At 46.5% G+C, this 143412-nt stretch overlaps 1 protein-coding gene and 1 pseudogene across 2 annotated transcripts; both read left to right on the top strand.

Annotated features, from left to right (window-relative positions):
- The first annotated feature begins 64140 nt into the window (after positions 1–64140).
- Positions 64141–65145, top strand: LOC118007577 (annotated as a pseudogene).
- A 15467-nt stretch (positions 65146–80612) lies between these two features.
- CRACDL (CRACD like) lies at positions 80613–136856 on the top strand. Of its 2 annotated transcripts, XM_035001733.1 has the most exons (9): positions 80613–80682; positions 91987–92155; positions 99282–99417; positions 99760–99924; positions 105712–105939; positions 111252–112905; positions 133620–133792; positions 135040–135184; positions 136032–136856. In XM_035001733.1, the coding sequence occupies exons 1-9, from the start codon at positions 80613–80615 to the stop codon at positions 136169–136171; spliced, it is 2880 nt and encodes a 959-aa protein (XP_034857624.1). In that variant the 3' UTR covers positions 136172–136856. The 2 variants fall into 2 exon arrangements, 1 of the variants encoding a protein (XP_034857624.1); XR_004678614.1 differs by lacking the exons at positions 80613–80682; positions 91987–92155; positions 99282–99417; ... (1 more) ...; positions 105712–105939; positions 111252–112905 and having other exon boundaries at positions 133175–133792; positions 136029–136167.
- The last annotated feature ends 6556 nt before the right edge of the window (positions 136857–143412 follow it).

The raw sequence follows: 143412 nt of genomic DNA, 5'->3' as shown, positions 1-143412 counted from the left end.
GCGGGGCGTTGGGAGTAGCTTCGGGGTGGGGAGTGGTCCTGGCCGGGCGCACGGGGACAGCGAAGGCCCGCCGCTGTCTTCCCGCACCAGCTCTCGGCCGCGACTCGGCCCTCGGGCCGACAGGGCGGCGGCGGCGGCGGCAGGAGCGGCGCGCCGCGGGGGAGGTGCGCGCGGCGGCCGCGGGCGAGCGGAGCGGAGCGGCGCGGCGTCCGCCCCCGCCGAGCCGAGAGGAGCCGAGCGGAGCCGGCGCGCCCGGAGCGGGGAGCGCGCGCCGAAGCAGGCTGAGGGCCGTCCGCGCGGGGGTCGCGCCCGCGCCCCGCTCTCCGGCCCCGGCCCCGGCCCCGGGCTGTGGCGAGGCCAGCGGCCACCTGCTGCGTCGCGCCGCGGGCCTCAGCGTTCCGGCGCGGGCGGCGGAGAGGTTTCGGGCGGGGGCCGCCGGGCGCGCGCGCCCACGGCGGAAGCCGTCCCCGCAGCCTGCGGACGGTGTTCCTCCTGCGCTTCGCCGAGCGGGGGCCACGCTCCTGCGCCAGGTACCGGGGTGGTTCGAAGCGGGGAGACCCGAGCGGGGGTGGCGCGGACCGCGTCGCGCCTCGACGTCGGGCCCGGTGTGGGACGGCCCGGGCAGCGCCCACCCGGCCAGGTGCCCCTCGGACCCGGGGTTGGGGGCGCGATCCCCGCGGCCGCCTCTTGGGGCAGCGCGGGCATGCGCGGAGGTGAGGCAGACGCGCTCCCGCAAGTGCCCAAAGTTTCCCCTTGCTCACTTTGCTGGACTTAACTTTGAATTGTGAGGTGAAGCCTAGCAATTTCAAGCTTTAAGAAAACACGAGCACAGGGCAGACGGTCTTGCCGGGTTTGGATTGTTAGTGTACGAAGTATTTGTGCCTGCTGTCTCTAAAGGCCATTGCAGGAGAAATCAGTGGACAAATTCACTGTCTTTTTTATGCTTTAGTTAATGGTTTATTTGTAAATAGGTTTTAGGCTTCGATTACAAGCCACCAGTAAGCGATTTGGGGTTTGATCTAAGAAATATTCAAATTGGGGGGTGTGATTTTTTAGTTGACATGCAGTGTTGTATTAGTTTCCAATGTACAACGTAGTGATTCGACAGTTCTGTACGTTATGCAACGCTCACCACAGTGTTCTAATTGTTAATCAACAAGGTAGATCTTGAACAGATGCTTCATAATCAGGTAGGGCTTTAATGTGAGGTTAACAAGTGATCAAGCATAGGTGGTTACCCAAATGAGCTAACATTTGGCTTATGAAATGCCAGGAAAGAGGAATGCCACCGTTTGAATTGGACTTTGTAGGTACAGGCTGACATTGGCATCGTGTCACTGCTGAACACTTAATTTTGAGCCAGGAAATTTATCAAGTGGGAGACAAGCAGCTGTGTGATCCTTTCAGAGCCCACCCCATACCTTTTCAAGCTGGTATTTTAAAATATCCTACTCCCTTATTCAAGCCGGCAAGCTTCCTTCATTTACATGACGCTCGCTCGGGACCATGGACTAAATCTGTTTAGACCTCTGGTGTTCAACCTGGAACTCAGCCCCCACCCCTGGAATTATGGTGCATGGTGGTCACTCCTAAGAGCCCTTTGAGGTTATAAAATGGTGAGGGCAAACATCTGGAGAGGGCCCCGCAGTGGTATCTGGGATCCCTGTCTTTGGGGGCTGGTGGAGAAGGGTTGAGGTGGCTGGTTTCCTGGCTCTGCCCCAGTGCCTTGCTGGGCCATGTTGGAGCCTGAGGCAAAAGGGAAAATCACGAATATGAATCCTGTCTTTATTTAAAATTGTGATATTTAGTACAACGTGGAATTTTGTGTTCATTTTGATGTTTTAAAACATTGCATTAAATGTTCGTCTTATGGGGTTTTTCGGTATCCCCTGAAATATTGTGCCTGAGGTGCATGCCTCACTTGCCTCACTCTAGTTCTAGACTTGCCTGTGAGGCCAGTTTCTTAACTTCTGTAAGCATCAGTTTCCTCATTTACAAAATAAAAAAAGTGGACCCTCCATGGATGTTGCCCAGCTAATGCACAGCATCTGGCTGTTGCATAGGGCTAGGCATGTGGGGACTGTAAGACGATGGCTGTCCTATTCGTATCGCCCCTCAGTCTGGTCATCTTGAACTAGTCAATGAATCCTGCTGAGTCTCAGTTTGCCATTCTGCAAAATGGGAGTAGTAATAGCCGGCTCACAGGGATGCTGGTGGGGTTAAAGGAGAGAATGTGTATGAAGGCACTGGCCCTCCTGGAGGGTAAGTTTTCTGTGATGGTTTGGGGGGCCTGGATTTGCCTTGCAAGCTTGCAACCACTTGCTTTACCTCTGGAGGTTAGCGTTATGCCTTGTCATACACAGACACTCTTAAATTCTGCTTGTTTTGCATGAAGACCCTTCAGAAGCAGTTGAACCAAAGTAGAGATGTTTCCTGTTGAGGGTTTATTTTGGAGTGGCGAAGTTCACCAGCCACAAGTCATAGTATGCAAAACGTTTTATAAGTGAACTTAATTTTGCTACTCCAAACAAAATGACTTTGGTTCCCTTTTTGTATATTTAGTCCTCATTCATGATTGTGATTTTCCTGAGCCCAAGTCAAGTAGTATTATCTCAGTCACTATCCAGCTTAAAGCAGCTTGGTCCCTTGAGAGTCAGTGTCTCCGTCTCTCTGGGTTACCCTTGGGGGCCCCTTCTCCCCACAGGTAGTCTCTGGGCACCAGGAGAAGGTTGTAGTCACATCAAGGTGTGCGGGAGAGTGGCCTCTTGCTGGCCGTCTGGTCCTCTTGCTGTCCTCTGGCGAGTTTCCCCTCATCAGGACTGAGCCTCCTTTCCCTATTTCCACTGAGTATGGTCCAGCTGAGTTTCAGTGGGGTAAGCCACAGCTGGGACCTGGCTCCTGCATCTGGCCTTGAGTTCTGCACGCTCTGGGTCTCTTCTCGGTCTCTCCTGGGCACCTGAGAACCTGCCCAGGTTGGGTGGCACTATGCTAGGCTTCCATTTCCGCTGTACCAAGCGGTCCCCAGTGTTCCCAGGAGGAAGCAGGATGAAAACTTCCCATGCCTTTCTGTGTCCCCCTCAACCTACAAGGGATTTTTCTTCCAGGCAAGGTACACAGGGACGAAGGACTCAGTCTCTCCAGGTTCCTCTTTTCTCAGTACCAGCAGAGTTTTTTTTTTTTTAAGATTTTATTTTTAAGTGATCTCTGCATGCAATGTGGGGCTCAAACTACCACCCCGAGATCAAGAATTACATGCTCCACCACTGACGGAGCCAGCCATGTGCCCCAAGAGCTTTTTTTTTTTTTTTTTTTTAACTTGTGGGGCAGGTCTTCCTTAGGTCATACCTTCTGTCCTCTGTACATTATGACTTAGAATAAAGCTTTGGGATCAACCCTTCTAGGCTCTCCTCTTGATATGCAAAGGGAATTTAAACATCTTTTTCTATGATTTCCCCCCACCCCGCCCCCCGCCTCCCACCCTGGGAAAAATCAGATGCATCCTGGTAGTGTGGGAAGGAATTAGGGAGGAACAAACTGGGAAAATAGGGAAGAAGTTCCCTTCCTCTCCCCACCTCCATCTTTCTGGCAGGCTGACCTGGGTTATGTGCACTGGACTTCTTAATATGTGAAAGCTATAGGACCTGCTGGAGATGCCAATCACAGGCTGGGAGGAAATGGGGAAAGAGCAACTTTGAAGCTTTGGTGGTGGGTGGGAGAAGAGACTAGCTTTCTGCTTGCACATTACTGAGTCCAGCCCAGTAAACCAACTTCATGTGGATTAATGTCTTTCAGACTATTACCCCTGTTTATGCTGCTGTTTCTTCATCATCAGAATGATCACTGTCTACTCGGCATTTACTAAAAGCATAGGAGAAACACAGAAAAATCCCAGTCACATTAGTTGCTTCTTCAGGGTTCCTAGGAGTTATTTGGAGAATAACGTTAGCCTTTAGGAAGGCTAAAGCTGTAAAGCTAAGCTCTGGGTTTTGTTCACATTCAGTGGAAGATGAAGTGGTCAGGGAAGGCTTCTTGGAGGAGCTGACTTTAAGTAACATTAAGACTTAGCCACACCTGGGGTGCCTGGGTGGCTCAGTCAGTTAAGTGTCTGCCTTCAGCTCAGGTTATGATCTCGGAGTCCCCAGATCGAGCTCCACATCAGGCTCCCTGCTCAGTGGGAAGTCCACTTGTCCCTCTGCCCCTCACCCCACTTGTGCTCTCTCTCTCAAATAAATAAAATCTTAAAAAAAAAAAAAAGACTTAGCCATATGGATGTGAGATGAAAGAGAACTTTCCATGAGAAGGAGTTCTGGAGTGCCTAGAGACAGAAAGCCTTCCCAGGGGTGGCCTTTCAGGACCCACTTGTGGCTTGATCCTTCCTGGTGTCATGCTTATCCCTCTCGTTGTCCAGGTACCTGTAAACACTGGCACAGTTACTGTCATCTGTAGGTAGGACAACAAGAAAGGGCAGCATTCTAAGTTCCTTGTGCTTTCCCTACACAATGGAAATCAGGAGTTTCCATCTAACCCTGTTTTCTTAGATAGATACTTGTATCTGGAAAGTAATTTTAAACTTTTAGATCAGGTCAGTGGTCCTTGAGACCCATTTGTAATTCTGAGGAGTTACCTGAGAATTCTTTGTATTGCTTTAATGTGCTATCACCTGGAATTCTGAGCTCAGCGGGTCATGAACCAGAAGATGCCATGGGAATTTAGTGGCTAACTGACAAGACACAGAGACAGGTGCAACCAGGTAGCCAGGGGTCCCTCCTCAGACCCTGACTCCATGTAGACCCTTGCACTGTTCCTGTGCACATTCCTGGGAGGAAGCACTCTCAAATATTTTTCTTATCGTTAAGGTATATGTGAAAAGAAATTACAAAAGATCCTTTTGAAAGGTGAGGAGTGGAAAGTTATTTATTTGCTCAGGCCTCTTCCTGGCCCTCGTGGGTGTGGCTGATTTGTAAATGTATGAAGTTTGAGAACTTCCAGAATGCTTGGCCTCACCTCTGAGGCCCATACACCAGTTTCTCCATGGTTTCTGCCTCCCAGATTCTCATGCCTGTGGGAGGCAATAGAAGCATTAACTGTGGTGTGTGAGTTTCCCAAGAAATTGCTTGCAGAACAGCCGTTGTGAATGAGGGATATGAAAATGTCAGGGGGGTTTTGCTTTCTTAAAGCAGGTGGTCCAGACAAGGGGGGCAGTCAGGGCTCTGGTCTCAGCTGTGCCACATAGAGTCCCTGCAACCTTGGGCACCCCATAGTAGGGGGGGGGTGATACACACACACACACACACACAAACATCACTTGAGGTACTGTATCAGCAGAAGAAATGCTTCATAAATTATTTATGACTGTTATTCTTCCATTGTCTTTTTTAAGAAGGTGCAAGGGCACTTATTATAATTCCCAGTTAGGACCCCATAATAAGTACCCTGAAGCAATAAAGGGTCCTTCTGCATCTGAGATCTGATGGCATTTAAGGAAAATGAGCAGATCTGCTGCAGAGTGCTCCTGAGCAGAGCTAGTGGTAGATGGCATGTGGGAAGCACACAGTGAGGAATAAGGGGAAAGAGACAGGGAAAGTGGCACAGGTAGGAGAGGGTGCGAGTAGGTGGAAGACCCTCAGCACCTGAGTCCTGGGGTACACCATGTTCATGTGTTCCGTGTCTCTGTGCAGCCTTAGCTTTCCCTGCTGACGTGTGGTTACAAGGAGCAGAGTTCACGTACTAACAGTGGAGTCACAAATGGGAGGTGCCCTGGGCCAGTCTCTCTCCCTCTCTCTCTCTCACACACACACACTTGTTCTCGTGGTGAGACGTAGGGACAGTTCTGCCCTGCCACATCTGTGGCTCCCCGGTGAGCCTGATGAACAGCCATGAGTCAGAGGATCAGCATGGGTGTCACCAATGGGTAACCAAATTGCAACCAATATTAGGTTCCTCTTATAAATTTAGTTTCATGCATATGAATTTATCATGAATATTTAGTACCTTTACAGCATTTAGTGTATCATGAATATTTACTGCCCAGCTGCCTTGGGTATATTTAGTGTCTCATGAATATGAGGTATCTCTTGTCCTTCCACACCTTTCTGTCTATGTTTAACACACATGTGCTCTCCTTCCTGAGTTTTATCTATACTAAACATATCTTACAAGTCATCCAACCCTTTGCTGTCTTTTCTTTAGAATTGAATATTCTCAAACAGTATACGTTACACTAACTTAGTCTCTGAAAATCAGGGTCCAGGTTGACGATATCTTTGTGAAGCCATTGTCCCATCGAGACGGGTGAGTCTGAGGTGCATGGGGCCGTCTGGGACCAGGTGTAGGTCTGTATAGGCTCATACAGCTTGCTCATACCCACTTCAGGTGTGCAGACTGATGCTGACCTGCATGCTCAGTTCTGGTTTCTGCTCTTGGCTCCTCAGGAGAGAAGTGCCCACGGGAGGATGCCCATCAGTGATGGCACTGTACATGCTGCTCTGAGCCTTGGGCAGGTTAGCTCTTTTTGGTTGGTTGCAGCTGTGTGGCCAGGCACAACATCTGCCCCCAACAGGTGCAGGGACAGGGGCACTGAGCACGGGGCCACTCTTGTCCCAGGGCCTAGGCTCAGAGCTGGGCATCTTGACTTCTCCTTACTGGTCTGCAGCTGATGTGGGCCATGCAGTGAGCTGCTCTGAAGCTCCGTCCCCTCTCTGCACCTGCTGTCCGTACCTGGGTTTAATACCACACTCCTCGTCCCGAGGTTTGTTCCGTCATCTCGCTTTAATACCTTAATTACTCATCTTTTTCCTCCCCTCCCCCCAAGAAGTGGTGGCGAGAACTTTTTCATGGGTCCTTTCTGCGTGGAGGATTTATGACTTGGAAGCTGCAAGTACTAGCTCTGCTAATGGAAGCGAGGAGGAGGAGGACGGGGTTTGTTGGTGGGTCAGACCTGCGCACTTGACGTCTGAATCACTCGGTCAGGCCACTTCACCTGGTGATTCACTCTGTGAACTGGGATTACTTCCACAGGATTTGAAGTGGTCACGTATATTTGGAGGGTTGCTGGGTGTCAGCCGCATGCTCCGTTGGAAGTCAGATCTTTGAATCACCATGTAGTAGCATTTCCAGTATGCTGCCTGGGTCAAACAGGCTCCTACAGTACAAACACAAAACATTTTGCAGCTTTGTGTCACTGTTTTCTGAGGCTTGGCCAGTGTCATCTTGTTTCCCTCATGGCCTTCGTGAGCAAAGATGGTTCTTTCAGTTGAGATGTTCAGGTAAGCGAGGCTTCCTCGGTACAATGTTTAGAACTGCAATCACTGGGTGTGTTTAGTGGGTCCTGGGGCATCCCAGCGGCATCTCTAGGTGGTGAAGGAACCACTGCAGACAGGACTCGGCCAGGCCGGCAAGCAGGGAAGGCCCAGAAGGCAGCGAACTGGGCGCGGAGCAGGTGGGCCAGCCGTCTGGAGTGCCGACCAGACTTGTGATTTGGCTCCTCACAGTCAGGCTGCTCTTTGGCTGCTTCCTCAGGTGGCACGAGGCCAGGTGCTGCCCAACGTGCTGTCTCCACCACCTAGTGAACCCGGGGGTGGAACGTGAGTGGGCGTCTTGATAGGTTTGGGCGTGTATCCCTCCAAACTTTTGTCTGTGCTATACTGAGTATACGTGTGTGTGTGTGTGTATGCACAAAAGTATATATTTAATACAGAGATGCAATGTCTATATTGTTTTGTGCTGCCTTTTCAGAATTAGTAGTATGTGTTGAGTCTCTTTCTCACATCATTAGATATTCTTCCTTCACATCATTTGTGTTGCTGTGAAGAACTCCCATCGTATGGGTAGGCCCAGCCTACTAGTCCAAGTCTTCTCTGTTGGATGGACGTTTACCTAGGTTATTTTCAACCTTTTGCCTCTTAGTAATAGCAGGATGGTGAACATCCTTGTCCATGCTCTTTTGCACATTTGTGTGGTTGGTTCCTTCCAAGTACTAGCTTATAAGTAGATTTCCTGTGTATGTACCTGTCTCCTCCTTTGATATGTCCTGCCTGGAGTAATCTTTTTTCACACTAAAGGTTTGTTTGTTTATCTATCTATGTATCTATTTATTTATTTATTTATTTATGGATGAGATTTCTTGCCTCTTGGTCGACATTGTCTTCAGCATCTGTATTATTCAGGATTTGCTCCAGTTAGTTTAGGCAGAAGAAGATTTAATGCAGGAAATTCAGGGCTGACAGAATTGTTGGAAGCTTGGCCCTTGGCCGGACCAGCAAGAGTGACCCCCAGAGCCACACTGCAGAGCTGGCCGGCTGGGAGCTGCTCTCTCCCATCCCAGAGCCGTTCCACGGAGGGTCCCTCCTTCTGCTCAGTGGACATCCATGAAGCTGGGGAAGAGGTTCTGGGACTTCCACCGCCCCCCCCTTGGGAAAGCCTGATGCCTCCATGTTAGCAGAGATGCACAGGAAACTCCTCCGCGTGGGGAGCCTGGCAGGGAGCGAGGCTAGGAAGTATGGCCCTGGGTTTTCTAGCCTCCAGGAGGCGGTACACAAGCCAGGCCGTGTGAATGGCATCTCAGCCTTTATTTATTTTTCTAATATTGCACTTTTAATGTTGTATTTGATACAGGCAGAGGTAAGATTCACAGAATGTAGCCACAGGTACGGTGGACCTGGTCCCTGTCTCACAGAATCAGTCATTCTGCCCTCTGAGAAGGCCCAGAACCTTTCACGGACAAGGTTTTCGTTTCAGTCCCCGTGGACATGAGCCCCAGCCCCCTTCCTGCTCTCTCACAGAAACCAGATTAGAAGCTTCCCCAGCCTGAGCTTTGTTCAAAATAGGTGGCAAAACAGCGTGAAGCCACATACAAATAGTTCCTGCACACTTGCCTCGTCTATAGACCACGTAGTTGAGAATTGGTTCCCCAGAGACCTGCCTCAGTAGGAAGGGTGTGGGCTCTCTGGTCGTTTTCTCTCAGCACTGGAGACCCTTTGCTCTCTCTGCTCCTTTCTTGGTGGTGTCACGTTCATGCTGAACAGCCCTCGGTTATTAGGCATGGGGAGGAATCATGAATTAACATGCTGCTAAGTTAAGAGCTAGGTTTTTTTTTTTTTTTCATGAGCCATAATTGATTAGCAGTCAGTTGTTGAACTATATTTCTCCTTGCCTCTTCAAACAGGCTTTTTTGCATAATTACTACAAATTCCCGTGTTTGTATAGTGCCAGGGTCCCCCTCTGAGTGGATTACTGTATTTTCGGTTGTTCAAGAAAAGCATTGTTGAGGCACCGTTCCAGGAAAGAATGTGTCTTTAGCAACTCCAAGCCCATTGGTGGGCCAGGGTGTTCTGGTGACTGATGATGCACACCTTTCTGGCTCTAAATGGGCCCTCTCCCACTTAGAGTAACTGTTACCCCTTCAGAGGGGGACTATTTAAAGCAACCTGGTGGCCCCTAACTCGAAGCTCCAAGGTGGATGCTGGGGGTGAGGAGAGAAGAGCCCACCCTCTAAGTCAAGGTGGGGTGTGACAGCCTTTGGGACTGGTCTGTGGAGGGCCCAGCAGATGATGTTTTAGAAACCCATCAAAGAAATCCTTATCTTTTAAAAAGGGGAAAGTAATAGTGATTCTATGTATCCCAAGTGATTCACCTCAGATTTCTACAGCACCTTCCTTCTAGGAATTAAAAATAGGACTTAACTTATATAAAATGCTGTTTCTCTTTCTTTAATTTCAGGGGGTGTACCCTGATTGTATATTATGAAGTAAACTGGAATAATAATTCTACCAGCAACAGATGTTTTTCTTTCAGTCCTTCCAGCCGTATAGAATAGATTCGGAGGTGTGTGTGTGTGTGGGGGGCATATAAACACTGGATGATCCAGGCTGCCTGTCCCTCCACTCCGCCACCGATCTTGTGCTTTAAAGTAATGAAGTGTGAGTATGGGTGCGATTAGAAGAGTCTCTTTCCCTCCCAGAGAGTCGGTGATGTCAGAGCCAGTCACTAGATCTGTTGAAGGCCGGGCGCCATCTTGGGTGCTTCGCCTTCTCTGACGAAGCCTTACAGTCACCCTGTGCCTCTCTTTATAAATAAGGAAACTAGGGCCCCCAGAAGTGAAGTAACTTGGCCAAGGTCCCTCAGCTAGTGATTGAAAGAGCTGTGAACCCAGCTTCACTGCTCACCCCATTTCTCTCAGGAGATGATTTTCCCCTGAAGACAACCCAGGCACTTACCCCTCTGCTTGCACAACGCTGTGGGGTTGTTGGCTCTATTGCTGTGAGCTAGATCGAACACCAGTTAGCGAACGCACCCAGGTGCTGTCATGGTTGCTTCACCCCTCACTTCTCTTAGCCCCATTTTACAGAGGAGCAAACTGAGGCACAGAGAGGTGATGGGACTTACCTAAATCACCAGTACTCAGTGCAGCAGGGATTTGAATCCAGTGTCCTTTGTTGCCTTATTTTTAACCTATCTTGAACTGTTAACTTGGCAACGGCTGGAAAGTGTCTTTATAACTCCCCCAGGGTTTTACTTATTGAGTGAACACTCTTGTCAAATTATTCCCTTGGGTGTGCACAAGGCCTGGGGCATGGGAGGGGCTCCGTATTCCCTGGTCAGCTTCCCCCTGAGCCCACCTCCCTGACTTCCCACCCACAACTGGAGTCTACCGGGAGACTCTTCTTCCCTCCTGCCTCTCCTGGCCAGCCTGCAGCAGCTTTTGCAGGAGAGGAGGGGAGGGGAAGGTCATGGCTGGGGACTGGGCTGACCACACCCTGGCAGGTCCCTGGCTGTTTGGGTCACCTTGAGGACAGCCTTGGGCTCATTTTCCTCCTGTGTACACTGGGAGATTGAGATACATGCCTCCCAGGGTTGTTGGGAGAAGCAAAGGCGATAGTTCATGTGGAAGTGGCAGATATGCTGTAACCAGTGGATAAGAGTGAGTTAGAAATGACATTTTATTATAATTAAGGCCTTTTTATTAATACATGTCTAGTTACAATAAGGCCTTGTGACTGGGGGCTCTGGGCCCAAAGCCTGACTCTCCTTTTCTCCAGCCATGTGGTCTCTCAGTGCCGCCATTCCCCATCTGGAACATGGGGATGGGACTAGTACCCACCTCAGAGGGTTGTTGTGTAGACTGGCTGGAGTGCTGCTGTCGTGCCTGGCCCAGGGTGTGCACGTACTTAGCCCCTTGCTCACCTGAAGGAGTAGAAGCTAAATGGCTGCCATTGATGTGGAGAACAAAGGCCAAAGAAATACAGAAAAAAAATTAAACTTCCTTACAACTTACAGCCCATTGACAAGTCCTTGAAACAAGCAGAGTGACCTCCTCCAGGAACTCAACTGCCTCATGTTAGTACTTTGCTAGAGGCAAAAGGCAACCTTAGCTTGACGTCGTTAGCCTGACCTTTAGGATCCTGTAAGTCTACTTTAACATATGAAAATCCCTTTGGAAAATTTCTTTTACTCGACCCCCCACCCCCACCCCCAAGACAATCATCCTCTAAGCATATGGCCCATGATACACACTGAAGGGTTTCATGACTAAGGGCGTACTGGACAGTAATAAATGACCCTTTCCTAACAACAGCTAGCTCCTCAAGGTCACTTCCAAATTCCTTAGAGACTTAACACTATCCCTAACCCCCTCCCAACTTGAAAGTATACACAACCCCAGTGCGGCTCTTTCTGCCCACAGGTCCTATTCCTGTGCTTTAATAAAACCACCGTTTTTGCACTGAAGATGTGTCAAGAATTCTTTCTCTGAACTCTCACATTTCACATCATTACCATCTGTGAGAATAAAAACTGAAGTGCTACAGTGAGGGGGAATGGATTAGAGCCACCGTGGGCTGAGCACGTACTATATTGCAGGCACTGTTAGGCACTTAAGGAATATATTATCCCACTAATTCTGGGAATAACCTCTAAAAGTAGAAATGATTATTCCTGTTTTGAGGTGAGGAAACTACAGCTCAGGGAGGTGAAAGTGATATGCTTGTCCCCATCTGAGGAGACATAGGGGGCTGTGTCCTGAGTCTTTCTGGCTCCGTGGGGCCATCCTAAGTGAACTGTTCACCATGTACCAGCATGATTAGCTGCAGGAGCAAATACTTCCCAAACATCATCTGTTCTTGTTTCTCCCCCGTTCCCAAATAAACACTTCTGTTGTGACATCATGTTGATATCCTACCAGTTCTCTGCTCTTCCGGTGAACATAGAGTCTTTTGTACAAAGTTACAGTTTAAGCCCCTTACTGCCAACCAAACTGGAATTCCCATCTGAACTCACATCAATGAGCAAGGTCCAGAATGGCCTGCCATGGTATTCGGTTTCGTAAAGGCTGTAGGTTCTCCCCTAAAGCCAGAGTGCCTGGTTTTTCTGAGAATGAGGGTCCCTTTGTAACACTGAACAATTTGGGAAAACTTTCAAATGACAGTAACTATGTTTTCATGAGCCGTCAATGAGGGAAATATATGTAAACAAAAATACACTATGAATTTTGAAGCTCATCTAGATAACTTTTGTATTTTATTAATCACGTCTACACATACTGAAAAAAATCACCTGTATATGTATGGGACATAACATTAATGCCCTTTTCAGGTAATGCTTGTAGATCAGGGATTCACATGTAAAGAACTAAGGATATATGGTGGAAATTGCATATCTGTAGCCTTAAAAAAAAAAAGTGGATGTGCCGTTTTGCAGTTTGCTTTTTCCTGGTGGGTACTTTGCTTGCAATTTCAGTATGTTCCACCAGGGGGTGCCTGGGATCAGGATGCTTCTGCAGTGGATGAGGCTTCACCCCAGCCATGAGACCAAGTGTAGTTTTCTCTTCCCAAATGCCTTCCTTTTAGGATAAAAATACTTTAATTGAAAAAATAAATATAAATTAAGAGAATATGATCTAAACAAGGTAACCAAACATGAAGACAAATTTAAAAGATGTAGCAGGCTAAATAACACCAAATTTTCAATGATTAATTATTGCTTAGTTTTTTCTAATTCCGGATTTACTTTTTTCTTAGCTCACAGGCATTAAAAACAATCCCAAGCATTGGCCACTGCACTACTTCCAAAGGGTTTGAGGTATCACAGCCCAGTATAGCTTTAGTATTAGAAATATACAGATTGTCTTAGCCACTAAGGGACCATGAGGCAACCCAGACCCCTCTCTTTCACCTGGACTCCAGCAGAAGGCTCTGGGACTCTTGTGGCCATGTCTTTCCCCTAGTAACCCAGTCTTGAAGGGTGCCCTGGCCTCCTCTTCACCTGTGAGAGTTAGCTGGGTGTTGAGCTAGTTTGAATACGAAATACACAGCCACAAGAAACTCAGTCATCTGGTTAAAGTTCACGTGTTTATTCTATTCAGTGTTCCTTCAGTACACATTTATCAAGGCCCCTGTGGCGCTCACAGCCCATACAGTAGCTCCAGATAGATCCGTGTAAGTGCAATGAATATGACCGGTGAGGGCAGTGGATTCCACTGGGGCAGAGTATATGGGGTCTGGGTTGTGGAGACACTGGGCAGGCTTGAGCTGGATCTTCCAGGGAGCGTTTCTAGGGAACCCCGCTGGGCTCATGGTAGGGTGGGGCTGACTGGCCCAGTAGATGTGGGAGGCATGATGCTGAGGGTCCATACTAGTTTTAGGGGCCCACAAAAAGGTTTTAATTTCCTTTAAAATCAGACGGGAAACATGAACTTTAGGTTCAGCAAGATGTTTTAATACATAATCATCTTTTTGCTGATGCAATTATAACATATACTTTTTAATTTTTCTTTAATGGAGGAGAGGATCTATATAGGCAAAGGTACCAAGAGCCCAGAAAAGTCTTAATGAGGCCCTGGGTGGCAGAGTAACTGGCCTGGGCAGCAAGTGTGACAGAGGGACCTCCTGACCTGGGGAATTGCCTAAGGTGGGGATGACCCAGGGTAGGAAGGGACCACTCAGTGGCCTGGCTCAGCAATGCACGGGTGCAGACTGGGGCTGGAGGAAAAGCAGGGACCCTGAAAAGACCATCTCCACCTTGGCCACAACCTGTTCATCAAAAGCAAACAGCCCTTGGTTTTGCATCCAAGTGCTTGGGTACCTCAGGCTTAGGTGTCACCGAGAGATAGATGCTAGGGAATTTTAGGACCTTCAGAGTATTAGCTAAACCCGACACAGTTGGATTTCTCAAATGTGGGCTTTGTTGTTTTGTTTTGTTTTGTTTTGTTTTGGTTCTGTTTTGGTTCTAGTCCCAACCTGGTCACCTGGGGGTGAGACATACGCCTTTGAATGTGTTTCCTCATCTATAAGTTGGGGCAATAACTCATATAGTTTTTGCTGAGGGAATGAGCTAATTCATGTCAAGTGCCTTCGTAGTCCAGTGCCTCGCCTCTGGGCATTGTCAAATGTTGGTGTCCTTCTCCTTGGCTTGTCTACTTTGCCTCGTTCAGGTCAGGCCAAGGAGGTGGAGGTGTGCTCCGCTGGGCCGTGCCTTGGCCTGGGACCAGCACCACTTGTGGCTGCCCCAGCCCCACCTACCAGGCTGACTCAGGAGGTCTGCGTGGGACCCTGGTTTGTGTTTAACAGGCTTTACGGGTGAATCTTCTGTGTGGCCGGGGTTGAGGCCTTTGGCCTTCACCGAAGCATGTCTGGACCATGGTTTGGCAGATTTGATTTCCAAGACGGAGGCTCCCACCTTCTTGAGGGAGGGAGGAGCCCGAGACCTTGTCTGGGGAGAGTCCAAGAGTGCAAGGCTGGGCTGGCTTGCGTCCCATCCACTCTGAAAAGGCACAGGCGCTCCTTTGTCCTCAGCCCCATGGGCCTCCCTGTCTTCCTGGAGTACTCCTTCCTTTTGGCTTAAGGAATGAGCAGGGACCAGCGGCTTCTGCACACCCACGTTTCCAGTTTCCCTCATCTAGTTTGTCAACACGTTTGTTGCAGCCATGTGCACGGCACTGTGATTCGAGGCAGGAGAGCTTAGATGTGGGTCGGGCCTTGGTAGAACACAGACGTGTGAATAACCCTTCTCATAAAGAGACTGAAATAGGGGTTCCTCCAGAAGATGCACACCCCGCAGGGATAATGGGTTCCGATTACAGAGGCAGCACCAATGGATCTGGAGGAGTGAATCCCACTGTACAGTCAGGGAAGCACAGGGGGAGGAGGGGTGTGGCGTGTGTGGGACGAATTGTGTCTGATGGGATCTGATGGGACAGGACGTGGATGGCGTGGAGGGATGAGACAGGTAGAGGAGTTATAGGAGTAGGCTGCAGCTGAACGGGGAAGGCGGGCTCCCTGCAGGCAATGCTGGCCCCCTTCAGTGATCACGGGCGTGGGGTTCAGGGGTGACCACTCAGTAAGGGCTTCGGGGAGTCGCAGAGACGGTGCCCCCATGCGGAAGTGTGCGCAGTTCAGTCTCTGTGCCTATAAGCAGGTCAGGAGATGTGATGCGGAAGCTGTCCCCACTCATGACAGAATCAAAGATGGAATACTTAGGAAGGGCACTTAGTAGGAAACGTGTAGAACCTGTATGCAGAACACGATAAGGTGGCGCTGGAGACACAAAAGGGCAATGGTATAAATAAAAATGTTTGGTGTGCTTCTGGAAGGGAGGGGGGAATAGTTTACATATTTAAGTTGTTCCCAAATGATGGCTTTTACGCAGCTCCCAGCCGGAATCTGGGTGGGTGACCCACCAGATGTTAAAACAGTATAAATTTGTCATAATTTAAACATTTTGATATTGAAATAGTAATAGAAAACATATCCGTGGAACAGATTAGAAAGTCTGGAAAATAGAAGTTAACAGATTTAGTTGATACTTAACCACATGGGAAACTATCAGGTCCCTCACTCATCAAACCTCAAAATATATTAAATTTATAAAAAATTATTAAATTCACTTTAAGTATTTGAGAAATTATCAACTGAGAAACATCTTCCTATCCATGACGCCAGAGGCAGAAGCCACAATGCCACAATTGTTTTGTTTGTTCATCAGGGGGAATAAAAACTTTAGTATGCCAAGAGAAGAAACCCAAAAACAAAATCAAAAGTCAGTTGATAAACTAAGAAAAAACTCCTGCAATGTGTATGACACATACTCTCTTATGGAAACAGATCTAATAATTGATAATGAAGAAGTATTATGAATGAACTTGCCAATAGGAAAGTGGGTGAAGGATATGAATTGGTTGGGTTTATTTATTTATTTATTTATTTTTAAAGATTTTATTTATGTATTTGACAGAGAGAGACACAGCGAGAGAGGGAACACAAGCAGGGGGAGCGGGGAGGGAGAAGCAGGCTTCCTAGGACCCTGGGATCATGACCTGAGCTGAAGGCAGACTTAATGACTGAGCCACCCAGGCACCTATTTGAGAGAGGTGCGCACGCGCACAAAGGATCGAGGGGGAGGGGCGGGGAAGAGGGAGAGAAGCCGACTCCCTGCTGAGCAGGGCTCCATCTCAGGACCCTGAGAACATGACCTGAGCCTAAGTCAAGAGTCGGACGCTCAACCAACTGTGCCACCCACATGCCGCAGTGGCAGTAAATGTGAGAAAGGTCAGTCTTACAGTAATCAAGTAGGTGCATAATTAAAATTAGATGCTAATTTTTGCTATCAAATTAGCAAGTTTTGGTGTGAATTGTTTTGGTTTGTGTGAATGGTGGTGCTCAGCACACGTGGACGTGTGTGGCAAGGACTCCCCTGTGCCTTTAGGAGGGGAAGGTACAAGCTCTCTGCCAAGCAGCTTTGGCAGAATGTCCCGAAACCCTTAAAAGAATTCATCCCTTTATCCTGGTGATTCTGCTTTTAGGGATTTTTCCCAAGGAAACAATGAAATCTGCAGTCAAAAAGTTGCTAAACAAGGATGTTCCTCGCAATGTTATTTATAAAGATGAAAATTTGGAAGCAACTTAAACATCCAATAACGGGGAATGAGTCATTCTCATGCTGGAGCGTGGTCGAGCCCTTGAGAGCGTTTCTCAGGATGCTTAGTGAAGGGAATGTCATGGTCTAAGGCTAAATGAAGAAGGCAGGAAGGATGGCGGCCAGAGCTGGAAGGGAGATGAAGGGAGAGCAGGACCGGAGGGAAGGAGCCGGGAGCTAGAGTGAGGATGGCAGAGGTGTTGGGTGAAGAGGCTGGTCAACACACTTTTTTAGATTCCCTTGGACAATTTTGATGGAACGGGTACTGGGTACATGGCACTGTCATTTCGGCTCAATCTACAGCACAAGGGGGTTTGGGTGGACTGATCCCAAGTAAGGGGTGCAGACACTCCCAGAGGCTCAGGGAGGCTGTCACTGAGGGTCAGCGACCCATGCTGTGCTGCGTGTCCCGTGTCTGCCCAGCCTCTCTGGACAGGCTCGCTGCGGGGGCTCCACCCCTCTCCTCACCGCTCTCCCCTCCCCGGAGCTGCTGGTCCCCACCTCCTCTTCTCAGAGTGCCTGAGAGACTGGCATCTAAAACCAAACAAAAAACATTCAGAAAGTACCATTTTAAAATTAAAAAAAAATAATTCAGAACATAAAACTTTCTAAAAAAGAGATTGCCTTCTACATAAAAACAAATTCGTATATTATGTTTGTGTATAGAGAAAATACTGGAAGGAAAACATTATCACGATGTTGTTTCTGGTCAGCTCTGATAGAATTGTGGGAGATTTGATATTTTTCTCTATTTTTTCTTCTGATCAGTATGGATGACTTCTTTTAAAACAGCTTTATTGAGATATAACTGACACATCTGCACACGTTTAAGTACACATCTGATAAGTGTTGACACATGTACACATCCATGGAACCGACACCCACCTCAAGTTAATGAACATACCCATCACGCCCTTCCTAATCCCCTCCCTCCATCCCTACAAGGCGACTCCGATCCTCTCTCTGTCACTGTTATTCAATATGCTTTCCCTAGAATTTTATGTCAGTGGCATCTTGCAATATGTACTCTCTTTGTCTGACTTCTTTGAGCCTCTTATTATTTTGTAGTTCATCCATGTAGTTGTGGGTATTAGTGATTTTGTCCTTTTTATTGCTAAGTAGTGTTCCATTGTGTGGATACTGCAGGTTTTTTACAGCCCTGTGAATTACTTTCATAATTAGGAAACTCCCCATTTTTCTAAGTGTACACTGAGATTGGACAGTGTCATGGGAGTTGGGGTTCCTACTGTCCATCCCTCTCTAGAAGTTTGGGGCAGTTTTCCAGGCCTGACACAGTGACTTTAAGGGCAGCAGTCTGGTAAGCCCGGAGGGACCACATGCTGTCATTTGCCAAACAAAGGCTTGGCCAAGCCTTTGGACACTTGTGCTGTATATGGTCAGAGTTTGGTTTTGGTTCTAAGGAGACTAAGTGCTGGTTAGCAGACATTTGGAAGACCTGCCTTTGTGCTTCACCTCAGTCCTTGAGTCAGAGAAAGCTTTGCTGAAGGAGCTTGACCTCTTGGCACAAATTGGCATCGAGTGTGTAACTTTCACCTATCACATGGACCCTGGCTGTGCTGCCCAAGGATGACCGGCCTGCCTGCCCGGCCCCCTTCAGCTGACACCGCTCTCCCCCTGCCCCAGAAGCCCCCTCTTCATCTGCCCAGTGCAGCCCCCGCCCCAGCTCCCTGCAGCTCCTGCCCTTCCCTTGGACAAAGCTGAGGCCCTCCTCCCCCTGCTCTCAGGTGATTTTCACGAGGTCTCCCCATCTCCTGGTTTAGCACAGACCTACACAGCTCCTGCAGGACTCCAGACTCCCGAGGTCTCAGGAGAGTCATATTCTCAGGCATTGCTGATCCCTGTGGGCATGGGGACAGGTGTTGACACGTTCTTGCCCCCATTTTTGTTGCCCTCATCACTGGGGGGGGTCCCAGAAGGTGCCTCCAGTGTGTGCTCAGAAGCCAGTCCACTGTGACATTCTGCTGTGGCCTTCTCTAGATACTCCTAGGCCGAAAGGAGGACTTAGCTACCCCTGTTTCCTTGCAGAAAGGGGCAGCCCCTCTCCCACACTCGGTATACCTCCTTGCCCTGGGCCCCAAATCTCCTAAGGTCTGTCACGTGATGTCCTTTTCTTTATCATTCTGAGTAGGGGTTAGACCCAGTCGCTGGGCCAGGCCAGGAAATGGACACTCCCATCCTTCTACCCTCCCTCCCTCCATTATATCTCTACTATGAGGGCCCCATGCCAACTCCTTCACCAAAACCACCCATGCTGGAAGAGACCCATGACTGACCAGGGAGCTGATGCCCAGGTGCCTGGGTCTCCTGCTCTGGACTGTACCCCTTTGCCCACTGCGCACCTGCTGACTGCCAGACATTGTCTCAAGGGGCTGGGGCCGTGCTCTGGGAACAGCATGGGGGCTGGCTGAGAGTCACGTCACCCTTCCCTTCCTTCTCTCTCAGGGGTCTTAGATTCCAGGGACGAGACTGTCAAAAACAGAAGAACAGGTGGCTGGCTCTCCCTGGAGGGGTGCTGGCTAATGGACCCCTGCACCCAAGGCCACCCCTGCCTCCTTGCATGGGGCCCACCTGTTTGGAGACAACAGGGGCCTGTTGGTGGTGAGGGCCCAGGTCCCCTGCCAGTGAACAGTCACCTTTGTAAGCTAGGCCCTGCTTCCCAGAAGGTGGAGGAGGGGGCGGGGGCAGGGCTCCTCTCTCCCCCCAGCCAGGACTCCTGTTTTTTTTTTTTTAAGTCTCCTTCAAAGAGGATGAAAACAAACAGTAGGTTTGCCTGGACAATGTCCAGCTCGTGTAATCTTAGAGCCACTGTGGGTGGCGGTGACAGGAGCCAGCCTCTGTAACCCAAGCCTGGAACAGCGTAGAGGCAGTTTTTCAGGGAAGCTCCGGCGGGCTCCCGTGGATATGCATGTCACTGTAGCCTGCACCGAGTGGGGGTGCCGCCTGCCCACCTGCACGCGCAGGAGCTCTGTGGGGCAGGACCTTCAGGGAGCCTGTGCGTGAGCTCGCAAGCCCGGCGGGGTGGGGGCCACCTGGAGCATCAGGGTGGGCAGGAGCCTGCGAGGTTTCTCAGGGGGCCCTCCCTTGTGTCTGAAGCTGCCCGGGTGTGCCTTTTCTGCATGTTTATAGCAGTGGGGTCGCGCCCTGCGTGGAGAGGGGGACCTTCCCCCTGGAAACCCGGCTCCGTGGTGCTTCCCGCCTAGGGTGGAGGTTCAGAGGCCACCTTGAATCAATTTCCATGCTGCTTTGAACTGGCTGGGTTGCCGTGTGGTGCCGGAGGAGGCAGGAGGAGGTGACCGACTTCTGAAGTGGAAGGTCCCGTAGAGGAATTCCAGGAACACAGTTACCCCGGCTCTTTAGGTCATGCATGCTCCCTCTGGCCTGGGCTTGACTTTGAGTCCTGGCTCCTGACCACGAGTGGGGCATGTGTGCCAGCCTGCCTGCCCCACACTGGCCGGTGGGTCATGGGGAACAACAGAATGATAATAAAAGCCTGCAATACAAAGATCATTTCTAAGCCTGGTAACAGGGCGCATATTATTCCCATTCTTGTTGATGAGGCTGGGGCTCGGAGGTATGACGTAATCTTCCCCAGGTTGTACCAGTTCTTAATGGAGCTGGGGTTTGCCAGCCTATCTGGCTCTAAACTGTGTACTCTCCCCATCATGTCTTATTGGGTCCCTGCAGGATCACTGGCCACAGCCCAGAAGCTTTGCCAGGGGCTTCTCCATAGCTTATTTAATCCTCAGAACAGCCCTGCAAGGTAGGTTTTGTTCTGATTGTTTATTCTGATAATTGTGAGGCTCAGAGCATGTGAATTACTTGCCCCGCTGCTTGCGTTGGGAGGGTCTTTCTGCTCCCGAAGTCTACATTTTCCCTGACACCTTGGATGCCTAGACCTGCCTTTTGCTGGCAGGGACAGTCTTTACAAAGGAGCTTGGCGTCTGGCCGTGTAACCACTTCTGATACCTGCCCCTCCCCTCACTACCCGAAACTTGCAACCTTTATACTCCCCGTCCTCCAGACGTCAGACCTGTGTCCTTGCTGCCCACCAGCTGCCCACTCAGTCCACCCAGCGGCCTGGCTACAGGTCACTCTTTCTCCTCCCTCACTTCCTGGGCAGAAGTGACTGTCCCCTGTCACTTCCCCTCTGTCACTGTATACGTACCTCCATTATAAGCAGTCTATAGAAACGACTGTCTGCTTCCCCCACAGACTGAGATTTCTTGAGGGTGGACACTGTGCCTTAGGTTCTGGAAACATAACGGGAGAATAACACATAATAAGTGTTGAGTAAATGGTTTTTGAAGTAGGTAGACTTGAGCTGCTAGATGTAAATACTCTCTTTTCTGATCTCATGCTTTTTATGTTTGAGCCCTTTAATAGGGTGAGAATTTTCCATATGCCAACACGGGTTCTGGTGGTTAAGAGTAGCACAGGTTTAATTTTTAACTCCAGATTTTAGCTCCATGCTATGTGTACTATGAGCCTATGGCTGCGAGTATATGAAGCTCAAGACATTCATGGAGTTTAAAATTTGGCCTTGTCTCCTACCAGTGTGACGTGGTTGAGGTGGTCAGAGGTCCCAGATCCGCCTCTGGGTTCCACTGCCAGGCCTTGAAGACGCTGGCCCTGGACTGACGGGGTGCCCGGTGGGTACCTTGCAGCCTTTCTCCTGGCCCCTGCTTCTGGGAGCCTCAGAAATGAGTCAGAACATGTGCAGCGTGGGCTTGTGCGAGTGGCAGGGAGCCCAGAATTAGCTCAGCTGTGCTGCAGCAGGGAGGAGGTGGCTGTGCCGGGCGGGGGGCCCAGAGGCAGCAGGGGGGTGGGCTCTCAGGAGCCAGCCCCGGCGCCAGGGCGTTGGGGGGAAGCCTGCTCTGTGCCCGGCACGCATGCCAGTGTAGACGAGCAGGGGGTCCGAGCCGCGGGCCTGCGCAACTGCAGCCGGTGTGGCCCCAGCACCGCTGAGACAGATGTGGGTGCTGGGAGGGCGCTGGTGTACTGCCCAGGACGCCGTGTTGTCGCGGGCGGGGAGGGGCCTGGCACTTGCGTCGCCCCCAAATGAGTCAGCTAGGTGGGACGGGGAAACGTTTAATTGCGTGTGTGTCAGCGTTGTTCTAGAGAAAACAGTTTCAAAGATTCCGGCACGCACTCTGGGTACCTGATGTTACTGCCGTGGTTTCCCCGTTGCCGTGTGAAACGCGTGCAAGCCGAGTGGTTGGTGTGCTTGGGGTTGCTGTGGGTTTAGTCGTGTGAGTAGAACAACTTGGGGAAGAAAACAACGCATCGGAAGGTTTTCAGGGTGGCCTGGCTTTGAAGCTCAGCAGGTGATTTCTGCCTTAGAGCCCGGGCCTGCCCTCGATCACCTGCGCGTGTGGTCAGGAGGCCACAGCGGGCTGGCCCGGCGCACAGTGAGCCTGCCACCCGTGCCCTGTCCTGCAGAAGATCCGCGCTCCCATTCCTGCAGGTGCCTTCCCTTCTTGCCCTGGCGAGGGGTGATCCGGCCATCCTCGTCAGCGCTGGATATAGGATCTCAGAAGGGGTGTGTTGGGCCACACCTAGACCTAGCACAGGAAGGGAGAAATCCCCCTCTGTGACAGTCTGAGAGCAGGGACCACGCTTCCGTCAGCTTTGTCCCTTCAGCGCCCGATCTAGTGCTCTCCACACACAGGTCCAGGACCCTCACGATGTGCCTGTGGGCTCCCTCTGCTGGTACGTGGGGCCAGTCCCTGGGGACATTTGTGCAAAGGGTCCCACAAGTCTGAAGAAACTTTCCTGTTGTTAGAACCGTCTGGTTTTTTCAAGGCACACCGTGTACCCGACAGTCTTGTTTGGGCCCCACGTCAACTGTGAGGTGGGCAGGGCCAGAAGTAATGTGCCCCTTTGAAGGACAAGGTACCTGAGGCCCAGACGGTAGAAAGGACGTGCCTGCGCTGGGGGCAGAATGACAGGCATAGGGGCCCTCTGGCCTCTCACTTCATCACCTTGCCCAGGGGCCTGCCGCTGGCCTGCTGCCTGGCGCTCTCCCACCAGGCTGTCCCGCCAGGCCGCACCCAGTACCCTGGGTGTCATGACCCCGTTGGTGAGCTTCAAACTGGGGAATCTTGGAGCAAGAGTAGATCCATAGATTGGACAGCTTCTGTATTTTCCAAGTATGAACACTGAAACCAAGAAGAGTCAAGTAATTTGCAGTAGGCTGAATGTTGGAAAGAATTCTTTGGGGAAGAATTAAAAAAGAAAATCCCAGTCAGGGTTTATATTCTTGGCCAGCAACATCGGTATGATTCTTGTGTAACAACTACTCTCAACACTGAGATGCCTCAGGCCTGGAAGCTTCGCTGGATACTCCCCTTCTTGACAGCCACCTGGGTTTGAGGACAACTTCTCAACCTTTCTTGAAAAATAGAAGGTTTCTTAGATTGTTCTGGTTCTCTGTGCCAAGCTCGTTGGAACCTGAGTCCTGAACTGCCCCTTTCACTAAGAGGTAGTTGGTACAAACTTGAGCTAACCAGTTGATCTGTATCACCCTATTGAATCCCCCTGTTAACCCCCATGAGTTAGGTGCAGTTACCAGCCCCTCTTTGCAGAAAAGGAAACATGCCCTTGCTGGGCTCACCCACGTAAACAGACCCAGGCCTGGTGGGCTCTGAAGCCCACACCCTAGCACGGGGTGGATGTAGGACACACTCAGCTTTGAGGCTCCCTGTTGGAGGGGAACGGTTTTCATCGTGAGCCAGAGCTGATTCCAGTTCTGAGGGCGTTCTCAGAGCAACAGTTTGGGAAATAAGGAACTTCTCAGAGTACATTTTCAGAGAAGATGTGCTGACCGCTTTTCTCGAAAGGCATGTGGGGTTTCCTGCCTGAGCTTGGGTCTGGCCCCCAGCCCCCTTGGTGAGAGGTCTTTGAAATCTGCCACCTGCAGGTAGGAGCAGTCGGAGGAGGGGATGGAGCCGAGGTGGGAGGCCATGCCAGGCAGGGGGCAGGGGATAGAATTCCCCCAAGTGGGGTGTCGGGGAGAAAGGACACGATGAGGATGACTGCTCAATGTTTTGCGAAGCTGGAGGGTTGAGGTCTGTACAACACGCAGCAGTCTCCCCTTCAGGATGAAATCACCCTGTTATGAAAGCTGCCGGGGCCCTGCTACTCTATTCCTTTTGTTGTGGTCTCCCCGCAGCCCTTTTGCTGGCCCTTTGCCAGGCCCGCTGGTGGGCTTCGGACCTGGGGACAGGCTCCTTGAGATCACAGGTGACACAGAAGCAGGATTCTTTCGGCCGAAAGGGAATGAGGGAAAAGGAGCAGCTGGTCAGGTGGCTTGGGATGTGCGACCAGATGGAGGGTTCCGTGCCAGGGCCCTGCTCCCCTGGGAGGCCGGTGAGCCTCAGCCCGGGCATCAGATTTCACTGGGCCTGAGCAGGTCCGCAGCAGGAATGTGTGGGAGGGAGGAAATGCCATTTTGCATGGCCACTGTTTGCTCCTGTTGCACAGCCTGACAGCTCGTTTCATTTGCATTTGCAGTTTTCATGAACTTGAGTTTGACGACAGTTGCTTGGGTCCAGATTACATGGAAACATTCTGAACGTCCTCCGGCTTCCTTTATCCAATAATCATGGCTGTTTTTCACAGACATTTCATAGGGACTTTTCCAGACCTGTCTACCTCTTCTTATAAGTTGCAGCAATTACATGGCACAGCTGTTACATGTGAATCAGAAGAAAATTGAATCAAATAAAATAATTTTATGAACAAATAAGTATCCCTTGAGAAGCACAGGGAATCTAATGCAAATATCATCAGGGAAATTTAAGAATTTGCTACTGCTGTCTAGGGCTCTGGAAAATATGAATTTTTTTTAAAGATTTTATTTATTTGACAGACACAGCGAGAGAGGGAACACAATCAGGGAGAGTGGGAGAGGGAGAAGCAGGCTTCCCGCTGAGCAGGGAGCCCGACGCGGGGCTCGATCCCAGGACCCTGGGATCATGACCTGAGCCGAAGGCAGACGCTTAACGACTGAGCCACCCATGTGCCTGAGGAAAATATGAATTTCATGGTATGCTCAGAAGCCTTCCACAGAAACTGCCTGACAGGTCTCTGCCAGTCTCTCCTGAATCTTCACTGGAGAGTCCTCCCAGGCCTCTGTGAGGGACCAGGGTTTTGCAAATGCTGATTCGCTGTTTGAGGCTGAAAATCAGGACACATTTATACAGCCTCTACATAAGCCTTTAAACATAGGGTCAGGGAAGACAAGTTTCAGGTCGTGGGCTTTTACTATATTGACCTCTGAACCTTTAAGACTATTCTGGCTAAAGTTGTACAAAAGAGAATAGGGACTCAGACCCTGCTGAGAGAAAATAGGCAAGGTGTAAATGAATTTCTATATAAAGGGGCATTTAGTGGAAATGGTGAGGCGTGGTCGACTTCTCAAGACAGACCTTGGCCTTTTGTAGATTGCGAATGCTTCAGAATTCTGTTCCTTCTCTGTTGGACGCAGTGCCTCAGCGGGGGGAGGTCACTGGATCGTAAGTAAGCCACCTTGGAAACCTGAGCCTTGGTCTATTGTCCAGGGCAAGTGGCAGCTTGTACCAGGGAAGGGAAGGGGCAGCTCTTTCAGCTGAACAATATAGACATCCTGATAGACATCCACAGTGATAGGGCGAGTTTGAGTTTGAGTTTTTATTTCGGCTGATAAAATCTTTCTGTTCATGTTTAAACTGTTTGGTTGACAAGCCATCTACAGGCTTTGGACGGGAGAAGCAGTGGAATCCTCTAGCCGGGTGGTCAGGAAGGACTGCTGGCCTCTGCCCTACCCGTGCCCCTATTTGCAGGGCCATGGCCATGCATTTACTAGGAAGATAACTTTTGTTGGAGGATTAACTTGGTCCTGCACCTGTAAGAGAGAGGGAGCATGTGACCCATTCCCGCTCCGTAGCTGAGGATTTGGAATTATCTAGAAGAGACCAGATAGTTGAGGGTGACGTCAGAGCTCTCCAGGCCATACGTTTGGGTTCCTCCGCCCTTGTGGCTGGTCTTCCAGCTGAGATGGCCAGTCTAGTGGACCTCGGCCAGTCAGCTCTGAACTGGGAAGGAGCTTAGGGGACCGCTAGCTCCTGCCACAGTTGTGGCAGGGCTTGCCCAGAGAAACTGTGAGGGGGGTTCCTGTTACTCCAGCCTTCAAAACTGCAGGTCCGTATCTGGTGTCAGAGGTGAGACCTGGCCTCCTGTTCCCATGGGTCTATCTGCAGGTACGCCTTGGACTCCTGAGGCCTTGCCGGATTTGCACAGGTGTTTAGTCAGGGTCAAAGCATTTGCATTTTTTGCTGCAAGAAAAACTTCGTCATCATCCCGTTTTATGTGGTCTCTCATGGTACGTAATGTGTTTTACAGCCTCTTCCACACAGCAGCCAGAGTTACCTTTTGGAATATAATCAGACTTTGATTCCAGCCATGGCGGAGTAATCAATATTGGATTTATGCTCCTTTCCTAAACAATTATGACACTGGACAAAAGGGAGGGTGGACGTCAGCACAGAGCTCATCAGAGGGAACAGGAACCAGAATTTTGGGGTGCTGAGGCAGCTGGAGTCTGGGGAGTAGGGTGTTGGAGAGGAGAGTTCTGAGCAGCGCAAGGACTTCAGAAATCTTCGGAGTGGTCCCCTAGACTCTTACCTAATACTAATCTGTGTTTACACAGATCAAGACCCTTTGAGGCTCAGCAGAGAACAGCTCCTGGGGGCTGGGTAGTGAGCTGAGCAGAGATTCTGGAGGTCACACGGTGCTGGGAAGAGTAGCGTTATAACCTGTCAGAGTGGGGAGACCTTATGAACATCTTGATCTTTTACCTGAGGCCACAAAAAGGCCACACCTTAGGAGTAGGGCTACTCTAGCCTGGACTTAAGCACCATACTACTTAAACCTGCTATAGCAAAACCTAGAAGGAAGCCCTGTTAGGATCAGATGATATGCTAGTCAACTGTCTGGCAGAATAAAACTCAGCACTATTTGAACAAAGTATTATCTGTAATATCCAGTGTAATAAAAAAATCACTAGACATGCAGGGCAGTGTGAATGATAACAAAGAGGAAAAGGTCAATAGATATAAACCCATCCAAGCATAATGAGCAAACAGATAGGAATTTCAGTAGAGAAATGGAAATTCAAGAAACAACCAAATAGAAATTCCAGAACTGAAAAATGCAGTATCTGAAATGAAAAATTGGATTGGATGGATCTAACAGCAGTTTGGGCACTATAGAAGAAAACATCCATGAACTTGAAAACAGATCAATACAAACAATTCAAACTGAAGCACGGAGTGAAAAAAACATTGAGAAAAATGAACAGAGCCTCAGTGACATGTGAGAGATAATATCAAGTAGTCTAACATATGTATAGTTGGAATTCTATAAGAAGAGAGGTTGGGGCAGAGAAATATTTGAGGAAATTTCCTCAAATTTGATAGGAAAAAAATTTCAATCTACAGATTCCCAGATTTCAAGGACTCCCAAGCAGGGTAGACTCAGAGAAAACCACACCTACGCACACCAGAATTAAATTGCTGAAAACAAAAGAGAAAAATAAAAGTTTAAAGCAGCCAGAGGAAAGAAGATATATTACATATAAAGGAACAGAAGTAAGGATATAGCTGACTTCTTATCAAGACAGTGCAAAGCAGAAGATAACAGGACATTGTCTTTAGTGTTCTGAAAAAGAATATCTTTCAAATATAAATGTGAAACAAAAACATTTTCAGATTGACAGAAGTTGAGAGAAGCTGTTCTCTACAGACTCGCAGAATTAAGGACCATTAAAGGAAAGTCTTCAGCCTGAAGGGAAATGCCACTAGATAGAATATGGATCCATATGTAGGAATAAAAAGTGCTAGAAAAGGAAAATGTGTTGTAAATATAAAAGAACTCATTTTCGGGGCACCTGGGTGGCTCAGTCGTTAAGCGTCTTCCTTCGGCTCAGGTCAGGATTCCAGGGTCCTGGGATCAAGCCCCACATCGGGCTCTCTGCTCAGCAGGAAGCCTGCTTCTCCCTCTCCCACTCCACCTGCTTGTGTTTCCTCTCTCGCTGTGTCTCTCTCTGTCAAATAAATAAATAAAAATCTTTAAAAAAACCCCTCATTTTCTCATTTTAAAAGTTCTTTAAAAGACAATTGATGGTTTAAAGCAAAATAGTAGCAATTTATTTAGGAGTTTATAATATATGTTAATAGTAAGACGTGTGACGAAGGATGAGAGGAGGGTAAATGAAAAAACACAGACATGTGATAGGGAATAATCAATAAAAACAGAAGTTGGCTTCTGTTTAAAAGGTGAATAAAAGGTGAATAAAATTGATAACCCCCCAAGAAGACTAATGAAGGAAAAAGGAGAGGAAACCAAATTGCCAATATTAGCGAGGAAACATTTTCCAAATAATTAGAGAAAAACATTTTCCAAATAATTTCATGAGGCCAGCATAACCATGGATTAAAAACGAAAAAGAAGTTACAACCAATATTTCTCCCAAATATAACAAAACACTAGCATATGGAATACAGCAATAATGATAACCTCATGACCAAGTGGGGTTCTCCAGGAATGCAAGGTTGGTTTAACATGTGAAAATTCGATGAATGTAATACACCACATTAATTGAATAAAAAAGGAAAATTATATGACCTGTGCAGTAGATGCAGAAAAAAGCACGTGACAAAACTCACAGCCTATTAATGATCAGAAATTCTCGGCAAACTCAGAATAAAAGGGAAATTCCACCACGTGTTAGAGGACAGCTTTCAAAAACCCACAGCTGAAATCATTCTAAACTGTGGAACATTGAACGCTCTTCCCCCTCGATTGGGAGGCTGCGCCACTCTGTACAGCACAGGACTGGGAGTCCCAGTTCGTGTAATCAGGCAACAGAAAGAAATGAAAGCCATAAGGGTTGGAAAGGAAGGGGAAATTATTTTTGTTTGCAGAAGGCAGAATTCTAGACAATCTTAGTGAATTTAGTTTGATTTATTTCACTTAGCATAATACCCTCCAGTTCCATCCATGTTGGCTAATTGAACTTAATAAAAAAAAGTAAGTGAATTTAGCAAAGTCATAGGATATACGGGCAACATGCAAAAATTGATGGTGTTCCTGTACACTAGCAAGAGTGATTGGAAAACGAAACTGCCCCATGTCACAGTGCTGCCAGCACTCCACTTGCAACCTTCTGATGGCATCTCACTTCACTCAGAATGAAATCCAGCGTCTTGCCCGTGAGCTGCAGGGTCTGCTTGCCGGGGCCTGCTTGCCGGGTAGGCTCCTCTCCCCGGGGAACCAACCGTGTCTCTGATCTGTCCCTGTTGTCCCTCTGGCTCCCTCTGCTGTGTCCAGAGGGACTTGGCTCTCCCCTGTGCCTGCACACCCGGCCCCCACATATGGCCCATGGCTCACCGCCTCACTCCAGTCAAGTCTCTGCTCAACTGTCCCCTTCTCAGAGAAGGCCTTCCTGATCACCTTATTTAAAATAGCACCTCCTGGGGCGCCTGGATGGCTCAGTCAGTTAAGCATCTGCCTTTTGCTCAGGTCATGATCTTAGGGTCCTGGGATCAAGCCCCAAGTCGGGCTCCCTGCGCAGTAGGGAGCCTGCATCTTTCTCCCTCTCCTTTTGCAGCTCCCCCTGCTTGTGCTCTTTCTCTCTCTGAAATAAATAAAATCTTAAAATAGCACATACCAACCTCGCTTTGTTTTTTAAAACACTTAAAGGTGAGTCTTTCCCTCGTCACCACCTGGCATATTGGATATGTTTGTTCCTTGTCTCATCCCCTTGGAACGTGAGGATAAAGATTTTGTCTTTTGTGGTGGTTTGTTGCCCAATCTGTAGTGCCCAGCATGGTGCCTGGACCTTAACAGTAGTCAATAAATATTTGTTTCATGGGTGATTGAGAACAAAATGTTGTGCTGGTAAGGGTGGGGCTTGGGAGTAAACCCTGACAGGAAAGTCCTTGGTGTGGTAGGCCCTTGAATCTGCCTTTTTCTTTTTTGAAAAATCTGTGTATTTTAGTGTGAAAGCAAATTTTCAGTTAAAAATTGTGATGTCAAGTCCTGAAGCAGGACAGGGCGCATCTGCAGGGCACCTGTTGTTTGCATGGCACGCCATCATTTGCAAAGTGTTTTCCTGGACATTGCCACACTGGGTCCACACAGCGCCCAGTGATGCACTGGGTTGGATGGTGAGTCAGAGAGATTCGGTTACCTGCTCAGGGCTGTACAGAGCTGCTAAAGCCAGGAGTCCTGGATTTCCATCCCATGTTCCTTTCCACGGCATCCTGTGCTGGGAAACAGTCCCTGGAACCAAGTTCTTGCATGGTCATCTGTGGGTAGGGCAGCCCCCAGGTCCGATCTTCATGAGGTTAAATGTTCTGGTATCTCTGTTTTGTGCACCTGTGCTGAAGGTGAGGCAGCAGGTGGGAGGAAGAGAATGTTGCTGATTTTTGAGGTCTGTTTTGAAGATGGGATCTGTGGGAATGGAGGCTGGGGTCAGCTCAGCAGATGTTTTTATTGTGTAAAGAGGCACAGGAAGGGCCCTGCTAGCCCTGGGGTTGAGTGAGGGCCCCCTAGATCCAAGTCCTAAGAGCTCCGGAATGTGGGCTGTCTTCACCTACAAGGAGGAGAGCCCCGGGAGGCTCTGGGAGGGTCTGTTGGGGTGAGCAATTCCGTTAGGGCCTGGCTTTTGTAATATATACTCCCTTGAGCTCTGTGGGAACCCACGGGGAGAAATAAAAGTGGCCTTTTTCTTCTCTGATTGACATTCGTGTCAATAAACACTCGTGGGTCCATTGCCAAATGAAAGGGGATTGGGCATTTGTGTGCATGGTATCTCATTGGATCCTCAGTATAGACAAGAAAAATGCCTTCTCTGTCTCAGATGAAGAATAGGCAGGGAGCAATCATATGGATTTCCCAAGAGTATTTCCATATTAGGTAGCACATTTGGGACAAGGACCAGGTCTTCGAACTCCAAGGCAAGTGCTCCCTAGGAGGGCTCCACCCGAGATGCCCCATTCATTGGACAGATCACCAAGAGTGACAGGGACAAAGAGTATCGTATCATGACTATAAAACCATGATAACCACTGTGCACAGGGAGGCTTCACAAAGATTGTTCTGGAGGAAAGGATGAGAGAGTGTGCACCCAAAGTAAGGAAAGGGATTAAAATGAACTCTTGTGAGGTGTGTGTAAGGAGGTGGGTACCTTGATGCCTACTTATATATTCGGTGTCAGCTTTTCTCAGTAGCCTCTCACTTTTTATAACTCTGTCGGGATCATTTTACCTTGTCCTCACCGGTTTGAGGCTCTGGCCTGCATGGAGCTGACGGGAGCTCCGAGTATTGCTGACAGCCCTGATGAGCATGGCTGGGGCTCTCTTACGTGTGCTGTGCTTTGCAGATGTCACTCTGGGGGCGAGGCTGGGCCGGAGAGTGCCACCCCGACGGAGGGCCACAAAAGCAGCACTTCTAACTGCAGCAGCATTTCTTTTCTTTCCTTTCTTTCTTTTTTTTTTTTTTTTTAAAGATTTTATTTATTTGACAGAGACAGAGAGTGTGCGCACAAGCAGGGGGAGTGGGAGAGGGAGAAGCAGGCTTCCTGCTGAGCAGGGAGCCCGATGTGGGGCTCGATCCCAGGACCCTGGGACCATGACCTGAGCCCAAGGCAGACGCTTAACGACTGGGGCACCTGCACGTGTGTGTGTGTGTGTGTGTGTGTGTGTGTGTATGTAATGCTGGAAAGAATAGTTTCTCACTCATAACGTGGTGACACATCAGAAATACAAATTACTTCTAGGATAAACTTGCTGAACAATTGTCAAGTGAGCCATGTTAAGAATGATTAGCTTACAGAGTTTGGGTATATGCTTTTTAGGTATCAAATGTGCTTTTATCATTGCTATATCATTGCTAAATTGTTGCTTTAGGAAGAAAAAGAAATCTATTCCTTGACTTAAGTGTTTGTAGTAGTTTAAAACTCCTCCTGCCTCCTGGTGCCCACTGAGCTGTGGCTGCTTCCCACAGGTGGGATTATATGACACAGTGAAGCGTGACGTCCTCTCTTATCCTTCACTGAGAAATCCTAAGAGGACTCCATGATTTTTTTCTTAGGTGAGATTTTTGGTCAGTAGGGGAAAATAAAGTGTGTTTTCAAATCAGGGAATTCTGGAAAGTAATGTGTCCCAGAGGCGGGCGCGTGGCGGGTTGAGGAAAGCCGGTCCCTCCACCTGGTGGTTGCCAGGCTCTCACCTGCATGCTTGTCCTTGTGTTGATGTGCACAGTTCAGGGACACGGGTGGGAGTGAGCTGCTCCTGCTTCAGGCTGTTTGGATTCAGGGTGCCGGCTCTGCTGGCTGGCAGGAAGCCTCAGGGAGCTCTTGCTGCCTCTGTGCTGTCCTGGAGAGTAGGTTTGCAAAGGGAGGGAGGCTGAGCCCACCACGCAGCCGATGGGAGCGAGCGCCTGGTCTGTGAGTACGGTCCCCCCTCCCCGACGTGCCTGAGGCAGGTGAGCGTGCCAGTGGGCCCCCGAAGGGAAGGGTTGTTTTGTCATCTCAGGATGCGAGCTCCCCAGAGGAGACAGTGGTAAAGCTGGTTGTGGACACTGGGACAGTTAGTACATTTTCCTTAATAGGTCTGGTAAACTTGGGGCTTCTTGGCTTGTCCTAGAGAGATGACCTGTAGACCAGGATGTGTCCTCTGAATGAAGAGGTGACAGTTGACCCAGGAACACTGAATCCGTAGGTCAGGTGGGAACTCAGGGTTGCAGAGTTTAGGGAGGCAGGCCATGCTGAGTCCTTTAGAGTTGGTGCTTCTGCCCAGCAGGGAGACCCCTATCTAGTGCAGGACCCTAGGTCCTCCCGAACTTTCCCTCCAACTTGAGGGGCGATCAGGCCCTGTCAGTAACCAGGGATCTCTCCCCCGACCAAGTTCATTCAGAACTGCTTTGAAAGCCGACAGCCTGGTGTGCAGGTTTAGTATGGCGGAGACGTCTGCTCCGAAAACCAACACACCTAGGTGCTCCTGCTGTTCTTATTAGACACCTTCCTGGCCCCCACATGCTCGCGGAGCGCACTTGCTACTCAGGAGATAAGCTGTGCACGGAGTTCTCCAGCGAGAGCGGTTCACGGTCTTAGGGAAGGAAGGTTTTTTTTTTTTTCTGGCTGTGAGACAGGGGGCCTCCTTTGCCTCCTCCCTGGGCCTGACCCTGGGCCTTGCAGGCCAGAGAGTGTGTGAAGGCTTCCAGGGACACCCTCACCATAGGTCTGGTGACACTCTGAGAGAGGCGAGCCTGCTCCCATGTCTGTGACTACATCTGTCCTGACTCCTTTCAGTGGTTCCGGGGGGGCTGACATCTAAATCTCATTTGCATGTGTTTCCAAGTCACGTTTTAGGATTGGTGAGCCTCCACATAGCCAACTCCATCATTCCGTTTGCAGACCTTCGTAACATTCTCTGTTGCTGTCCAGTAATGAAACGTTTTGCTGGGATTTGTTCCTTGGCCTCTCTACTGTTCGTGTCTTACTACTTCAACTCGTTCTTGGGTTCCTTGCGAGGAGAGGCTGTATTTGATTCTGCCTTGTGCTGCCAGGCACAGCGTGTTCTCAGCCAACTGTCGTTCCCACTTGCTGCTGCTGGATTATACTCGTTGATGATGCACACCCAGACGAGGTTCACCAGTTTTGCCCATCCTGGACTCTAGTGAAGATCTAGCCCCTAAGTCTAGATCAGAATCTCTAGACTCTGTCACTCTTGTGGTTCAGGACTTTAGAAAAGACGGAAGGATTCCTTGTGCAGTGTGGGCTCTATGGTCTGATGTGATGGCTTTATGTGTGGTTGCATCATACATAGGGAAGCATCTGGGATCAGATGCTCAGTGGATGTGACATCCGCCTGCGGCCCCCTGACTGAGGCGCTGCTGCTGTGTCAGCACCCCCAGGCCACCTGGGATGTCCAGTCCGTCCTCCAGGGCCCTGACCTCTGAAGAAAGGGAGCCCTGGGATGATGCTTTTGTAGATGCCCCGGTGTACCAGGGACGGGCAGACCCTTGGTGGGGAGACTGTTTTCTCTGCCACATGGGAACCAAAGCCAGAAAACCACTTGTGCGATGCTGGCAACTTTCCCGCTGCTACAGAGGCTCCAGGGCCTCCTGATGGTCGAAATGGTCACCGTTTATTGAGCGCTTTCTTTGACCAGGCCCTATGCCAATGCATCGTCATTGAATTCGCAGCAACCCTGTCAGGAGGCATGGTCCCATTTCACAGATGAGAAAGCAAAGAGAGGCCACCTTGCTCTAAGTGGCAGAGCCAAGATTGAAACTCAGGGCCTGAAAAACCCTGTGTTTTGAAAGCCCTAACCGCAGCGCCCCCCACCCCCCAACCCCTTTCTTTGTTGAACCACTTCCTTCCCTAAGAAGTGAGGAGAGGGGCGTGGGTCTTCTTCCTGGGGTTCTTCTTCTTCCTTCACCCAGCCACTGCTCCAGTCACAGAAGGTGGAGCTGGATGCCAGGCTCCTTCTGAGACAGGGCTCCATCCTGGCAGCCACCACTAGAGGGGAACTGAAACCATCTCTGATTGTTTTCTGGGGCTGATGAGTGATGCCCAGCAAGGCTTTGGAAGGAGGTGCGGATTCTCCTTGGTTGGGTTGGGGCCCTTGCGTCATTTTTGGGGGGCTCAGGATGGGCCAAGTGTGCGTGGTTCTCCCGGGAGGCCTGCCCTCCTCTGCCCCTCTGCCCCTCCCCACAGGGGCACAGTTGACAGGCCCTGAGTCCCACCTCTGCTCTTCTTCGGCCCTGGCTCCCTGCAACCCCTGGAAGAGTTGTTGCTGCGTGGGTTTTGCAGCCTGGCTCTGGCAGCAGGGGAGAGCAGGGCACGCCGCAGTCCACACACTGAGCCACCAGCCCAGCCCTTGCCTTCCTGCTGGGCAAGATTTCCCAAACACACAGTGGGGGTCCCAGCCTCAGGCACTCCATCATTGGGCCCTCACCGGCTTTCCAGCCTTTTTTCTTTCATGTCCTCCCGAGCCGCACTTTTTTCTCCCGTCTGATGGGGCCAGTCTGTCTGGCCACCGCATCTTGCCCTTGGGTCTCAGGCGCTTCCCCTGGGGCTGCACTGCCACCCCCACGCTGTTTCTTCACCTGGGCCTACCCTTACCTGTCCTTCGGAGCGTGGCTGCAGTCCACGTCGGAGCGCCCTCCCCGGTGTTCCAGACCTAGAGCCGTCTCAGCCACTGGCCCGTCCATTTGGCACCTGCACACGTGCTGCCTTCAGGACGTTTTTTCTTTCTCCCGGAGACTCATTTCACTTTTTATGTCTGTCCTCTCCACAGAACTACAAGGTTGTACGTGGACTCGTGTTTTGTAATTTTTGTCATCCTTGGGCGCGAACTAAATAGTTTTCACTTTGAGAGAAAGGATTAACGTCTTGAGGTTAAGAGACCTTGCCTTACCCCTTGGCGTTGCCGAGCGGTCTGTGCCGTGCCGGGCCCAAGGCCATTTCTTGTCAGTGGGCAGACGGGCTGTGTGAGGAAGAGCGGCTACGTGGAGTTTTGCTGGGATTGGAGCCTGGGCTGAAGGGCCAGGCTCCCGTGGCAGCAGGTGCGTTTAACGTCCTCTGCCACCGCTCTGCCCGGAGCGCCGGTGACCCCTTCTGTACTCCCGGCCCCTCTGAGGTTCTGTGAGGCAGAGGGTGTGTTTGTGGTGTCCTGGCTGTGCGGGGACCGGTGGCCACGAGCTGGCCCTGGGTTTGTCCAGTCACCACACAGGCCTGGATTGTGACTCCTCTCTGGATTTCAGCCTCTGTCTTCCTCCTTTTGGGAAAAAAGCCCCCTTTCTGGCAGAAATTAGTGCATTCAAGGAAAAAAAAGGTGTGTGAAATAGACTTCTGCTGTCCTATGTAGGAAAACAGTCTGCCCTCATGCTGTTTGAGCACAGTGGGGGGCATTTCTGTAGCCTTTGGCCTTTACGGTTTGCCGTGATGGGATATAGGGCCTCCCTTCTGCACATCCGTGGAGGCTCCATGCTGTGCTGCTGGGGTGGAGGAGGCAGCAGGAGGGTGTTTGGGGTCTGGAGGACCCTGCTGAGCTCTGGACAGTGGTAGCCACAGGCGGGTGCTGTGTCTGTTTGGGCAGACAAGGCCTGGCCCCAGGAAGTCAGGCTCTCAGCTGCCGCAAGCCCCTTTGAGCCAGGTGCATGTGCTCTGGGCCCAGAGCATGCTCAGGGTGGCTAGGTAAGAGGACTCCAGCTGTGCCCCACCTGACCGAGATCCTGGAACAGCTGATTCTGGCCCTCCCTTTTGTAAACTTCAGGCCATTTATCATCTGAGCCTCGCATTGGCACTCATCACGGGATGCCGTGCTTTGATGCTTTTCTTGTGGGCACATCTTCTTTCCCCCATAATCTTAGGGAAGTAAGAACTCAATTCTAGATCTCTTCAAGACCCCCATATTGCCTACCAAGTTGACTTACACATGGCTCTTTTAATGAGTATTGATTGTTGACTGTTTTTTCTTTTTTGTGTGAAAAAACACAGTAAACCTCCAATAGCTAGCAATAAAACTCTACGTTCCAGACAAGTGACAGTAGAGAATTTTCTTTCAGCTGATCCCATAATCTTTGTATCTTGCTCTTTAGAGTAGTTAAACCCTAATACAATCAATTTTTCATTGTTATGTGTGAATTCACCATTTGGGGATTATATATGACAAACTCTAAATCCCATATTAGCTTCCCCCGTTGCTCAGCAAGCTTTGGGGCTCTGTGACCCATGTCATTGGTAGTGAAAGCATTGATAGTGAAAGCTTGAGGAGCACTGTGATTTATTTATTTATTTTTAAAGATTTTATTTATTTGTCAGAGAGCGAGACAGCGCATGCACACAAGTAGGGAGAGCAGCAGACGGGCAGAGGGAGAAGCAGGATCCCCACTGTGCAAGGAGCCGGATGCAGGACTCAATCCCAGGACCCTGGGATCATGACCTGAGCCAAAGGCAGACGCTTAACCGACTGAGCCACCCAGGCGTCCCAGCACTGTGATTTAAATTGAACTAAGCAAGCTGCAGTGAGGAAAGTCCACTGGCTGCAGGAAACCTCACGGTGGGCTCTAGGGTTTGGGGACTATCTGGAACCCTGTCCCTTGAGGGCAGAAGGATGCACCACGTCTCTGTTCCCAGCACTGTGCTGTGCATACGCAGGCACTCAGTAATGTCTGCGGAAGAAACTGTCAAACGAGTGAGCATGCCATCCAGAGTTGCCTTGTAGCTCAGACTTCCGTCAGTCGCTGAATACATGAGTACTCTGTGCTCCTTCTCCTATTTTGTAAGAATGGGAAGGAAAACCAGTAACTAAGGCTTAATCGTATCTCCCAAGTTAGGTTTGTAAAGAATTAAAATAAAGGTTAATTTTTCTTTCTTTCATTGGGTTACATGGAGCATCCCTAAATTTAGGAGTTAAAAATGATCAAAAAAGTTATACCAGATAGAGCCTTCGGGGCTTTAGTGTTTTACTAATCTGTTGCAGCTGAAGTTGCTGATTTTCCGTGTACTCGTTAGTAGGGATCTGGTTTGCAGCTATCGGGGCTCCTGTGGCAGAGAGACGATTTCTTTGGCAGCCATGAAGGAGACAATGTAGGTGATAAAAGGAGCAAAACAAATATACATTTGCAGTGCTTTTGCGTTTAATTCCAGAAGGGTAAAAGGAACAGCTATTGATTTCTGCATTGGCTTGGACGAATCTCAAAAGCATCATGCTTAGTGAAAGAAACCAGTCTCAAAACGTTACACACTGTACGATTCCATTTTTGTTACATTCTCAAAAAGGCAGGACTGCAGTGATGGAGAACAGATCAGTGCTTGCCAGGGATCAGGGGAGGGAGAGTGTGTGAGTGTAAAGGAGCAACCTGGGGGAGTTTTTTGGGGGCTGATGGAACTGTTTTGTGTCCCAGTGTGGTGGCGGCTACGTGAATCTCTACATGTATCAGTACTCACGGAACTGTGCACCACAAACAGGTTGGGTGGACTCTATGATCATTTACAAAAAATACCTGAAGAGCAAGCAGTGCCTGAATTGTATGGTCACTGCCAACAGGCTCGGGCCCTCACGACTCTCCCAGAAGTAACTACCTCTGTGCTGAGAGGTTTAGAAAGGTCTCCAACCCTGGGCTCAGGTCCAGGTCATGAGTGTCATTTGGCAGACGGTTGTCGGGATGCACCTGTGGTTGTGATCTGGTTTTCTCTGCTATGTGAAAGATGGTGCATTGGCACATCTGCTCCAGACTTGCCCCTCCCAGATGGTTGTGGGGTGCGGGTTTGAGTTAATTTTTTGGCCGCTCCCAGGGTGTCCTTTTGGAAGTGTTCCTATGAATGTTTACAGGAATGTGTTCATATGAAATTGATAGATTTAGAACAATTACTCCTTTTCGGCCATTAATTTCTCTCTTCTCTGAAAACATGCATGTGTGCAGATCTCCAGGCATCTTCATTTCCCTCTGGCCAGCACTGCTGAGGCCCCTGTCTCAGGGAGGGATCCACCATCCACTCATGTGACTGATTTTGAAACCCAGAGTTGATCCTTGTTATTCTTTTTTTTTTTTTTTTGATCCTTGTTATTCTTGACCAGCCCTACTTTACACACCATGTCTTGTATATTCTGTCTTCCAAATAGTCCTCAGATCGGCCCATTCCTCTCCATCCCATGCTACCACCCTTGTCCCCACACGCTCCTGACTCAACCCTTCAGTCAAGGGGATCTTTCTGACACTCAGATATCATTCTCCTGCTGAAAATCTTGTCAAAATAGAGCCCAAACCCCTTAACAAGGCTTAATATTCTAGAATCATCTAGCTTTCCCCTGCTTATTTCTCTAGCTCAGTGTCTTTACCTTCCCCCAGTCCAGTGCTCACACTTCTTCTAGTGGCTCGAACAGATTTTGTTCACTTAGTATTTGTCCAACAAATTTTCTATTCATTTACCCATCCTCAGCCTAGGTCCCACTTTCTTCCATGCTGAGCAGCCCTCCTTCCTGGCCTCAGAGTCGCCTGTTCTTCTGTCCGGGCATCTGCCACGCTGTATCATAATTGCTCCCAGATCTTTGGGTCCTCCCTGTGTTGTCACTTTTGTGTCCCGGGTGCCTAGCCCAGTGCCTAGAGCTAGAAGGTACTGAGGAAAAATTTTACAGTGATGGACAGAGTCCTCTGTAAAATCCCAGAACCAGTGGACCAGCAGGAATCTAATGACCTCAAGGAGCCAGTGCCTGCCTTCTGAATTGCTTATGGTGGGGTCAGGGAAAGAGTAACTGTTAATCCACGTGACATGGACTCCAGGTGTCCCTGCGGGAGAGCCTGGGGGCTGAAGTGGCCTTTGGAGTTGAGGCTGCTGGGAACCTTCCCAGAGCTCCTTTCCCCGCATTTCTCTGCCTGTTGTGTCTGTCTCTCACCATGGACTGATCTCCCCTTCTCACACCAGCGCTGAGCCAAGTAGGCCTGCACCTCGCTCCCTGTGGGTGACTTCAGGGGGCTTCCTGTCACATGGCAGGGGGAATCAGTTATGTGGCCACTGTACCCAGCATCTCTCTCTCTCCTTCGCACTGTGTTTACGTGGTGTGCCAGTGTGGTTGCTTCTCTGCTCTAGGCAGCCTGGAAACACTCCCCAAATTGGCCTCTGGTGCGCTCTTCCCCTCCTGCAGAGTGGTCCTCAGCCAAATGTCTGTAGATGTGTGGGGGTGGGGCTTTCTCTCCCTTCTTCCCTCTTCCTGCTTCTCTGGACTCCTCCTACACCTAAAAAGATGGCTTTCCGCTTTCAATCAAAGTTTGAGCACATGTATTGCTGATTGGAAACCATGAGGGGTTCCAAAAGCAGTCTCTATCTTGTGGTCTACCCGGGAGCTGTTCCTGGGAGTGCCTGTGTCCAGCTCTGTTTTTCGGGGATTTCTAGATGCTCTGGGGTTGAGTCTTTGGCTCATGTGCTCGGGCCCACAACCAAGGTGATTGCAGATGCTAGGCTGGGTGAACAACCTGCTCAAACAGTCCCCACTGCTGGACCCCTGGGCAAGGAGGGGGGTGTGCTTTGTGCAGAAGCCTGGCTCAGCCATCTCTGAAGCTGGGTCCAGTGCTAAGGTGAGCCAGCCTGCCTTCCTGGTCTTAGCATTCCGTTGGGAGAGTTTTGCTTTGCATCTCCCAGCCATCAAGATTGCCAGAGAGAGCTAAGAAGCGCTGCGGGCTTCACTGTTCTGCCAGGGCCAGGGGCATATAGCTGTCCTTGTTTGAGGCCTTGTCTGATTTCCTCATTAGAAACACACCTGCAGGAACTGGGAGGTCTCATGGTCTTGGCTTCCAAGCACTGCCTGTGTGGCAGGACCCTTGATTTGTCCTGGCTTCCCACTGACCAGCTGATGGGGCACATGGGTAAGTCACTGGCCTTTCTGGGTCTCTGTTTCCTTGCCTCTCCAATGAGGGATTCAGATGAGGTGTGGTCAGTGTGATTCTCTTCAGAAGTTTGATTTAATAAAGCTATTGTTCTGGGAGTTATGAGTTTGGGATAGTAGACTAGGCACATCCACTTTCTTCCCTCCCTGGTCCCCATGAAAGGGTAAATGAGAGGCAAAAAGAAGTGAAGTCCTAATACCCTCAGCAAACTGGGAATGCAGAGGAATCTCTAGAAGGTAAAACCAGATTGGATTGACAAGGAAACCAGAGCAGAAGACAGTACAGCCCAACACCCTAGACATAAGTCTTTCATGGGAGCCCTGGAGATGCTCCAAGCACCATGCAGGTAAACAGAATTAGAAGAGTCCTCCACCGGAGCACCTGGGTGGCTCGGTCAGTTAAGTGTCTGCCTTCGGCTTAGGTCATGATCCCGGGGTCCTGGGATCTAGCCCCGCATCCGGCTCCCTGCTCAGTGGGGAGCCTATTTTTCCCTCTCCCTCTGCCCCCCACTTGTGCTTGCTCTCTCTCTGTAGTGCGTTCTGTCTCTCAAGTAAATAAAACCTTAAAAAAAAAAAAGAGTCCAGCTTGCCCCCAGGACAGAACCCTGAGAGCATTCTCTTCAGGATGGTGAAGAGACTAGGCATGTCCTGGTGGTGGTGTGGGGTCTGAGAAAAAATTATTGCACAGTCTGAGGTGACTTCAGACCTTCAGGAGCATAAAAAAGGGAAAGATGATGCTGCCCAGGAGTAAAAGGCATCACGTACTTTCCACCCAGAATGAAGCTGTCTTCTTTTTGGCAGTTGTGAGAGAGTCCCACCGACCCAGCCAGAGCCCCGGCCAGCCTCCCATTCAAAGGAGAGCCCTGAGGGAAATACATTCCAGCAAAACTTCAAGATTGTAAGGATGAAGAAATACTGTTAAAACTTCTGGAGAGAAAAAGCAGGTTGCCAACAAGAACAGACTCAAACCAGCAGCATACTTCTCGTCAGCACCATTGGAAGCCACGGTGGTGTGACATCTGCCAAGGTCTGGGGGAGATGGTCTCCAGCCTAGCACACTCGTCCCTACTAACCTGTTAATCAGGTGCAAGGACCGGAAAAGACATTTTTGTGCCTGGAGGAGCTCAAAAATTCACCTTTACATCCCATTTTGTGTGTGTGTGTGGAGGGGGGTGAGGAATCAGTCAAAAAGACCCTCCAGACAAGGAAAAAAGCAAAACAAAACAAAAACACCAAAAAAACAAATACAAAGATTGCATGATGTACATGCAACAGTGGCAGCTGATGATCCAGAGTAAGTAAAGAAAGCTGGAGAAAAATGGAAATGCTTTAACACATCCTGACTCTTGAAGGTTCTGAGGTCCAGTTGAAAGGGTCTCTTTTCCAGTGGACTGGCCACACCATTTGGTGGAGAGTGAGTGACACTGGGGCATAATGTCAGCCCTCCCACGCCTGGCTGTGGGCTCCCATGGCTTGATCTCCTCACCAAATGCCGCTTCTACCTCTGGAGTGTCTCTCCAGCTCCACTGTGTTAGGAGGAGGTGGTGCTGACCCAGGAAGGGGAGCGGGAGGTGGGTACAGGGATGGCTGTGAGTGGTTTGGGCCCTGTTGAAAGGAGCAAGCCCATTGCTTCTTAACCCTGGCTGCACATTAGAGTCCCCTGGGGAGTTTCTAACCCATCCTAATGCCCAAACCCCTTCCCCACCAATTACATCAGAATCTCTGGGGATGGTGCCCAAGTGACTCTCTGAGAGCTCAGGTGGATTTGGGTGGACATGAGGATTCAGAGCCTTGGCCCGGCTCCTGCTGATGGCATGTCGTCAGCAAAAGACAGTCTGCCTAGGCTGAGAAGGTCAGAAAATAGACTCAGGAAACATTTTTTTTGGGGGGGGGTCTTTAATTATCTTAATTACATGAGTAATTAAAAAGAAAATGAAACACTACAGAAGCACATAGAGTAAAAAGCTTATAATCCCTTTTCCAGAGATAAGCCACTGTGTATCTTTTCAGATTTTTTCTGTACTTTGACACAACAGAATGTGAAGCAGCATTTCCTTCTGCATTCTTGACTGAGGACAGTCGTGTGGTACTGCACAGCCCTTATTATTTATGCAGTGTGGTGAAGTTAGGGGACACATTGGCCCCAACTATCGCCAGCCTGCCAAAGACCTAGAACCTCAGGTGGAGAGAATTTCTTTGGAGACATTATCAGTGAGCCCATTTCCTTCCCTGAACCTTCCCACTGGAAGGGGGAAGGGGCGATCCTGGCACTTTGTGCCCAGAGGTTGTGGAAAGTACTTGGGAAAGTCTCTGGACTGATGGCAGTCCTGCCAGAGGTGTGACCAGGGTGAGGGCTCCCCAAGAGGGACTTGGCCAAAGGGATTCCTGGAGAGTTTGGGAGCCAGCAGAGGGGAGGTAGGCCCAGGTCAGGGTCAATACTCCTGGAGGAAGGTGGAGGTAGGGGTGGAGAGGGGGGGTTTCAGTCCACCTGGAGGGCCCTGGCCCTGGACTGGGCCTGTCCTTGGGGACCCTTTGTCCAAGTCTAAGCCAGGTGGTGGGCCAGGCAGGTAGGTGCCCACACTTTCCCCCATGAGCCTCTGGGCCTCCATTAGCCAGGGAGTAAAGATACTTTCTTGTGGAAAGGACTCTACCTTCCAGTCGACTGGAACTGGAAGTGTTTGATGCCAAAAATAGATGGTCTATTCATCTATTTCAGAAAGCCTGGAAAAACTCTGGCTGAGATGTGTGGAGGTGGCAGGAAGAGGTCCACAGAGTGAGTTTAGTAAGAGTGTAAGGAAGGATGCCGTAGGTTTCTGCTTTTACTCTGAGGAGTCCAGCTTGGTCTATAAATGGTTGTATTTACACAGACACACATACATGTTGGGGTGCACATTTTTTGCAAAAATGAAATACTATGTTTGCATACTTTCCTGCAGATCCTTAAACTTCATAACCTCTTTTATAAATACTTCCATGTCAGTAAATAGATCTACTTCATTTCTTTTAACCACTCCTTAGTATTCTAAATAATTCAGTTAACCATTCCCATACCAAGGAATATTTATGGTATGTCTAAATTTTAATACAAATCTGGCTGTGGGGAACATATTTGCTCATTTATCTATGTGTGCTTCTGAATATTTCTATAGAATAAATTTCCAGAAGTGGAATTGCTATGCTACATTTAATATTTTGATAAAAACTGCCAAATGGCTGTCCAAAAAATGTATATCATTTTTTAACTCCTATCAGGAGCATATGGGAGTACCATTTCTCATAGTCTACCAATGGTGAATAGTATCTACCTTTTAAAATTTCTAATAGTCTTGTTACATTTGGTTAGTGGAGTTGGCCATTTTTTATACACTTACTGGCTATTCCCTATCATGTGAATACTTTTACATATTCTTTGCCCACTTTTCAATGGAATTGTTTGCATTTTCTGTATTGCTTTATAAGAGCTCTTTATAAATCAGAAATATATATTCCCTTTCTCATAGATATTGTATATATTTCCTCCTCACCTGACTCATGTCATTCAACTTTATCAAAAGCTTTCACCGTGTAGAAAAGGTTTGGAGGAGATGAAATAGAAAATCACCTGCTTTTAAGATTAAAAAAAAAAGATGGGGTTGTGTGATTCACATACACCCAAACAAATAATGTTCAACTTTATCAAATAAGAAAAAAAAAAGATCCAGGAATTATATTGTTACAACTGTACTAGATTGCTTTTGTTTCCCCCCTTTCTAAATAATTGAAATATAATTCACATATCCCACCAGAGTCCAGGACATTTTCATCATCTCCCAGAAGAAAGTACATTAGTAGTCTTCTTTAAACATTTGGTGGAATTCACCAGTAAAGCCTGAGCCTGGGATTTTCCTTGTGGAAGGTTTCAAAATTCCCAATTGTCTCTTTAGTTGTAATAGGTCAAGTCTGAATTTCTTCTTGAGTCAGTTTTGGTAGTTTGTGTCTTTCTCAGATTGTGTCCATCTGGGTTATCTAGTTTGTTGGCATACAGTTGTTCATAGTACTTCCTTATAGTCATTTTTATTTCTGTAAGGTCAGTAGTGATGGTCCCTTTTTCATTCTTGATTTTAGTAAGTTGAGTCTTTTTTCCTTTTTTCTTGGTCAGTCTAGCTAAAGGTTTGTCCATTTTGTTGATCTTTTCAAAGAACCAACTTTTGCTTTTGTTGATTTTCTGTATTGTTTTTCTCGTCTCAAATTTCATTAATTTCTTCTCTCATCTTTATTATATTTTTTCCTCTTGCTTTCAGTTTAGTTTGCTCCTTTTAAATTTCTTAAGGTGGGTTATTAGGCTATTGATTGAGATCGTTCTTCTTTTTAAATATAGGCATTTACAGCTGTAAATTTCCTTTTAAGCACTGCTTTAGCTGTATTCCATAAGTTTTTGTTTTTATTAATCAAAGTATTTTCTAATGTCTCATGATTTTTTTCTTTAACCTATTGTTGCTTAGGAGTATGTTATTTAATTTATTCTACACATTGTGAATTTCCCAAATTTCCTTCAGTTATTAATTTTTAATTCTGTTGTGGTTGGAGAACCACATACTTTGTATGATTTTAATCTTTTAAAATATATTGAGACTTGTTTTATGACCTAAAAAATGTCCTGTCTTGGAGAGTGTTGCATGTGCCCGTGAGAAGAATGTGCTTGCTATCGTTACTGAGTGAGTGTTCTGATCTGTTAGATCTAGTTGGTTTATCATGTATTCAAGTCTTCTGTTTCCTTGTTGATACTATGTCTAGTTGTTCCATAATTATCGAAATGAGACATTGAAGACTCCAACTCTCACTGCCTAATCATCTATTTCTTCCTTCAATTCTGTCAGTTTTGTGTATTTTGGAGCTCTGTTATTAGGTGCATATATGTATATAATTGTTAAATCTTGATTAATTGACCCTATTATTGTAGGGTCAAATTTCCCACATTGTCTCTAGTAATTTTGTCTTGGAGTCTGTTTTGTCTGATATTAGTATAGCTACCCCATCTCTGTTTTAGTTATTGTTTGCATTGTATATCTTTTTCCATCCTTTCACTTTCAGCTTATTTGTGTCTTTGAACTTATTTTTTAAATATTTTATTTATTTGACAGAGAGAGAGATAGTGTGAGCAGGAACACAAGCAGGGGGAGTGGGAGAGGGAGAAGCAGGCTCCCCACTGAGCAGGGAGCCCGACGTGGGGCTCGACCCCAGGACCCTGGGATCATGACCTGAGTCAAAGGCAGGCGCTTAACGACTGAGCCACCCATGTGCCCCTGTGTCTTTGAATTTAAAGTGTGTCTCTTATAGACAGCATATAAATAGATCATTTAAAAATCCATCCTGTCAGTCTCTTTTATTTGAAGTATTTAACCCATTTTCATTTAATGTAAACATTTGCCTTTAATTGTTTTTAACAAATACCTCAGTGGAGGGAAAAGGGCTTTTCATACTGAGGGAGCTCTGACTCAGGTCAGATTAGGGTTTTCCAGGGAACCACCAGAGAGGTAGAATGATAGTTCTCTGGGAATGGAGCTTTGAAGAAGTTCCAGCTTGGTTCTTCACCCTCTAGTGGCTGCCAGACTGCTGATTTACAGAGTAATTGTGAAGCTGTTGGCTTTCAAGGCTACCATGGAGTTAAGAGAGCAGGGGGTTGGAAGCAAGTTAGTTTGTAGCAAGTTAAAATGCTACAAAGCTCACTTTGTACCAAGATACAGCCATGTCTCTTGATTAATGCTCCATGGAGTGCTGCAAGCCTTTGGTTACTTTCCAGAATTGTGACAAAGTTGATTCTAATATTTTCCCCAGTTTTCTCCTTGCTTTTCTGGAGAGATTTTTTTGGAGGTCCTTATTCCACCATTTTTAATTAATATCACCTGCTTACGGTTTTATTATTAAAAGTATTTTGAGGGGTGCCTGGGTGGTTCAGTTGGTTAAGTGTCTGCCTTCGGTTCAGGTCATAATCCCCAGGGCCTTGGGATCAAGCGAGCCTTGCATCCCTCTGCCATTCCCCCTGCTTGTGCTTGCTCTCTTTCTCAAATAAATAAATAAATAAAATCTTAAAAATATATATATAGGGGCTCCTGGGTGGCTTAGTCGGTTAAGCATCTGCCTTCAGCTCTGGTCATGATCCCAGGGTCCTGGGATCGAGCCACGCATCGGGCTCCCTGCTCCGCGGGAAGCCTGTCTCCCTCTCCCACTCCCCCTGCTTGTGTTCCCTCTCTTGCTGTCTCTCTCACTCTCTGTCAAATAAATAAATAAATAAATAAATCTTAAAAAAAAAAGATTAAAAATTTAAAAATAAATGTATTTTGAATCACATTGAATCATCATATTTGATTAGCTGAGAGGACTGTTTTGTCACTAATTCACTGTGTCCCAGAGCAAGTTACAGTGTAGAACCTCTCAGCTTCAGTTCCATTGCTTGAAAAATGGTTAGTTGTCAAGTGAAGACTGCAGTGTTTACCATCTCTGAAATTCTAAGCTTCTAAAGGCCATATCTTCATCTGCATTTTCGCATTTTCAGTTCTTCCTGATGCAGCTTTACTGAATTAACTTTTTTTACCTCTTATCACACTCTGTCAATCATATTTTTGTAATAATTATTTTATTCTGAACTGTAAATATTCTTCCAGTAGCATCACTATGGCTTTTGGCTTTTATTCTTGCTGAGAAATTAAAAATGCAGCTGCTGTGTGTTTTAGCATAATAAAAAAATGCAGTTTTTCTTCCCACCAACATCGTAGGTTAGCAGCTCCTTCCTGTGAAGGTGAAGGAGAGGCCTTTAACTCAGCCCTGGTGTGCAGGGGGTGATGTCCTAGTCTGGAGGTAAGACGCCATGTTCCCTGAGCCCTTTCTTGCAGTTGCTAGAAAACTCAGTCACTGAATTCACTGTCCAGCTGCGGATTTCAGTCACCGTCTTGACAGAATTGTCTCCATGAAGTGCAGCCCCTGTTCTTGGGCTTCAGCTTCCTTCCCATGGTTCTGCGGTACAGATGCCTAATGGACATGGACCCCCTCCCCACACTCTCTGCCTGTCTGTGCCAGGCGCCCTCTCACTCCCCTTCTTGTGAGGTGAAGCCAACCCTTTGTTCTCTTGTTTCTGGGATTTGAGGTCAGAGCACCACTCTCTGGAAAGCCTAGGTTCACCTTCCCATTTTTCAGGTGCCTACAGGTGAGGGGGCTCAGAGCATCATCCCTGTTTTTCTCTCTCCACTGAGTGGGGCTGGCTGGCAGGGATGAGGCAGAGGGATGTCCTGGTGGTGTGGCCGGGCGAGCTGGCTGTCAGTCATTGTGGGAGAGGGTGGCCTTCCAGTCAACCCTCCCCGCCCCATCTTACACCCTTTTTCACCTGCTTCCAGCCCCTGCACATTTCTTTGCTTAGGGCCAGCACATGAGGTTGTGATGGGTCCGTGGCTCCACGTGGCCACCGCCATGTCCTGTCCAGTCTCCACTCGTAGCTCTGTGAGCTCTGCGGGCCCCTGAGTCATCTGGCCCGTGCAGGGAATTTGCTGCTGATCCCTGCTCGCCCTCCTCAGTGCCGCTCAGTCCCTGGCAGGCAGCGGCAGGTGGGGCTTTGCTGCCAGGCACCAGCTTCTAACCCACGGGGCCCCTCACGCCCTCTGCTGGCCAGGGTCTCCAGGTGGATCCTGCCCCCCCGTGGGTCCGCCACCCGTCCCTCCCCGCGCAGGCTGCTCCCCAGCCACAGAGCATCTCCTGTGGGTGGCACGAGTTAGGGACGGGACAGCCAGAGCAGGCCTTGTGTGGAGGTGGTGTGGGTGGGCGCCCATGTGCTGCATTCTGAGAGATGCCAAAAATAAGTGAGCAGTGATCCCTCCCATTAGCTCCATCCTTCCTTTATGCATTACATCACCTCATTCTGTCCTCCACAGCAGCCTGTGTGACAGGTTTGGTGAGAAGTGGGAAACTGAGGCCAGGCTGGAAAGTGACAGCCAGGACTCCAGTGCAGACCCAGCTTTTCCCCTCTATTTCTTTGTGGGTTTTTAAAGTTTTTATGTAAATTCCAGTTAGCACGCCGTGTAATATTAGTTTCAGGTGTACAATATAGTGATTCGCCACTTCCATTCATCACCCGGTGCTCATCACGACAAGTGCTCCCCTCTGTTTCAGTGGAGAATTTTATCACTTCTGGTTCTTTGTGCAAGTTGCACTTTGCGTTAGCCTTGTACAAACGCATTCTCCCCAAGGTCGTATGGGGCCACTGGGAGAAAGGTGTGATCGCTTCTGCCCCAGGCGGGGCCCCCAAGGTGCAGGTCTCAGGCCACCAGGGTAGGCGCCTGAGAAACAGCTTGGTTTTCCTACAATCAGTTTCTTTTGTGCTTTGAGTTCCCAGAGGTGCATGGCCACCAATCTTAATTTCAGCCAGTGTGGTGTTTCTTCTGGCCCTCAGTGCCCAGTGAGTAGCACCTGTGTTCTGGGAGGTGGCCTGTGGTGCTTGGTATCTGGATGGGAGAAATGCTGCTGGTGCTTGGTGCCCTGACCATCAAGACCTCTGTCCTCCCTCTTCTGTGCCAGTCACTGCGGGTTGGCATTGAGGCCTCCCTCGTCATAGTCCCTTTGAGTTCGGTGACCTGCCTTACCCTAGGCCACCCCTGAGGCATGGGAGTTCTTCTCCTGCCCTGCTCTTCCAGGGGCTCAGGATGCCCCTGGACACAGGAAGCCTCGCTTTCCTAGACACCCCTCGTGGCTCTTTCCACCCAAGAATCTTGTTGCCACTGCCTGTGTCCACCTGAGTTTGTGTTACTGTAAGGCCCTTGCCCTTCATCCTTTGCCAGGCTGTTTTCCACCAGAGGGAAGAGGTGAGGCCCTCACGACACCATGGGCACAGGTGGGGAATGGCACAGAGCTTAGAATTCGCTTATTCTGCTGGCCACTGGGCTGTTCGGTGGTGACTCTTGACACAGAGGGATCATGCTTTTGCCCCTTTGCAAATCTACAACGAACCCAGTCTTCACTCACTGATACCTGCTTTATCCTGTGTCCCAGCCTGTCCTGGGTGCCGCTGTCCTGAAAGTATACCAAACCGCCTTGTCCTACAGATCTCAAAGTAGAGCCAAACAATGCATGTCTGTGCCTTCAGAGGGTTCAGCTCACCCAGCCCCTGTTTGCACAGAAAACTAGTTGGGACTCTTTCTTTTGTACATAAGGCTTGCAAAAGGCTTGTCTGGCATTTAAAAAACCAGAGAGACAGACTCTGTGGCTCATGTAAGTGGAACATCATGGATAGCTGGCTTTAGGAATAGCTGGATCCAGGACTCTAAAGAGAGTGTCTGGGTGCATTTGTTTTTCTCTCTTCGTGTCTTGGTGCTGCTTTCCTCTGTAGACTCACATCCTCCCAGACCCAACAGAAAAGAAATATTTTCAACAGTTCCATAAACACCCTGACTCTCTTAGGCCTGAAATAAGTCGTGTGCCTGTCCCTGCAGCAGCCACTTTTGCCAGGGGCTCAGCTACATTGACTTGGGCCATTGCTGTAGCTCCTGGATGGGGCCACACCATGGACTGAGAGGCAGACCTTGGCAGGTTCTTACTAAGTCCGTGAGCGCACACGGTTTCCACCCCTGCTGTGCCCTCCCTGTTCAGTGGTGCCCAGGAATGAGGAGTTGCTGCCTCTGCCAACCATTTGAAGTAGCCTGCAGCCTGAAAGGTCTTCACCTTCCCCTGCTGCACGGGTTTCTGTTCCTAAGAGGCTGCAGTCCTCACTTTTCCTTTGTTCGAACTTCAGTGACTTAAAGGAAAACCCTTGGTTAGTGGAGTCTGTAGCATTGGACGCAGAGCCATGTGCTTCCCACTCCACCCCCAGTTTATGCTTTAGATGCATCACCCCTATTCCCTGGCCCTCCCCTGGGGGCTGGAAAGCATTCTGTCCCTTCTTCTGGAAGTCCCAATTTTCCAGCCCTTCTGAGTGAAGCCTAGCCACAAGTAGGGCATAGATCTTTCTGGGCTACCCTAAGCCTGTATTGTAAGAGGCACCTCAGAAGGGGGCTGGATCAATGTGAAGAGCCCTCTTCCCCCAACCAGTGATGCTGTGTGCCCCGCTCCCACCACGAGGTCACGGACCAGGATACACTGGAGGCCACAAACACTTCCTTGTCTGGATGGCTGCAGGCACCAGGCTTGCGACAGCTCCTTGTCTTTGTGGGCGAGCACTGTGTCCTCACACGTGGGTCGTGTGACTCACCTGCAGGCTCCCCTAATGATGTGAGGGCCGCACTCACAGGTCTTGACGCACCTGCGGAATAGTGGTTCTCTACCCTGGCTACATTTGAAATCACTAAGAAAATACTGACACCTGGGTCCCATGGCCAAAAATTAGGCTGGAGCATGACCTGAGTATCAGGAGTTTTAAAACCTCCCCAGGTGATTCTGACATGCAACCAGGGTCGGGAACAACTGCTCTAAAGCTGTGGTTCTCAAACGTTGGCATGCAGAGGAATCACCTGGGGGGTCTTGTTGCAGTGGGGATTCTGAGCCCATAGGTCTGGGCAGAGCCCGAGAGTCTGCACCACTCACCAGCTCCCAGGCGATGCTGAGGCTGCTGGTCCCCAGGGGCAGTCAGTAGGGACAGGTGGGTCCTCCCTTGCACGGCAGTGGGGGTGTCAGATTTGGCCACAAGATTAGCTGATACAGCTCCCAGAGAGAGCTCTGGGGAGGGGGCTCCCCAGCACCTCTGTCCTCCCTCGGAGCCCAGTGTGACTGTCAGGCATTCAGGGTTGCTTCGTGCTGCAATGCCTTAGTCCGTGGGGAGAAACTAGAAACAGCAGTCCAGTGGTCTCTGGGCTCACGGCAAGGGGAGGGGTGCAGAGACCTCAGGACTCTGCCCCGTGCTGTGGTCCTGCTTCTTTTGCCCACTGTCACCTGGTGACTCTTCCCTTGATTAACGACTCAGAGTTGCCTGGCATGGACGAGACACTCGTAGTACTCGACTCAGCCAACATTTAAAGAGTAAACGTATATGAAGTATTTACAGCAATTCTTGGCACATGGTGGGCTGCCATCATCATCAGGCTTTGGCTCACTAGAAGGTGGAATTTGAGAAATCCCCAAGGTTCTCACGTGTTCACGAGGTCTTGCCAGGTCAGCACACCTGCCTTTCTGTGGTCACTTTCCTGTGCATCAGCCAAGTAAAGAATGCACGCCATTCTCCCTTCATGACTCAAGTACTGTGCTTAGTCCTGTGTCTGCAAATGACCCTGGCCAATAGGAGTACATGGTTTATATGTTGCATTGTGTTCATCATTGTGCATTTATTAAGCACCTGTTGCACACTTGGCACCTTGGGATATACAGAAATAACCAGATTTATTGGCATTGTCCCCAAAGAATTCACAGTCTAATTGAGGAAGCCAGCTATGACCCATGAGACTGCAAAAGTCATTAATTGCTAAATGTTGTGGGGCATTTATGTACTATACCCAAGTCCCATGGAAACATTTCAGAAAATGGGGATTTTGCTGCTTTTTAAAGGTCTTCAAAATACAGAGAGGCTGGAATAATTTGGAATATTAGATATCTTCACATAACCAGCCAAATGTAAGTTCATATTGCTCCATGTCCTTACTCTCCAAGCTTGATGTCTCTAGATTACAGCATAGGAAGATATTTATGTCAAGCCCAGCCAGCCCCCACATCTGAATCACACAGGAGCACTTTGTCAGAGAATCTTACAAAATGGCTGAAATAAAATCAACTATTTGAGAATATTTTTTTTTTCTTAGACATTCCAAAGGAAGTTAACAAAGTGAAAGACCTTCTTAAAAGTGTTTATGGGTTTGTTACTTAACGCATGCTGCCCTTGGATTTTAGGTGCATCAGTGGTGAGCCTCACGCATTGAGAACACATTTACGAAACACCTACTGTGTGTAGGTATGAAGGCTACAGAGGTGAAAAGAGCTTGTCTCTGCCCTTAAGAAGCACAAGGTCCAGGAGCAGAGATATGTAAGAAAGAATGTGGTGACCGGCCAGGGACTCCCAGGAAGGATGCAGGGTGCCCGACAAGCACAAAGATTTCCCAGGGCCTGGGGTGGTGGTGGAAATTGCTGACAAGTGTGGGAGGTGAAGAGCAGGAATTCCTGGCAGGTGTGCCGAGTCTTGGGCGTGGCTGCCTGTGGCTTCCTGGGGAAACAGGGGGGAGGTAAGGGGGATGGGCCAGACGGGAGGGCGGCATTACCACTAAACTTCCATTTCTGGATCACAAACAAGCAGTACTTTGAGAACTCGAGGTAGAAAATGTATTTTCGGGGCACCTGGGTGGCTCAGTCGGTTAAGCGTCTGCCTTCGCCTCAGGTCGTGATCTCAGGGTCCTGGGATAGAGTCCTGCATCGGGCTCCCTGCTCAACAGAGAGTCTGCTTCTCCCTCTGCCTCTCCCCCCCGCCACTCGTGCACTCTCTCTCTCTGACAAATAAATAAAATCTTTTTTCTAAAAAAAGAAAGAAAAGAAAATGTATTTTCACTATGCATTGTCCTCAGCTCAAACGGGTTTTATATGTTGGCTGACGCACACATCTTCACAGAAAAAGAAACTTGTGCCAATTTTACAGACCTTTACTTTTCAGAAGTAACTTAATGGTCCCTTCGAGATCACATATGAGTCCAAACCACTGCTATCATAATGAAGACTGAGGCCCAGAGCGGGAAATGATTCCCTCCAAGTCATTCAGCTGGTTAGTAGCTAGTTAGTGGTAGAGCCAAGACTAGAAGCGTCCTAGAGATGCATCACCATTTCTGCCAGTGGTGTGGCCGCCCCAAGCAACCGGCAGTAGCTCCCCGGAGTGCTGCGTGGGGAGTCCTTCTGAGAGTGATGCTGTGTTTGATTATTGACGTGTGCCAAGAGCAAGCCGTGGGAGCGCGGCCGCGGGTGTAGCCTGGGTTGCCGTACCACCTTCTCTCTCCTTGTGATGATAAAAACGAAGTAGTTCGAAAAGGCAGAAGCTGTGGTTCGTGGTCACTTTAAGAATGAAGCTTCCAAGACATTCATGTAAGTCGGTAACCACGTACTGGGCTCTGGTACAGCCCTCGGTGCTGGGGACACAAAGCCGCATCCCACGCAGCCTGGCCCTTACTAAGCTCAGTCTCAGGGCCAGCGCCGTGTTCAGTAGGAACGTCAGCAGCTTGTAACAGAATGGGAAAACTGTGAAAAGTAATTTAACAGATTTCTGCTCTGCAGTGCATTTGTACTGGTCGTCTAAATCAACTATTTTCTAAGTTAACTTAAAAACAAAGTGAATACCGTTTTAACAGCTAAGGTAGCAACGCGATTTTAGACCTATAGGGGCATTAAAATAAGATTACCTATATCCTTACACAATTCAAAAGAAACAAAGGCAAACAAGTGCAGACCCAGAATTTGTTTTCAGTAATTTTACACTCTCCTCAAATCTTCGCATCTAACCCCAAAACCTCAGTGTTCTCCAACTCGGAAAGCTCACTGGAGCATTCTGGCTTTTGCTCTCAAAAACAGGAAGCTAGTTTGGGGCTGAACCTGGGATCAAGCTGGCTGATGGAAGATCTGAGAGAGAACTGACCCAGAGGCAAGTGAACAGGCCAGCAGGCCACATTTGTGTGGTGACAAAAGGTGTCATGCATGCCCATGAGGGCAAATCCTTGGCAGCTGCATCTCGAAGTGCAAGCCTACCACGGGCAAATGTGTCATTTCCTTGGCTGCCTGGTTCCTGTTATCTTTATTTTTTTAATTTTTTTTATAAATGTGGATACTTGCACCTCTTTACTTACATCAGCACAGCCGAAGCCCATTCTCTTAATCTGTTACAGTGTGTCGTTTCCAGCAATTCCTGATGCCCCCCGTTGAATCGTCTATGTCTGTGTATTTCTTAGGCTGCAAGGACCTGCACGAATGGGATAACAGCGCACTCTTCTGGGCTCGCTCTTTTCTTTCCTGTGCTGTCCCTCTTGGCTGGGGCCTTCCCCTCTGCCCTCTGTCAGAGATAGCAGGGACCTTCCTCAGCAGAGCGGAGGGACTTTTCTTTGCATCCCTGGGAGTTGGGAGATGGACCGGGACATGCCGCGGGTGACCAGCCGCATGTGGCCCAAGGCGGAGTGATTTCTCCCTGCAGCCTGTGCAGGATGCCTCCTGATTCTCAGCTGGGGTCCTGTCCTTGGGTGTCATTTTGCGGTTTCCACAGAGTTGTGTTCAGGTGGAAGGAATGGTGAAAAAACGTTCAGTGTGGCAGCATGATCCACAGCTACTCTTTCTGGGGTGGTGCTGGTGGTTATTGGTTTTTGGTTTTGGTTTTGGTTAAAATCCCTGTAATTCATGATGGCTGTTGGGTTCTTTATAATGTCACTTTGGGATAGGAAGCAAGTAGCAGACACAGACGTCACACTTACCACTTTGTACTGAACAACACCTAGCAAGGGGAGATTTTAGTTACCTGACTCATTTCTGACCCTTGTAAATAGCTACTCTAAGTAATTTAAATGCTCCATGGAGCTTTGGGGCCGTTAATTGTTTGGTTTGACTGCCTTTGTGTCTGAAAAGAATTTATTGATAGTGAACCCATCCTTTCTCTTTGTGTTTTAAACAGCCCAAATGTTCAAAATAGTACTTGAGGAAAACCACACTGTGATATCTTTAAAATCCCAAGGGGGACTTTGTGCGGGCTGCTCTAGAGGCATGGGGAGGCCGAGTGGCCTCTGTCCCGGGGGTCTTCCCCAGCCGGCTTCCTGGCAGGCCCTCAGGGCCCCCCATTCTGCATCGCTGTTCCAGGGCAGTTCAGGGGGGCCAGAGCACAGTGGGAGGGGCCTGCCAGAGGGACGGGAGACGCAGCGGAACTAGAAGCGAAGCTGCCTCCTGTGACAGAAGCTTGCTGTGGGCCAGCCCGCGTGGACGTGCTTGGCAGCCTTGGCCGAGAGGCTTGCCTTCCTTGCTGTGCGGGGTTCTGTAGGCTCCACAGTGGTGCTTTTCCCTCCAGCTCAGACACAGAAACGATGTGGAGACACGGGGAACAAGTGTGAAAGTACCTTGGAAATGGCAGGAACAGCCTCTCACAAACGAGCTCCTGGTTCTAGCGGATGAGATCCCGCCGTGTGCCCGGCCCTGGGCAGGAACTTGCACTCTGGAGCTGCCCCAGCTCTAGCCCCTCCTCGGGCTGCCAGGGCAGGAGACCCAGACTCAGGGAGGGAAGGCTCTGAGTCCTGGTCTCCTTACAGCCCCTGCCTTGTCTTCCAAAGAAACTATTGGAGCTTCTCCTAATTATGAACAAAATACAGGTTCAATCAGAAAAATTGCAAAACCTAGAAGAGCACAAAAGGAAAGCTTAAAATATATATGATTACGTGACCCAGAAATAACTGCAGGTCACATCTCTTTGTGGTCCTGCCTGTATTTCTCTTATGCATCCAGAGGCTTTAAAAAATAATGGGTTTTACCGCACGCGCTATTTTATAACATGGTGCTCGTCCAAGGAGAGTCCGTGGACCGCATCACTGGCATCACCCAGGGACTTGGTAGAAATACAAGACTCCCAGGCCCCACCGCAGACTGACTCAAGCCACATCTGTGCTGGGAGGCCTGCAGAGGGCGGGCCTGCAGAGCCACCGGTGGAATCACGGCTCTCGGCCACTCTTAGCATAGAGAATGTGCCCATTCTCCTGTGTCAATCAATATTTTCATGTAACGCGATTTTGGAAGACTACCTCGCATTCCCTCATATGGCAGTGTCCCAACACCATAACCAGTCTCCTGCTGATGAGCTTTTGGAACGTTCCTGGAGTGCTGCTGTGCCCTCTTCCAGGGTACTTGATGATCTCCTGAGGGCAGATTCCCAGAAGTGCAGTTACTGGGTCAGAAAAGATGTTGAGGGCTGTTGATGCATGCTGCCAGATTGTCAGCCCAGAGAGGAGATAGCTTGACCATCACTCCAGCTCTTGGCCTGCACTTCTTAGGAGGCAGCTACTCTCATGGGAAAGAGCTCACACTTGGGTGAGGTACAGGCTTTGATTTGAGGGTCAGATTTTCTACTTCCTGGCTCAGTGATCTTGGACTGGTTGCTTAACTTCTCTGATCCTGTTTTCTCACCTGCAAAAAGGAGATGAGATGTGCTGTTTAATTCAGAGAAGTTTGTGAGCATTCAATGAGAGAAGGCATAGCCATCTGGGATCTGGGACCTGCTTTATTTTCTTCCCTCTGAATAAAATGAGCGCAGGGCCCTGACACAAAGCCCTTTGATGTCCTTGCATAAAAGATTTTCTGTTGGGGGTTTATAGACTCCATTATAATAGCAAAGCACCAGGGGTGTTATTGGCCTTTTGGTTTGGTTCTCCCATGTCCCAAGGGATGTATGGCTTGGGCGCTGCAATGAAGGGCAAAGAAAGCATCAAAGAAAGGAAATTCCTGAACATTTTTCTTGAAATTAAGCAGAGGTTTAAGATGTCCAAACTGTGCCATGGAGTACACACTGGGAGGTGGTACAGAGGTGTGCCTGTGTGAGCGGCCTGGCCTGGAGTGCATCTTCCTCTCCTGCTCCTCAGTGTGCCTCTTGGTCCCAGGGACATCCAGCACTGTGACCCCAAGATGGGGCAGGCCGTAGCAGGTGGCGCTGGGGTGGGCTCAGAGCTCAGTGTGGCTGGCAGAAGCCGGCCTCGAGCAGGAGTGGGTTGCTGCTGTGGGCCTTACTGGGTTTGACCAGCTCATGCCTCTGGGGGAATGCTGCTAGCTGGGACCTCCAAGACATCAGCCCTGAGGCCATCCCTGGCCCTTCAATAGTTCATTCTACCACATGGTCCCCTCAGCCGCCTACAGGGTACAGGGGACCCTGCAGCCTGTTGTCCCTCTTCCATGAGAAGGCTAAACCCTTAGCAGCTGACTCCTGCCAGCATCGAGGCAGAAGGCCTTCATCCTCTAAAGCACACAAAGGCGAGTATATATAAAAATCTTCAAAGCTCTTGGTGATTGTTTCCCAAGTTCTCTAAACTCACTGCTTTCTTTTGTCACCATCATATAAATGGCTCATGCTTTATTGTTTAAATTATGAACTGTCTGACTAGAACTTTGTATAGATGCATTTTGGAATTCTTAGAACCATCTTCAGAACCATCTCCCCCACCCCCTGCTGCCTGCTTGCTCCTTGGTTTCAGTGATAATACAGAATCAACTTGTCATCTAGAGCCTTCTGCCAACCCTCCAGACGTTGCCTGGAAACTGCTGACTGTCCTGGTTACGCAGCCTTTAGACATTGGACAAACTTGAGGCAGGTGGCGTTGTGAAGCTGGGAGTCTATCACTCCTAAGTGGCTCAGCTGCAGATATCAGAGAGGACATCGCCAGGGAGGGTGGCGTTGTGCTGGCGGGAGGCCAGGGAGCCTCGCCAAGCAGGCTGCAACTGGCGCTTTCTCCAGTGGTGTGGTCTGTGCACCTGCCAGTGTGGTCTCTAGCAGGGTGTGCTGGGAATCCTGTCACTGCCACGGGGAATGGGGTGAGCAGGTGCCCCACTAACACAAGCATTTGGAAGGTCCCAGGAAAACAGACCACAAAACCTATCATGGACCTGGGAGAACATGATGGGTCTTTAAGAACAAAGAACAAGAAAGCCAAAGCTAAGGAGCACGTGTTCGGTGGCAGAGACGAATGTGTCCCCAGCAGTGGCCCCTTGCTCTGCAGGTACACTTCAAGGAGGGCAGGCCATGCTGAGTGTTCCTGGGGCCAGAACAAGAGGGAGGCATAGGACTTGGCTGTGTTAGGCTCAGAATCCGCTTGGGATTTTTTTCAGCATTGGATCTTATTTCTTCGTGGGATCAGCCCCTACCCAGATGGAAAAGGCAGCCTTATCCCGTCATTGCCCTCTGCCCGCCTCTGTGCGGAACCCAGTGAAACAAAGTCCGGGTTTGTTATTTTTCATTCTCAGCAATTTGGCAGCGACTCCACTTAGAGGGAGGCAGGTGCCGGCTCCGGACCAACTTCCTGCAGTGTCAGGCCGCCCCCAGCCCTGGCCTTCCGATGGGGAGTGAAGGAAGCAAGTGCGTGGGTTTCACCCCTGCCCGGGGGCTCGCAGGGCCTCAGGGGCGCTGCGGTTGGCAGAGGCCCCACTTCCTCGTGGCCGGGAGGTGCGGGTGGGGCCAGGCCCAGTGAGGCTGCTTGGGGAGACAGGGAAGAAGGCTCTGGATCCGCACTCAGTGGTGTCCCAAGGGCCCTCAGCTACCGTGGGACGTGGGGGATGGGACAGGGAAGGCCCTCTCTTCTGCCTGCTGCTGGTTTCCAGCAGGATGAAAGCGCGGGAGGCTTACTGAGCATCCAGGCCAGAGCCCAGGTGGGCTTTGGAGGACGAGAGATGGGGGTGGGGGGGGTGCCAAAACTGCCACCCCCTGGGGCAAAAGACTAGACCTGCAGCATCTATTGTCATGTTTTCTAGTATGCTTATGACCTTCATTGCAGACATGAACGTATCTCCTTGGATTGGGTGAACTCTGGGGCAAAATAATGATTTTCTTTGTTTGCGTGCATATATTGGGGGCGGGGGAGCAGGGAGCAGAAGTGGGGGTGGGGGAACGAAAGGAAGGGAGAGGGGAAGAGGACCGGGAAAACAAAGCGTTTTACTCTCCCTGTGCCACGCCTGAAACTGGGATCCACATGGCCCAGTCTGTACACTTGGGGGGGTGGGAAGATAGCAGAGGCCAGAGTGAAAGACCATTAGAATGATTCCCGTCCTCCAGGGCCCAGCACCGGGGGGCTTGGCCGCAGCGGACAGCCTGGGCTGTGGGGGCTGCCGTCCACAGCCGACCGCATCCTCTGACGTTGTGTGGCTCTCAGGGCATTGCGTCCTGTCACAGAGGTACCGGGGAAGCTTTGCTCAGGATAAACAAGTCGTATGTCTTGTTCACCGGATGGAGATTGCCCAGTATGGCAGCCTTGGTCAGCCCGGGCGATTGTCCTGTCTGCACCTCACTTGGGCTGGTTGGACGGTCCTGGGATGTAGATGGTGCCCCTTCAGCAGCACCCATCTTGGCAATGTGGGGGACGCTCGGGGACTTGGGGGCAGATGGTCCACCCCGCTGAGCCTCACTCTCTTCTTTTGTTACAAAGGGTCAGTAACCAGCAATTTAGGATTCCTTGTGAACCCAGGCTTCTGTGCTGTGTAAAGCCCTGTGCGTGGACGTCCCCCTCATTATTGTTCTTGTTTCATAAAAACCTTTTTACTGATAATTATTCAACCTCAGTGTCTGAGTCTGCCTATTTTTAAGTGGGCCAGAATGAGGGCTGGTGTTATGTCTCCTTATTAATAGCCCTTGGAGCATGACTTCCTACCAAAAACAAAAAAAATCTCAGCTCTGCATCTGCCATGCTGCAGAAATGCCAATCACATATGTAACATCCTAGATAAATTCAGCTGTAAGAACTTTCTTCGTGTCGTTATTTTTGGTATACGTGCATTTAAAAAGGGAGTTTTATTGGGGCGCCTGGGTGGCTTAGTCAGTTAAGTGTCTGACGTTGGCTCCGGTCATGATCTCAGGGTCCTGGGATGGAGTCCCATGTTGTGATGCATGCTCAGCAGGGAGTCTGCTTCTCCCTCTCTGCTTCCCCTTCCCCCTCGCATGAGCACATGTGCACACGCACATACGCTCCCTCTCTCTCTTGTTCTGTCTCAAGTAAATAAAATCTTTTTTAGACATGGGGACTTTATTATCTCAGTAAACTGATGACGTTGAACGTGACCCAGCCCTGAGAAAGCTTCCCTGTGCCCTGGGTTCCAGTGTCCCATTTGTCAGATGTGTGTGCCACCATTCTGCACAAGGTGCACCTCTCCCTCCAAGATGCAAAGCTTCTAAGTTACACAGCATCTCGGCATTAGAGTGAATTTATATTCTGTTTTCCCAAGAACTGTGCAAATACAATATCTACGTTAAGGTTGCAAAGCTTGAAGTTCTTATGCTTAACCTATTTTTGAAATAATAGTTTTGTAGATATCTCTAATAGCATTTTTTTCACTTTAATAACCTAAGAATGTCTAAACTAGTGTTCTTCAAATCTCATATGCAAACGTTCACTTCTGGATGTGTCATGCAGCACAGTCTGAGACCTAAGTTTTATTGAGGAATGTTCGTAGAGGCTTAGGCTTCATGTGTGAACACAGGTTCACGTGTGCACGTCTCCATATATACACTGCACCATATGCATTCCCAGCTAAGTAGCTTATCGGTTTGCCAACTTACGAGGATTCAGAATACCATAAAATCAACTGTTACGTAAATTCCAGAAAAATGGTGTAGGTTATCTAACATAAGATACTTGTTTACGTGCTTAAAAACTGTGCTGTTTGTCTTGTGGACAACCAAGTTTGTTCGAATGAAACTCGTCGTTTCTTTGCAAAGAAACAGCTCAGTGAAATGTGGCCAGTGCCTCATTCTTTCAGCAATTCCTCACTGTTCCTGCCCAGGCCATAGCCAAAGGGAAGCCTGAGGATGGGGACAAAGCATCTGGAGCAGGGACGTCCTCTGCATCCATGTTCCTTCGCTCCTGAAGGCCACTGAACTTCAGCTCTGCCTGGTTGTCCCTAAGTAATGTCTAAAGGAAGACCGTGGGCAAGCAGAGCTCAGGCTGAAGAAGTGTGACATAGTTTAGCTAAGTGGAGTGCAAGGTGGCCTTGGGAATTGACTGGGTAGTTGATGCTGTCCATTTTTATCAGGAGGTGATTCTTTGTCTAGCAAGTGTTGTAAGTGCCTCTGGTTCATTTGTTCATTCATTCATTCATTCATTCTTTCATCCATTCATCCATTCAGTAAGGTTTATTGAGCACCTGTTGTATGGCAGTACCCTGCAGGTGCATGTTCCCTATCCTCAAGGAGTTAGTCTTCAAGTTTTGATACGGGATGACTTGCTTCTGTAGGCCAAGACTAATTTTAGTGTTTCGTAAGATAAACAATTACAGGATCCTGGAAACTTTGAAACTGACCACCGGTATGTTCCTTTACTCTCCCCTCTTGCTCCACTCAAAGCACCGTGACTCAGTATCTGAGTTCTCTGGTTTCAACCCTTTGCTCATAAGACTTCTTGGCTTTCTTTTCTCCCAAATGTCAAAGTGGATCTATCCCTTTCTCCCCCCTGTCCTTTCTGACAGGTAGACAGAGAAGGTTTTGTGCATACCCATCTAGGTGTCAGAGAAATGGCTGTGGTGAGTCCAGCCTTGACACCCTGTCACTTTGGGGTGGGTGCAGTGGTCAAGTCCTCTGCTCTGGAGGATAATAATATCTATCATGAATCACTGAACTGCCACAATTTTTGAAGAGAGATTTCTCACAGGAACTTTGCAAGCATTACACATTCCATTTGCCTCAGTAATGTGAAACTTATTTTTCTAAAAAAGGTACAGGCAGATCCTGGTGTGACTCACTAGAGAACAATAGTTAAGTCACAGTTTATTTTCGTCTTTTTCCCCAAGAAAAGGAAAAATTGATTAAATGTATAGGGAATGTAAGCAGGCTTAAATCTATAAAGCAGAACTGGATCAAAGAATCATGCAGCAACAGATCATGATTAAAACTGGCAAGTGCTGTGAACAGGAGGTGTGTTGTGGGAGGTCCTAGGTCATCCTGAAGGGGCACATCAGTCTTCTTGAGGAAAGAGAACTGAAGATAAGTAGGAGTGAATAAGAAAAAAGTAGGTGTGAGGGCAGGGAAGAGCATGTCCAAGCAGAGGGAACAGCATCTGCAAAGGCCCTGGGCTGGAAAGAAATGGAACGTTGTGTGAAGAGAGAGCAGGGCCAGGGCACACATGTGTGCTATCTCTGCACAGGGCCTCTGGCTGAAATCCAGACTGCCTACCCTTCTTGTCCACACTCAGGTTTACCCACGTATATATTGCTCTCCATTCCTACCCCCATCTCCAAGCTTCCATCTGAGATCATATCCTTCTTCCTTTAGTACTTGTTTTAGTGTGGAATTGCTGGAGACAAATTGTATCTTGTCTTCTGTTCCAAAAAGCTCTTTATCTCACCCTTTTTCTTTTTTCTGGTAACACTTTTTTTTTTTTTTAATCCAGGAGCTTTGTTGACATATAATTTATGTACCATAAACTTCACCTGTTTAAAGTGCACTGTCAACAGGTTTTAGAGTATTTATAGAGTTGTGCAACTATGAACATAATCTAACTTTAGAATGTACTCATCTCACCCCAAAGAAACCTTGTGCCCAGTAGCAGTTACTTCCCACTTCACCTCTCTTCCCCCACACCCCACTCCTCAGCCCTAGGCAAACACCAATCTACTTTCCATCTCTAGGGATTTGCCTATTCTGGATATTTCATAGAGGTTGTGGTTTTTTGTGTTGGCTTCTTTCACCCAGCATAGTGTTCAAGGTTGATCCATATTGTAGTATGAATCAGTACTTCATTCCTTTTTATGGCTGAATAATATTCCATTATAGGTATATACCACATTTTTTTATCTGTTCATCAATTGATGAACGTTTGGGTTATTTCTACTTTTTGGTTATTATAAATAGCACTGCTGTGAACCTTGGTGGACAAGTTTTTGTGTGCACTCTTTTTCATTTCTTTTGTTATACACACGACAGAAAATTTATCATCTTAACCATTTTTAAGCGTGCAGTTCAGTGGGATTGAGTACATTCGTATTGTCATGCATCCATCCCCACTGTCCGTCTCCAGAATGCTTTTCCTCTTGCAAAACAGAAAGTCTGTTCCCCTTAAACAGTTACTCCCCATTACAGCACTCTCCAGCCCCTAGAAACCACCATTCCTATTCTCTGTCTGTATGATTTTGACTCTTCTGAGTAGTGGAATCATACAGCATTTGTCTTTTCATGATTGGCTTATTTCACTTAGCAAAATGTCTTCAGGGTTCATCCACGTTGTAGCTTATTTCAGAATTGCCTTCCTTTTAAGGATGACAAGGGAAAGCTTTCTTCTATCATTTTGCTATTTTTTTCTATACCTTATAGATTTTTTTATCACTAATTTCATGCATTACTGTCTTCTTTTGTGTTTAGTTGATTTTAAATGTCTCAGTTCCTTTCTCCTTTCCCTTTGTACATATTCCATAGCTATATTCTCTGTGGTTCCCATGGGAATAACACTTAACATCCTAAAGTTATAACACTTTAATTTGGATTTATACCATCTTAACTTCAGTAGCACACAAAACCCCAGTCTCCTTATATGTCTGTCTTCATTTGTTTCAGTTGTTGATGTCACGGAATAACGTCTTTATGCATTGTGTGTCCAAAAACATAAACTAATACTTTTTAAAAATACATCACTCTGTTATATAATGTAGAAAACAAAATGAAGAATTACAAACCAAAACTACAACACTACGAGCTCTTAGACTACTAATTGCTTTTTTAAAAACACATTAGTGTGGGGCACCTGGGTGGCTCAGTCGTTAAGTGTCTGCCTTCAGCTCAGGTCATGATCCCAGGGTTCTGGGATTGAGCCCCGCATTGGGCTCCCTGCTCCACGGAGAGTTTACTTCTCCCTTTCTCTCTCCCTCTGTCTCTCCCCCTGCTTGTGCACGCTCTCTCTCTCACTCGCTCAAATAAAAAAATAAAATCTTAAAAACAAAACAAAACAGTGAGGCACCTGGCTGACTCAGTCAGTAGAGCATGCGACTTTTGATCTCAGGGTCGTGAGTTCGAGCCCCATATTGGGTGTGGAAGCCTACCTCAAAAGAATTAAAAAAAAAAAAAAAAACAAAGAAGTAGATTAATTCTCTTCAAAAAATGAAAAAAAAATATATTAGACTGGAGTTCATTCTTTCCATCACTGTGGCTGCTGCCCTGTGTATGCTCAGGCTTTGGAAGAGGCTTCCTCCAGTGTCCTCCGTTGTGGCAAAAAGAAGGTCTGGTTGGATCTTAGTGAGACTGATGTAATTGCCAGTCCAACTCCCATCAGCAGATCCAGAAGCTGGTCAAAGACGGTCTGATCATCTGGGAGCCTGTAACTATCCATTCCTGGGCTCCATGGCAGAAAAACACTTTGGCCTCGCCAGAAGGGCCAGCATATGGGCATAGGGGAATGAAAGGCTACTGCCAGCACTCAGATGGCCAAGAAAGTTCCCTGGATGAGGAGGATGAGAATTCTGTGCTGGCTGCATAGAAGATCCTGTGAATCTAGGAAGATTGATCACCACATGTATCACAGCCTGTCCTGGAAAGTGAAGGTAACATGTTGGAAAACAAGCAGATTCTCATGGAACACATCCATAAGTTGAAGTCAGAAAAGGCTCACAAGAAGCTTCTGGCTGACCAGGCTGAGGCCTGTGGGTGTAAGACCAAGAAAGCATGTAAGTGCCTTGAAGAGTGGCTCCAGGCCAAGAAGGAGGAAATTATCGTGACTCTGTCCAAGGAGGAAGAGGCCAAGAACTCAGACTCCCCCTCTTTTGTCTGTACATCGTGGCCTCAGCAATTACGTAGATTAGTCATTCAATAAAACAAACCTATATCTGCCAAAAAAAGGTATTAGTCTTCTAAATCATGTAGAAAACAAAAAGTGGAGTTACAAACCCATGTGCCCATGTGTTTACCTTTACTAAGATATTTCTTCATATGGCTTCAGATTACTGTCTAGTGCCCTTTTGTTCAACCTGCAGGACACCCTTGAACAAATACTTCTTTCAGGACAGGTCTAGTGGTAATGAACTCAGGTTTTGTTTATCTGGAGATATCTTAATTTATCCTTCCCTTTTGAAGGGCAGTTTTGCCACATATAAGGTTCTTGGTTGACTCTTTTTCCTTTTACCACTTTGACTATATCAGCCCATTGCCTTCTGCCCTCTCTAGACTTTCTGAGAGAAATCTGCTTTATTGAGGATCTCTTGTATGTGATGACTTGCTTCTCTCTTGCTGCTTCCATGATCCTTTTTGTCTTTGGGCTTCCATAGTTTGATTATAATGTATCTCAGTGGGGTATTTTTGAGTTCATCCTGTTTGGAGTTCATTAACTTCTTGGATGTTTATATTCATGTCTTTCATCAAATTTGGGAACTTTGGAGTCGCTATCTCTTCAGGTATTCTCTCTGCTTCTTTCTCTCTCTTCTCCTCTGGGATTCCCACAATGCATAGGTTTGTCTACTTGGTGGTTTCCTTATGCTCTGTTCATTTTATTTCAATCTTTTCTCTTTCTCTTCCCTGGACTCAATAATTTCCATTGACCTGTCTTCAAGTTTTCTGATTCTTTCTTCTGCCTACTGAAATCTGCCTTTGAATCCCACTAGTGACTCTTTCATTTCAGTTATTGTACTCTCAGCTCCAGAATTTATTTTTGTTTCTTTTTAGGTTTTCTCCTTTATTGATATTTCCATTTTGTTCGTACATTACTTTATTGACTTTCTCCACATCTTTCTTTAGTTCTTTGAACATCTTTAAGACACTTGTTTTAAAATCTTTGTCCACAGATCTGCCTTGGGTCTTTTTTTAGGGATAGATTCAAAACCGGACATTTGAATCTAATAATATGGTAACTCTGGAAATCAGATGCTCTCCCTTCCTCAGGATTTGCTGGGATTTTTTTTTTTTTTTTTCAATTGCTGTAGGCTGTCTCTGTCTCAAGGATCAGCCATTAAATTAATTGATTTTCATATATTAAACCAACCCATATTCCTTGCATAAATCCCACTTTTATATTTGCTGGATTTGATTAGCTAGTATTGTCTCAGGAATTTTTGTGTGTATATTCATAAGTGATACCAGTCTGTAGTTTTCTCCTATTGTGATGTCTTTGTCTGGTTTGGCTTTCAGGATAATACTGGCCTCATAGAATGAGTTGGGAGTTGTTACCTTTTTTTGTTTTTTGGAGAACAGTTTGGAAAGGGAAAGTTTGCTATTAATTCTTCTGTAAATGTTTGATAGAATGCAACAGTAAAGATATCTGGGCCTGGGCTTTTCTTTGTGGGAAATTTTAAGTGACTAATTCAGTCCCTTTTCTTATTATAAGTGTAGTCAGATTTTTCTGTTTCTCATTGATTCAAATTCAGTGGTTTTGGTCTTTCTAGGAATTTGTCCATTTCATCTAAGTTATCTATTTTTTGGAATATAATTATTCATAATATCCCTTTATTACCATTCTTATGTCTCTAAGATCTATAGTGATGCTCTTCTATTTTTGGTTTTAGTAATTTGAATCTTCTCTCCTTTTATTAAGTTTAGCTGAAGGTCTATCAACTTCATTCATCTTTTTAAAGAATCAACTTTTGTTTCATTGATTTTCAAAATGTTTTCCTATTCTATATTTCATTAATTTTTGCTCTAATATTTATTATGTTCTTGTTTCTGTTTGCTTTCAGTTTAGTTTGCTCTTCTTTTTCTAGTTTCATATAGTGGAAAGTTATGATATTGGTTTAAGGTCTTTTTATGTAGGTGTTTATAGGTATACATTCTTTTAGGCAGTGTTTAATTGCATCTCACATGTCTTGGTGTGTTGTGTTTTTGTTTTGATTCATCTGAAAGTATGTTATAATATCTCTTGTTATTTCTTCTTTGATTGGTTATTTAGCAGTGCATTATGTAATTTCTGCATGTATGTAAATTTCCCCAAATACTTTATACTTTTGATTTCTAACTTACTTCCATTGTGGTTGAAGAATGTGCTTTATTTGAACTAATTCATTTTAAATTTATGGAGTCTTGTTTTATGGCCTACCATATGGTATTGTTTTATGGCCTACCATATGGTATCATGGGTAATGTTCTATATGCAGGTAAGGCAACTATGTATTTTGTTGTTGAATGGAGTGATATGTATGTATATAAATGCGCACACACACACTCATACATACATACATATACATACCTGCCAATCCCACAGCACCCTCCAGGCCATGTTCAGATCCCTGAGGTATTCTTTCTATTGTATAAATACAATAGAATATTGAATTGAATAGAAATCTATTCTATTTCTATTATATAAATACAATATATATATATTGTAATTGATTTATACACTTGCTTAATTCCTATACATCATTGTTGAGTTTCTGCCTATTTGTTCTATCCATTTTTTTTTAAGATTTTATTTATTTATTTGACAGAGAGAGACACAGCGAGAGAGGGAACACAAGCAGGGGGAGTGGGAGAGGGAGAAGCAGGCTTCCTGCTGAGCAGGGAACCCGATGTGGGTCTCGAACCCAGGGCCCTGGGATCATGACCTGAGCTGAAGGCAGATGCTTAATGACTGAGCCACCCAGGCGCCCCTATCCATTTTTGAAAGTGAGGTCTCTAGTTATTGAAGTTGCCACTATTATTACTGAATTGTCTCTCTCCATTTTATCAGTTTTTGCTTCATGTACATTGAGGCTTTGGTTTTAGGTACATACCTGTTTATAACTGTTCTATCATCCTGATGGGTTTACCAATTTATCATTATAGAAAGACTCTATTTATCTCTGGTAACAGTTTTCTCTTAAAAATCTGTTTTATTTCTGACATTAATACAGCCATTTCATTAGTTATTTAGGATATATTATTTAATTTCCACATATTTGTGACTTTCCCAAATCTCTTTCTCTTCTTTCTTTCTTTTTTTTTTAAGATTTTATTTATTTATCTGACAGAGATAGAGAGACAGCAAGAGAGGGAACACAAGCAGGGGGAGTGGGAGAGGGAGAAGCAGGCTTCTCGCTGAGCAGGGAGCCCGATGCAGGGCTCTATCCCAGGACCCTGGGTTCGTGACCTGAGCCGAAGGCAGACGCTTAACGACTGAGCCACCCAGGCGCCCCTCTCCTTCTCTTATTTATTTCTAATTTCATTCCATGGCCATGGTTGTCAGAAAACATACTTTCTGGAGCACTGGGTGTTACACGCAAACAATGAATCATGGAACACTACATCAAAAACTAATGATGTAATGTATGGTGATTAACATAACAAAATAAAATTTAAAAAAAAGAAAAAAAAAAGAAAACATTTTCTGTACTTTCAAGCCTTTTAAATCTGTCTGGGCTTGTTTTAGGGCCTAGTTGTGGTCTATTCTGTAGCATCTCTCATGTGCACTTGAGAAGGCTGTTCATTCTGTTGGGTGGAGTGTTCTATAGATTTCTATTAGATCTAGTTGGTTAAAATCGTTCTTCGAATCTTTTATATCCTTATTGATACTCTGCTTAGTTGTTCTATCAGTTATTGAGCGTAGGGTATTGAAATCTTCAACTATTGTTGAATTTTATATTTGTCAGTTTTTGCATCATGTAGGAAGAAGCACTAGATCTGAGTCTCTGAATTCTCTCTCAGTGTTCTCCCATTTGCAGGACATTGAAAAGCAAAAGACTCCAGTGATTAGATGATACTTTCAAGGCAGATATTTGGGAATGGTACTAGGATTTTTGGATGATTTGGCACAAGAACATTGGTATTCAGATTCATTTTGATTTGCTTCTAAACAACATAAACTGCATTTGTGGATCTGTGATCATTGGCTTTTAGTTTTCTTAAAAGTTTCTTAATTGTAATTGTCATCACTCACCCTGAGGGTGTCAGACAAAGGTAGAGTCAGCCTTCTCCAGGATTGGAGCCATAGGCACTGGAAAAAGCACAGGAGAAGCACGCACAGATTTGGCCTTACTGAAATACCATCACTTGGGCCAAATTTACCTCTGTTTTTAATCTTTTCAAAGTCGTGTTGCTTTGTAAAGAAAATAGAGTTTCCTTCAGTTCTCCCTCAATTTCCATTAAGGAAGGGTCATGACAAGGATTATTTATTTTTTACAAAGTCAGGTATCAGTTTCCTGGAGGATTTTCCCAGACTTAAATCAGATTGTAAAAGAAAGATCTGTTTCTGGAACTGGATGATTTACTGCATTTCATTCTCTTGGTACCTCTGTCAGTCATCTGCAGAAGCCTCTCTCATTTTGTCAGCTGTCTCGTTCCTGTGTTGTGTTCAGTTCCTTGCCCCAGGCACTGTCCTAGGTACTGGTAGGAGAGCAATGGACGTAACTGGCACAGAGCTCGCCCTACCAAGCTCGCTGTCTTGGAAGGGGGGGAATGTTAGGCATACATCTTATAAACAAGTCTTGTTGATGGCATTGGTGGGCATTGTGAAAGAAGGTACAAGGACTGAGAAAGAATACCACAGGGATCTGAACATGGCCTGGAGGGTGTTGTGGGATTGGCAGGTCTGTAGGGATGAACACTAAGGCTTTCATACATAATTATGTGCTCAGGTTATGCAATCAGGGTACGGATATTTTTCTTTGCCCTGTGTAGGTAAATATAATGGATTAGAACCTTTAAAATACCGTATTAAAATCTATTCTCATTCTTCATGTGAATGAAGTTTTGTAGAATTTTCCAATAAAAGCTGCAACTAATGATGAAATTCTGCCATAAGCTGGGAAGAAGCCTGTGGTTACAGTTAGGGTTCAGAGAGAAGGAGTGGGGCAGCCCCCCCCTCCCAGGTAGCCTTCATTAGAGGCAGGACTCCCCCTGCATTCTGTAGATGCCCAGATCACACTGATGAGTGCTGTGAACTACAGAGGGGGCTAGAGGCTCAGTCCCCTTTTAAGTCAGTGAGAACCCCAGAAGAGGCCCCCTCAGGTCTAGATTTGAAGAATAAGTTTTTTACCTTGGACTTGAGCTGTCAGAACAACAGGGGTTGGGTGTGGTGCTAGAGGGCAGAAAGCTGGTAGAGGGGCCATTGAGGTGGCCTGAGGTGAACTTAGAGTTCAAGCAAAAGGGGTGCTGGGTGTTATAGGGTGTTTGCCACATTGCCTTTCTCATTATGGTTTTCTTTCTTCTGGCTTGTCATTGAATTTTACTAGGAGTGGGAGAACATGTGTTTAGAAGGGCAAGTCCTTGGGCCCAGTAGAGAAGACATTCCATGGTAACAGCTGTGCAGTATTACCCTGTGGGGTGTCTGAGTGAAGAGGAAGGTCCTCCATGTGCACACTCCACAGTCTCAGAGGGCAGACATTCCTCTGTGCCTGGAGTGTGTTCTTACCAGTTATCTGGCAGTGGTTTGATTCACTTTGCTGGACAAGGTCCTTCAGGCTGCAGAGCATTGGGAAGCACAGGGATCCTCTGGGAATCCAGATGTCTTGATCTTTGACTGGTAACGCTGGCTCTAAAGTGAGCCTCTTGCACAAGGGACTGTCTTCATGAGATCCTGCCCCCAGGATGTGCTGGTTGGGTGTACTCTTGTTTATGTTTATGCAGAGACATACAGTAGCATGCAGTGAGGAACAAGCTGCGGAAACTGACAGCTGTTCTCAGCAAGGGCTTTGTGTGCTGTGTTCGCAGTCCATTTAAATAAAGCATTATTGTCCCCATTTTGTATATGAGGAAACTGAGGCCCAGCACTGGTGTGTGGTGGGGTGACGCTTCAACCCCAGGACTGCCTGATGTCCCAGGCTTTGCCCTTTTCCTCTGCACCATATTGCACTCTTATTGGTATGAAGATGTTTGGAACAGAAAATATGAGCAGGTTTTAAAACCTCCCATGTAAAGTGAGCGTGATTCCCATGTGATCCCTTCATCTGTCGGGTGACTTTTGCCTCTGTGTGTGAGTCCATTAGCAGCCTTGGTATCTGGTGGTGCTCTCTGCATCTGGCCCCACCAGGATGTGCCTTACAGCAAGGTGAAGACTGGGCCATTCTCTTGGGCCTCCCCTGCACCCACCTGCTCCTGAACCTGCTGCCCTGTGTGACTGCATCACGTCCACATCATTCACGCCAGGCAGAAGCAAGTGTGAGCATCTAGATCTGCTCTGCACTCAGTGGTGTGCAGTGCCCTTCTACACCCCATCCCATGGGGCTTGTGCACACACTCTCTCACAGAGACCGGCACGATCATGACTTCTCAAGAGTGATAATAGATATATAATGACAGCCTCAAGCCCCTTCCCCCTAAACTAAGATACTCTGGCAAACCCAGTGGATGGTCTCCTGGGGCCTCTGGCCTCTGGGCACAGGCATGTTTCTGCACAAGGCTGCTTGACAAACAGTCATTTCAGTGGGAGATGCATGTCCTTTGATTTCCTAGCTTCCCTGAAGCCCCTCTGAGGACAGCTCAGGACTCTCCCCTTCACTAGGTCAGCACCTGAAAGAGGCAGGGAGCATATCAGTCTTACCCATCACTGTGTCCCAGGCTGCAAAAGTGCCTGCCCTTGCTAGATATACAGTCAACATGAGAACACAGGTTGGTGTCTCTGCTTTGCTACTTTGAGCCAGTTAATATACTTACTTAATGTATGTTCTCAGTCCCAAAATGTGAATACTAAAGATTCCTGGGGTTAAATGAGGTAATTCAGATGATACATTACATCCTTGATAGTTCGTTGCAATTGTTGTGGTTCAAGCAGTAGAAAGCTCTTGCACTTGGACTTTCTAGTTCAGTGGCAGCCTTAAGGATGGTACCCAGGGAAATAGTTGGTCATTCTTAACCAATCCTTACTATTTTGACTCTCCTTGCTTCTTGTTTTCCTGCTTTTCCTTCTTTGCTCCCTCTTTATTTCCATATAAATGCCCTGGTACTCCTTCCCCCTGCCCCCACCACAGTTTCAGAGAACGGGTCAGGACACTATGGGATCAGAGTGTTTGATAGGGATTGCATTGAATCTGTACACTGCTTTGGGGATATCATAACAATAAGCCTTCCAGTCCATGAACAGGAGATCTCTTTCCATTTTTTGTATCTTCTTTAATTTTTTTCAGCAACATTTTATAGTTTTCAGTGTACAAGTCTTTCATCTCCTTGGTAAAATGTTACTGAGTATTTTATTCTCTTTGATGCTATTATAAATGGAAGCATTTTTCTTAATTTTCTTTTCAGATTGTTCATTGTCCATGTATAAAACAACTGATTTTCATGCGTTCATTTTGTGTCCTGCAACTTTGCTGAATTCATTTATTTGTTCTAACAGTTTTTTGTGTTGGGGGGGATCTTTATGGTTTTCTACATATAAGATCATGTCATCTGCAAACAGAGATAACTTGACTTCTTCCTTTTCAATTTGGGTGCCTTCTATTTCTTTTTCTTGCTTAATTTCTCTGACTAGGACTTCTAATACTCTGTTAAATAGAAGTGGTGAAATTAGGCACCCTTGTCTTGTTCCTGATCTTAGAGGAAAAGCTTTCAGTTTTTCACTGTTGAGGATGATGTTTGCTCTGCGTTTGTCATATGTGGGTGGCCTTTATTATGTTGAGTTTCCTTCTATTCCTAATCCTATTTTTTTTTAGTGTTTTTATCATGTAAGGGTATTGAATTTTGTCAGATATATTTTTCTGCATCAGTTGAGATGATCATGTGGGGTTTTTCCCTTCGTTCTGTTGACCAGACATCTTTATGAAATCAAATTATATGCAAATTGAGAAGCAAAGCCAGTAAAGCTTTGTTCACCTTTTGAGGAATTGGCTAATTGGAAGGTGGACATTTTGACATTAATATTAATGTCAAATTAATATTGGGTCTAAATGTTAGACCCAACTCTGGCAAAGTCCAACAAAAATATTTCCTCTGTGAAATATTTTCTTTGTATTTCTCCCATTATTTCCCATTATGTGCTGTGTACAACTGGTAAATGTTAGTTGGCTAATTGGATGTTTGAGCCCCTTGTAAAGTCTGAGGCTACATAGCAACTGCCAGTAATAAATAGCTTTCCATATAAATGGTGAGTTAGTATGTATGGAGTAGAAGACACTGTGGTTTTTTTTTAATTAATTTATTTTTATTATGTTATGTTAATCACCATACATTACATCATTAGTTTTTCATGTAGTGTTCCATGATTCATTGTTTGCGTATAACACCCAGTGCTCCATGCAGTACGTGCCCTCTTTAATACCCATCACCAGGCTAATCCATCCCCCCAACCCCTCCCCTCTAGAACCCTCAGTTTGTTTCTCAGAGTCCATCGTCTCTCATGGTTCATCTCCCCCTTCAATTTCCCCCCCTTCATTTTTCCCTTCCTGCTCTCTTCTTCTTCTTCTTTTTTTTTTTTAACATATAATGTATTATTTGCTTCAGAGGTACAGGTCTGTGATTCAACAGTCTTACACAATTCACAGCACTTATCATAGCACATACCCTCCCCAATGTCTATCCCCCAGCCACCCCATGCCTCCCACCCCCCACCACTCCAGCAACCCTCAGTTTGTTTCCTGAGATTAAGAATTCCTCATATCAGTGAGGTCATGTGATACATGTCTTTCTCTGATTGACTTATTTCGCTTAGCATAATACCCTCCAGTTCCATCCATGTCATTGCAAATGGCAAGATTTCATTCCTTTTGATGGCTGCATAATATTCCATTGTATATATATACTACATCTTCTTTATCCATTCATCTGTTGATGGACATCTTGGCTCTTTCCATAGTTTGGCTATTGTGGACATTGCTGCTGTAAACATCGGGGTGCACGTACCCCTTCGGATCCCTACATTTCTATCTTTGGGGTAAATACCCAGTGGTGCAATTCCTGGGTTGTATGGTAGCTCTGTTTTCAACTTTTTGAGGAACCTCCATACTGTTTTCCAGAGTGGCTGCACCAGCTTGCATTCCCACCAACAATGTAGGAGGGTTCCCCTTTCTTTGCATCCCCGCCAACATCTGTCATTTCCTGACTTGTTAATTTTAGCCATTCTGACTAGTGTGAGGTGGTATCTCATTGAGGTTTTGATTTGGTTTTCCCTGATGCCGAGCGATGCTGAGCACTTTTTCATGTGTCTGTTGGCCATTTGGATGTCTTCTTTTCAGAAATGTCTGTTCATGTCTTCTGCCCATTTCTTGATTGGATCATTTGTTCTTCGGGTGTTGAGTTTGATAAGTTCTTTATACATTTTGGATACTAGCCCTTTATCTGATATGTCATTTGCAAATATCTTCTCCCATTCTGTCGGTTGTCTTTTGGTTTTGTTGACTGTTTCTTTTGCTGTGCAAAAGTTTTATATCTTGATGAAGTCCCAATAATTCATTTTTGCCCTTGCTTCCCTTGCCTTTGGCAATGTGTCTAGGAAGAAGTTGTCATGGCTGAGGTCGAAGAGGTTGCTGCCTGTGTTCTTCTCTAGGATTTTGATGGGACTCCTGTCTCACATTGAGGTCTTTCAACCATTTGGAGTCTATTTTTGTGTGTGGTGTAAGGAAATGGTCCAGTTTCATTCTTCTGCACGTGGCTGTCCAATTTTCCCAACACCATTTGTTGAAGAGACTGTTTTTTTTCCACTGGACATTCTTTCCTGCTTTGTCAAAGATTAGTTGACCATAGAGTTGAAGGTGCATTTCTGGGCTCTCTATTCTGTTCCATTGATCTATGTGTCTGTTTTTGTGCCAGTACCATACTGTCTTGAGGATTACAGCTTTGTAATAGAGCTTGAAGTCCGGAATTGTGATGCCGCCAGCTTTGCTTTTCTTTTTCAACATTCCTCTGGCCATTCGGGGTCTTTTCTGGTTCCATAAAAATTTTAGGATTATTTGTTCCATTTCTTTGAAAAAAGTGGATGGTATTTTGATAGGGATTGCATTGAATGTGTAGATTGCTCTAGGTAGCATTGACATCTTCACAATATTTGTTCTTCCAATCCATGAGCATAGAACGTTTTTCCATTTCTTTGTGTCTTCCTCAATTTCTTTCTTTTTTTTTTTTAAGATTTTATTTATTTATTTGAGAGAGAGAGAATGAGAGACAGATAGCAAGAGAGGGAAGAGGGTCAGAGGGAGAAGCAGACCCCCTGCTGAGCAGGGAGCCCGATGTGGGACTCGATCCCGGGACTCCAGGATCATGACCTGAGCCGAAGGCAGTCGCTTAACCAACTGAGCCACCCAGGCGCCCCTTCCTCAATTTCTTTCATGAGTATTTTATAGTTTTCTGAGTACAGATTCTTGGCCTCTTTGGTTAGATTTATTCCTAGGTATCTTATGGTTTGGGGTGCAATTGTAAATGGGATCGACTCCTTAATTTCTCTTTCTTCTGTCTTGTTGGTGTATAGGAATGCCACTTATTTGTGTGCATTGATTTTACATCCTGCCACTTTACTGAATTCCTGTATGAGTTCTAGCAGTTTTGGGGTGGAGTCTTTTGGGTTTTCCACATAAAGTATCATATCTGCAAAGAGTGAGAGTTGGACTTGTTCTTTGCCGATTTGGATGCCTTTTATTTCTATTTGTTGTCTGATTGCTGTGGCTAGGATTTCTAATACTATGTTGAATAGCAGTGGTGATAGTGGACATCCCTGCCGCGTTCCTGACCTTAGGGGGGAAGCTCTCAGTTTTTCCCCATTGAGAATGATATTTGAAATGGGTTTTTCATAGATGGCTTTTATGATATTGAGGTATGTACCCTCTATCCCTATACTCTGAAGAGTTTTGATCAAGAAAGGATGCTGTACTTTGTCAGATGCTTTTTCTGCATCTTTTGAGAGGATCATATGGTTCTTGTTCTTTCTTTTATTAATGTATTGTATCACATTGATTGATTTGCGGATGTTGAACCCCTTGCAGCCCAGGAATAAATCCCACTTGGTTGTGGTGAATAATCCTTTTAATGTACTGTTGGATCCTATTGGCTAGTATTTTGGTGAGAATTTTTGCATCCATGTTCATCAAGGATATTGGTCTGTAATTCTCCTTTTTGATGGGGTCTTTGTCTGGTTTCGGGATCAAGGGAATGGTGGCCTCATAAAATGAGTTTGGAAGTTTCCCTTCCATTTCTATTTTTTGGAACAGTTTCAGAAGAATAGGCATTAATTCTTCTTGAAATGTTTGGTAGAATTCCCCTGGGAAGCCATCTGGCCCTGGGCTCTTGTTTGTTGGGAAATTTTTGATGACTGCTTCAATTTCCTTAGTGGTTATAGGTCTGTTCAGGTTTTCTGTTTCTTCCTGGTTCAGTTTTGGTAGTTGATATATCTCTAGGAATGCATCCATTTCTTGCAGATTATCTGATTTGCTGGCATATAGTTGCTCATAATATGTTCTTATAATTGTTTGTATTTCTTTGGTGTTGGTTGTGATCTCTCCTCTTTCATTCATGATTTTATTTATTTGGGTCATTTTTCTTTTTGGTAAGTCTGGCCAGGGATTTATCAATCTTCTTAATTCTTTCAAAGAACCAGCTCCTAGTTTCGTTGATCTGTTCTACTGTTCTTTTGGTTTCTATTTCATTGATTTCTGCTCTGATCTTTATTATTTCTCTTCTCCTGCTGGGTTTAGGCTTTATTTGCTGTTCTTTCTCCAGCTCCTTTAGGTGTAGGGTTAGGTTGTGTATTTGAGACCACTCTTGTTTCTTGAGAAAGGCTTGTATTGCTATATACTTTCCTCTTAGGACCACCTTTGCTGCAGCCCAACGATTTTGAACAGTTGTGTTTTCATTTTCATTTGTTTCCATGATTTTTTAAATTCTTCTTTAATTTCCTGGTTGACCCATTCATTCTTTAGTAGGATGCTCTTTAGCCTCCATGTATTTGAGTTCTTTCTGACTTTCCTCTTGTGATTGAGTTCTAGTTTCAAAGCATTGTGGCCTAAAAATATGCAGGGAATGATCCCAGTCTTTTGGTACTGGTTGAGACCCGATCTGTGACCTAGGATGTGATCTATTCTGGAGAATGTTCCATGGGCACTAGAGAAGAATGTGTATTCTGTTGCTTTGGGATGGAATGTTCTGAATATATGTGTGAAGTCCATTTGGTCCAGTGTGTCATTTAAAGTCTTTATTTCCTTGTTGATCTTTTGCTTAGATGATCTGTCCATTTCAGTGAAGGGGGTGTTAAAGTCCCGCACTATTATTGTATTGTTGTCGATGTGTTTCTTTGCTTTTGTTATTAATTGGCTTATATAAGTGGCTGCTCCCATGTTAGGGGCATAGATATTTACAATTGTTAGATCTTCTTGTTAGATTGACCCTTTAAGTAGGATATAGTGTCCTTCCTCATCTCTTATTACAGTCTTTGGTTTAAAATCTAATTTGTCTGATAGAAGGATTGCCACCCCAGCTTTCTTTTGGTGTCCGTTAGCATGGTAAATGGTTTTCCACCCCCTCACTTTCAATCTGGGGGTGTCTTTGGGTCTAAAATGAGTCTCTTGCAGACAGCATATCGATGGGTCTTGTTTTTTAATCCAATCTGATAGCCTGGGTCTTTTGATTGGGGCATTTAGTCCATTTACATTCAGGGTAACTATGGAAAGGTATGAATTTAGTGCCATTGTATTTCCTGTAAGGTGACTGTTACTGTATATTGTCTGTGTTCCTTTCTGGTCTATGTTGCTTTTAGGCTCTCTCTTTGCTGAGAGGACTCCTTTCAATATTTCTTGTAGGGCTGATTTCATGATCGCAAATTCCTTTAGTTTTTGTTTGTCCTGGAAGCTTTTTATCTCCCCTTCTATTTTCAATGACAGCCTAGCTGGATATAGTATCCAGCTGCATATTTGCTGCATATTTTTCTCATTTAGTGCTCTGAATATATCCTGCCAGTCCTTTCTGGCCTGCCAGGTCTCTGTGGATAGGTCTAATGCCGATCTAATGTTTCTACCATTGTAGGTTACAGACCTCTTGTCCCGAGCTGCTTTCAGGATTTTCTCTTTGTGTCTGAGACTCGTAAGTTTTACTATTAGATGTCGGGGTGTTGACCTATTTTTATTGATTTTGAGGGGGGTTCTCTCTGCCTCCTGGATTTTGATGCCTGTTTCCTTCCCCAAATTAGGCTATAATTTGCTCCAGTATACCTTCTGCCCCCCTCTCTCTTTCTTCTTCTGGGATCCCAATTATTCTAATAGTGTTTCGTCTTATGGTATCACTTATCTCTCGAATTCTGCCCTCATGATCCTGTAGTTGTTTATCTCTTTTTCTCAGCTTCTTTATTTTCCACCATTTGGTCTTCTATATCACTGATTCTCTGTTCTGCCTCATTTATCCTAGCAGTTAGAGCCTCTATTTTTGATTGCACCTCATTAATAGCCTTTTTGATTTTGACTTGGTTAGGTTTTAGTCCTTTTATTTCTCCAGAAAGGGTTTCTCTAATATCTTCCATGCTTTTTTCAAGCCCAGCTAGTATCTTTAAAATCATCATTCTGAACTCTAGTTCCGACATCTTACTAATGTCCGTATTGATTAGGTCCCTGGCAGCCAGTACTGCCTCTTGTTCTTTTTTTTGAGGTGATTTTTTCCATCTTGTCATTTTTCCAGAGGAGAATAGATGAATGAGAGAACAAAATGCTATCTAGGTAACAACGACCCCAGAAAAATATACACTAAACTGATTATCAGAAGAGACCTGAAACCAGGGAAAAAGAAAGGGAAAGAAAGAAAAAAGAAAAGAAAGAAAAGATATAAACAAACAAACAAAAAAAACAGAATATGATCAAATATGATTAGGCTGGTGTATACATCAGTGCCACACACTAGATTTTGGGCATATTTTGGTCTGTTAGGAGAAATTGCCTCCCAAAATTTTAAAGAAAGAAAAACTTATATATGTACAAAAATAAGGGTAAATACAATCAAGGGATGGACTATGACTGTAAAGATGGAAATTATAAAAGATTTTATAAAAGGAATTGATAAGAAGTTGATTGAAAAAAGAAAGAAGAGGATTTAAAAAAAAGGGGGGGGGAGAGAATGTGATCAGGTAGGAGACTAGAACAAAGCCATACTAGAGGTTTAGGGTATATTTTGGTCTGATAGAAGAAACTGTATCCCAAAATTTTAAAGAGAGAACAGCTTATATATATATACCAAAAATAAGGTTAACTACTATGAAGGGATAGAATATGACTCTAAAAATGAAAAATAAAAAAGATTTTTTAAAAAAGGGATTGATAAGATGTTGGTTGAAGAAGCGAAAAAGAAAAATTCAAAAAAAAGAAAAAAGTTAAAAAAAATTAACTTTGAAAGACTAAAGAATCATGGGAAAAAAGCCATGGATTCTATGTGCATTATTCCCCTAGCGCTGGAGTTCTGCCGTTTTCATTGATGGGTAAACTTGGTCTTGGCTGGCGGTTCTTGCTGATCTTCTGGGGGAGGGGGCCTATTCCCGTGGTTCCCAAACATCTTTGCCAGAGGTGGAATTGCCCCACCCTTGCCCAGTCCGGGCTAAGTAATCTGCTAGGGTTTGCTCTCAGGAGCTTTTGTTCCCTGCAAGCTTTCCGTACAGCTTTGGAGGACGAGAGTGAAAACGGTGGCCTCCCAGTCTCCCTCCCGGAGAAGCTGAGAACTCAGGGCCCTGCTCCTCAGTGAGCCCCCAGAGAAAAGCAGTCAATCACTTCCGTCTCCCTGGTCTCTGGCCTCACTCTGTGCTCACCCAGTCCTGAGCGTTTCTATCTCTGGCACACGACCCCGGGTGGAGTCTCCAAACCCAGCAGATCCGTGTGGTGCGCTCCTGCGCTGCTCCTCACAGGGGAGGAAGGGGAGTCTCCCCGGATCTGCCACTTGTTGGGTCCCTGCTGGAGGAGCAGTGGCCCAACTGTGCCACGGATCACGGTTTATGGCAACCCCGATCTGAGAGCCTGCGCCTCGGCTCCGTCTCTGCAGCCGGCTTCCCTGCTCTGATACCTGGGAGCTCTGCTGCACTCAGGCACCCTTGGTCTCTCTGTGACCCTGAGAGTCCTGAGACCACACTGTCTCAGTGAAGGTTCCACCCCCTGCTTAGCCACTGGATTGACATCCCTCAGTGGAGCCGATTTCTAAAAGTTCTGATTTTGTGCTCCGCTGCTCTATCACTTGCCAGTAGCGGCTGACAGAGGCCCCCTCCCCCGCCACCTATCCTCCCGAATATCACCTCGGATTCACTTTTCCGCACATCCTACCTTCCAGAAAGTGGTCGCTTTTCTGTTCAGAGAGTTGTTGCTATTCTTTTCTTCTATCTACTGTTGAGTTCGTAGGTGTTCAGAATGGTTTGATCCCTATCCAGCTGAATTCCTGGGACCAGACGACATTTAGGTCCCTATTCCTCCGCCATCTTGCTCCTCCCACCCATAAGTGTACTTTTAATCCCCTTTATTTCACCCATGAGAAAAACATAATTTCTGAAAACACTTTTTTGAAAGAAAGGAAACAAATCTGTGTTGTATAAATTAGTGTAGCATTTTTGTTCCAGTTCATTGATTTCCATGAAATTGCTGTGGTCAGTGATTAGATAAACGCCTGTGTGGCTACTAATCTTGAGCAGTGGACGTGTGTTAGGCCTGTGCTGCCCTGTACTCTGCCCTGGCATCTCTCTTTGGTGGGGTGTGTGTAGGTGAAGTCGTGGGCAAAAAGCAGCCAGCAAAGCCATTTCACTCAATGTTACCTTCCGTTAAGAATGTCCCTTTTAACATGAATTTCCATCTGATTTTAGTGAGCTGGACATGATTTCCACAAGGGTGATGGATATTAAGCTTCGGGAAGCTGCAGAAGGCCTTGGGGAGGACAGCACAGGTAAGGCCTTCACTTCGCCTGCTCTGGGAAGAGCCTGTGTCTGCTTGTGGGACAGGGAGAGGGGCTGATGGAGCCAAGCCTTTGGGGTTGTGTGTGGAGGGTGGGTTTCAGTTCACAGTATGTTCAAATACGCCCTTGCCCTTCATACTGTAATGAGAGAGCACATCCAGATGACATAAGGCCACTCAGGGCAGTACCCCTTTGCTTCGCTGTCAAAAACAGGGGGTTTTAAAGTCATTTTACTCATTCCTAGAGGTAAATCTGTCCCCATGTTTGCTTGACTTGAAAGCAATGGAGTCATTTATCACCTAAGAACATCCAGAGGATCAGTAGGAGGTTGGAAAAAGTATGAGATTGCCTGATCATGCAGAAGAAATAATATTATCAAGATAGAGCCTTTGATCTCTTTTATGGCTTTTGTTCTCCTTCAGAGACCTTTATTATACTGCTTACTGAGCTAAACTCCAGGCCATGACTCATCATCTCATTACATGTTCTAAGAGTTACCCAATTATGTGATTGAGTTCACTGTTATCCATCGATTGCTATTTGTGTCTTGATAGAGTTGTAAAATTGGCATTAAAAAACACCAATCTCTGGACTACGTACCTTTTTCCTAGAGTAGCCATTTATTTCAGTAACAAAGGTCTCCATCACTGTCTTGTTTAAAGTTAAAATGCCAGTAATTATTTTCTTTGATATAGTTCAGGAGGAACAACTTCCAATAGTATTAAATCCTAGATGCTAACCCTTAGCTTCAGATACTAATTTCATTAAAGATTCTATTTCATATATTACAGATTTTCCTTATTATCCCATATTAGAATTACTTTTCCTCTGTCACATTTTGATAGATACCATATAAGCCCAAATTAAAGGTGAGATTTTAAAAATGAAACCTGAGAGAAAATGGAATTTCAAAATTTCTCATATTACAGGATATTGAATTATTACTGATTTTAAACAACAAAATACTCTTTGAGGAAGTATTTCATTAGTCTGAAACAGCTTCCAAAAACACTATTTTTGGATACTTACAGAGGTTACCATGAAGAATCAGTTTTTAAAATGAAAGAGAGAAACTAAGTATTCTTTTTTTCCGAATAGTGAACTAAGTTATTCACATCAACTACTTTCTTAAAATTTAAAATTCTAGATAAGCTTCAACAAATGATGTTGGGAAAACTGGACAGCCACATGCAAAAGAATGAAACTGGACCACTTTCTTTTACTATATACAAAAATAAACTGAAAATGAATAAAATGTGAGACCTGAAACCATAAAAGTCCTATCAGAGGGCACAGACAATAATCTCTCTGACATTGGCCATAGCAACATTTTTGTAGATATGTCTCCCTAAGCAAGGGAATAAAAGCAAAAATAAACTATTGGGACTACATCAAAATAAAAAGCTTCTGCACAGCGAAGGAAACAATCAACAAAACTAAAAGACAACCTACTGAGTAGGAGAAGATATTTGTGAATGACATATCCAGTAAGGAGTTAGTATCCAAAATATATAAAGAACTCATTACCCCAAAAACAAATAATCCAGTTAAAAATGGGCAGAAGACATGAACAGATATTTCTGATATCTGATTTTGGACTTCTGTTTAAAGAAGACATCTAGATGGCCAACAGACACATGAAAAGATGCTAAACATCACTTATCATCAGCGATATGCAAATCAAAACTATAATGAGATATCACTTTGTACCTGTCAGAATGGCTAAAATCAAAACCATAAGAAACAACAAGTGTTGATGAAGATGTGGAGAAAAAGGAGCCCTTGTGAGCTATTAGTGGGAATGCAAACTACTGCAGCCACTGTGGAAAACAGTATGGAGGTTCCTCAAAAAATTAAAAATAGAACTATCCTATGATCCAGGAATCACACTACTGGTATTTATCCTCAAAATATAAAAACATTAACATTATCCCTTAATTCAAAGGGATACATGCACCCCTATGTTTATTGCAGCATTTTTTGCAATAGCCAAACTATGGGAGCAGCCCAAGTGTCCATCAATTGATGAATGGATAAAGAAGATGTGATACACACACACATGCACACACGCACACACACACACACAGGAATATTACTCAGCCATAAAAAAGAATGAAATCTTGCCATTTGCAACAACATGGATAGAGTTAGAAAGTATAATGGTAAGCAAAATAAATCAAAGACAAATACATTATGATCTCACTCATTTGTGGAATTTAAGAAACAAAACAAATGAGCAAAGGGGGAAAAAAAGAGAGAGAGACAAACCAAGAAAGATTCTTAACTATAGAGAACAAATTGATGGGTACCAGAGGGGAGGTGGCTGGGGGGAATGGGGGAGATAGGGGATGGGGATGAAAGAGTACACTTACCATGATGAAAAAAACGGATAAAAAAAAATTTTAGAAAGGAAAAATCTTTTTAAAAGTAAGAAGTAAGAAGACCAGAATTGAAAGAGATATGGTGGGGTGCCTGGGTGGCTCAGTCATTAAGCGTCTGCCTTCAGCTCAGGTCATGGTCCCAGGGTCCCGGGATTAACCCCTGCATCCAGCTCCCTGCTCAGCGGAGAGCCTCCTTCTCCGTTTCCCACTCCCTCTGCTTGTGTTCCCTCTCTCGCTGTGTCTCTGTCTGTCAAATAAATAAAATCTTTTTAAAAAGAGAGAAATGGTAATCCAGAGAGATAAATTAGCATAGAAGCCACTTTTGCCCTCAGATTGTTTAGCAATCTGAGAACTTTAGAAAATTCATTTTCATGTCTTCATGGAGTGGTAGAGGAGGCAATGGGTAAGATATCAAAGTACAGGTCTGTTCAAGGTGGGATGTCTAATAGAAGATCCTCCTGACAATAAGTTGGGAGCCCAAGGAGCAATAAAATCTGAGTAAGTGTGAACCAGGGTAAGTCAACCCTTTATAGATTTGTAGCTTGAGTTTGTATCACTTGGGTAATTTAGAGAATTTCAGCCCTTGAACTTGGCTGAGATACTAGGAATAATAGTATTCCTAGACTGGATAGGACCATAGGTACCTAATAGAATCAAACAATCTTCTCTAAAGAAAGCTGCCTTCTATCTAGACTTCAAATTATTAAAGAAAATATTTTTAGCTCCATGACAAATATATAGTCAGTGTTGACCAAGCATATAAAGTAGTAGGGCACCATGAATGAGAACCAACATGTTAGGGGTTTAATTTTGTCTCCCCAAAAGTCATATTTTGAAGTCCTAACCCCCAGTGCCTCAGAATATGACCTTATTTGGAAATTGGGTCATTGCAGATATAATTAGTTAAGAGACGGTCATACCGGAATTTGGTGAGCCCCTAATCTACTATGACTGATGCCCTTATAAAAAGGAGAAATATGGACATAGACACATACACAGGGAGAACACCTTATGAAGATGAAGTCAGATCAGGGTGATATCATCTACAAGCCAGGGAATGCCAACAATAGCCAGCAAACTACCAGAAGTTAGAGGATATGAAAGAGATTTCCCTGTCACAGCCCTTTGAAGGAAGTAACCATGCCAACAACACCTTGATCTCAGACTTCTAGCCTCCAGAAATGAGAGACAATACAACTCTGTTGTTGAAGCTGCTCAGTTTTTGGTACTTGGTTACAGTAGCCCTAGCAAACTAATATAGAGCAGAAACAAGAGAAACAGACACACAAGGTATCAAATATCAAAACAATCAGGTATATGCTATAACACAATTGTGCACAGTATGTTTGAAGATAATTAAAGAAAGTTTGAAAGTATCTGGAAGGAACCAGAAACTTTTATAAAAGGTGTCCTAGCACCCAGCCAGTGCTCAAAGGCAAGAGAGAGAAATAAAAGGGATACAGATGAAAGGAAGAAATAAAACTATATTTGCAGATGTCATGATTAAACAAAATATCAAAAAAGTACTTAGATCTATCTCTTAAGTTTAGCAAGACTGCTAGATGCAAGGTCAAAACACAAATATCGATTGTATTTCTGCATAACTAGCAGTGAACAATTGAAAAATTAAATTTTTAAAAGTACCATTTACAATAGCACAAATAAAATACGTTGGTATGTATCTAGCAAAATATATGCAGGATCTATATACTGAAAAATAAAAAAAAAAAGTTGCTTAGATCAACAAAGACCTAAATACATGGAGTGATATATTATGGGTTATGGACTGAATATATCTGATTTCCCCCCAAAGCTCATATGTTAACGTCCTAACCCCACCATGTGATGATATTAGGAGGTGGGACCTTTGGCAGATGATTAGGTCATGAGCATGGAGTCCTCATGAATGGAATTAGTGCCCTTATCAGAAGAGACCAGAGAGCTGCTTGCTTGCTTTCTGCCATGTGAGGGAACAGCAAGAAGTTTCAGTCAACAACCTTTAAGAGGGCTCCCTGCAAAACCCCACCATGCTGGTTCCCTGATCTCAAGCTTCTCGCCTCCAGAGCAGTGAGAAATGAATTTCTGTTATTCATAAGCCACCCAGTCCGTGGTACTTTATTAGAGCAGCCTGAGCAGACTAAAACCACATTTATAGATTGGCAGACTCAGTGTTGCTACAATGTCAGTTCTCCCCCAAACTGAGCTGCAGAATGGTGTGTTAATATATGTGGGGTAGAGTATACTGAGTATACGTCTGCTGGGGAAGACTGGATATGGTTCAGTATTCTGTAGCAAGAATAGTGACCAGTGATCATTTATTTGATTTCCATGACGAGTCAAAGATTTTTTTTATTTAGGAAGAAGCCAGATCCGTACGGATGAAGTGATAATAGTATCTGGGAGGATTTGCTTTGAAATAATCTGGCAGGGATGGGAAGGAGGAGGGGAATAAAGATGAAACAATCAAAATCCCACCAAGATATTTTTCTAGCATTGACAAGCTGATCCCAAAATTTACATGAAAAAGCAAGAGAACTAGAACAGTGAAAACAATTTTGACAAAGAACAAAATTGGAGGACTCATATTGCCTGATTTCAAGACTTACTGTAAAGCTACAATAATGAAGCCAAGTGCGGTACTGATGAAGGGATGGATGTGTACAGGTAGAACAGAGGCTAAAAATAGACCCATACAGACAAATATGGTCAATTGGTCTTTGACAAAGATGGAGCAGTGATTCAATGGAGAGAGGGTTGTCTTTTCAACAAATGGTGCTAGAAGAAATCGAACATTCCTATGGAAAAAAAAAAAGAACTTTGACCTATACATCACAGATGATACAAAAATTAACTTAAAATATATCCTAGGCATAAATGTAACACTATGAAACCTTACAAAGAAAACAGAAAATGTTTATGACCTAGAATTACATAGAGTTCTGAGATGGGACATCTCAGTCCCTAATTTGGACTTCATTAAAATTTAAAAATTTTTCTCTGTGAAAGACCCTGTTAAGAAAATGAAAAAAGAAGTCACAGCCTGGGAGGCAATATTTGTAAATCACCCATGATAAGGGACTTGTATTTAGAACTCTCAAAATTCAACAGTAGGAAAACAAACAACCCGAATAAAAAATAGGCAAAGGTTTTAAAAGATGCTTTACCTCAGAAGATACAGATGGCAAATCAGCTCATGAAAAAGTGCTCAACATTAGTTAATGCAAGTTAAAACTACAATGATATATTACTGTACACCTGTTAGAATGGCAGAACAGAAACAACACTGCACCTGACAATAGCAGGTGCTGGGAGGATGCAGGGCAATTGAGTCCTCATATTGCTGTTGGGAATGCATAATGGTACAGCCACTTTCGAAAATATTTCAGCAGTTTCTTGTAAAATTAAATATACCCTTAGTCCATGACCCAGCAGTCCTGCTCCTAGGTATTTACCTAAGAGAAATGAAAACTTATGTTTACACAGAAACCTTTTTTATTTTTTTTAAAGATTTTATTTATTTATTTGACAGAGAGATATAGCGAGAGGGAACACAAGCAAGGGGAGTGGGAGAGCAAGAAGGCAGGCTTCCCGCCGAAGCAGGGAGCCCGATGTGGGGCTCGATCCCGGGACCCCGGAATCATGACCTGAGCTGAAGGCAGATGCTTAACAACTGAGCCACCCAGGCACCCCTCTACACAGAAACCTTTAACAAGGGGCACCTGGGTGGCTCAGTTGGTTAAGCCTCCTAGTCTTGATTTCGGCTCAGGTCATGATCTCAGGGTGATGAGAACAAGCCCCAGTGTCTGGCTCGGCACTCATTGTGGAGTCTACTTGAGATTATCTCTTTCCCTCTCCCTCTCCCTTTTCCGGACCTCTCCCCATCCCCCTACTCACTCACTCTCTCTCTCTCTCAAAAAAAAGGAAACCTGTAACAACTTTATTCATAGTTGCCAAAAACTGAAACGAATCCAAATGTCCTTCGATTTGCTCCATGTTTAAATAAAGTGGTCTATCCCTACAATGGAATTGTACTCAGCAGTAATAAGGAACAAATTACTGATGGACGTAACACTATGGATGAGTCTCTAATGCATTGTGCTGAGTGAAAGAACCCAGAATCAAAAGAACATACTGTATGAATCCATCTATATGACATTCTGGAAAAGGTACAACTATAGGAACAGAGAAGCTATCAGTGATTTCTAGGGATTAAAGACAAGATGGATTTGGCTACAAAAGGACAGCATGAAGGGTAGTGGTATAGTTCTGTATCTTGAGGTGATTATGTAGGTCTATCTGTACCAAAAAAAGCAAATTTTACTATGTAATTTTTTTTTCTAGAGAGGAAAGAGGGAGAGGGAGAGAAAGAATCCCCAGCAGGCTCCTCACCCAGCACATTGCCCAACATGGGGCTCAAACTCACGACCCTGACATCATGACCCAAGCCAAAATCAAGAGTGGGACGCTTAACCAACTGAGCCACCCAGGCACTCCAGTTTACTATGTAATTTCTTTTTTTTTTTTTTAAAGATTTTATTTATTTATTTGAGAGAGAGAATGAGAGAGAGAGAGCACATGAGAGGGGGGAGGATCAGAGGGAGAAGCAGACCCCCTGCTGAGCAAGGAGCCCGATATGGGACTCGACCCTGGGACTCCAGGATCATGACCTGAGCCGAAGGCAATTGCTTAACCAACTGAGCCACCCAGGTGCCCTACTATGTAATTTCTAAAATAACTTTTTAAAAAATGATATACCATATTTGAAAACCATCAAATGGGATTTTTAGAAATAAGTATAACTGTTACAATTAGAAATTCAGTGGATGAGTTTAACAGCAGATTCTATCGGCTCAAGATAGATCAGTTATGAGAAAGTATACAGAATGTAGCATCGAATGGTAAAATGTTGGGAGGTACAGAAGAGAAGAGGCATAGAGATAAGTGGAAGGGTAGAACATACGCATGAGCACAGTCTCAAGAGAGGAGAGAGTAGCAGTTACTTTTTTGGAACAGATTTAACGAAAGATGACCCGATCCACAGATATAAGAAATCAAGTGAACCCCAAGAAGGATAAATAAAAGGAAATCCATATACACTGAAAATATAGAAAATCAAAGACAAAATGAAAAATCAGTCTGAGAAAAAAAGATGATCTTCAAAGGAGCATAAGCTGACAACTGACTTCTGGACTACACAGCAGAAACCACAAAACAGTGAAATAGCCTTTTCAGTATTATTGAAAGAATAACTTAGAAAAAATAACTGCCAACCTAGAAAGTTATACCTAGGAAAAATATATTGTAGGAATGAAGGAGGTGTATAAAGACATTTTCAGACAAACAGAAACTGAATTTGTCATCGGCAGACCCTCCCAAAGCAGATTCTAAAGGAAAATTGCCCTAGATGGAAGGTCTGGAACACAAGAAGGAATGACAAGCAGGGAAAGTGAGAAACAAGCAGATACATCTAAATGAACACGGAAGAATATCTTTTGGGTCTTTCAAAGAATGACAACAATAGGGCATTTAAATAGGATTATAGTATTCTAAGTTCCTTGTTTTGTCCTATAATAGAATGCATAGTATAATTTCTAGGGTAATTACTGAAAAAACAGATTAAAGGCATAGTTTACAAACTCGAGGTGGGAAGAATGGAATAACTTTTAAAAGTCAGCTAATCCAAAAGACAACAAGAAAAAGAGGTTAAAGAAAAGTATATAAGATGCAGACTTTTTTATTAACGTTGCAGTAATTACAGTAAGTTTAAGTAGACTAATTACATTAATTTTTCCAGTTAGAAGTTAAAGATCATCAGATTAGATTTCTAAAACTTTTAAGTCCTAGATAGAAGGATTCAGAAAAGTTAGAAGTGAAAGGATAGAAAAACACACATCTTGTAAACACTAGGAAAAAGGAATTTCAGTAGGTATATCAAAAGCAGTCAAAATAAAATTTAAGGCAAAAAGCATCACTAAAGATAAAGAGTGCCCTTTCACAAAAGGTTCAATTCCCCAGCAAGATAATAATTGTACCTTTCTCTGCACCATTGTAATGTTAAAATTTGTAGAGGAAAAATTGACAATTAAATAAAAATAAATAAAATCTGCAGTCAGAGTGGATTATTTTTATTGTCAAGCACACTGGGGACATTTACAAATTTATGGTAAGCTGTAAAGCAAATCTCAACACATTTGAATGGTTTTAAATCACCCAGATACTCTCTGACCACAGTGCACTTAAGCTGGAAATCAATAACAGAAAGATACTAAGAAAATCTCCAAGTGCTTGGAAATTAAGATCTACTTATCTAAATAACCTTTAGGTCTAAGAAGGTATTATAATGGAAATTAGAAAATATTTCAACCAAACAACAATAAAAGTATATCAAAACATGTGGATGCAGCTAAAAGAGATTTAGGGGGAAATGTATTGCCTTAAATGTGTGTACTATAAAAACAAACAAAAAGCCTAAAAATTAATTAGCCAAGTATTCATCTCGAGAAGTTTAAAAAGATAGCACAGTAAATCTGAAGTAGGAGGAAGGAAAGGATAACGATTAGAACAGAAATTAATACAATGAAAAAAAGATAAATCACATTCAACAAAGAGAATTTAAAAAGCCAACTTTTTAAATTTATTTATTTATTTTTATTTTTATTTTTTTTAAGATTTTATTTATTTATTTGAGAGAGAGAATGAGAGAGAGAGAGAGCACATGAGACGGGGGAGGGTCAGAGGGAGAAGCAGACTCCCTGCCGAGCAGGGAGCCCGATGCGGGACTCGATCCCGGGACTCCAGGATCATGACCTGAGCCGAAGGCAGTCGCTTAACCAACTGAGCCACCCAGGCGCCCAACTTTTTTTAAAGGCAAATAAAATTAATTGATCTCTGGTAAAACTGATGAAGGGAAAATGAGGAGGCACAAATAATATCAGAGCTGAGGAAGGGGGCTTTATTACAGGGGGTGCGGATGCTAAAACAATAAGAGGATATTCTTTTTTTTTTTTTTTAAAGATTTTATTTATTATTTATTTGAGAGAGAGAATGAGAGACAGCACGAGAGGGAAGAGGGTCAGAGGGAGAAGCAGACCCCCCTGCTGAGCAGGGAGCCCGATGTGGGACTCAATCCCAGGACTCCAGGATCATGACCTGAGCCGAAGGCAGTCGCTTAACCAACTGAGCCACCCAGGTGCCCCACGAGGATATTCTTAATAACTGTATGCCAGTAAATTTGAAAATTTGGAAAAATAGGCAAATTCCTAGAAAAACATAACTTCATAAAACAGATTTGAGAAGGAAAAGATCCAAATAGTTCCTGTGACCATTAAATAAATTGAATTTAACAGCCTAGCAGGTGAACAGATCTAACAAGGACAGGCCCCAGTGGCTGGCTCGTTGGCTGGCTGGCTGACCAGTTGCAGTTCAGACAGGAGTGTTCAGCGGTTACCCTCGGGGTCTTCGTAGCCACTCTTGTTCATTAACCCAGAAACAGCATCTCTGACCACAGAGGGCGGTGAGGCTGCATGTGTGTTCAGACCTTCAGGGATGCAAACTTGTGTGTCAGCTAGGCAAAGGCCAGATGGTATCCTGGCAAATGCAGAAAATTCTTAAGAGTCTTTCCAAATAATAAACTCTTATTGAGAACCATCAGTTAGCAACATAAACATTTTGTGATTGTTAAGGTAAGGGAACTTCCACTAGAAGCTAAGAAAACTGAGTTATAGGACTGATTTCCCCTTATGCAGGGATCTGTCCCACCTAAGGTAATACAAGGACCCCAGCTAGAGTAATCTAAAGTAATTCTCCACATTAAGGCAAGATCATGTAAACTTCCCAAGGGGACATTCATATAAATATAAAGATACTGTGTTTTTTTAAAAAAGGAAGTCAGCTTGGGGCACCTGGGTGGCTCAGTCGGTTAAACGTCTGCCTTCAACTCAGGTCATGATCCCAGGGTTCTGGGATCAAGCCCCGCATCGGGCTCCCTGCTCCGCGGAGAGTCTGCTTCTCCCTTTCCCTCTATCCTTCTCTCCTGCTCGTGCTCACTCGTTCGCTCTCTCTCTCTCGTTCTGCTGTCTCTCTCAGGTAACATTTAAAAAAAAAAAAAAAGCCCACAAAATTGTTTACTTATAAAACTAATAAATTGTTTTAACAAATGTTCAGGATATGTTAGACAGTATCCTGATGATCTCTGCTGTTACATCCTTCTGTTGTTAGTTCTCATAAATATTCAGAAGAAAAGGAACGAAGTTCTCTGAGCTGCTCATGTGACGTCACAGGATCCTGAGCATGATAGAATTTGTGGGTGAGAATAAAAGAAGCATCAGAGAAGAGATCACAAAATGTTTCAAAGTGTCATAAATTCTCACAATCCAGGAAGCATGGCGGGGGGTGGGGGATCAGTGCTGCCACCACCATTTGACGTTTTCTTTTCCACCAAAAGTTGTTAGCTCCTCCTGGCGTCTAGCATGCCAGCGAACACCATGAGCTTGGGTCTCCTCTGATTGTCCTTGGTGCACACATTCATGAGAAATGAAGCAGTTGAGGATTATTCGGAAAAATAATTTGAGTTACACATGGCCTTTACCTCACCAGGACTTTTTGCTATCCGCTATGTATATTTTAGATATTAAAACTTGCTCTCGTTCATACAATGGACTATTACTCAGCAATTAAAAAAAGAAGCATGCAGGGGCGCCTGGGGGGCTCAGTCAGTGAAGCGTCCGAGTCTTGATTTCCACTCAGGTCATGATCACGGGGTTGTGGGATCAATTTTTTCAGATGTGCCAAAACGGTCTTCTGTGTACTTCACATACTTCTGTGTGGAAAAGGGACTTGCAGGAGCAAATAATGGATGCATGGTGCACACCTCACACATGCTTGGCAAGTGCTCACATGCGTTCTTTCTGCATAGGAAAGAAAAAGTCCAAGTTCAAGACATTTAAGAAGTTCTTCGGGAAAAAGAAGAGAAAGGAATCGCCGTCTGCCACAGGAAATAGCACTTGGAAACAGAGTCAGGGGAAGAGTGAAGTGATTGCCATCGAGTCGGGGCCAGTGGGCTATGACTCAGAAGATGAGCTCGAGTAAGTTGCCCCGCCCATCCTTCAGGCTCCTATGCCCCAGTAAGCAGGTGGGGGCACAGGAGGACCCAAATACTTTGTCTCATTGTCCTGGTAACTGGCTGGATTTCTGAGCCTCTTTCCCTCCTAGGGAATTCCACTGGAGGTTCCTCCAAAGAAGTTGTATTTTCTGTCTTTTCATACATGGGGATGGAGAAGGTTGTGGGAAAACATTATCAGGTACCTGCTACGTGCCAAGTGCTGTGTTTATTAAAAGTCTACAATCACTGTGGGGGAGGAGGTCAGAGCTACCGTCTTATAAATGAGCAAACCAAGCTTTAGAGAAATTTTGGAGAACTTGTCCATTGCCCTGCAACTAAAAGCTGCAAGGTTGGGATACAAGCCATGATTTTATTTGACTGAGCACTCTTTTGAGGACGTAGATATTATACCAGGAAAATGCATCTCTCTAAGCCTAAACTTTGAGTTTTCTAATAAGATTTTCCATTAGAAGGAGAGAGGGGTGGGGGAAGTCTTCTTGCTGTTAAATCTTGGAAAAATCATCCAAAAATCTTGTTGGCTACAACAGAACCAATAGGTATGAAAACTTGGGGAAATCTAGTGTGAAGTAATCCTTATTTCTATAACTTGTACTTCACCAAAATATAGTTACATTATACATGCTTCAGTGATTCCAGAAGTTACGTCTGTGAATAAAAGGGGGAAAAAAACCCCAGATTTGTTGCCATGCAACAAACACAGTTTGTTTTAGTTTGGGAATAAAATTCCACAGAAGAGATAATGACCCTTGGGACTGGGGACTAGACCTCGCTGGGATGGGGTCACAAGCTCCAGCATCCCAGTGATGCTGGCCGGTCCCCTCCTTCCTCCCCAGGCTGCTCGCCTGTTTTTAGAGGAGCAGAAATTACATTGACCACTTGATGGCACCAAATGACTGAAGCGGAAAGATTCAGGTCTTTTCTTTCAGGGTTTTTGTTTTTGTTTTTCTTTCCTGGTGCTGGCAGGGAGCAGGAAGGACCCACATTATACTTCATGAAGAGCTCGGAGGACAGGTGGTGCACGCGCTTTTTGAGGCGCTGTACTCCAAATTCTGGGGGAACAAGACGTCATCGTGATAATATTGCTAATTATTCAGTGTCTTCACTGGACCAGCCCCAGGGAAATTATAACACTCACTCCCACCCACACCCTATCTCTGACCAGAACGTACAGTGGCCCTTCCGACCAGAGAACAGGATCACAGCACGGGGGGGAGCGGGGTGTGTGTGTCTGTATGTGTGTGAGAGATGACCGGTCCACTTGTGTTTCCTCTCTGTCCCTGGAGCCCATCGACACTGGGGACAGTTTCCTTTTTATCTTTATGTTCTCAGCACCTGGCAGGGGCCAGGTCCTCAATTACTGGTAAAAGTTGGCCGAAGGGGTGCCTGGTGGCTCAGCCGGTTAAGTGGCTGCCTTCGGCTCAGGTCATGATCTCGAGGTCGGGCTCCCTGCTCAGCGGAGAGTCTGCTTCTCTCCCTCCCTCTGCTCCTGCCCCTGCTGTGCTCGCTCGCTCTCTCAAATAAATAAATAAAATCTTAAAAAAAAAAATCTCTGTTGGAGCGATGCTGGGCTAGGAAACTTAAGGGTGGGGTCTGATGAGGCCCAGGAAGTGCATTGCTTTTAGAGAGTAGCACAGAGGATGAGACAAGATCTTTTCCTCCCCCAACTTTATTGGAAGAAAATTGATGTATAACATTGTGGAAGTTTAAGACATATAACATGTTGATTTAATACACATACATATTAAAAATTGATTACTTACCCCCGAGCTAACACCTGCATCATGTCACCTAATTACTATTTATTTTTTAAGGTGAGAATATTTAAGATCTAGTCTCTTAATTTCCAAGTATGTAATACAAGAGTATTACCTATAAGACTGTGCCATAAACTGTGCTGTCGATCTCCTTAACTTCTTCATCTTATGACTGGACTTGGTACCGTTTCCCCCACCCTGCAGCCCCTAGTAACCACCGTCTACTCTGTTCTGGGAGTTTGACTTTCTTAGACTCTGCATATAAGTGCGATCATATAGTTTTTATCTTTCTCTTTCTTGTTTGTTTCCCTTAGTGTGACACCCTTGGGGCTCATCCATGTTGTCACAAACCACAGGATATCCCCCTTTCTCATGACTTCGTAATATCCTACGTACATACACACACACACACCCACACACACACACATTCATACTACATCTTCTGTATCCATTCATCTGTTGATAGACATTTGGATTATTTCCATATTTTGGCTATTGTGAATAATGCTGCAGTGAATATAGGAAGGCAGATACCTCTTCAAGATCCTATTTTCATTTCCTTTGGATAAACACCCAGAAGTAGAATTGCTGGATCCTATGATAGTTCTATTTTTAATTTTTCGAGGAGCCTCCATGCTGTTCTCTTCAGTGACTGCACCAACTTAACATTCCCACCAACAGTGCAGAAAAGTTTCTCTTCTCCACATTCTCCCCAACACTTATCTCTTATCACTTTGATGATAGCCATTCTAACAGGTGTGACATTTGCATTTCCCTGATTAGGAGTGATGTTGAGCATCTTTTCATGTGTCTGTTAGCCATTTGTATGTCTTCTTTGGAAAAATGTCTATTTAATTCCTCTGCATATTTTTGAATCGGATTGTTTTTTTTCTTGCTATTGATTTATATGAGTCCTTTATATATTTTGGATATTAACCCCTTATCAGATATATGATTTGCAAATATTTTCTCCCATTCTTTAGGTTTTCTTTTCATTTTGTTGATGGTTTCCTTTGCTGTGCAGAAGCTTTTAAATTTGATATAGTCTCACTTTTTATTTTTGCTTTTGATGCCTTTGCTTTCAAGAAATTATTGCCAAGACCAGTGTCAAGGTTTCTTACTACATATGTTTTCTTCTAGGAGTTTTATGGTTTTGGGTCTTATGTGCAAGTCTTTAGTCCATTTTCATTTTTTTTTTTTTATGGTGTAAGATAGGGTTCAGTGTCATTCTTTTGCTCATGGCTATCCAGTTTTTCCAGCACCATTTATTGAAGAGACTGTCCTTTCCTCATTGTATATTTTTGGCTTCTTCATTATAAATTATCTGACCATATGAGGGACAAAATCTTAGGGGCACTTTTTAGTGCCTTTGAGAGTCTGTGTGCCTTCTAGATTCTGCAACAACTTCTCATCCATCACGATGGGCAAAAGAGTTCCATTTGCCAAGGTACATTAATGCTGGCAAACCACATGGGACCCTGGGGGTTTAAAAGGCTGACCCCCATTTATTGTGTCTGTGTTGTTATGCTTTTTAAGTCTCTTAATCTATAATGATTTTCCTTCCCCCTCCCCACCCACCCCACTTTGTTTCATGTCATTGATCTGATGGAAAAAACAGGGTTATTGTCTCTGCCAAATATCTCACATTCTGGATTTGCTTTCTCTTGGTATGACTGAACTCATTTTTATAGTCTCTGAATCTCTTGTAAAGTGTTAGATGGATCTGGATATTTAATTAGATTTAGGTTCAGATGGTACTGGGTACTTAATCTCACATCACCTCATGAGGCACATGCCATCTGGTTGTCCCACTTCTCATGACACTAAGACTGAGCAGTGGGTTCAAGGGGTCTCTCTCAGTGTGATACCTCCACAGATCTTCGCCTAATGATTTCAACACCTGCTGATGATCATTGCCTAGATCCATTATTTTATTGCAAAATGGTGGTTTTTCTAATTGTATCACTCATTCTGCATGTGTTAGCTGGAATTCTTACATGAAGACCTTTCCTTCCTCAATTCCTTACTTTCTCTAATATGCGAGATGTCCAGGAAAGGCAGAATAATGCCTGGTTCTCCTTTTACCAATCAACCTTCAAAGTAACAATCTGGTACCCTAGCTGGTACCCTAACTTCCAATACTGACCAATGAGTTTTTCTTTTTCTTTTCTGTTTTGTTTTTGTTTTTTTTTTTTTTAGTATATATCATTGTGAATGCATGGATTTTTATATATTTGATTTGCTTTAGCCCATGACAGTCTTTATTCATTTTTATGCTCATAGCGCCTCATCTTACACTATTGGGAGTCACTTCAGATTAGCTCCCGAGTTCTTTAGACATGACCCCATTTGTCTTTGAAATCTTCCTTGCTTTCTTGTACAATGGGATTTCTATCCCAGCTTTATTTTGTACATTTCCTGTCCTAGACCTACGATCAGCCACCTATTCACATGGGCCCGGTTCCTTTTATTTTTTTTTTTAAAGACTTTTTATTTATTGAATGAGAGAGAGAAAGCACATGAGAGGGGAGAGGGTCAGAGGGAGAAGCAAGCTCCCCGCCGAGCAGGGAGCCCGATGCGGGACTCGATCCCGGGACTCCAGGATCATGACCTGAGCCGAAGGCAGTGGCTTAACCAACTGAGCCACCCAGGCGCCCCCCGGTTCCTTTTAGTATGAAGTGGTTTTCAGAGACCACAGTCTGGCTGCTAAGGGTGATGATTGCTAGCTGGCTGTCATTGCTTCTAGACTTCTTCAGTAGATTAGGGACTAAAAAATGCATTTTATTTTTTAAGAGAAAAATAACTCACTGATATTTCCAGTTCAAACTTAAGACAAAATTTTTGAATTCACTGTTCTCTTATGCTAGGAATCTTAATTCCTAGTGATATTAACAAAATTACTCATTTTCTTCTTCATATAATATACTTATAATCTCATTACCCTGATCTCCCACATAGAGGTTATGTTCTATAAAGATTGTTGTATACTATTTTTAAAAATCAGTACTGCTACCAATAAGACTACTGAGTGTAATTTCATATCTTTGATTGGTTTTTTTGTTCTTGGAATTTATCCTATTATGAATGTAGAGCCAGAACTCATTTTGGGGGCGCCTGGGTGGCTCAGTCAGTTAAACATCCAACTCTTTCTATCAGCTCAGGTCATGATCTCGGGTTGTGAGATCAAGCCCCTTGTTGGGCTCCATGCTGGGTGTGGAGCTTGCTTAAGATTGTCTCCCTCTCCCACTCTTCCCCTCTTTCCCCCCTCTCTCTCTCTCAAAAAAAAAAAAAATCAGATGTTGGGTTAAAATCACTTGAAATCATTCTTTTCTCTGTGCAGTTATGCCAACAACACAGTATAAAATTAGGCTCGTTTGTTTCTGTTTGTTTTCTAGTTTTAGAGATTCTCTTATTTCCCTTTTTGTTTGACTTTGTCTTTTAACTATATAAAATATTTACATAGTTTCAAAGACAAAATTGTGAATGTGTAAGTAAATGCCTTGGCGCCCTGTCTCCCAATCTCATTTTGTCCTTCTCCCCAACGGAAACTATTTTTATTCATTTGTTGCTTATCCTTCTATTTTTATGTTTTAAACTGTAAGCAAACAACATACCTCTTCACATATGTTCACCTATATTCATACCCCCCTTCCGCACATAGCACTAATACGCCATAAGCATTGTTCTGCACTCTGCTTCATTTTCCACTCGGTGCAGTCTTGTGCTCCCTTACCCACATGGTCACCTGCAGAGTCTCCATTAGATGATGTTCCGTGGTTTATGCAGGTACCTACTGAGGGCCATTTGGGTTGTTGGTGGTCTTTTCCTTCTGTAAACGTAGTGAATGTCCCTGAGCATATGACCTTCTGTGTTTTTGCCAGTGTATCTTTGCAGAGGCCTTTTCATGCTGTCTCAACTCCTACTTAACACCTAGAGTGGAGGCGTTGGGGCAGTGGTTATGGTTTTCAAAGGGAGTGGCCATGGGCTGCCCACTGTAGGAGGGAGAGACAGGTGTGCGTGTGATCTTTGTAACAGGAGCTGCCGTTGACAGGGTGGGCCTGCTGGGTTCTTTCACTTGGCTTCATGCCCTCCCAGAAGAGTGAGGACACATTCTTTTGGGAGCCTGTGGATTCCCCACTTGCAGACTCACTACTGTGAGCTAGGAGGAAGTTGCAAACATTATTAACCAACACAACGTGATCTGCAGTGGAGCGGACCACCGTAAGAGTTCCTAATGCCTCGCAGAGAACAGGATGCCTGGGGCGGCGTGCGGGTGGGGGAGTATAGAGCACAGATGCACAGTGCCTGTGGGAGCAGGCTTTCCTTCCTTCATCATCGGGTTTCCATCATCTCCTTCCACCTATTGTTCAGGCAGCCACTGCTGCTAGGAAAATCTGACAACTTAACTCCCACATCCTCTTAGGACATTTTGTGAATGTCCTGTGGGTTCGGTTCCTAATTGGAGTCTCGAGCTCAGGGCTGGGGCAGCGGCCGGGATGGGGATGACAGAAGGACCCACCATCTGTACTCCAGGGCCTAGGCACATAGGCTGGATTACACAGCTCATTCATAGTAGGTGATGAAAACAGGGCACGGCTTCACAGATTTGCAGTTCTCACTCATTTCAAACCCACCCTCTGGATGCGTGTTTTGGACCACCTTGCAAGGATGCCTCCGTCAGGCAGGCCCTCAGCCTACTATGCAGACACGACCTCTAGCCCACCGAGGAACGGCATGTTTGCCCACAAGGAATGATTTCACCTTCCTCAGGCATCCACCATAGTCTTTGCACAACCCTCCCCCCCCCCCCAGCCCTTCCTCTCTGCAGGCCTCCTGTCTTAGACATCACACCTCCCTCAAACCCTCATTTTCCCATTAATAAAAAGAATTCACACAACCTTCAGAGCCATCAGGAAAATGCCTACCTCTACAGTGCTCCTAAGCGTTGACTGTGGTATTTGACAGGGCGGAGATAAATCGGAGTCAAAAGCCATCAAAAAATAAATGCAGCCGGGGCGCCTGGGTGGCTCAGTCGTTGAGCGTCTGCCTTCGGCTCAGGTCATGATCCCAGGGACCTGGGATCGAGCCCCACATAGGGCTCCCTGCTCGGAGGGAGGCCTGCTTCTCCCTCTCCCACTCCCCCTGCTTGTGTTCCTGCTCTCGCTATGTCTCTCTCTGTCAAATAAATAAATTTAAAAAATCTTTAAAAAAAAATAAATGCAGCCGAAGGCGTATTGTGGCTGCGCTGTTAGGCCCCAGCCCTCTTGTTCATGCTGAGCCCCCTGCGTGAGACGTGGAGGAGCGTGGCGTTTCATGGTGCCTCTTTTATCCTAGGGAGTCGAGGGCCGCGCTGGGCAGCCGGGCCCTGTCACATGACAGTATTTTCATTCCTGAGTCGGGACAGGACCCTCCTCGGCCTGTGCGGGTGTTTTCCCAAGAAAATGTGTGTGACCGGATTAAAGCCCTGCAGGTAAACTTCTCCTGGGCAGTGACACTGGGTATATACGTCAAATACGAGCTGAGAAGTTTTCGAATTATTTCTGCTTGGTTTATTTGACATATCTTGAAGTGTAATTGCATGCAGGACACACCAAATTACTTACAACTGGATCTTGACTTGTCCTAAGTTGTAACTGCTCATTTTCAGGATGAGAGCAGGAGAGCTGGGGGCAGACAACTCTTTTCAGTTCAGTCTACTCACTGCCCCAGGCAGGGGCGTTGAAAACAGCCCGTGAATGAACCGGAGCAGGAAGATTTGTTGATAAAAAGTTGCTGATGAAAACAAGAGCAAATGTTCTTTATTATAATCTAGCTGAAAATACAGTGTAATGTGAAAATGGGGCCGCCACCGCCTCCGGGAGGCCTTCCTGCCAAGCGGGGAGATGACACTGGCATGAGTTCTGAGGACGACGGTCTGCCCAGGAGCCCCCCAGAGATGTCCCTGCTGCCTGACATCGGTCCCGGCACAACCATAAAGGCAAGTGAGGCCTGCGCCACCTCTCGGCTTGGTGCGCGCTCACTTCAGGGGGGGGCGGGGGGGCGCTCTGGTGGCCCCCGTGTGTTCCTGTAGGAGTCCCACGGTCTGTGTGGCCAGGCGGTATTCCAGACCAGGTCCGTGGAGCTCACGGTCAGTCCTTGGGCTGCATTTGTTTTCGTTCTTTGAGCAGAAATGTCCATCTTGTCAGGAGATAGGGTTTTGGTAGCCTTTTTTGTAATGGCTACAGATCTGATACAATCAACCCTCTCCCTGGTTTTTCCTGTCTGAGCAGATGACCAGACTGGGCATCCCATCTGAAAGAAGGGAAACACCTTTATGTCTGTTTTCTGTTGTCATGACATTTGGCTGGAGGGAGAAGGGAGTGGTGAACATATGTGACTTAATCTGGACTCTCCGGTCTGAGTTTAGGGCCATGAGAACCTGTTGGTCTGGGGTAGAATGTGACATATGCTGCTGGTAAACAGGGCAACAGGGAAAGTTTGACCAGCAAGAGGGCCATCTGTGACCTCAGCAGGGCAGGGGAGCCGATCGTGGATAACACCCTCCCCCATTAGGAAACAGGAGGAAGCACTGAGCCTCGTGGAAGTAGCCCTGCTCCTGGTGCCGCCATTTTAAGCCAATACGCTGTACTTGTACGTAAACGATCATTTGCCCTTTAGACCAGCCCTGCTGAGGGGTGGATAGAATTGGAGTTAATACGTGTAACGCTGACACTTGAAAAACAAAGGCCAGAGTCCATGTTTTATAGCCACTCCCCTGCCCTGTGCGTTCTTGGAGCTATGGCTCCATGCCCTAGTGGACGATTGTTCACTGAGAATCTCGGGATTCATTGTGAACCACCATCTTGCAGATTCTGAGCTGCTCTGTAATACATTCAGCAGTCACTTCAACTTGGACATCCAGAAGCCCCCCGGCAAAGGCAGGGGAAAGAATATTCACCTAACTTGGGTGCGGTTGTGGGTTCCCAGAGCATCACTGGTAAAAGCCAGAGGGAAGGCTGTGGTGGAGCTGAATGTAAGTGAGCCCCAGGGTTAGGGTTTGCCCAGAGCTGGCTAGAGAATTATTCTCTCCAGAATTCTGCTCTAAGGTGAACCTGTCCCTGCTTGTTCCATGAGCAGGGTCTAAAGACAGTGGGCTACCCACACCTGCTCTCCCAGTTTGAAGAGAAGGAGGAGAAGACAGGAGGATGATTTGGCCCATTTCCTGGATTTCAAGCCAACCCTTAAAATACCAGAGGGGAAGGCTGGCGGGCTATGGCTAACTCCAGTGTCACATGACAGACCCCTCTTGTACTCTCAGACGTGGAGCTTCAGCGTCCCCAGCCTCAGGACCAGATGGGACTTTGTTTCAGGGCCACATGCTGGGGAGATGACTCTCACGAGCCATAGTTGACTGGCTTGCCCTCACTCTATCCCACAGTTCTCTGGCTCTCTCTGCCTTTAGCTGGGGCAGTACAGGAGAACAGGTGGTTTCTAATTCCATTCATTAAGGCATGAGCCCACCTCTGAACCTGCAAAGCACCACAATGCACAGATTCCATAGTTAGCTGTATGGGAGCCACTCACACCCGGCGGGGCTGGCCTCTTCCTTCTCAGCATCCTTGGTTATGTTACTGAAAAAACAAAGTTCTGAGATTTTATTAACTAGGTAATTCTATTAATTGGGTAATAGGAATCTAAAATTGGAGCCTTTAAGACTTAAAAAATATGTGTAATCTTTATTACCATGGTTTTGAAGACACAGTGATCATATTTTATGCCCTGAAAGTTTCTTGGGCACAGTGGACTGACTGGTTGAGAGGAGGAAACAATGCACCCTTTAAAATGTCTTTAGGGCGCCTGGGTGGCTCAGTCGGTTAAGCGACTGCCTTCGGCTCAGGTCATGATCCCGGGGTCCTGGGATCAAGTCCCGCATCGGGCTCCCTGCTCTGCGGGGAGCCTGCTTCTCCCTCTCCCGCTCCCCCTGCTTGTGTTCCCTCTCTCGCTGTGTCTCTCTCTGTCCAAAAAAAAAAAAAAAAAAAAAAAAAATCTTTAAAATGTCTTTATATAACACATGATATTTGATATAATGATACCTTCAATCCCAAAAGGATGGGATTGTGGGCTTTCATTTTTTTCCTATTGTGACTCCCGGAAGCAGGCCCACATGCTTGATAGAGAAACTTAATGAAGATTATTGTGATAAAAGGTTTCCAGTAACAAGTATCTCATGACGCTGCCAAGGTGATATTTCCTAATGGAATGAGTTTTTTAGGAAATGCGCGAAATTATTTTTAAAATCTCATTACCACATGAGGTGACAAAGAAACTTTATTTGGTGGTTTCTAAGGTAAAATGACATCCAACTAGCCATCTGCTAAGTGTCCTGCCATTAAGTAGGAAGCACTGGGTAGAGGGTGGCAAGCTGGGAAGTTGTCCTGGGTGATGAGGAAAGGTAACACACGGAGAGAGACAACATGGGCTCTGGCAGAAACGGACCCACTGCCGTGCAGCCAGGCAGTGGGCAGGTTCTGTCATCTGTAGAATCTGTGTCCTCGGAGGGTTTTGGAGAGGATTATGTGAAATCAGGTAGGTCAGTGCCTCCCCTTCCCTCAACAGGAAAGGCCAGCTGGGGTGCAAAGCCTGGAGGCTCCTCCTTCCCAGAAAGGCCCATGTCTGCGGCCTGTTCCCATGTGCACCGGCCTCAGCCCACTCCTGGGTGGCTGAGCCCCTCTCTTTGAAGACAAACACTGTAAACCAGCTGTCACCCAGGGTCACCCCTGAAAAAGCCCATGAACCCCAGGCCATTTTCCCATTTGAGTCCCATTCCTCCAATGAAGGGCCAGCCACCTGCTAGACTTTTTAAATCATTCATTTCCGGAGTTATCCAGAAGCATGGATTTCAGGACCAACGGGTGACTGGGAGCAAGCAGGGCAAATGGGGATGCTTCCAGCCCACAGATAAAAACACAGGTCAGCTTTCCTGCCCCGTCCTACCTTACCTCACATAGTTGCTTCACTGACCAAAGACAGGATGCATCATTCTCCTCAGTCATGAAGGTGTTGGTCTTTTTAGGCCCTAAGAACTCTCGGAACGACCACAAAGACGGAGAAGTGAGAGTCTGGCGCCCTAGCAGGAAGACCAGCCGTGACAGCCAGTGCACGGGTTTTGCAGGGACAGAGGTCATTGTGGTCAGAGTTTCTGAGAAGTTAAGCTCCCTGCCAGCTCGCACCACCCCCCCGGGGGCCGGGGTGGGCCTGAGCCCAGGACTGGCTGCTCAGGCAGTGCAAATGCCAGGTGGGCTGAGTGGAGGGGAGGCAGGGAAGGTTTGTCCTTTGGGTTTATAGGGAGGTGACTAAAGCCCATGTCCTCACAGAAGACATAATCATTCTCACCTGGGAGTCACTGCATTTGCGAAAGCAGCTCATCTTGCCTGTTCTCTTAAGTCCCACGCAGTCAGAAAAACAAAACCCAAAATTTTACCCAATGTATATATACATTGTTCCTCTAGACAAAGGTGAAAATGAAGGATTCTATATGATCTTTGGAATGTACCCATTCTAGTGGTGACCCTTAGGGAGGACACCTGGGAGAGGTGTCACCTGTCCAATCTTAGGTGATGTACTGAGTCATCAGCTACAACAGTGGAAGCCAAAGCCACAGGCACAGAGGAAGCCAGAAGTCCTGTCCTGTGGTTTATTTTTTAAATAATTTTTCTTGCTTTATTCCCATAAGAACCCAAGTAGCTGAAACAAGAGAACTAAAATAGATTATGTCCACTTATAACCCCTTTCCCCTCATTGTAGTAATCGTCTTCTCCCAGTAGGCAGGAGTAAACTTAATACTTGCAGGAGAAAATATAAGGAACCTTTCTGTTAACAGGGAAAATACATTTCTCTGAGGAAGTTCCCTTGCAGGGGGAGTCCCTGCATCAGCTTGTCTCTCTAACAGTGACATCCTTCTGGTGCCCCCTAGTTAAGCAGAGGCTGCTGGAACCTGCTCTGTGTGGGGCTCCAGGGTTGTGGAAAAGAAACTGAGCAAGATGTACCCAGGCCCCTGGGAGTCTGCCCGCTGCCCATGGCTTGTTTGCTGCCTCCTTCCTGAGGAGACCATTTTCACAGGGGCTCACTAAGTCATTGTGAGGTGCCTAAAATTATGGTCTTAGGTTAAAATGTAAGCTTGACACCACCTCGCACCCCTCAGCACGACTCCTATCAAAGAAATAGAAAATTACAAGTGTTGGCAAGGATGTGGAGAAATTAGAGCCCCTGTGCCCTGTTGGTGGGAATGCAAAATGGTGTAGCCACTGTGGCAAACAGTATGGAGGTTCCTCAAAAAATTAAAAATAGAACCACTGTATGATCCAGCAATTCCATGTCTGGGTATATACCTGAAAGAACTGAAAGCCAGTTCTTGAAGAGGTATTTGTACACATGTTCACAGCAGCATTATTCACAATAGATAAAATGTGGAAGCAACCCAAGTGTCCATGAATGGATAAACAAAATGTGGTATCTACATACGATGGAATATAGTTCAGCCTTATAAAGGGAGGAGGGTCTGATACAGGCTACAGCATGGATGAACATTATGCTAAATGAAATAAGCCAGACAAAAAAAGGCAAATACTGTATGATTCCACTTAATGTGAGGTACCTAGAGTAGTCAGATTTATAGAGATAGAAAGTAGAATGGTGGGTGCCAGGGGCTGGGGGAGAGGCAATGGGGAGTTGTTGTTTAGTGGGTGCAGAGTTTCAGTTTTACAAGAGAAAAAGTTCTGCAGAGGTTTGCTCGACAATGGGAGTGTACTTAATGCCACTGAACCGTATGGCTAAAAGCGGTTATGATGGTAAATTTTGTTGTGTTTATACATACAAAATTTGGAAGACAAAAAGCATTGGGAGAAAAATATAAATGTAAACTTGACACTAATACTGAGCACCATGCTAGAATAGAAGTAGGGGCAGGGTTGTAACCAAAGCCCAGCACCTCCCAGATTCTCTCTCTGCACCCCGCTCCCCATGTGGGTACCCCCTCCACCACTTCATGCCGATAAACGTCTTGGCGGTAGAACCCACTGAGACCTTACTCAGTGAAGGGGATGGCCAAGTTCAGTGGGCAGGCAACAGCATGTTACTGTCATCCTTCCAGGTGACTACCAAAATATCCTTCCTCCCTGGCAGCACTTTTGCCCTTGACTGTCAGTGCCTCGCTGCGGAGGTATAAGCTAGTAAAATGTTTGTAACGCCAGATTTCTCCAAGACAACACACGAAGATACAGAAACCTTCTAGAATGAACAAATGCAGCTGTAGAGATGGGCTGCTGGGTAGTGGGCTTGGCCCATCCTCTGCTCGCTCCAGCCTGTAAAATCACACCTCTGGACCACCCTCTCGGCTTCCAGAGGCAGGAGCAAGCCTGCCCTTGGAGAGACCAGGTGGGTCTGCTTCATCAGAGAAAGAAGCCCTTGTCTGAAGTGGCTGTACCTGCTTGGGAGGGTGAAGGCGGAGCTGTCTCCCCGAGGCTGCCTGGGACGCAGGCTCTCTGCATGGCCTTGGAAATGAGTGACAAGTTTGCAGGGGTTGGCCCAACATTTAAAACTCCTTTCTAAGGAGGTACCCTAGAGTCCTCCCTGTTGAGAGTCAGATTTTAAATCCGTCCCCCCATGTAAAGCCCAGAGATGGCATGGGAAGACTGAGCACGGTAAAAGAAGGGAGCTGGTATGTTGGCTGGACCCATTTCATACCGAGAAGTTAATGCTTGGTATGCTTGCTCCTTGTCCCATGAAGGTCTCTTTAGTTTCCTCATCCCGGCCACAGTCTCCGGACCAGCTCTTCTCCAGGCACACGAGCGACGCCAGCATCCCCCCCCGCACCTCGGACAGCAGCGTGGCACCTGTGGCTGATTTTGATTACCCTCCAGAATTGTCCTCCTGCCTGGACAACTCTGCAGCTAAGCACAAGCTCCTGGTTAAGCCCCGCAACCAGCGGTCCAGCAAAATGAGGCGGCTGTCTTCGGTAATTGGGCTTCTTCCTACATGCACAGGCAGGACAGGCAGGCCTGGTAGCCCCCCCCCCCGCTTCCCACCCCGGCCTCTCTCCTCTCAGGGTCACGTGCCCCTTCTGAGAAACCCCCACGGTCAGTGGGACCATCTGCAGGAGCTGGAGCTGCTCCTCTTTTTCAATATACGTCAGATACGTCTCTTCCCTGCATAAACATGCCATCTGTTCATTGGTTCTGCAGCACCTCCCCCCGAAGCCGCTAGGCGCTGTGCATCCCCTGCCTTCCCACGGCACTCAGTGTAAGGTCCGCACTCCAGGCCTGGAACACCAGGTCCTGCCTGCCTCTCAGGCCTCTTATTCTCTCTCTTTCTCTCTAAACACACTTTGGCCTCCAGAACTCTCTCCGGCCTCAGGCCTGATGCCTGCTGGATCCACTGCTCGAGACACCCTTCTCCTGGCTGGCTCCTTCTCAGTCTTTGGGTCTCAGTCAGAGGTCCTCTCCCCAGAGAGGTTTACCTCACCATCCTATGGAAAACAGCCCCACCTTCCCACCAGCACGTTCCTTTCCTTCATACAGGAGTGAGCTTTGTAAATGTGTGTGCTCACTTGTTTATTGCCAGTCTTTTTGTTTTTTGCTTTTAAAGATTTTATTTATTTGTCAGAGAGAGAGAGAGAGAGCACAAGCAGGGGGCGTGGCAGGCAAGGGGAGAAGCAGGCTTCCCGCAGAGCAGGGAGCCCGATGCGGGGCTCAATCCCAGGACCCTGGGATCATGACCTGAGCCGAAGGCAGACACTTAACGACTGAGCCACCCAGGTGCTCCTATTGCCAGTCTTTCTGAGATCTCGTCCCAGCCCCTGTGTCCAGCCCCTAGAGCAACGCTAGCCACATGGCTGGCATTCAGTGCACATTTGTTGAATGGATGAATGAATGAGGGAATGAACAGTGACAGATAAGCTGACACACTAGCTCAGACTCCTGCCTTGGGCGAGGACCTACTTAGTAGTGTGGGGATTGTGCCCCTCTGAGGACAGAACCCCCCCCCCCCCAATCTTTGGGCATGCTGCCTGTGTAGTGGTCAGCTCATAGTTCTGAGAGCCAAGAACTCATTCATGGAGTGCTTTGGCTGCATAGTACCAGTGGGTTAGAGGTCCACATAAGATTGTTGCCTTCTCTGCTGCCCAGTGGTGCCCACGAGGTCTCAGCGCTGGAGGAGCTGAGAGAGCAGGGTGTGGGGACAGCCCGGCCACAGAGAATGACAGTGCTGAGAACGAGATGCCCACAGACCGACATTCTCTCCTTCCTTCCCTGGAGACAAGATTGTGGGGTATTGATGAAAGGCCCAGGACAAGCTAAGGTGCTCAGCTAGGGACAGGGGGTTTTCCTTTGGGCATGTGGAAGGTGCTTTGTAAACTTCTGCCAGCAGGGGTGACTTTGGAGGGGACTAACACTGCAGAAAGAAATGAGCTGTGGTTACCCTGAGGCTAATGTGTCCTTGTGCAAGCTGGACACTGGGGTACTTGTGTAAATGCTTGCACGTCCAACACACTTACAGTTAAAAGCTTGGTGTTGTGGGACTTGGCTAGGACTGGTAACTCCAACCTGCCTGTCCTCATGATGAGGGAGCAACAGGGCAGGGACAGAACCAGCTCCCTCTGGCCTCAAGTCTGGCCTTTATTCCCATGGGGATGTCTTTTGCTGTGGCAAGGGTACACGTAACCAGCCCCCGCCTGGCCAGGCCTTTGTGGCAGAGGGAAGCCCGGCTCATACTGCAAGTGGAAATGCGGCATCCCCTCTCGCTGTCAGCTGGAAACGCTATACCTCTCATTCTTTCAACTTGACTTAGCTCTTGAACCCCATTTTTTTAGACTAATAGAAATTCTGATTTAGGCGTTCTGGGTCAACATTTCTTGATTTAAACTCTGTCATTTACATATCCTCCCTCCTTCTTTGCTTTCCCTTCTTGGTAGGGAGCAGGCATGGATTAAAACTCTTAAGTTTTTGACTGGGCAGAGGTGTCTGGCCAGTGGTCACCAGTGTCACTGTTGGGTCCTAAGGTGGAGGCCTCTGTCCTTCAGTGTTCACAGCACTCTTTGCCCTTTGGTCATGAGGTGCCTCCTCCCAACTGTGAAGATTTTCCTGGTACTCTGGCCCCTCTTGGGGAATCAGGGTGCTTTCGTACATTCCCGTTCTGCTCTGAGGGTGATGAGGAGCCACCACATTGGCCCCTCTTGGACCCAGGGGACTTTTACAGAGGTTCAGGGTTTCTTTTGACTTCACTGAACAGTGAGGTCCAAGTTTCCCCCACTTTTCTGATCCCCCGTAACATCTGAGGTTTCTTTCTGCCTCACCCACTTTTACCCCTGCCCCCACTCGGGCATCTCTGAGTCTCCACTTTGGTCTCTTTCCGCCGCTGTCCACATTCTGTCCTCCGTTTGGGCAGAAGAGCTGTCCAGCACCCCCAGGCATCTTCCAGCTCTGTCGTGGGGGGCGAACCCTCTACCCCACACCATCCAGGCTCTGAATCTTTTGGAGCTCTAGACAAAAAAAGGGGTGGGGGTGGGCTTTTCTTACCTTAAAAACTCCATCTTGGCACAGTTAAAAAAACAAACAAACCTTGCCTATTAAGACTGTGATATTTATTACAAGTTGGAAAAACACTTCCAAGAGTGCATTTGGCCGCATCCTTCTGCCCCACCAGAGCAGAGGTCGGGAAAGAGAAACACACAAAAGACAAAAGCTGGCTGTTATCTCAGCATTTCATCCTGCTGCTCAGAACCGGGGCCTGCGTGTGGTTCTGACGCACCGGAAGCAGACGCCCGTGAACGTTTACGCCAGCGTCTCAGCACCCTGGCTGGTCCTCATCCCAACCCAGGCAGTGCCAGGAGCAGGGAATATTAACTCTCTTTTAGGAGGAGCAGCACGATTCTATGAGTAGCCCCAGGTCGTGGCGGACAGAGCTGCCAACTACAAGTCCCGGGTGTTAGACAGAGCCTGACACTACTTATCAGCAGTGTCCTCTGCCCAGAGATGACACAGATGCTGCCCCAAGACTTTCTTTCTGTGAGGGGAGGCCAATGAGCAGGCAGCCAGGACGGAGCCTCCATCTTGGTACAGGCTGAGCAGTGGGTCCTCCACTCCCTCTTCCTCCAGAGGACTGTAGGGGGTGAGGCTGCCGTGAGGGCCCAGAGGTGGAGGGCAGGGGCGGCGGCGGCGGAGAGGGAGCAGGTATATGCAGCCTTCCTGCTGTACCCAGTGCATGAGCCCAGGCTGAGTCAGAAGCCACTTTGCTCCCTGCAGAGCCTCTGCTTAGTGTCCAAGTCCACACTCCATGCTGCCTTCGTCCTGCCCAGCCCTTCACTGTTACCTCCTTGTAGCTGCCAGTGGCTTAAGTGGGATGTGGCCAGCTGGGCCTGCTTCTCAGCTTTCTGCTCATTTTGCGAGGGTTGTGATAGTTTTAAAACACGACCCACGTCCTGAACAGGTTTCAACATCAGTGATTTCCTGGAGTAGCAAAAGGCCAGTAACATCTTTTGAACCTGCGGCTTTTGAAAATTCTTCTGTAGATTTCTTTGAACGTCTTCATTTTTTTCAAATCCAGGGGACAAGGATTGTGCACCTTGGCAAGAGTTAGCTAAGGTATTGTCGCAAACATCCCAGTTATCTTATGTTCTGTTAGCAAGCAGATGCCAGCTGGGAGATGTTAAAATAACACCAGCAAACAACAAACACCTAACACAAACACTCCTCTACATTTCTTAACATAAAGGAAAGGAGATCTAATGCCCTCAACTTTTTTTCTTTTTCCCCCACGAAGATAGTGTTTTCTAATGTCCTGAACTTTTTTTAGAAGATTGACCTCAACACCCTCAAGCTTTTGGTCATTTTCTCATAGTGCTTTTGAATGATTCACATGACTGCCTTGGTCTCTTCTTCCTAAGGAAGCAGCGACTAACTTTGGGTACGGCAAGGAGGAAGTTGGACTAAATTTAAATTCCAGAGACTTTTCAGGAGGAAAGTACAAGGCAGTGTTTGCTTGTCAAGCCAGTAGGGCTTCAGGAGAGGAAGAGCACTGTAAGCTGCAGGAAGAGGCAAGACTCCCTGTAGGAGTGGAATCTGAGACTGTCCTTGGGTGGTGCGGGTGGAGCGCCCTGGAGGTGTGGGGAAAGAGGAGCTGGCCAGTCACTCGGCCCAGAGTCTGGCACATTCAGTAGTGGGGGCTCGGCTTGACCTGAGCAGAGAGTGGGAGAAATAATTTAAGACCAGAGAATATAAGACCTTTAATTTGGCTGAAAAGTTTGGACTTTATCCGTCAGCTGTGGTTTGGGATGTTATCCAACAAGCTGTGGTTTGCTCTTGACTGTGTTTGAGGTGATAGGAATCACCCTTTAGGTAAACCAGTCTCCCTTCACCCTGGGGCCCATCCCTGGAGAGAGAGCACTGAGATGGGAAACTAGCTCTCAGGCAGCACAGAGAGAGCACCAGCTTTTTAGCTGAGCTAATAAGCTCAACCTTGACCAAGATGTGGCCCTCTCTGAGCTCCCAGTTCTCCAAGTGCAAAAAGGAAATAATCCTTTCTTACTGGGATGAATCAAGAGTAAGTGAAATCATAGGCGTGGAGTGCAAAGCACGGCAGACACCTGGCTTATTTGATCCCCTTTGCTTCATTTTTTAGAGCAGTGTCCGCTGGTTTGGTAGCTCGGCCACTGGAGCCTTACACTATTTACTTTAAGAGCATAGCCACAAGACTGTTGAATCACAGACCTGTACCTCTGAAACAAATAATACATTATATGTAAAAAAAAAAAAAAAAAAAGATAGCAGGAGGGGAAGAATGAAGGGGGGGAAATCGGAGGGGGAGACGAACCATGAGAGACGATGGACCCTGAGAAACAAACTGAGGGTTCTAGAGGGGAGGGGGGGATGGGTTAACCTGGTGATGGGTATTAAAGAGGGCACGTTCTGCATGGAGCACTGGGTGTTATACGCAAACAATGGATCATGGAACACTACATCAAAAACTAATGATGTAATGTGTGGGGATTAACATAACATAATAAATAAATAAAAAATATGCATTCAAAAAAAAAAAAAAGAGCATAGCTGCCACTGTTCTGCTGAAAGCTGAACTTGTAAGGCAAGTTTCCAAATAGAGCGTTAAGGGAAGGATTAAGAAGAGACACCATGTGTGAATGTCTGCTTAGGTGCCGGCTTTAGAGAGACACTGCTTCCTTTAAACCATATTAAGCCTTGTACAAAATGGAAAGGTCATAGGCTTCCTAATATTCGACGTAATGATGCTGTCTTTTGTCCTCTTTATTCCTCCAAGCGAGCACAGTCTGAATCCCTTTGTGATCTGACGGGTACCCCAGAGGAAGAGGAATACGATGAGAAGTCATTACGCAGAGCTGGCACAGAAGAGAGCCCCAGTTCTGCACAGCAGGATGTGGTAGTGGACAGAAGCGCAGAGCCGGTGGGGCCAGCCGCCATGCTGCAAGTGGGGGCGCTGCGTGCGAGGCGGGCCCGCCTGCAGCACTGCCCAGCCCTCAGTGCCAGCGCCGAGGAGGAGGAGGACAGCTTTCTTGGGGATAACCCCTCAAGCCGCGCGGCCACCCCCGAGGTCGCTGAGCCCGTGTCAGGCTCGGCCCCCTGCTCAGAGACCCTATCTCTGCCAGAAGGTTCCCCGCACCATGATCCCAACAGCGAAAACCAGAGGGAGGAAGTGTCCCTGGAAAGCACATGTCCCCCAGACAGGGAAACCGCTGATGAGGTGCTTTGCCCTTCTGGAGACGTGGAGATTTGGTTATCTCCCTCCATCCCCGAGGAGGACACGACAGCTCCTGAGACTGCCCCTGCCACCACCTTGGAGACTCCCCCGGGTCCAGAGGGGCCAGACCAGAGTGTCCAGAAGGAGGTGGAGCTGACGCTGGAAGTACCCGTACCCGTGGCCGTGGCCGTGGCCGTGCCCGAGCCCGAGCCCGAGCCCGAGCCCGAGCCCGAGCCCGAGGGAGCAGGGAAGGGACCTCCCGAGGCCCCCGCCCCAAGCCCCCCGGCCCCCAAGAGCTGCCTGAAGCACAAGGCCCCGGCGGTGAGCGCGAGCCCCGGCGCGCCGCGCGCCTGCGAGTCGCCTGCGGAGGAGCCCACTCCCCGGCCCCTGGACGGAGAGGCCGCCCCCGCCGAGCAGCCCAGGGCCCAACCCGCGGAGCCCCCACAGGGGGGACCCGAGAGGCTGGCGCCGGGGCGGAAGGTGGAGCGGGGAGGCAGCGAGCTGCGGGCCGTGACGTTCTCGGTGTCGTCGGGCCGCGCGTGGCCGCGACCAGGCAGCGCCCGGGTGCTGGAGCACACCGGCCCCGCGGGCGCCTCGGCCGGCCGCCGGCCGCTTCCGAAGAGCAGCCTGGTCTGGAGGAGCGAGGCGGCGCTCGACGACCTGCGGGCGCCCCCCGAGCCGCACGGCGGGAAGCCCGCGACGGCCGGCGGCGGTTCTCGGGACTCGGGGGACTCGGGGGCCGGGCCGGGCCGGACCCCCCGGGATGCCCCTGGAGACCCCTGCCCGGCCGCCCGCGAGCCGCCCTCGGGGGAGGACAGAGGCCCCTTTCCCGTCAAGCTGCGCTCCACCTCTCTGTCCTTCAAGCACAGGGAGGCGTCCTCTGTGGAAGTCAGAGGGATAAAGAGATACAGCGCTGAAATCCGGTTAGAAAAAGGGGGGCTGGCTTTGCTCCCCAAAGACGAGAAATGTCCGGTCGCGAAGGCCCCCTCCCCTCGAGGGGCTCGGCCCCCGCATGAGCAGGGAAAGGGGAAGGCCCGGCCCTCGGAACCGCTCAGCGCCAAGCCTCCCCTGCCCAGGAAGCCGCTGCTGCAGAGTCGCCCCCTGCCGCCCCCGGACGCTGGTCCGGGTCCCGGGGAGCTGGCGAAGGCCGCGCCGCCCCCGGACCCCAGACGGGAGAGCCGGATGGCCGAGACGCGGTCGCCGCACAGGGCAGCTGGTAAGAGCCGGAGTCGCCTGGTGGGGAAGGGGCAGGACCGTGGGCAAATCCCACGTCCACCGAGTATGTCAGCACTTGGGGTGGAAACCTTGCAGGGGAACTGGGATTAAAAATCAGAATTTCTCCTGGTACCGCTAACACGATTGGTCAAGAGTTAGAAACTGAAGAAGGGGAAACAAATAGCAGGACTTTGTGGCAGTTCAGAGAAGTCAGGAAAATGTAAAAACATCTTGCTGCATATTCCCTGAGAGGAGATGGGGATCACTCAGCTGCTTCTTTCATTTCTTCCCTCAGGAGCTCAGTGAATTCCAGAATCCTGAGATACGGGTACTCTGGTAGATGGAGGTACTCCTGGGCCTACACCTCTTCTTGGTTAGAAATGAATCTTCTGGCTCCTCTCTAGTGTCCTTCTGACCTATCCCTCACCCCCAGGAGGAATTTTTTTTTTTCCTGTTTAATAATCCGGCTCATGTGGCCCAGCCTCATGCAGGAAGCATCCCATTTATTGGAGTCACAAGCCTTTGGTAAAAGGGGAGCCCCCTCGGGGTGGGCGTTAACTTCCTGTCCCAAAAAAGAGATGGTGTGAAGGTTGGGGTAGAATGTAAGAATCTTCTAAAGCAACTGTCCTTTAAAATGAGTAGAGACAAAATAGATGACCTTTCTATGTCTTTGACATTTGTCACTTTTTATTTTTAGTGTTTCAGATGAAACGAGAAATCTGTTGGAAGTGGGTATTTGTGGCAGAGCTAAAGAATATTTCGTTGCTGGTTCTTTTATTAATGGAAATCAGTGTGCCAGAAACAAAGCTATGCAAACGAGTTATGTGTGCATGTGATGAAGGCCCTAAGGAGTTTTCCATGGCAAATTTTATTTGAAAAAAAACAACAACAAAACTTTCAGGATGTTTTAAGTGGCTATTCTAGGTCCAGGACTCCGCTGAAACACTGCATTGTGAGACTGAGGAAGTAGGACCCCGTTCTCTAGGGACCCCACACCCTGAAAAGAAGATGGAAGTGCACACATATGAGGAAAAAATTAGCTCACAGAAAGCAATGTAAAGACAGGTTCAAAGAAATTCTTATCTTTTCTGCCTCCCTCCTAGGAAGTGAGTGAAAATGCAGTGTGTGTGTATATACATATATACACATACAGTGCTTTAAGTTGTGAAGGTGACAGTTCTAGGCAGAAGTGCCAGGAACACGCCGTCAAAGAGCCCGCATGCGTGGCCTTCCTGATCGACAGCCCCTTGGCTCAGCGGTGATTTTTTGCTGTTGCTGCGGCCACTACATTAGGATAGTCAGTGAGGGAGCTTTGGGAGAGGTTCAAGCTGGAGCTCATGATCCACTCTGCGAATCGCCAGCGAGGCTATTGAAGCTATGATAGAGTGTTTCAGAAACCCATTGAGATATCAAGGGAGGAGGGGGTTTGCTCAGTGCAGATAAAACCCTGACATCAACACCGTCCACCTTCATAGCCCGGAATTGAAAATGTCTCTCAGGGGCTTGCTGACTGAATGGAACTTAAACACAGGATACTTGGGTTCATGGTCAGAGCTGGAAAAGCAGCTTCGGAGGGCAGTGCTTGACACATTAATAATTTATAACTTCCTCAGCCTAAGCTGTGCGAGTTAGGATTGCTTATTGTCAAATGCCTGGAATGGTCTATAAAGACCTTATCTTTTTTCTTTAATTTATACAATACAATATACTATGTATTAACAGCTTGGCTTAAAAGCATAGCATAAAAGAACTGTCTTGTCCATTTATTAACATTTTCTAAGCCACAGAAATAACCGATCCAGATGAATTCCAGGGTGAAAGAATCCAGGTTACTTTAGGGCGGGGGTAGTGATTTTCATTTCAGTGCAGAGAGAGGAAGGGAAGAATTACCCTCATTCTGCTTGAAACCCACTCTCCCAAAGTGTGGCTGGTATTTGAGGGGCAAATATCAGGACAGGCTGTGGCTGCTGCCTGGGACCTTGGGGTCTGGGGGCTGCCTCATGTAGACCAGAGCAGAATCGCGGGGTCTTTGCTGTCAGATCCCATTAGTGAAAGCAGCCTCTGTGTCTCCCCCAGACACTGGATCTGCTTGTGGTTTAACTCATTCTTATTATTTCTGTCATCCTCATTGCTCCCAAAATCTAGCCACTGGAGGCAATGAAATTCATATAAAACATACAGATAATAAAAGTTTTAATAACAGTATTATTCAGTTTTCCAGAAAGGCCTAATTACTGCTGTTTATTATCTTGTGGTAGCAGGCACTTTACCCAGAACTCCCAGATGGGCTGCCACCCGTGTACCCCTTTCAGGGGCACACACCATAAAGCTAGGTGACTGAGGTGTCCCAGATGGGACTCAAGCACTTTGTCCTCAGCACTCCTGCTTATCCTTCCTCCTCTCGTCCACATTCTGTCTTCCTTCTCTGACGGCGTGGAAGAACCCTTCAGCGGGGGAGGCAGGGAGGATTCCCCAGTTGTTGCAGTAAACAGAGGAGCCCAGCTTTGCCAAGTGGGCTGGACCTCACAGGGCCACGTTGGGGTGGTTACCGCAAGGCCAGTACCATATTTGTGCTCATCAATGCAAAGGAGACCATTAATAGGAGGTGAATGGCTCAGGGTTACCAGCCTTGTTCATTTGTGCAGGACATTAACCCTCCTCCTGGTAGGCCAGTCCGTATCGGAGTCTAAATGACAGGTCGGAAAGCATCCTCCTGAGCACAGGATGAGTTAGGCAAAAGACTTAGAGATTCTCGTGTGGAAAAATGGTAAAATACACAAAGTATATAGAAAAAACCAGCCACTTAGGAGTCCGCTTTCTAGATGTTGTCCTGTTGGCCTTTCCTTCTGGTCATTCTTCTTTCTCTGTTTGTAATTTATATTTCATGTAGTTGTCACATGTGGGATATTTTGGAGAATAGCTAGACAAATTGCCATTGTCACCTAGGGGCCTCATCTGATAATGAGCCTTACCCTGCAGTCAAGCTCATTACGTCCGGACGGGCTGGTGATAACTGGCACACCCAGGTCTCTGAACCTCTTTCTCTAGTATTCACTCATTATGCATCCATTCTTGCAACAAATATTTCATGTATTTCTGCCATGCACACAGCACTGTGCCGGCTCTAAAAGGCAGTCAGGACAAACATGAGGACCTCCTCTCAAGGAGCTTACCAGTCTGAGGAGGCAGGTGGCAGCTGGCTGCCACAGGGGAGTGTAGGTAGATGCCCATCTTGTCTTTGGGTGTCGGGCGCATTTTCTGGAGGAAAGCAACTGTCACCTACTCTAATGATATAGTTACTTTAGATGTATTCAAGTTCATTTGAGTAGGGGGTCTTTTTTGGTATCATGCTAAAAAATATACAGTTGATCATTGAACAGTGCAGGGCCTAGGGGCAGTGGCCCCCTGTGCGGTCAAAAAATCCACATATAATCCCAAAAATTTAACTACGAATAGCCTACTCTTGATCCTTTATTGATAACATGAACAGTCGATTAACATATATTTTGTATGTTGTATGTATTGTATATTGTATTCTTACTGTTAAGTAAGCTGACAAAAAAGTAGCTAAAAATTCAAGAAAATCATAAGAGAAAGTATGTTTACAGTACTCTGTTTATCCAAAAAAAATTCAAATATAAATAGATGCTAGCACTTCACATCTTTGTTGTTCAAGGGCCAACTGTGTTCATATATCTTGAATTCTTAAAGAAAACCAAGTCTGCTCATGCCTGTCTGTCTTTTTGGCCTATCCTCCCCTTCACCATTCCTTCCCAACCAAGTATGATCAACACTCTGGGCCTCTGTTTCTCCACCTTTCCTGTGCCCCTCAAACGGCATGTGTTTTTTCATCCTTGGTTGCCTCCCAGTGCACCAGCCTCTCCTTGGTGCCCCCAGACAGAACACATCTCAGGTTTCCACCTGTTTCCTCAAGTTCTGTCTTCCCTTGACCCCCTCAGCCATAGCAACCAGCCCCTGGCCATCTGTGGGCACACATCTCAACATTCATAATTCAGCTTATCCACACCTCCCCCACCCCAGATCATTTTCCTTCTCCGTTCCCCCATCTATGCAGATAAGCTAGAGAGCTCCGAGTCATCAAAAAGATTTTCATGTGGAAAATACTGAAAGGCCTAAAAATTATAGGGAAAAATCACCTTGTAATCCTGCTTTTCTACAATCACATAAAAAGGGACATGCCTTTCTGACCAAAATGGAGTAAACACACACCACCCTATCCCTCCCACTGCTAAAATTTAAAACCCTGGACCAAATGCAGGAAGTGAATGTCAGGATTCTGAAAGGCAGGTAAGAGTGGATGGGCTGGGTAGTGAGATCAGGACTCTGAAGACCTCCCTGCCCTACCACCGTGGTACCAACAACCCTTGCAGGCCCCAGCTCTGTGATTCTCCAGTCCTGCTCCTCTTGCTCCCAGCCCAGCACCGGCTCCACAGGACAGAGTTTGTCGGATGGTCTTGGCCCTACTCCAGGTGAGCGCTGGCAGCTAAGCAGCAAGCCGCTATATGTGAAAGCAGTCCCAGCAGGGTGGAGCTCCTTGGATTTTCTCATCCCTGTGCCAGACCAGTGCCAGCAGCAGACTGGAACCTCTTGTCCTGGTCACTGTGGCAATGGCGTCTTTTAGGGCAGAGCTTTTTTAATCCTTCCAGTCCTACTCAGGTGAGCACCAGCAAAAAGGCACCCACCTCCACCCACAGCAGCACCTGAGAGTCAGAGCCCTTTAATTCTCGAGACAGCACCCGGCAGAGATCCGGTAATGAAACTACAGCCCCTCCACAGCAGTGGCAACAGTGACAGGTGTGCTGGTGGTGGGCCCACGGGCTTCTTTCTCTCACCACTCTGCCCTGAGGGGCCCCAGTCACGAGAGCACACCGCAGTGCAGAGGCTAAGCCCTGGTTTTCTAGCCAGAGAACCTTGGGGGTGGAAATCATAGAAAGGAAGGGTTCTTTACCTACGTGTATGAAGTGCAGGATTCTTCTCCAAGTTGCACCTGCATGAGACCAACTAGAATCAGCACAGCAAAACCTTTGAGAATTTTAACAGGACCGAGTCTCAACATAACACTCAAAATGTCTAGGATACAAACCAAAAGTATCCAACATACAAAAGAATCAGGAGAACCTAAAAAATTCTCTAAGAAAAAAGCAGTCAACACACCCCAAACTTGAGGTGATCCAAATGTTAGCATTATTAGACACTTTATTTTTATTTATTTTTAACAACAATATTTATTTTTAAAAAAACACAACAAACTCATGAGTTTATGGTTTTAAAAACACTGCTTATTTTGTGCCCTCTTATGCTTGAATATAAAGCTCTCTCTGAATATTAGTAAGAGCCACTATATGAAATTTATTATTAATCATCTTTTTTTAGGCACAAAGCTTTGCTGTATTTTTTTTTTAGCAGCAGGAACTGGAATTGAAGTTAGACAAAGACTTGAAAGCAACAAGTACACCATTTTCTATGAAGTAAGAGTGAGCACTCTTGAAATGAATGGAAAGATAGAAATTTTCTGCAAAGAAATAGAAGCTATTAAAAAAATACAGGCTTCTTAGAACAGGAAAACACAGTAACAGAAATAAAAGAGTCATTAGAAGAACTCAGTAGAATAGAGATCACAAATGAACCCATGAACTTCAAGACAGATGAATAGGAAATATCTAGCCTGAGTGTAGAGAGAGAGAAAAAAAAAAAGCCTCAGAGACCATTGGAACAATATTAAAAAGTCTAACATTCATATCACAGGAATTCAGAAGGAGAAGAGAAAGATTTGAGCAGAAAAAAACATCTGAAGGAATAGTGACTGAAAACTTCCTAAATTTTTGAAAAACATGAATTTACAGATCCAAGGAGCTCAGGTGAATTATTTTTGCCTTTGTTTTAAGAAAGCCATATTTGCATGGGTTTATTTCATCTTCTCAACAAATGGTTCTGGAGCATGTGAACATCCATAAGCAAAAATAGGAACCTTGACCTAAGTCTCACATCATGTACCATGATTAACTCAAAAGGGGGCCAATGAGTTAAATATAAAGTGAGACTACAAAACTTTCAGGAACTTTTAGGAGAAAATCTTTGGAACATAGGACCAGGCAAAGAGTTCTTAGACTTGACATCAAAGCATGATCCATAAGAGGAAAAATTGATAGATTGGACTTCACCAGAATTAAAAACTTTTGCTCTGCCAAAGACCCCATTAAGAGGATAAAAAGACAAGCTACAGAATGTGAGAAAATATCTGCAAACCACATATCCAATAAAGGATTAGTATCTAAAATATATAAAGAACTTCCAAAGGTCAACAGTACAAAGCCAAAAAATACAGTTAGAAAATGGGCAGAATACATGAGCAGATATTTCACCAGTGGGAATATACCAATGGCAAAGAATCATGTGAAAAGATGTTCAACATCATTAGCCATTAGAGAAACACCAATTAAGACGATACTGAGATATCATTACATATTAGAATGGCTGAAATAAAAGAGCTAGTCTGACCACATGCTGGAGAGGACGCAGAGCAACTGGAACTCTTACACATTGCTAGGGGAAATGCAAAATGGTGCGGTCACTTTGGAAAACAGGTTGGCGGCTTCTTAACAAAATTAAAAATACATTTACATTGTGACATAGCAATTCCACATCTAAGTATTTATCCTAGATAGATGAAAACTTAGGTTCACACAAAAGCCTTTATGTGAATGTGTATGGCAGCATTATTCATAATCACCAAAAACTGGAGACACCCCAAATATCCTTCAATCAGTCATTCAAATAATGGAATATTACTCAGCAATAAAAAAAGAATGAACTGTCAGTACACACAATAATGTCTTAAATGCATATGCTAAGTGAAAGGAACCAGTCTTAAAAGATTACAAACTGTATTATTCCATTTATATGACATCTGGATGAGGCAAAAATATAGAGACAGAACAGATCAGTAGTTGTCAGGGGCTGGGGGTAGAGGTAGGGTCCCCCTACAAAGGGGTAGCATGAGAGAATTCTTTGGGGTGTTGACCATGTGTATTTGTGACTTTTCACAAGAATCTAAGTGTGTTAAAACTCCTAGAACTCTATAACAAAAAAGATGAATTTTACTCTATGTAAATTTTAGAATAATCGTTTAAATGGCACAAAAAAGTGACAGTCGCCTTTTCTCCACCCCTCTCTGAACCTCGGAAATCCCACCCACAGAAAGAGCCACCACCAGCTCCTTCCTGTGCCCGTTGCAGTCCGAGCTACATCAGTATCAACATACAGATAGAGGCACATGAATCTTTTTTTTTTTTTCCCCACGAAAGTGCTATACGTGTTGGCTCACAATTTGATACTTTTACTCCACAATAAGACATGGGCCTCTTTTCTGATCAGAATGAGTCACTCGATCTCATTCCTTTTAAGGGCTACGGAGTACACCATACCATATTTTATTTAACCGTTCCCTACTTGAAGGGCATTCGGAGTGTGTTGAGGTTTTTTGTTTTTGTTTTTTTTTTTGCTGCAATAACCATTCTTTTTTATTTCAATGGAATCACACTGTTGCTTCTCTAGGATAGATTCTTAAAAGTGGGCTTTCTGACTCAAGCTTCAGATTGCCCCCCATAAAGGTGGTACCAGTTCACACATCTTGGCACAGAATAGAGATTTTTCTCCCCCTTCTCATCAGCACGAGGTGTTGTCAGTCTTTTTTTTTTTTTTTTTTTTTCAGTCCGATGGATGAAAATGTCCTCTTTGGTCAGCAGGTCCTGGCCATCCTAATGTGGAGTGTCTTTATCCTGCCCCCACGTCAGCCCTCCTGGTCTTTAACCCGACGCCCACAGCACTTCCCTGTGACTCTCTCTTCCCTGGTCTGGGTCTAACCATGGAGTTTTCCTCTTTAAAACTCTCGATGCCTTCCAACTGTATATGGGAATAAAAGTTAGACGTATTTAAGGCTTTGTAGATTCTGGCCAAAGTCAACATTTCTGCCTTCCTAAGTTCGCTGGGCTACTCCTTCACTTCCTCTGACATCTCCAGCCCCACCCCTGCCACCAGCTCCCCTCCCCACTCTGCACACACCCCTGCTTGCCCCGAGCACACTCTGCATTTCTGAACTCAAATCTTGAGCCCCCTGAGCACATCCACGGTTTTGTTTTTCTCTGTGGAGTGTCCGTGCCTGGGGGTCTCCTGACCTGCAGTGGGTGTACCCTGCCGTGGTTTGCAGGACACGAAGGGCAAGGCACGGGGCTGGGTGGTAAGGTTGAAGAGTGTGGATATAGAGGTTTTACTCCAAGGTCCAACCTTCGGGGGCTGTGGGGTTCTGAGCAAGTGACTTTCTTAACCTCTGAGTCTTCATTTCCTCCTTTGTAAAACAAGGTTATTAGTAATAGTAATACGCGGGGCAGCAAAAGCATTGAAACTACAAAATGTGCTGCAGTTTCAGCCATAATTTCCTAAGGATGTACCAAAATATCCTCATCTGAGCTGCCTAGAACAGTATGTGGGAATGGGATTCTCTCTGTCCTGGTTTAAACCAGTGAAGGCACCAACATGGGAAGACGAGACCCCAGAGAGAATGTGTGTGCGGAATATTGCAGAATAGAGACTGTTTCTCACCCCCCCCCCCCCATCAGCACTAGGTGCTGTCAGTCTGTCATTTTTTTTTTTTTTTCAATCTGATGGATGAAAATGTCCTCTTTGATCAACAGGTCCCACCATCCAAATGTGGATACCAGGAAGGTATGAGAATCTTCTGGTTCCCATCTGGGGCAGGGTAATGGACCGTAGGAGATCAGGGTCATGCTCTGCTTTGCTCTGTCTAAAACCTGGCAGCCCAGCAGTCAGGTTCCTACAGAGGTGCAGCCCACTCCCTAGGGTGTGGAGGAGCAGTGCCACCCACCGTCCATCTACCCCACTGGTGTCACTTTAGAGTGCATGAGTCACTTTTCTCCAGGGCAGCCATAAACCTCGTGTGGGGACTGAAGCCCCCTGTGCGCTTAGCCCAGGACTCAGTACGGTGGGAGAGAAGTGGGCTTGAAGAAGGAAGGCAGCATCTTCATGACAGAAGCGGGCGAGTGTCCCGGGCAGAGGGTGCCAAAAGCCTGAGGGGTGAGGCCAGAGTTGAGGACTGCAGGGACACCAGCAGGACAGCCCTGGGAGCGGATGTCCAGACACAAGGCAGGGGGCACTGGCTGATTTCAGGGAGCGTTCACCAGATCCTGGAACAGGGGCATCAGCCCAGCTCAGGAATTGGACCACCTGGTCGGTCGGGCACGCTGTGTCAGCCAGAAGGCATCATGGGCTCTTGCAAGGCTCCCTCGGCCCCGAAACTTAGAGCAGCACTGAGATCATTGGTTCATAGTGCTGGCCGCAAATTGGGGTCATCACCCCCACGGGCTCAGGTTGATGGGTGCAGGGGGAGCCCAGACGATGGGAGTGTTCTGCAGGTGATCCTAACGTGAGGCCAATGTGGAGAATGCCTGTTCTAGGGCAGCGCTTCTCAAACGTACAGATGTCTGTGAATCTCCTTTAAATGAAGATTTGGATTCTGATGAGGACAGTACTGCTGGACTGCAGATCAACATTTGAGTGGCAAGGATCCAAATCTATGTTAAGCAACATGGAACTGTTAGCCTCATGTGGCTGTTTGTTTATTTATTTATTTATTTTAAGTAAACTCAACGTGGGGCTGGAACTCAGGACCCCAAGATCAGTTGCACGCTTTACCGACTTGAGCCAGCCAGGCACCCCACGTGTGGCTGTTTAAATGTAAACTTAAATGAATTAAAATTAAATTTGAAAAAATCAGTTTCTCAGTCACACTGGCCACATCTCAAGGACTCAGCAGCCCTGTGTCTTATGACTAGCTGGCAGCACAGAGAGCATTTCCACTGCTGCAGAAAGTTCTATTAGATGGCACTGTTATGGGGCAAGTAGCAGCTTCCGTCTGACACCCTATAAGAGCTGTGCACCTCACCTGTTTGTGTGTCTGTCTCCTGTGCTGTAACGGCTTCCCAAAGTCAGGGTCTGCAGTGGATTTACCCATCACTTAACACTCAGTATACAGGTAAATAATGACAATAATAGTTAATGTATATCAGGCACTCACTAAGTGCCAAAAATCATATTAAATGCTTTACATTTTAATTTCCAACAATAATCCTATTTTATAAATGGGAAAGCTGGAACGCAGCGTAAAGTGAAAGAACTTGCGCAAAGGAACATAGCAGGTGACCTGGGGAGGGGAGTTTGGTGCCGTGTAGACGTCCTCTGCAGCCAGACGTTCTTCACTGTTATGCTGTTCTGTGGCAATGTTGTCCCCCAGCAGACATTTGGCAGTGTCTGGAGACCTACTTGATTGTCACAGCTGTGGTGGGAGGGAGACGCTACCAGCATCTAGTGTGAGGGGTTAAGCGTATCACAGTACACAGGACAGCCCCCAACACCGAAGAATCATCCAGAATGCGGGGTGGCGGGGGTAGTCACCATTAAGGTGGTCCTTAATATGAAATGGTCTGTGATGTAGTGAATGAAGAGTAAAGACAAAGCCTGTGTTCAAATCCCAGCTTTGTTACGTATCAGCCATGTGATCCTGGACAAGTCCTTTACTCCATGAGATTCTGTGCTCCTGTCTCTGAAATGGGGGGTTGAAAAGGTTCTTACAGGGAGGTTTGTGAGGGTCATTAGATATGATACTGCTCTGAAAATCAAGACTCAATAAACCTTAGCCGTGAACATTTCTTGGGTGGAGAGAGATTTCCCTACCTGTCCGGGGGGAGCGAGGCAGGGCCGACAGATAACAGAGGAAGGAAAATCTAAGCCCTGTGGACAAGGGCCATTCCTGAAACTAATCACTTGTTCTCCAGTGGCCACTTGAGACAGATCTTGCAGAATTCCAGCTGTCCCTGGAGAGCCACAAGGAATCCAAGGTGGGGTGTTTGTGTCCATGCTGAATTATAAGAGAGTGCCATGTAATAGAGTTTTGCTACTTTTTCTCCTTTGTCTACGGTAGCTCAAAATTATTTTCAGATCAACAGTGGCTCTCCGTCCCCAGTTATATTACCTGGTAGGTAATGGACAGCTGTCTCCATGCCCAGAGATGGACTTTGGTCACTGCCTTCTGCTGAGAGGCTGTTTTAATTGCACGGTGGCAGGTGAGTGAATGGACTTGAGTCCAGGCTTGCGTATCACAACTCTACGTCCTCGAGCCCGTCTCCACCTTCTGGGGTCTCCACTTTGAGATGAGGGAATCAGGCTGGACGGCTTGGGGATGTCTGCCAGGCTTGCCCTGCGGAGCACTGGGCGGCTGTACCTGAAGCTAAGCCAAGAGCCTGGCAAAGCCTCTGACGCCTGGGGCGCCCCCAGTAAATGTGCCTGCACGTGCCCAGGTTCCCGACCTCACACATCCAAATACAGATGTGATTCGTGCATTGATTTTTGTTTATAAATGCTTTTTCACAGATTTCTCACCTAGGAGCAACAGAGCCCTAAAGCAGTTATAGCTTGTGCTATGAAAACAACAAGAAAAAAAGTAAAGCAGACCCCAGGCCCCCACTGGGGAAAAGACTCACATAAATTGCCACTGTGGAGGCCTGCATGAACCCCTGCCCTTGGACAAGGACTGACCACTCCCCCGCTGAGGAACATGCTGTGTTATCAGACCCTCATAAATGCTGACATTGGGAAGCCTTCTGACTCCATCGGCCCTTTCCCCAGGCCTGCATCACTTATAAAACCATGACGCCCTGAGAGTTAGCGGTATCGTTTGACGGAGTGTGCCCCACGTGGGTGAACAAGGGGGACATGCTCCCTGGAGATTGTCCATGAAACCAGGAAAAAGGGCACAGTCTTGGCCCTCACAGGCTCTCACCTCTTATGATCCAAACAAGCTACCAGGACTGTTTAAAACAACAGTGGCATTTTTTTTTTCCTGTTAACATGGGTTTGAAGATTGTGAGAGAGGAAATCTGTAGGTCTGAGGGTGGGTCTTAGGAGCTGGGGTGAGGAGGAAACCCCAGCAGTGTCTCCTGACCTTGGAGTAGGGAAAAGCCATGGTGGCCGGGAAAGAGGCTCCCAGACACAGTTGTTGTCTTCTTGAGAGTGCCATTTTGCCATCAGGCTGTGAAGTGAGTGTTTAGAGAGGTATGTTCTCTGCCCTTGCTGGCCCATGAAGTCTTATTTCGGGGAGGAAAGGGAGGAGGAGGGATTCAGGATAAACCTTCAGAGGATGGAGCAAGAGGGCGATGGGCTGGGTGAGGGGGGACAGCAGTAGGAAAGGTGAGTGGTCCAAGGACCTCCTGGCGCTTTTGAGGACTGAGGGAATGTGAAGAGGATGGGAAGGTTCTGCTGACCAGGGAGGGGACATCCTTGGGAGAACCCCGGCCCCCTCCAGCAGTAGCCTTGCCTAAGTGCAGTGTGGAAACAGCTCCGTGGTGCACACTTGCCTTGTTTCTGTATCTGGACAGGGAGCTGGACTCTTCCTCCTTGCTATCCAAGCACCAAGTGAGTCCTGATTATCCTAGAGTAGTTTTTGTGGGTTGTTTTGTTTGTTTTTTACTAAGAATGATACACATGCAAAGAAAGGCACAGATCATATGTGTGCAGCTTCATGAATTTTCACACACCGAACATACCAGACAAGAAACAGAAGGAGACCAGTGCCCCAGAGGCCCCTCGTGCCCCCTGCCAGCAGGCTCTGGGACTCATTCCTGGACCATGGACCATGTGTTAGCTGTCGAAGGATCCGTCTATTCCCAATTGCTCTTTCAGAAGAGCCTGTGTGCAGGGCCCTGGAGAGAGGTGTTAGATTAGAAACAGCCTTCCTGTCTGTAGACTCAGCACTTGCCACAGCCTGGTGCCTCATGGGCACTCATCAGGTACAGTTGATTCTCATTATTTAGAGTGGTTATGCTCCATAAAGTTGCTGTGAATCCTGAATTAGCGAATACCGAACCACTGCTCCTAGAAGAAATAGAGTAGAAATCAGAGTTAGTGAGCCTCTGATTACATTTCATCAACCGATCAGCACATAACCTTGTTTTATGTGTGTTTCTGTTTAAAGACACCGTATTGTATGTATTAGTGATTAATTACCATCCAGCTCACAGCCAACAAAACTGAAACTCAGGCCTGAATGAAGTTCATCTGACAAACCTATTTTCTCCGTGAGGTACCTCACAGTCTTCTTGTGCTCGGGAACACTGGACAGCGCTTTAGCAATAGATGTGGGGGGTATTTTAGACAGTAAAATCCCCCCAGAAAACCCCAAAAATGCAAAAAATGTGGCACTAAGTTTACCGCGAAAAGGACATTTGTTTACAGTATGAAAGCAGAAACAGGAAAGAAACTGAGAGTCCCATCAGCTGGGACCGTGCTCGTCCAGATATTCAAATTTTTCACTGCTCTGCGCGTGTCTGCAGTTGCCCGTGAAGGGTCACAAGAACCGGTCTGGGCGTTACAAGTACATTTTAGCGAGTAGGCGAATTCACAAACACGGAATCCACAAACAGGGAGGACTGACTGTATTGGTTGAATGAGGAGAGGAAGGAATGGCAGTTAGTTTAATTTGGAGGTAGAAGAAGAGCACAGCCCCATCGCACATCATTCAAAACAGGAGCTTGCTCTGTGTAAAGCCCTTACTCCCCAAACGCTCAGCACAGTTTTGAGACAGTTTGCTCACAGTTAAAAGCCCAAGTTCTACTATAAGATCGCCCAGCCTAGCTCATGGACAGCACTGGTGAGGAACGACTGCAGACTTTGCCAGCATGTATTGATCAGGCACTGTCTGTGTAAGCTGAGACTGACAATCGATCAATAAATGCTTTTTAAAAGACCCCAAACCCTCACCTTTCATGTAGGAAACCCGGCATAAACCCTGAGCATAGGTGAGACCTCACGTGTCCCCAGAGTCCAGGATCCCACCCCCACTCCACCAGGCCCCTTAGTGTGTGTTGACCCACCTCATCACCCCCATGTAACCCAGGGCCGTGGTGGAGGACCTGGAGGGGAGACAGAAACGGAGGATGTTTGCTGTTATTGGAGCACCTAGGCACTGTTCTGGCTCTAGCTAGTTGAGACAGATGTTAATGATGCATGCACTTGAGATCAGAAATCTTAGAGTGTAAACTCAGGCCTCTCTTTCCACAAAGAGTGTTTTGAAAAGCTGGGAATGAGCCGTTGATACGTATTTTTAAGATGACAGCATAATGGAAAAAGTTCGAAGGAACATGCCCAAGTGTTAGCACAGTTCTCCTGGCTTATTGATTTACGGGAAACTTTCTTCTCCTTTTTTATACTTTCATCTGCCTTCTGAATCTGTACAATGTGCATGTGTACTTTTATAAACAAGGAAGACATTTGCAAAAGAAAGAGCCTTAAAAATTGTGACTTCAAAAATGGCAGCATATGCTAAATTTTCTAGCGGCGTAAGAATCCCGCCGTCCCGCCGTGTGTTAGCTTAGGGCAGAGATTTGCTTTATTTTTCTCAGCCAAAGGGCAGGAAACCCTGGTAGTTTACATTGTACAGCTCATTGCCTCTCACTCAGAAGACAGTCTTCATGACAGCTCCCAGCTTCCAGACTCACAGCTGTGTCCTGCCTGTCACATAGGGTGTAGACCACTGTTGGAGTCCCAGCCTCATCCCCTCAGTGGGTCATTACAGAAGTCTTTCTGAATGAAAGAAACAGTACCCAAGGCCAAATTGTAATAGGCACCAAGAAGAAAAAAAAAATCACTGACGAGTAAGTCAAAATGAGGTGATAAGAGTCATCTGCCTCATAGAGGGCCAGTTGAATATCTCTAGAAATGGTGTAACATTAAGGATTTTGTGAATGGTTAATTTGAAGTCTTCCTGTGTACAAATAGCTTGGTCAAAATGCCAAACATTTCCAAAAGCTGTGTGGTTTTCTTCACCATTGTACTTAGAGTTGGGGTGGGGGGGCGGGGCACGTGGGTATTTTCAGAGTGATATATATAGTAGGCTTCCAGGAAGATGGATGAAAACTGGGCTGCCATCTTGGGCAGTGTGTAGTTGCCTCAGAGCCTGCCTGCCGGCTGGTGGTCCACAATACATAACATCTACAAGAAGGAACAGAGTGCTTGCTATTCTAGAGAGTGTGGCTTCGGTGGGCACTGCGTTGCTTGGGCCAGGCTCCTCCATGACACAGACCACATGGCTTTGTCCACCCTCCGCAGCCCATGAGGGACAAGGCAACTGTCCTTACGGTGTGGTTCATGAGGAGACAAGGACGTGCACAGCATCAGGATGTAGTCTGCTTGAACCGTCATGGACCATGTCCTTGGGAACCAAGAGTCAGCCTGGCCGCCTGGCCCAGCAAAAGGCTGGGAGACAACCCAGTGCTTGCTTTGGGTTTGTTTTGTTTTGTCACAGGAGAGGACACTGGCAAATGGGTTACTGGCCTCCATCATGTCCTGGCTAAGATGTGACCAAAGTCTGCATCTCTCCTCAAGTGGGAATAACAACAACAGAATAACATTAGTACCCATTTCGGGGGCAGCTCACACTCTTCAGCTCACTCGGTGACGGACGCTGTGCTAAGTCCTTCCCGTGGGTGATCCCATTACATCTTCACAATCACGTAGGAGGTGTAGATAGTGGATGATTTCGTTCAATCTTCAGTCACATTAGGAGAGGTACACACTGCTCCTTTCTTCATTTTACACTGAAATTGAGTCACACAGAGGTTCTGGAATTTGCCCAAAAGCACCTTGCTAGCCTGAGGCCTTCTTCCTAGACATGGAGGCCCCACGGCCACATCAGTAGCTGCTCTGTTTCCTGGCCCCAGGGAGGAAGCAGTCCTCATTACCACAGCCTATTGAACTAACCCTCAAGAATGAGAGCTCTTGGAAATGAATGCTTGAACAATAAATATACTTTTCAAATTAAACCCTTGAGGTGGGAAAGCATGTTAAGAAGAAGGAATCTGGAGAAAAACTAATGTATAAACTCCTCATAGCCTCCCTCGTTGACAGAATCATATCCTCAAAATAACAACAACAACAAGTTATTTTCCCCTACCAAAAGTTGCCCTCCTATGAAATTAAGTTATTTAGGGCAAGCTTTGTGGCTGTCACAGCTTCCTGCATCTAGAGCATTCCGTCTTCCAGAAATTTTACTCTACATATGCTGTACAACAGGTCAAGTTTGCTGCCTTTCATTCCAGGCGAGATGTGTTTGGGGGAGTCCGTCTCTTTCAGGCTCTCAGTCAAGGAGATCACACAGATACGGACGTGAATTGGTGGTTTCCTGTGCGTGAGAAACGTTCCTGGGCTTTTCATTGCAAACCCGGGCATACCTGACAGTTTGCAAAACCTGTTGTCATTTGGGGAGGAGAAATTGAGATGTCAGAGCCCTTTAGCCAAATCCCCAGAAGATTAAGGTTGTCTGTGTGTTGAGGCAGAAAGAAGAAAACAAAGGAGTGTTTTCAGCTCCTTTTAATCTGCTGCCACATCTATATTATCCTGGGATTAATGACATTTTGAACATGTTTAATCTCAGAAGGTATTTTATGGTTGAACTTTGACCCTGAATATTCATGCTGTAGAGCTACAGCATGCTGTGGGAAGTTTTTTGGCATCTGAAACCTGCCTTATCCCACACATTACGTGTGTCTTCATTCCCTTCTCCTCCCTTTCCTTGTGGAATATGGCACATGGACCCTCCCCAACCCGTGCCCCCGCTGCGGTGCCAAGTGCAGGGAATGGGGGTGCAGACCAGAGTGGCCACCTGGGCCTTCTGCTCCAGAGCAGAATGCAGTCTCAGCCCACTGCTCTGTCTGGGCTGACCTGGGACAGACCCTGACTGTGGGTTACATGAGGCTCCAGGTGGAATCGCAGGCCTCTCTGAACCATGGTAGGATGGTAGGATGCTTAGTGGCTTTTCTCCCTCCTTCCCGGTGTCTGGAATGTGCCCCACCCCTCCTGTGCCCTCCACCCATGAGGCTGGCCCTGGACCATCCTGTGAAAGGGTCTAGAGGCTTCTTTGCATTCCTGACAAGGAAGAAAGTGGGCAAGGAGAGAGCACGGGATACAAGGAAAGGTCACCTACTTCCAAAAGAAGCAGGAACCAAAAAAGAGAAATGGCGAAAGATCTTGGCCATATGCCCGGCCAGGTTTGGTGACATTGCTGTTGTAGGTCGCTTGATCCCACACTGGCCGGGCCTGGCACAGGTGCGGTGCTTGCTCACCCCCACGCGTCTGCCCCTGAGCCCCGGATGCATGTGCTCACTCTTATGGAGTACAGCCAGAAACGTGGCTGCCCCCGACAGGCAGAGCAGAGGCCAGCGCCCCTTCGCTGCTTGGGACGAATCTGCCAGCATGCTCTCAGGGAGAAAAAACCACCTCTTGCCAAGCCGGACCTGGTTGCATTGTCTCCAAGACCGCTGTTCCCATGAGCACACTGGACGGGAGAACACGATGTGCCCCTGGTCCAGGGAGATGCCAGCCTTGAGCCCCTGTTCCACAGAACCTTCTCCAGTGACTTTTTAAATACTCTTTTTGGCTCAGATGGGGTCTAGGAATTCGTCAGAGCTGTCTTGTGCCCTTGTGATGAGAGTGACACGTGTGTCCGTGGCCGCACACAGACCTGAGGGGCTGGAGAGCCAGCCAGAGCACTTGGAGGTGCCACTCAGCCTCCAGTTTAAAACTTGGGATGGAAATTTTCTCTGTGCACACTTAGTCTTGACAGAACTAGTCAGCATATTTTGTTGACTAAGGTCATGAGTTTGAACCCATAGTGAAGTCCTCTCTCGGGTCGGCCCGTGCTGTGGCGAGGGCTCCTGACAGGCACAAGCAGGGCACAGCAGGGAGGACGGCACCAGCAGACATCTCACTCCATTCAGGAGAGAGCAAAGGGACGACCGTCACTGAGCGTGAGGAGAAGATCGAAGGAGAAGTGGAAAGAAACCTGTTAAAGGAAACAGTTAAAGTCCAGAAAGAACATGAGAACTCCCTGGAATGAGGGATTGAAGTTAAGGGATGAGAAATGCAGACTTGCTAGAAAACGTGGAACTACCTCTGGGTGCCCGACAGTCACTGGGTTCTCTGGACAAGAGATAAAACCTAAAAGAACATCGTAAATGAGCTAATATTAGAACACTACATGGTGTGTAGTCTCTGGAGTGCGTCTGTTAAGTAAGTTCTAATGACCAAAAGCATAGATCAGTGAAGTAGACAGTGAACCAGCACCAAGCAGTGGGGCAAATCTCTTAAGAGAGTCACGGAAGGATTACGAAAGGGAGAGCATGTTCAGCTAGGCTGACCAGAGCAGGCTTCATGGAGGAGGCAGCATCTGGGCAGACCCTTCATGGGCAAACAGGGATGATTCTCGAACAGGGTGTCCCATCCCTCATCACCTCCTGGACTGTGGCCACAGCCTCCCTCCTCACCTCCCAGCCTCCCTTCCCTTCCCAGTCATACTTCCCCTCCACACAGCCTCCAGAGCATGCCCTTGGTTCAAACCCCGTGACCCCCATTATGGACAGGAAAAAGGCCGAGAAGACCCTTCTCCGTCGGGCTGTGCCTGATCCTTCAGCCCCTCATGGCCGGCCTGCCCACAGCTCTGCCTTCTGCCCCCTCCACCTGGAAGGCCTTTCCTTGCCCCTCTGCTCAGCCGGAAAGGTTCCTTCTCCACGTCCCAACCCAGACAGCACCTCACCTGCCACGTACCAGTGTTAGGCCCTTCATCCACCCAGCACTTTGTAAACTGTAGCATCTTCCAGTTTCCACTGCAGTTGCTTATTTGTATTTAGTCTCGCCTCAGTAGACTTTGAGATATTGGAAGAACAGACAATTGGATGTTTATTTTTCCACCTTAGGATTTAACACAGTCCTTGTGCATCGCAAACACTGAAGGGAAGGAGGGAGTGGGGGTAAGGATGGAAGGAAGGAGGGAGGCAGGAGAGCAGAAATGCTGAGTTCTGGCTAATAGGATTGTACACTTAGAAGTAGTCTGAGCAAATCTGAGTGTTGAAATCAAGCATGGAACCGAGAACATTTGGGGGAAGAAGAGATGAAGGTTAAGGGTCAGGAACAAGGAGGAATTCCCAGGTTTAGGAGCAAGGGTCCTGGACAAGGACCTGGAGAGGGAACACCCACGGAGGACAGGCCTCCCAAGCAAGGTTATGCAGCCCCATCAGTACTGCGAGGGGTAGAGCAGGAGGAGAACGGGGAGACCTCAGGGTTTACCGCTCAATGGTCAGGTGGATGGAGAGAGCAGCGTTCATGGTGTGGCCGGGTCAGGACTTAGCTGAAGAGACACAGGCAGAGGCCACGGAGTGGAGGGTGGAGGACAACAGAGGACTGGGGCTTTAAGGGGATGGCAAGGCTCAGGGGAGACAGTTTTTCGAGCCGTGGGGGAGCCAGGCACTTTGCAAAGCAGCAAGGAAGGAGTCAGCGCGGCCAGGGAGAGCCTGGAGAGGCAGGAAGGGTCAAGGGAGGAATGGAAGAGATGGAGCGGGGTTCCCTGGGGACCAGCAGGGTGGAGGTCTCAGGGAGCAGCCGGGAGAGCGGGAGCCATTCCCAGCTGTCCAGGCCAGGGAGAGGTCAGTGTGCGAAGCCAGAGGCCCTTCCCAGCTCTGACATGAGACTGAAGCTTGCGGAGCCATGGCTTCTGTCCTCTGCCCCTTCTTGGTGACCCAGGGACGGAGAGAAAAAGACTGCAGGCTGAACCGGAGGCAGGAACAAGAACAGAGAGTCTTACCACAAGAACGTCTTATCACAGCCGAGCAAGGGGTGGTGTATGCCAGGCCACCAAGAACAACGACACTAGCTCATCCCAGACATCTGCATGCGTGGCGGGACATGGACCCTGCCTCCCCTCGCTGACTGGGATGTCAAAGGGAAAGTGGGAAGGGGCCAGGCGTATGGGGAGGCACTTGCGTCTGTGTTGTGTGTGGTGGCAGGCAGACGTTCAGAGAGGTGGGCTCGTGGAGAACCTTCGCATTCGGCGTACTTTTGACATACCTGTGAGAAGCCGCTAAGCCATAGGTTTCCTTGAAGAAAGGAGGCTTGCTGCTTTCTTCTGTGGCTGAAGGTAATAAATTTTCATCATAGAAAATACGAAAATACAGAGGAGTTGAAAAGAGGGACAGCAACCCACGGTGCTCCCTTCCAAAGATAAGCATTGTGGACACAGAAGAAAATTCAACAAAACCTTGTGGTTTTGAAGGCACTATTTCTCTGCTCTCTGGAACATTAAGGAAAACAACTGTGGCTAGTTTTGGTGTCACTCTTGCAAAAGAAAGGTTATGCTTACAAGTTTTTTTAAAAAAGAATAACAGTGTGTCTACAAAACTTCCAAGCAAATCAGGAATCACGTAGTATGTACTAGCCCAAAATGACAGGCTTATATTAAAGAAATCTTACCTATTTATGTGCTTACTTTTATCTTATTCCAGAAAGTATTCTGTGGGAGGAAGGTGGCTTTAAAATGTGCAGATAGGAACAGCTGCATTTAATATTTTGTGGCTCAGACTAGAGGAGCAGCCTCTCTTTGATGCATCTTTAAATGAGAAAACCAAGTCCCCTAAAGAAAAGTAATAGTCTTGCCAGAAAGGCTCCCAGGCCCTCTTTCCTCCTCCCTCACCCACCCCGGCCTCCTGCCCCTCTGTGCGGTGTTCTTTGTGTGGGAGAAGCCCAAGGTGAGACTGGACAGGGGCTGGGAGGTTTTGCATAACCTTGTGTCTTTACCCACAGAGAAGGGTCCCCCTCCTGCAGCCGAGGGCCGGCCTGCACCACCCTGGATCACCATTGCTCGGCAGAAGCGACGAGGGACCTCGGACCAGCCCCCAAACCAGGAAGACAAGCCTGGGGCCCGCACCGTGAAGTCTGAAATAGGAAAGCAAGCCAAGGTGCCCGAGAGAGCCCAGGTGCTTAGAGCAAACGCTTTCTGTCTCTGTGGGTCTGGGAGGGACCAGCACGCTAGAGCTGGGGCCTGGCACCCCACGCATCCTGCATGGTCATCACAGGGACACTTGCCTGTGGTGTTTGCTGATGTCTGCCCTCTGTGTGTGTCGGGCTGCTGGAAGTGGGTGGATTGCTCAGGCAGTTGAGACAGCTCTCTGCTCCCTGCCTCCTAGGCAGCGCGGCTCAGCATCTGGAGAAATGGAACGGGGTTAAACTAACTTCTTAGTTAGCAGCGTGGTAACCATGTCTGCAGCCCCGTCTCGGCTCGTTGCACCGTGTGGATGAGCCCTGCGTTTGCTGCGGGGCTGACTGCCTGCTGGGGCTCCTTCTTCCTCACCGCGGGCCGTGGGGCCGGGACCTGGGGGTTCCACTTTGCACTCTGGTCTGAAACAGTGTTTTCACACCCAAGCAACTGTGCTCGGAAATAGGATGAGACCCACAGCTTTTGTATTCCTCCTAATAGCCACCACGATAAACCCATACGCGTGTTTCAGCCGTGGGAGGAAACGAGCCTGAGCCTGCAGTAGGACCTGCGCCCCTTCATGTGAACCAAAAGCTCCATCACATCTACCCTTGAAAACCTTCCTGCAGGCTGAGGGAATTTATAAAGCAAATATTAACCAGTCATCTTGGTTTGGGGCATCCACGTTCACACCAGGTGTCCTAAAAAATCCCAAAACTATTTCCAAACACAGTTCGCTTTGACTTTTAAATGGAATCCCTGCCATCCAACATGTGGGGCTGAGGCCAGGTGTGGGGACAGGGCAGAAGCCATGATGCCTGTGTGGGCTGAGTCCCAGGCCCCACGCTAGCCCGAGTCTGCCATCCTGCAGGCCCTTCTCAGCAAGGGCACAAAGCAGAGCTCTGCCAAGAAAGTACCAGTAGCACGACTCATCTTTGCACAGAAATGCCGTAGCCCGTTGCCTTTGGTTCTGTTTGCCCCCTGTGGGAATCTCAGGTCACCAAACAGCGTGTGTGTCTCTCTTGTGTCTTTTTTTTTTTTTAAGATTTTATTTATTTATTTGACAGAGAGAGATACAGCGAGAGAGGGAACACAAGCAGGGGGAGTGGGAGAGGGAGAAGCAGGCTTCCGGCTGAGCAGGGAGCCTGACGTGGGGCTCGATCCCAGGACCCCGGGATCATGACCTGAGCCGAAGGCAGACGCTTAACGACTGAGCCACTCAGGCGCCCCTCTCTTGTGTCTTAATAGGAGCCCATGAAGCAAGCTGACTTCGTCCGCAGCAAGTCTTTCCTGGTGGCTCCTGCCAGGCCCACTGTGGACCGGAGGCAGGGGACAAAGCTCTGCCTCCAGGAGGGGCTGCAAAGAGGAATCTCGTTGTCCCATCAGAACTTGGGTATGAAGCCTGCAAGCAGTACCAAACACTTTGAAATACGTTTCCGGGATTGGTCCTGCTTTTTTTGGTTTTCTTTTCTTTCTCCAAATTACTTTGCCACATTGATTTTTTAAACAGCTTTTACTGACACGTCGTTTAGGTGCCATAAAACTCACTGGTTTTAAGTGTACAACTCAGCGAGTATCTATTGACAGTGAGAATATATTTACCGACTTGTACAACCGTCACAATCCAATTTTAGAACACTTCCCTCACCCTAAAAAAAACCTCATGCCCATTTACAGTTATTCAGTGTTCACGACCCCAGGGCTAGGCAACCACTAATCTACTTTGTCTCCATATTACTTGTTTTTTGGGGACATTTCTCATAAATGGAGTCATAAAATATGTGTTCTTCTGTATCTGGCTTCTTTGACCAAGCATATTGTTTTCAAGATTCGTCTCTGTTGTCACATGCATCAGTATTTTTAAATTTATTTTTCATTGTGGTAAAATACATAAAACAAAATTTACCATCCTAGCCATTCTTCAGTATACAGTTTGGCAATGTTAAGAATATTCACACTGTGGTGCAAATCGATCTCCAGAGTTCCCACAGTTTTATTCTGGAAGTTTCTCTCACCTCACTGCGTTGCTGGAACTGTTTTTGAGCCTGCTGTTCTGAAGTCTCTTTAGTACATAAATTATTCTATGCCTAAATTTTCTTTACATGTTTACGCATTAATGGATTTTATGTTTGAGACCACAGTTAAGACCTTGACGTATATTTTAAAGAAACACAAGAGGCTTAAGTGGAAATCCAAACTCATTTCTCATGTTTCTGTTTGTTTTGTCTTCTTTCCAGCAGCTCAGTCTGCAGTGATGACGGAGAAAGAATTGCATCAGATGAAGAGAGCCAGTTATGCCAGTGCAGATCAGCCATCCTGGATGGAACTTGCCAGAAAGAAATCGCAAGCTTGGAGTGACATGCCCCAGATTATAAAATAGGCTGACAGCCTGCTGCTAAAGAATGTCCACTACCTTGACGGGTCACTGAGTTAAAAACTGCCAGTAAATCAAGGCAAACAAACTGTGAAACTGAAGAGTGATTTTATCGTCAAGTTAGGGGAGAACAAGCTTGGGGAAGAGGAGGGAACCAGGCCAACAAAGACAGACACACAGCCACAATCCTGGGCCCAAGGTGCCCTAAAACAAGAACACCATTGAAAAGGGCCAGGAACAAGGTCCTGTGCCCAAAGGTATGAATGTGAGTCTTTGAGAATTGCCTTGATAAAGAGGGCTTGGACAGAAAGAGAGTGGGAGTGAACCATGAATGCTGAAGTCAGGAGCGCCTGCCAGGTCAGAGGAGAAGGTCTTCCAGGAGAACGTGTGTCTCTGCTTCCACCCGAGATCAACCTGTGTCTCCGGTTCTCGTCTTGCCTGTGGATCCCGTCTTCTTTCATGTTTACTATTAGGCATGACATTTTTGGTAAAACAGGGATGCCATTTCCAAGAGCAGCTATAAAACCGTCTTCCTGAAGATAGTCACTCTAAGAAGGAGTGGATGGAACATAGCCGGGTTCATCAATTCACAGACTGTTTCCAAAAATAATTTTTAGACTTTTCCACAAGGCATCTGTGTCCTTAACCATTGCACAATGCATTGCCTGTTCAATAAAAGGTTTCAAACATGCCTCTGTCATGTGTGTAAATGTTCTTTCTACTGACACTTGGAGAATGTCCTCCAGCAATGAGTGAAATGCAGTGTATAGCCTTTCAATGTGTGTGTGTGTGTGTGTGTGTGTATAAAATTCAGAATCTCAGTTGGGTTGATTTGGAGTTTTCTGAGATTCTTTTTTCCAATAAAATTTCAGTGTTTATTTTTGGAAATCAGAAGATAATGTAGGTTTGTTTGTTTTTCTGTTTTTCTGTTTTCTTCTACTTGGTGCAACATCTTAAAAACATAAAATTTCTAAACAGTTCTAATTCTTTAGCATCGAATTAATCTAACCTGCACATTTCTGTTGAAAACTAGGTTATCAGTGTTTTAGCCAGGATGACCCATGAATATAGAATGTGGAGAAGCCAGCAGAGGAAGAGCATATATTTAGGATCTCAGAATTGTGTCTCAGTTATATAATACCTCTATTTTTAAAAATATTTCCAATTTGTTCCTTTGAATAAGCTAATCTTCATAGGAATATGTACAGCTGGGAGCATGTAGCCACCAAAATCAGTAAACCTTTATAGATATTATAATTTGATTTTATACACCCTGAGTTCTACTTTTATTGTATTTTCTATCCTCATGAATAGTTATTTTTCTAGCTATTAGAACTACGTTTGATCTTGATGAACTAGAACTTGACCAAGCCTGCCTTTATTGAAAAAGTCCCTGGATAGCTCTTCTTTTCCTATCCAGATTGATTTATTAATTTCATTCTCTTAGAGAACATTAATACTGAATGCCATGGTAAATGTGCTCTAAACAAGAACTCGATCTGTCTAGAATTGCTCCAACAGCTTAGACATAAATAATTTTAACTAGAAAAAAAATTCTATTGGCTATTACTATCCCAAACCACGATTCCCTTACTAGCAGAACATTTCAGATGAACAATTTTGAGGCAGTAGATTTGACCATAAGATCAAAAGTACTTGGTTCAGTTTATTCAAATAGAGGTTGGTATTCTCTGTGTGTTTCAGGACTTGGTTTCATGCTCTCTGGCATCTGGCAAGTTAGAAGAATATAGATGTTTAAGACACCGGAAGAATTCACGGGGTGGGTGGCCCTGTATCTACCACCCCTGTGCATGAAGGTTGTGATCTTCTGCCGTCACAAGAGAAGCCAAGACCGTGGCCAAAATTTGGAAGATGCTGAATGAAGTCTAGAGTGGCAGTGGAGATGGTCCGAGTCTGCAGGGAATTGCCATGCCTGGTTTTCCTGAGAAGAAAGAGGGAACAATTATTGAGTGCCTTCTGTTTACCAGGCCCTGCTCTGAGTGCATCATATATATTACCCTAATTCTCTCCACAATCCTTTGGGAGTAAGCTTATCTCCACTTTGCAGATGAGGAAACTGAGGCACATTAAGGTTAAGGTCACCTGTCCAAGATTTCACAACAGGTGAGCACCTACCTGATAATTGACTCCAGCCTTTCAACACTACCCTTCAGTGACGGCCCCATTTTTAAAAAAAGCATTAGCATGGAGGTCAATCTGTGTCCTCGAAAACATAATATAGACAAGGAAGCCCTGAACTTGACCTTAAGGGCTCTTATGTGGCTATAGCTGAACATTTGAGTCTCCCCCAAATTCGCGTTAAATCCTAACACCCAATGTGATGATATCAGGTGGTGGAGCCTTTTGGGAGGTGATTAAGTCTTAAGGGTGGATCCTTCATGAATGGTATTAGTACCCTGATGAAAGAGTTCCCAGAGATCTCCTTGCTCTTTCCAGTATGTGAGAACACAGCAATAAGACAGCTCTCTATGAGCCAAGAAGAGGGCCCTCATCAGACACTGGATCTGCCAGCACCTTGATCTTGGACTTCCCAGCCTCCATCCAGAACAGTGAGAAAGAAATGTTTGTTGTTAATAAACTATCCAGTTTATGGCAGCCCTAACAGACTAAGACACGTGTCCTAGAGACAAGCATGATGCTTCCTGGGTGACTACATTCACCCTTATCCTTCAGTTCCCAAGAAGGACTGGAGAAAGTACGAGGGTTCTTTTGTAATGTTTAATCATGAGTACCTACACGAACTATGAGATGTTTTCATTCATTCTTTCATTCAGTTGACAGTTCTGGGCAGGCGCTTGACCAGGGTACACTGGTGAGCAAATGGACAATAGGCATTCTAGTTGGGGGGGGGCACTAAATAAATAAACATGAAACATGAGAAAAACATGGGAAAACAACAGTACCTGCAATGGTGAGCCTAAAACAGAGGGACTTTGTTGTGGCAGAAAAGGTTATTTGAGAGTGGGTAGTTAGGAAAGGATTTGTTGAAGAGATGACCTAGTTATAAAAATGAACCAGCCATGCAGAGATCTGGGGGAGAACACTCTGGGCAGAGGTGACAGCTCTATAAAGTCCCAGGCCCTCAGACCTGGTATGTTCAGGAAGCAGTGTAGCCGGTGCGTACAGGACAAGGGGGAGTGGCAGGTGCAGATACCAGGAAGCAGGCTGGAGCAGTTGTGAGGGGCCTGGCAGGCCACGTGGGGAGGTGGATTTGTTCTAAGTTCTGTGGGAAGTCAATGAAGAGAAGCGATGGGAGGTGATGTGTTTTACATTCCAAGAAGACAGCTGTAGCTTCTAGGTGAAAATGTATGGGGGCACAGGTAGAAACAGGAAGCTAGAAGCCTGTTCCATAGTCCATGTGGGATCATGGTGGTCTGGTCTAGGTGTAATGATGGAGGCGGAGAGAAGTGGATGGATTCAAAATACTTTTTTTTTTTTTAAAGATTTTATTTATTTATTTGACAGAGAGAGACATAGCGAGAGAGGGAACACAAGCAGGGGGAGTGGGAGAAGGAGAAGCAGGCTTCCCACAGAGCAGGGAGCCCGATGCGGGGCTTGATCCCAGGACCGTGGGCTCATGATCTGAGCCGAAGGCAGACGCTTAATGACTGAGCCACCCAGGTGCCCCCAAAATACTTTTTAAAGGGAGTATAAAATCCATCATGCTGGTGGGCTTGATTTGGTGTGAAAAGGAAAGGATGGACATAGAGATGACACCTAGAATTTTGGTTGGAGCTCCCAGATGAGTAGCAATATTATTTACAGAAATGGAGTTGGGGGAGGATTTGCTACAAAAAGGAGTTCAATTTTGGACATTTAAAAAAATTCAACTGTAATTAACATACAGTGTTACATTAGTATCAGGTGTACAATACAGTGATTCAACAATGCTATACGTTACTAGTGCTCATCAAGGTAAGTGCTCTTAATCCCCTTCATCGAGCTCACCCATCCCCACCCACCTCCCCTCTGGTAACCACCAGTTTGTTCTCTATAGTTAAGAGTCTGTTTTTCGGCTTGTCTCTTCCTTTCTGTGTTCATTTGTTTCTTAAATTCCACATATGAATGAAATCATATGGTATTTGTCTTTCTGTGACTGACTTATTTCACTTAGCATTATATCATCTAGATCCATTCATGTTGTTGCAAATGGCAAGATTTCATTCTTTCTTATGGCTGAGCAATATTCCATTGTATATATATGCCACCTCTTCTTTATCCATTCATCTATGAATGGACACTTGGGTTGTTTCCATATCTTGGCTATTGTAAATAATGCTGCAATAAACATAGGTGTGCATATATCTTTTGGAATTAGTGTTTTCAAATTCCTAGGGTAAATATCCAGTAGTGTAATTAGTAGATGATATGGTAATTCTGTTTTTAATTTTTTGAGGCACATTCGTACTGTTTTCCACAGTGGCTGCACTAGCTTGCATTCCCACCAACAATGCACTGGAGTTCCTTTTTCTCTATATGCTCACCAACATTTGCTATTTCTTATCTTTTTGATACTAGCCATTCTGACAGGTGTGAAATGATATCTCATTATGGTTTTGATTTGCATTTCCCTGATGATGAGTGATGTTGAACATCTTTTCATGTATCTGTTGGCCATCAGTATGCCTTTTTTGGGAAAATGTCTATAATGTTTTCTACCCATTTTTAAATTGGATTCTTTATTTTCTTGGTATTGAGTTGTAGAAGTTCTTTATATATCTTGGATATTAATACCTCATCAAATATGTCATTTGAAAATATCTTCTCTCATTCAGTGACTTGTCTTTTTGTTTTGTTGATGGTTTCATTCAGCGTGCAAAAGCTTTTTATTTTGATGTAGTCTCTATAGTTTAATTTTTCTTTTGTTTCCCTTAGCAAAGAAGACATAGTTAGAAAAATGTTTCTACAGCTGATGTCAGAGATTCTTGCCTATGTTTTCTTCTAGGAATTTTATGGTTTCAGGTGTCACATTTGGGTCTTTAATCCATTTTGAGTTCATTTTTGTGTGTGGTGTAAGAAAGTAGTCCAGTTTCATTCTTTTGCATGTAGCTGTCCAGTTTTTCCAACACCATTTGTTGAAGAGATAGCCTTTTTCCCATTGTATATCTTTGCCTCCTTTGTTGTATAATTTTGGACATCTTAAATTTGAGATTCCCGTTAAACAGCTAAAAAGTTATACAGCTGGAAATCATCAGCATTTAGATTGGATAAGGATTCAGGGGTCTGGAAAAGGAAGAGAAGTGTCTCAGGATTGACCCTAGGATATACCAACACTTACGGATCTAAAGAAAGCAGAGCCAGCAAAGGAGACAGGAATTGTCTATGAAGGAGGAGGAAAAGCAGGCAAGAGAAGAAAGTGTTGGAAGGAAGAGGGAGGAATCAGCTATGTAGGCTGGGATCTAAAAGATCCAGCCAGATGCGAGCAAGAGTGACCACGGGCTCTGGGAACGTGGAAGTTATAGGTGATCTTGACAAGAGCAATTTCAGTGGAATGCTGGGGGCAGAAGCACAAGTAGAGTGAGTCAAGGTCAGCCAGCCTATTGAGACATCAGCTGTATTCACCTTTCAAAATTTTACTTTGAATGGGAGAAGAAATGGCACCCTAAGGGGGAAGGGGTGTGTGGCCAACAGAGGGTTTGTTTGTTCATTTATTAGAAAAGACAAACAAGAGTGTGTTTATGTGTGGATGGGAATTAATGTGTAGGAGGAGAGAAGGGAAAATTGCTGAGGCAGGTCTTCCTGAAGCACACCTTGCCTTCCAGAGCTTCCCACAAGGATGAATGCCTGCATTGTGGGCTGCTCTTGTTCCTAGAAATGGGAGCCCCCGGTTTTGATCCAGCTTCCAAGGGAGGCCCAACCGTGATGACAATGTCCTGGTTATATCCTTCCCCTGCTTGCCCTGGGTCTTCCATTCCCACAGCTGCCTTCCTTCTTGGGACTCATGCATCTTTGTTGTTGTCCTTCTCCAGAACTTGGCTCTTGACGGTCTGCAGAAGAACTCTGCATGGAGTTCTCCGCACACCTGACACTCTTTGGTCAGGTCTACTAACTATTTGAGGGTGGAGTCACACAGCAGCGACCTATCCCAGAGGCCATATCCCTCTCTAACCTCCCAGTCCCTCAGCCCCCCCACCCCACCATCAGGACAAATTGCTCTCGGTTGTCTCGAGCACTTCAGGCCTGCCTTTGCCTCTCACATTCATATACCACACTAAGAGGCTTAACAGAATTTCTTCAAAACAAATGGAGTCATTTTGCTGAGGGAAATTTTGATGAATAAAATTGTCTCCACTTCATTCAAGCCTATCCCTTGATTAATGTTTAAAACCACCAGCAGCAGGATCTGTGGCTCCTGGGAAGTTCTTGTGACTCCATCCATCCTGAGTTCTCATGCTTCTCTCCTCAAAGCATCCATTTTATAGGACTCCATATAAACCCTGGAGATACTCTCCTTTTGGACTTCATACAAGCTTGAATAAGTCCCTCCCTAAGACTATAGTCACTGTCTCTAGCTTGAGCAAGCCTGCCAACTGCAGGATAATCAAGGCTCCCTCATCCACACTGAGGAGAGGCCGTTCATCTGTTTTGCAGGACAGAAGTCCTCAAGAAGAAAAAAAATATATACTGAGTAAATACAGGTACCTGGGAAATTTTAAGAAAAATGCAATCGGTGAAGTGGGTTCTAGATTTGCAACAGTTTTAAGTGGAAGACGGAGGAATAAAGAAAGTGGAAAACCTGAAATCTTTATATTGGATCCAGAGAGAAAACAGTAGAGAAATATTTCTTTGGCAGCTGCAGTGGTTTTAAAATATGTCTACAAATTCTCTGACAATCCTGCCTTCAAAAGTAGAGCCTAATTCCCCTTCCCTTGAGTGTGAGACAGACTTTATTCCCACTTCTAACTCTAGAGTGTAGCAAAAGTGAACATTTGAGGCTTCCAAAGCAAGGTGATGGAAGACATTGCTGCCTTTACCTTCTGAACGGTTCTCTCCAAGAGAAGCCAGTCACCATGTCTGGAGGACACTCAAGCAGCCTGTGGAGAGACCTGTGCAGAAAGAACTGAGACCTCCTGTTATGGGCTGGATTGTGTCTCCCAAAATTCATACGTTAAAGTCCTAACTCGACCCCTAGTACCCAGAAGGTGACTATTTTTGGAGACAAGACCTTTAAAGAGGTCATTAAGTTTAACCGAGGTAATCAGGGTGGACCCTAATCCAATATGACT

This window comes from Mirounga leonina, unplaced genomic scaffold (genome assembly GCF_011800145.1).
Source record: "Mirounga leonina isolate KUSES-001 unplaced genomic scaffold, KU_Mleo_1.0 Mir_125, whole genome shotgun sequence".
NCBI classification, from domain to species: domain Eukaryota; kingdom Metazoa; phylum Chordata; class Mammalia; order Carnivora; family Phocidae; genus Mirounga; species Mirounga leonina.
The sequence above is the reverse complement of the archived record's forward strand: the minus strand, read 5'-3'. Positions and strand labels throughout refer to the sequence as shown.

What these genes read in the sequence shown, in the direction of transcription:
- CRACDL (XM_035001733.1), top strand. Translation starts at nt 80,613, where the DNA reads ATGATTTCCACAAGGGTGATGGATATTAAGCTTCGGGAAGCTGCAGAA. An exon ending in AAATGAGGCGGCTGTCTTCG is followed by an intron (nt 105,940 to 111,251) that starts GTAATTGGGCTT and finishes TATTCCTCCAAG; the next exon opens with CGAGCACAGTCTGAATCCCT. An exon ending in GTTGTCCCATCAGAACTTGG is followed by an intron (nt 135,185 to 136,031) that starts GTATGAAGCCTG and finishes TCTTTCCAGCAG; the next exon opens with CTCAGTCTGCAGTGATGACG.